Source organism: Eretmochelys imbricata, chromosome 6 (assembly GCF_965152235.1).
Source record: "Eretmochelys imbricata isolate rEreImb1 chromosome 6, rEreImb1.hap1, whole genome shotgun sequence".
Lineage (NCBI taxonomy): Eukaryota > Metazoa > Chordata > Testudines > Cheloniidae > Eretmochelys > Eretmochelys imbricata.
This window is the reverse complement of record NC_135577.1, coordinates 104,440,345-104,562,240: the sequence shown is the minus strand read 5'-3', so window position 1 is coordinate 104,562,240 and position 121,896 is coordinate 104,440,345. Positions and strand designations below refer to the sequence as shown.

Sequence of the window (121,896 nt, the reverse complement as noted above, 5' to 3'; positions counted from 1 at the left end):
GAGAAAAACACACACTGAAACATAATCATACTTGGTATTTACATAGCAATTTTCAGATAAGGATCTTAGTGTATGTTTTACAAACAACAAATTAACTGTTCTCACACTGTGGTCAGATATGTTTTATTGTATCCATTTTAGTCTTACTTTTTGGTCAAAGAATGGAATATCATAAATGACTCCTTACTAATTTCACTGGACATGCCATGGATAAAACCCACAGCTAGTAATGGACTAATACTATACCCATATAGCAAAACCAATGTAATTTTCATTTACTTTATTGGTGGGCTTTTTGGCTTTTGAGTTATAGTCCAGTAATTGTGTGAACCAATGCCAAACTTGTGTGTGTATGGAAGACACAAATATTAAAAATGAAGGCACTAGAAAGAAGCAATTCACACTATGAAAAGTCAATAAGTCTGAGGAAGCTTGTATAATTTCCTCTCTTCCATTGCTTTGGAAACTGCAATACATTAATACAAAACAGTGTCACACTGATGCTTTCCAGTTGTTTTTAGGAGTTTGTATTACACCACCGCTGCCTCCTGGAACTTGGCTTTGGAATTTCTTCTTGGTGATTCCCATTTTTCTGCTCTGAGTTTTGTCTCCAAGAGTAGATAGCAATGCCCCAGATTCATCAGGCTGAGTCACTAATTGCTGGATATGCTTTTTTTCCAGAATGAATTCCTAGTACAAAAAGAGAGGTTTCTTCCATGCAGACATTCACTCATGGAAGGGCTCCATCCTGCAGCCCTTACTTACACACATAGTCCCTTTGATGAAACTAAGCAGCAGTTTTATATACTGTCCACAGCGAGATATACTGAGTAAGGGATAGAGGATTAGGATTAGGCTCATTGGCCCCAGTTTAGCAAGGTACTTAAACACACGCCTAACTTAAAGCATGTGAGTATTCTCGCTGAAGTCAATGAGCCTATTCATGTGCTTAAAATTAGACACATGCTTCAGGATCTTGCTAAACTGGGGGCTTAATCTGTGAATTAGATGGTAAATGCAAATCAGTTGTATCAATTCCTTCTAATGACTCCAACACTCAGGATGTTCCACACACAAACTACAATCTTGTCTGGACTATAAGTGCATGTTTAAAATTGTCACACAGAGAAAGCAGGACTGACAATCCAACACACAGTGTTTCTGGTGAAAATCTGCAAGTACCACATGGTCCAAAACCCCTGCATTGCAATGCAGACAGTATTGGTATTTCAGAAATTGTTCCCAAGACTAGCTGTGCATGGCACTACTGGTACTGCAGGCTTCTGTGGTCCCCCTGCTTTCCCTTAATGACGAGCTGCTGCGCTGGTCCCCAGAGCACTACAGCTGGCCCGCTCCCATTCAGCAATGTACTCTAACCACCAACGGGCACGATGGCTCAAAGCCCCAGTTTCACAACCAAGAGCAGGCTAAACGCCACGGGTGTGTAGTGGAATGGCTGAGAGATAGGGAAATATTATTCCAGTTTCATAGATGGTGAAACTGAGGCACGGAGCCATTAAGTGACTTGCCTAAAGTCACGCAGTGAGTCATTAGCAGAGCTGGGAACTGAACTCAGATCTCCCGATCCCCAGTTCCAGGTTTTAAGTGCTATGCAGTCTGCCCTCTCCCACTATGTATATAACTAACCTCTACATATGTTGCTAGTACATGCACTACTGCATTTGCTCAAAGGCTCCAAAACACCCATTCTTGAATGAGCCAGACATCTGAGTCACTTAAATTTTAGCTGCCTATACAATCCGTATTCCCTTAGCAGCAGGCACCCCGCTGTCCTAAGCAGCTTTTCTATTAATGCTGCAGCAGTGTTTGTTACTTACTTGGATCATGTCCAGTTTTGACAACCATTCCATTTCCTGCAAGGGGCCATAATGCTGCATGTGGCACTGCTCGGCCAGGTTGGCGATAGCTAACAACAAGCTGCCTAGTTCTTGACTCTGCAAGGCATAAAAGACGTTGGTGAATTTTGCCCCACAGAACACTTTGCACATACGGGTGCCCGGAATTGCTAACCTCCATGATGAGGAAACACCTCTCAAGACTACCACACAGGAGTTTGGCTGGGTAACAATTCTGCTGTGAGACCTAGCTTCTCCTCAGTGTGCAACCCAACTGCACTGCTGCCTGTATCTCTGCCCCCATTTCCTCCTACATCCCTCTCTTGGCCCCTCTGTTCTACCCAAGCTTCTCTCTTCCCTCCTCACTTGGTGCCCTTCTTTGCACAAGGTAGACCCTCAGCAACTGCTAATACTGACATTGACCCTTCCATCCTACACCGGAGAATCCCCCTCTTAACTGCTTTCCCCTCCTCCCAGATGTCTTCTCCCCCATGGGGCTAGTAAGATTGGGGTCCCTCCAGATTGCCAGGCTTGCAGAGTTTAGCAATTTTCCCACAAGTCCCTGCTGCCTCCTGCCTCGGCTCTCTGTCATGCCCCAGTCCATGGCATGGCTCCCACTCGCTGTTGTGGTTGCCTCACTTGGTGGTGAGCAGCAGCAGGGCTAGTGAGAACGAGCTGTGCCAAGTGGCAGCTGTGGGTGGGGAGAGGCACAGAAGTAGGGCATTGCAGCAGAGTGAAACCTAGGAAGATGAAGGGATGAGTGGGGAAAAGGGAAAACCAGAGGGAGCTCTGAGAGGGGCTAATGAGGGAGATGGGAAAAAAGGTCAAGAGGGAGAGGAAGTTTAAGAGGGAAAACTGGGTAGTAACTCATGGAGTGGGAGGAAGACAGCATGTCCATAGGGTTGGACTGAAAAAGTCTCTCTAGGTGTCAGCTGGGGGCTATGTTGGGAGAAAACTTGTCTGTATGGAGAAAGGATTGTGCCTAAAGGCCTTGACTGAAATCCCCAGTTTAGACAATCAGTGACTAGCCATTTTCACCAATACCAACTCCTAGAGTAGACAAGGAAAGCCACTTGAAGTTCAAAATCACTGCTTGAAACTGGGCTAGATTGCACTGGCTACAAGTCATGGCCTACAGCCTCTTTGCCTAGCAACAGCAGAAGTTTGCAGTGGTGCAGCTATACCAGTAGCTAGTCTGTGATGGCTGTAACAGAGGCAAATCTCAGTGTAAACAAGGCTTGAATCCGTCCTTGGAAACCACTGAAGATACAGTGTTTGGAGCAAGTTGCTGCAGATTTTAATGGTAGTTTCTGTCTTTAACATTGTCCTTTTAGAAAGAACCAGAAGTTTAAGAACATAGGGCTAAACCCAGAGGTCCTTACTCACACAACGTTCCCCCTGACTTCAGTGAGGACTAACCCTGACCTGGAAGTTTAGCCCACACCAAACAACAAACTAGATGAAAGTAAATGATAAGTTGGAGAGCAAACCAAGAAGAGGGATGATGTGTGTATCTTAGAACAATGGGCACGTTAATGAATTCTGGGCCTGATCCTGCTGCCAACTCCCCCACTTGCCTCCAAGGAAGGAGGATCAGACTCTGAATGTTTGTGATCTCACTCGTGTGCCAGTCTTTTCAGTTAGGGTATGTGTCTCCTCTTTTATCCATAGCTCGTGTTCTGCTGGAAGGAAAAGAAGGGGCACTTTTGAACTTACCTGATATCTGAAGTGACCTTTATCATGGTTAATACTGACTTCCAGCTGCTTGTTTTTCTCCTGTATTCTGTTGCACTTCATTTGAAGCTCAGAAAGTTCCCAAATCAGCATCTAGGTGAAGTAAACAAGAATGCCCATTGGGAATGTACTTTGCACTGCAGAAGGAGTCTAGCTCTAGTGTCAATCATTCTCCTAGTGGCTTTCAATTTGAAGGATCCCAAAGCACTTTACAAATTAACAAACTATTTCACTAACAGTGAGTTACACTCAGAGGCAAGTTTTTCCCTGGCCACATGGCTCCACTGGGGGAAGCACAAGCTGGACCTGTTCAACAAGTGTTGTATAGGCTACCAGCATTCTCCGCAGCCATGACTCTGAAAAAACTGGGCCATTCTGCTCTCAATTACAGTGATATAAGTCTAAAGCAACTCCAATACAGTTAGAGCTTGTCCACATGGGAAGTTCTTCTGGAACAACGTAGGGTGCGAATTTAAAGAGCAATAGTAATTCTGAAGTATTTTGACACTGATTCTTGAAGGTGAGTGTCCACAACAGGGAGCAGCTCCAGAATAGCTATTCTGGGTCAACTTCCCTATATAGACAAACCCTCACACTGGATTTACACTGAGCACAGAATTTGGCCCCTAATGCCAGGTTCCTGGCCTTTGAAGAAATAATGCCTCCAGGTGAAATTCAAATGCTACTGGGATGGCCACCATCTTGGCCAACACACAGGGGAATGAACAAGGGCTCCCAAGAGCTGGAACCATAAGTCTCTACGACTTGAGCTGAAGAGCCAGGCTCTTGCTACATCTTTTCCCCTTCCCTTGTAGGAGCCTGGATCTAGCCCTCTGTTTTTATTAACAGAAATGTTAAGGATTATTCACTGAATTAAAAATAAAACACCTGGAGAAACTTTTCTCTATCAGGAATTGGCTTCAGTGGCCACAGTGTATAAGCGTGGGTCAACATTGTGCTAGAAGACCCATGCTGTGGACCATTACTGCATAGTCTGCCCTTGGACCTGCCTGACCCAATAGCCACGGGATATTCGATGGGGGATGGAGGGCAGAATGTGCCACAGAGATTGACACTACTAATCTGAGAGTAAAAATTTGTCCAGGGTGATCAAGTGATGAGAACGTACTTGGTGTTTGTGATCAGAAATATTCCAGAAACTGTCCGTTTCAGCAGTTACATATGGACCTAGGTTTGCCAATTTTGGTTGGACATATTCCTGGAGGTTTCATCACATGACATAATCTTTAATTAATCTTTAATTCTGGAGACTCTAGGACAGACCTGGAGGGCTGGGGGATGGATCCCATCCAAGGGTTCAGTGGAAGTCACTGGTGCTCAGTATTTCACAGAATCAGACCCTTACAGACCCTGGCTTAACTCTCTTGGACTAACTACTATCTACTATACCATAAATAACACGCTTGATAACATTACAAGTTTTGTGGTATCATGTTCCCGTTGCAAGGTTTCAAGGCCATGCTGGCTTTTCTCAAAGTCATCTGACAGGGTGATCAAGTTCTTTATCAAGGTCTGGTTTGTAGCTGACAGCATCTCATGCCGCCTGATGATAGCTCCAATGACAGAATCTGCACCATACTCCAGATAGTCTGTAGCGGGACACAGGGGAAACAGCACAAAGGGAAAATAGACTTAGCTCACCATGTATTAGAGATGCTTTTTTTCCTTCCTTTTCAAGTTATGTACCGGATCCTTTAAGGAATTGAGGGTATGTCCTACACTGCAACAAAACACCCAGATGACTCATGTCAGCTGACTTGGGCTCGTGGGGCTCTGGCTGGAGCCAGGGCTCTGGACCCTCCCCCTTCACTGAGTCCCAGAGCCTTGGCTCCAGCCCAAGCCCAAACATCTACACTGCAATTTTATAGCCCCGCAGCCCAAGCCCAAGCCAGCTGACATGAGTCAGCCGCAGGTGTTTTATTGCAATGTAGACATACCCCAAGTGGCTCAGGGGAGATATTGTGTATCCACAGCTCCCACACCTTACAGGAGGGGGCCAATTGCACAATTGGGCCCTGTCCATGCTAAATAAATCTTTTCCATGAAAACTGACTCAATATTTCCAACTGCAAACATTCAACCCTGATGGGATGATTTAAAAATCATGAGAATTTTTAAAAAAATATTAAATTTGGAGTTATTTTTAGTTGCCTTCCAGTTTTGGAGCCTTTATGTTTTCAGTCTTTTCTCCACAACCACAAGGATCAGAAGTGAATATTTTTAAACTGAAAGCTGACAGTCTTATGACTTATGAGAGTCAGCTGACTTCAGGAACTGGGATTTTAAGACCAACAAGTATTGCAAGACTCATGATAAAGTTGCAAGAGTTGGAAACACTAATGGATATCTGAGAAGGAAAAAAAAGACTTCTTGTTTTGATAGCATGCAGGCATGAGTGACTTAATTCCATAAAAACGTACCAAGTTTTTGAACAATTGACACCATTTTTATTAGTGCCCTTGACACAAAAAGTAGAAGTGTGCTAATTAAATTTGTTGATGCAAAGTTGGGAGGCATTGTCAATGCAAAAAAATAAGAGGAGGACTTGTGGCACCTTAGAGACTAACAAATTTATTTAAGCGTAAGCTTGTGTGAGCTACAGCTCACTTCATCGTTTTTCCACTGAATGCATCTGATGAAGTGAGCTGTAGCTCATGAAAGCTTATGCTCAAATAAATTTGTTAGTCTCTAAGGTGCCACAAGTCCTCCTTTTCTTTTTGCGGATACAGACTAACACGGCAGCTACTCTGAAAATTGTCTATACAGAGGAGGATTGGAATATTAAACAGGAAAATCTGGATGACCTTGAAGGCTGGAGTGACAGAAATGAGACGAAATTCAATAGTACAAAGTGCAAGGTCACCCACTCAGGAGGATCTTATAAGAATTTCTGCTACAAGCTGGGGACTTGTCAGTTGGAAGTGACAGGAGGATGAGAGAGACCAGGGTGCAGGGATTGATCACAGGATGACTATGAGCCAGCAATGGATGCAGCTGTGGAAAAAGTCAAATGCAATCCTAGGATGTATTACGTATTGCCAATAGAGACACAGAAGTATTAATGCCATTATACAAGGTACTGGTGAGACCTCATCTGGAATACTGTGTACAGCTCTTGTGACCCATATTCAAGAAAGATTAATTCAAACTGGAACAGATGCAGAGAAGAGCTACTAGGATGACCAGGAGAATGGAGGGCCTGTCTTATGAAAGGAGACTGGAAGAGCTTGGCTTGTTTAGTCTCCCAAAGAGAAAGCTGAGAGGGGATATGAGTGCTCTTAATAAATACATCGAGGTGTAGAGGGATAAATACGAGGGAGTGTGAAGAGCTATTTAAGCTAAAGGACAATGTTGGCACAAGAACAAATGGGTATAAAATGGCCATGAACAAATTCAGGCTGGAAATTAGAAGAAAGTTTCTAATCAGAAGGGTGAAGTTCTAGAACAACCTCCCAATAGGAGTTGTGGGGAGAAATAAGTGGATTAGTTTTATGCGAGAGCTGGACAAATTTATGAGTATGATTGGATGACAGCACTGCTTGTGATGGTGAGGGGCAGGGTTCAGCAGCCCCAGTGATCAATTCCAGTTTATGTCTTATGTTCCTAAAACCTTATGCTTCAGGGTTTCCGTTGGCCAACTGCAAGGGTCAGGAAGGGATTGCCAGTCTCCCCCCAATGGATTTTGGGGGTTGGGGTTATCTCCTTCCTCTGAAGCGTCATGGATGGCCATGACTATAGAAGGGACACTCGGCAGTGTGGGCCAGGGCTCTGAGGGGGCACCAAGCATTCTCTCTCTCTCTCGTGCTTGGCTGATTGGCTCTTGCTCATGTGCTCAGAGTCTAACTGATCGCCATATGTGGAGTCAGGAAAGAATTTCCCCTCAAGTCAAATTGGCAGTGACCTTGTGGGGTTTTGCCTTCCTCTACAACGTGTGGGTGCAGGTCACTTGCCAGGTTTATCTGGGTCCATGTCACTTAATTCCCTGCCATTGCAGGGGCCTTCGGCATTGGTCCTTCCTATTCTCTGCCTGTGGCACACACAACAGTCTGATGTCCTGTAGGCTGCAATACTTTGGTCTCATTTCAGTTGCTGGATTTAGTATGTTGGTGCTGGATGGTGTTGGTGGCCTGTGACATACCGGAGATCAGACTAGATGAGCTGGTGGTTCTTTCTGGCCTGAAATTCTATGACTATGTTTCTATGACAATATAATGCAGTCCATTTTAAAAGATGTACTGAAATGTAGCTGCATCTCTCCACCACTGGATGGCACTGGTTCTATTACAGGGACATTTAACTTGTGGGAAGCTTGGTCAGAGGCTGTAACAGTTTTTCACAGGACAGAATATTGATACCATATAACAAGAGAATCTAAGTGCATAATCCGAAGAACCGGGTTCTCCAGCAATAGGATGGGACAAGGGAATTAAGATTTTGTACCAAAAAGTTAAATATGGCATAGAAGAGTCCGCTTAAAAGAATCTACTCTTAGTCATGAATTCTGAGTCATTTAAGCAGGTGATTGCATCACCCAAACTTGACCGTGTTGTGAAGTGAAGCTGGTAAGTTTCCATGGCTCAGCTTCTGAATGTTGCTAAGAGATGAATAATCTATAGACTTAACACCCAACTAGATGTTAAATGGCTGTCAGAAGAGATATCTATGATAATCTGATAACATTTTCGTGCGCAATTATCACTTCAGCCTTGAGTCTGGGCTAGAGAACCAAGACCTGAAATACTCGAAAGAACTCAGATGGACGTTTTGATGAATTTAAGCAAAGTCTTATTCTATGAGAAATGTGCAAGTAACAAGGCAGAATCTGAGATTTGGGGAAATTAATCAAGTAGCTGATCCTTTATTTGATAGAGAAATAACAAGCTGCACTGTATTTACTTATGATAGACATAAACTGAAAGATAAACCACAGCATTTAAAACTAGAAGAGCTTGTATCAGCCAAAATATCACTCCTGTCAGCTAAAACAGGGTTTCTCAACTTTTCAGGTTGGTGACCTCCTAGTCAAAACAAAAATGTTCATGACCCCATTACATTTAGTACAAAAGTAAGAGTAACAAGGTATCAGTGATAAACTCTAAGCTTATTGTTATTTGTGTTTTAAGATGTTGCCAGAGAATGCTTACCCTTGAAGGGTAAGAGTCTGTGAGGAGTGGAAGAGAAAGAGTTCCTTTGCTTTAGGTTGTAATAAAATATGTAATGCTTCCCACTACTTCCCCCACCCCGATTGCCTTTCATGACCTCGCGACCTCTGGGTTGCAACGCACAGGTTGAGAAACACTGAGTGAGAAATCGGTCTGGAGCATCTTCTAGTGACTCCAATTGTTTAATAAATAGGGAAGGAGAAATGGTCTGGGCCCAGGCAGGGGTGGCTCCAGCTTTTTTGCCGCCCCAAGCGGTGAAGGGGAAAAAAAAACAAAAACCAAGCCTGGTTAAGCTGCTGCCAAAGTGCTGCCGAAGAGGAAGAGAGGGACTGCAGGGCCCGCCGCCGAATTGCCACTGAAGACCCGGACATGCCGCCCCGATGACGGACAGAGTGCTGCCCCTTTCTATTGGCCGCCCTAGGCACCTGCTTCCTTCGCTGGTGCCTGGAGCCAGCCCTGGGCCCAGGATGCCTAAAAGATCCCCAGAAGCTCTGGCAGGAGTCATCTGTGGATCATCACCTTACTGCTGGGCACAATGGATCTGCCCACTGCAAGGATAAAGCTTAGCTTTCTTGGAGGGGTTGGTCCATGGCTGTGGAACAAACTCCCATGGGAGCTAAGAACTGCCTGAAACCTCATCACTTTCTGTTCCAAGGAAAAGCTGCATGTCAGACTTTGCTTTCAATAGCAAACTTGCAGAGCAGAGCAGAAATAAAATACCTACGTATAAAAAAAAAAATTTAAAAAACCCATGCCCCTCCCTGAATAGATAAGTCTGAATGAGTAAATTCTTCTAAGAAAGGGCAGTTGGATTATACCAGCCATCAAGTGCTGGGAATATGGAGACAATGTTCCCACCTATTTTTATCCTGCATACCTAATAGAACTGGTCTAGCTCAGCCAACATGGTCCAGGTAGGCCTGGGCACCTTATCTTGCCCACAGAACAAAACAATGTGGGTCGTGCAAAATGGATTTGACTCACTGAACTGTCTCAACCCTGCTGTGATGGTTAGCGTGCTGCTTAGCAGGCCTGTTTGTGACTGAGGAACAGAAGCTGTCAGATGCTCTGTAACATGTGGATTGCCTTTACTTTTAAAGACACTCACTACTGGCGATGACTAGGCTACATGGCCAGGTCACAGGAGCAAAATGAGTCAGTGAAAGTTACTATTATTATACTTAAGGAGACTGCAGATGCAGTGTAAGAGCACTTACTGTCAGGCAACTGGTCAATGATTTTCAGTAGGAAATCCTCATAGACTTTTTGCTTGGCTACCTTCTTCTGCAGCTTCTTTTGTCTGTAAAAATGCAGCAAGAAATATGTAAAGCTTAATAAAAACCAATGAGAACATGAGGAGCTAATTACATGAATCCCATGTGTCAATTATGGCTTCTTGTCACACTTGCACTACTCAAGGGAAAGGATTTCCCTTACAGTAATGTGAATAATGGTGTTAAGTATGTTGCATATAAATGACATATTTCAGAGTAACAGCCGTGTTAGTCTGTATTCGCAAAAAGAAAAGGAGTACTTGTGGCACCTTAGAGACTAAGGTGCCACAACCTGATTTCAACCTGATGATCACTTTAGATAAGCTATTACCAGCAGGACAGTGGGGTGGGAGGAGGTATTGTTTCATATTCTCTGTGTATATATAAAGTCTGCTGCAGTTTCCACGGTATGCATCCGATGAAGTGAGCTGTAGCTCACGAAAGCTCATGCTCAAATAAATTGGTTAGTCTCTAAGGTGCCACAAGTACTCCTTTTCTTTGTATAAATGACATAGTATCCTTCATCAGATCCAAAAGTGCCCAATCAGTTCAGCCTCCCAACACCGCGTGGAAGTTAGTGTTGTTAGAATAGCATTACTGTACTATTATAGTCATAGTCTATTTTCATAAATGAGTAAACTGAAGCAATGAGAGGTTAAGTGACTTGCCCATGATTATCTAACTAGTCTGTGACAAAGCCAAGAACCCAACGCTCCTGGGACCTTATACCAATAAAGTCAATGGGAATTTTGTCAATAACTAATGAGATTAGGACTCTAGTGGCCTGCTTGAACCATGGGACCATCCCATCTATCCTGGGGAGGAGTGACTGAAGAAGATTTGGGGGTCATGGAGAGTAATCAGCTGAACATGAGTGCCCAGCACAATGTGGTGGCCAGAACAGGTAATGGATCCTGGGATGCATACAGAGGGGAATCTCGTAGAGGGGTTATTTTACTTCTGTTTTTGGCACTTGTGCGATCACTGATAGAACACTGTGTCCAGTTCTGATGGCCACAATTCAAGAACGATGTTGATAAACTGGAGAGGGTTCAGAGAAGAGCCACAAGAATGATTAAAGGATTAGAAGACATGCCTTATAGCGATTGAGCTCTTTAGGTATGTCTACACAGCAACTAGACATCTGCAGCTGGCCCATGCCAGCTGATTCAGTTCGCAGGGCTCAGGCTGTGGGGCTATTTCACTGCTGTGTAGAAGTCTGGGTTCAGGCTGGAGCCCAGGCTCCAGGACTTTGCGAGGTGGGAGCATCCCAGAGCTCGGGCTCCAGCCCAAGCCCAGAAGTCTACACAGCAATGAAGCAGCCCAAACTCTGTGAGCCAAGTCAGCTGGCATGGGGCATCTGCAGGTTTTTCTTTGCTGTGTAGACATACCCTTTGTGTTTATCTATTTAGCTTAACAAAGAGAAGGTTAAGGGATGACTTGATTACAGTCTATAAGTACCTACATGAGGAACAAATATGTAACAGTGGGCTCTTCAGTCTAGCAGAGAAAGTTATAACACGATCCAACGGCCGGAAGCTGAAGCTAGACAAATTCAGACTGGAAATAAGGTGTGAATTTATAATGATGAGAGTGTAATTAGCCATTGGAACAATTTATCAAAAGTCACGGTGGATTCTCCCTCATATGACAATTTTAAAATCAAGATTGGATGTTTTAGGTATGCTCTAGGAATTAGTTTGGGAAAGTTTTCGGGTCTATGCTTTACAGGACGTCACACTAGAGGATCAGAATGATCTCTTCTGGCCTCAAAATATATGATACTGGGACTGGATGACAGGGGATGGATCACTGAATAATTGACCTGTTCTGTTCATTCCCTCTGAAGCATCTGGCATTGGCCACTGTCAGAAGACAGGATACTAGGGTAGATGGACCTTTGGTCTGATTTGGTATGGCCATTCTTATGTTCTTTTGAATCTAAGCATGACAATCTCTCCCCCCTCACCCCCCCCCCCCCGGTCACTTGCCCATAGCCACAAGAGCTTTTATCTTCTGATGGTAAAAAGCAAAAAAGAACAGTCTTGTTAAGACCCAGGACTAGAAATCAGGAGATTTGGATTCTATTCCTGCCTCTCAGAGACTTCCTGTGCAAACCCCTTTGTCTCTCTGATCTCCTGTTTGCCCATCTGTAAAATGAAGCGTATCCCACAAGGCCATGTGTGCTCTGTGGACAGCTGGACCTAAATTCACCATCAAGGTCCCTGAATTGTTCAGGGATTTGTGTGGCAATTCTGTACCAGCTCCATTAAAAGTGGAGGGTTTGGATTAATTAAATGGGTGTTATTTATTTTATATTACATTCAATTTTTTTTAATATTGTCACCTTGTTCTCCATTCCTAGTGGAAGCCTTAAGAGCTGCAGAACCTGTACAAGTTATTCAGTGAATTTAGCCCTTTGTTCTTAATCTCAGTGGGGCAGGGATTGTTGTTTTGTTCTGTGTTTGTGCAGTGACTAGCACAATGGAGCCTTGATCCAAGACTGGGGCTCCTAGGTGCTACCACAGTATAAATAATAAATAGTAATGTTTGCAAGCTGTCCACAAATGGAGCATGACTTTTACAAGTTTGCTGTTCACAGTTGTCTGACTAATATTTTTTGCAAACAAATTCCAGCCTGAGAGTGTGTAACTAAGTGGCTGCAGCAAACATTCTATCTTCATCTTTCAATACTCAAGCTGTGTGATTGGTCACCCATGTCACATGGTATTGCTTTTGTTTCCTGATTGGACAACCATTAGCAACTACTACTTCTGATATCACTCAAAAGCAAATCAAAGAGATGTGAATTTGCAAAATGTTCACAAATAGCTGTCTTGACTAGTCATCCCTTTTTAACTAAAGTGCCCACGGAGTAGAATGTAGCAAAAGCAGTATACAGTAAATGGTAAGAGTACATGGGAGAGAGGAAAGTTTGGCCAAAGGCTCCATGGAAAATTCAGGTCTTATGAAACATGCTATTTGACATGCTATTTGATTTTGATTGTTGAATGTCTTTTTGATTGTTATTAAGTAGAGATGGGACCAACCTACAGAGTTATTAGGAAAAGACAGCTAACAATTATGCGAGATTCAATTATTAGAAATATAGATTGCTAGATTTGTGATGACTGGGAGAACCACATGGTGAATTGCCTGCCAGGTGTAAAGGTTGCAGACCTCCCAAAACATTAAGATAGACTTATGTGCACTGCTGGGGAGGAGCCAGCGGTCATGGTACATGTAGGTACCAATGACACAGGGAAAGGTAGGAGTTCCAAGCAGTCCAATTTAGGGTGATAGATAAGAGATTAAAGTCCAGGACCTCCATGGTAGCGTTCTCTGAAATGCTTTCAGTTCCACATGCAGGGCTGGTTAGACAGGCAGAACTGCAGGGTCTCAATGCATAAAAAAGATAATGATATTGAGAAGAGGAATTTAGGTTTATTAGGAATTGGGGAACCTTTTGGGGAAGAAGGAGCCTATAGAGGAAGGATGAGCTCTCCCTAAATCAAAACTGAACCAGATTGCTGGCATGTAAAATTAAAAAGGTTGTAAAGAAGTTTTTAAACTAAGGGCTGGGGAAAAGTCAACAGGTTAAGAGGAATGCACATTTCAGACAGAGACATCCCTCTGAGGAGGATTTATTCAAAGGGACACTCCATATCCTCATAATGAGGAGAAGAAAGAAGTTGAAACAGTCAAACGAGAAAGAGTCCCATTCAGTTACATCACATGAAGAAAACTAAATATTGACAAATTTTATGAGTGCTTGTATACAAATGCTACAAGTCTAAATATTAAAATGGGTGTACTTGAGTGTCTGGTATTAAATGAGGATATGGATATATTAGGCATCACAGAAATGTGATGGAATGATGATAATCAATGGGACACAGTAATACCAGGGTACAAAATATACAGGAATGACAGAGTAGGTCGCACTGGTGGGGGTAGTGAAAGCACACAGTCAAATATAGTAAAAATCTTAAATGAATCAAACTGTACCATAAAATCTCTATGGATAGAAATTCCATATTGAATAAATAGCAGTAAGAATATATTGCCAACCACCAGAGCAGGATGGTGATGGTGACTGTGAAATGATCAGGGAGATTAGACAGGCTCTAATAACAGAAAACCCAGTAATGCCATGGGATTTCAAATATCCCCATATTGACTGGGACCATGTCACCTCAGGATGGGATACAGAGATAAAATTTCTAGACACCATTAATGACTGCTTCTCATAGCAGGAGATCCTGGGACCCATAAGGAGAGAAATAATTCTTGGTTTAGTCCTCAATTTGGCCCAGGTTCTGGTCCAAGAGATAAATATAGCTGAACTTCTCAATAATAGCGACCATAATGTAATTACATCTAACATTCTTGTGCGGGGGGGAGGGGGAGAGAATACCAAAGAAATCCACCAGTGTAGCATTTAACTCAGAGGCGGGCAACCTACGGCCCGCAGGCCACATCTGGCCCATGGGACTGTCCTGCCTGGCCCTTGATCTCCTGGCCAGGGAGGCTAGCTACTGGCCCCTCCCCTGCTGTCCCCCCTCCCCTGCAGCCTCAGCTCACCATGCCGCCAGCACTCTGGCCCGTCGCTTCTGCTGGGCAGCGCAGCGTGGCTGGCTCCAGCCAGGTGGCGGGGCTGTGAGCTCCTGCTGCTCTGAGCGGTAGGGGTGGGGAGCGGGGGGTTGGATAAGGGCCAGGGGGTCCCAGTGAGCAGTCAGGGGACAGGGAGTAGGGTGGGTTGGAAAGGAGGTGGGGTCCGGGGGGCGGATAGGCGTTGGGGCAGTTAGGGGACAGGGAGAAGGGGCGGTTGGATAGGCGTGGGAGTCCTGGGGGTTCTGTCAGGGGGCAGGGGTGTAGATAGGGGTCAGGGCAGTCAGGGGACAGGGAGCGGAGGGGAGGGTTGGATAGGGGGTGGAGTCCCAGGGGGCAGTTAGGGGCAGGGGTTCTGGGAGGGGGAGGTCAGGGGACAAGGAGCAGGGGCGGTTGGATGGGTTGGGGGTTGTCAGGGGGGCAGTCAGGGGGGCGGGAAGTGGGAGGGGACAGATAGGGCACGGGGGCCAGGCTGTTTGGGGAGGCACAGCCTTCCATACCTGGCCCTCCATACAGTTTTGCATCCCGGATGTGGCCCTCAGGCCAAAATGTTTGCCCATCCCTTATTTAACTTCTAAAAGGGGAACTATGCAAAAGTGAGGATAGTAGTTAAACTGAAATTAAAAGGAACAGTTACAAGAGTGAAATGCCTGAAAACTGCATGGAGACTATTTAAAACACCATAATCATGGCTCAAACTAAATGTGTACCCAAATTAAACAAAAACAAAAACAGCAAGAGGACCAAAAAAAAAAAATGCCACTATGGCTAAACAGATAAAAGAGGCAGAGACAAAAAGACACCGTTTAAAACTAGAAGCCAAATCCTACTGAGGCAAATAGAAAGAAGCATAAACTCTGGCATTTCAAGTGTGAAAATATAATTAGGCAGGTAAAAAAAAAATCTGAAGAGCAACTAGCAAAAGACAAAATCTCACAGCTTTTTTTAAAAATTACATCAGAAGCAGGAAGCCTGCCAAACAATCAGTGGGACCACTGGACGATTGAGGTGCTAAAAGAGCACTCAAGAAAGGCAAAGCCATTGTGGAGAAACTAAATCAATTCTTTGCATCAGTCTTCACTGGTATCTTTCAGAGGATATGGGGGAGATTCCCACACCAAAACCATTCTTTTTAGGTGACAAACCTAAGGAACTGTCCCAAATTGAGGTATTAATAGAGGAGTTTGGGGAACAAATTGAAAAATCAAACAGGAACTCAAATATGAAATTGCAGAACTACTAACTATGGTAAGTAACCTATCACTAAAATCAGCTTCTGTACCTGATGACTTGAGTATATCTAATGTGATGCCGATTTTTTAAAAAGGCTCCAGAGATGATCCTTGCAATTACAGGCTGATAAGCCTAACTTTTCAGTATCTGGCAAATTGGTTGAAACTATACTAAAGAACAGAATTATCAAACTCACAGATGAACAAAGTATGTTGGGGAAGAGTCAACACAGCTTTTCTAAAAGGAAATGATGCCTCACCAATCTATTAGAATTCTTTGAAGGTGTCAACAAGCACGTGGACAAGGGGGATCCGGTGGATATAGTGTACTTGGACTTTCAGAAAGCCTTTGACAAGGCCTCTCAAATAAGGAGTCATGGGATAAGAGGGAAGATCCTCTCATGGATCAGGTTTCAGAGTGGTAGCCGTGTTAGTCTATATCAGCAAAAAAAAAACCCAAGGAGTACTTGTCGCACCTTAGAGACTAACAAATTTATTTGGGCATAAGTTTTCATGGGCTAAAAACCACTTCACTGGGTGCATGCAGTGGAAAATACAGTAGGAAGATATATATACACACAGAGAACATGAAAAAATGGGTGTTGCCATACCAACTGTAGCGAGACTAATCAATTAAGGTGGGCTATTATCAGCAGGAGAAAAAAAAACTTTTGTAGTGATAATCAGGATGGCCCATTTGAAACAGTTGACAAAAAGGTGTGAGTAACAGTAGGGGAAAAATTAGCATGGGGAAATAGTTTTTACTTTGTGTAATGATCCATCCACTCCCAGTCTTTATTCAGTAACTGGTTAAAAGATAGGAAACAAAGGGTAGGAATAAATGATCAGTTTTCACAGGGAAGAGAGGTAAATAGTGGTGTCCTCCAAGGATTTATTTATACTGGGAACAGAGCTATGCAACATATTCATAAATTATCTGGAAAAAGGGGTAAACAGTGAGAAGCAGGGATCCTAGAAATCCATTTGCCATGGAAAAACAAGGAAAATCGATTTTCCGTTTTTACAGAGAATCTCTAGTTTTTACATTTTGTGAACAAAATAAAAATATATACAGTGGAACCCTGATTATCTGATCTAATTGGGACTGGGGCCAGATCAGATCATCAGAAATTCAGATAGTCAAGACAATGGGCCGAGCTCAGGCTGTCAGTCCAAAAATTGTAAATATATCAATAAAACTGTGTGTTCAGCTGATAACTATATATATTATGGCTAGGGAAACTAAAGTTCAGTGTTTCATTTTAATCATGGAAAAATGAAGATTTTCATTTTTTTGGTCAGAGAATTTTTTTTTTTTTAAATCATGGAAAGCTAGGATCCCTGGTGAGAAGTCAAAGAGTGCAGATGATACAAAGTTACTCAAGATAGTTAAATCCAAAGCTGACTCTGAAGAGTTACAAAGGGATCTCACAAAACTGGGTGACTGGACAACAAAATGGCAGATGAAATTCAGTGTTGATAAATGCAAAGTACTGCACATTGGAAAACATAATCCCAGCTATGCATACAAAATTGATAGGGTCTAAGTTAGCTGTTACCACTCAAGAAGGAGACCTTGGAGCATTGTGGATAGTTCTTTGAAAATATCTGCTCAATGTACAGTGGCAGTCTAAAAAGCTAACTGAATGTTAGGAACCATTAAGAAAGGGATAGAAAATAAAACAGAAAATATCAAAATGCCGCTATATAAATCCATTATACACCCACACTGTGGGTATGTGCAGTTCTGGTGTCAGCCCATTTCAAAAAGATATATTAGAATTGGAAAAAATATAGGGAAGGAGGAAATGGGGTATGGATTAGCTTCCATATGAGGAGAGATTAAAAAGACTGAGACTGTTTGTCTGAGAAAGAGACTAAGGGGGGATTTTATAGAAGGTCTACAAAATCATGACTGTTGTGGAGAAATTGAATAAGGAACTGTTATTTACCCCTTCACATAGCACAAGAACCAGGGGTCACCTAATGAAATTAATAGGCACTAGGTTTAAAACAAAAGGAAGTACTTCTTCACACAACATAGAGTCAACATGAGGCTGTTACCGGGGAGGTTGTGAAGGCCAAAAGTATAACTAGGTAAAAAAAGAATTAGATAAGTTCATGGAGGCTAGGTCCATCAATGGCTAGCCAAGATGGTCAGGGACACAACCCCATACTTTTGGTGTCCCAAAACCTCTGACTGCCAGAAGCTGGGACTGGAAGACAGGGCATGGATCACTCGCTAATTACTCAGTTCTGTTCATTCCCTCTGAAGCATCTGGCATGGGCATCAGAAGACAGAATTCTGGGCTAGATGGACTATTGATCTGATCCAGTATGACTATTCTTATATACTTAAGGTTCTGGACTTTCTGATTTAAGCTTTCACAAAATGTGTACGTGTTCAAATCTGGGGGGTTAGCTCTCTTCTAAAGATTTTACCACTGTATACATTGCATGGAATGTAAGTTATCTGAGAAACTGAGCTGATCCTGCTAGTATTTGAGCCTTCAGGGTCTAGATTACTGCAATGCAAACCTGAAGTTTAGGTTTCTAAGCCACAAACACATGTTAGAAAGACACATGCAAAATGACATAGTAGAACTTGTTAAGTGGGTGGTGGAAAGTGAAATTTTTAGATAACCTTAGATGGGTCTGTTGCATACCTGACTTTGAGTTTTTCAAGTTCTGCTACCAGTTTATCTATCTCCGTCTGTTTTATTTCATTCATTTTTACTTCTGCTTGGTATTTCTGGAGTGCACGCCTCCTCTTCACATTACTTTCTGTAAGAAACTTGTCAAATTTAAGAGCTTGATTCCTGCTCTGGCAAAAAAAAAAAAAAAAAAAAAAAAAAAAAAAGGACATATTTAATAAACCAGTGCAACACCCCATTCAGGGAAGAGACTTTTTGTAAAATCAATTAAATATGTGCATGCTCTGCTTGCTTATCCTTGTTAAACTAAAGTTTTACAAATCTACAAAGCCCCAGGTTTGTTTCCATTTATATTCCTGTAGGATGAAGAATCAGGTTCACACTAGGTACCTGACACCAACATTTATGTCACTGCTGAATTTAGCCCTACATGTTTTACTGCATAAGCAGAGGGGAGCAGTGTCAGTCTATAGAGGCTTTCAGGATCAACCCAATGCTGATGGAGCAATCTGAAAGTCATTCTTATCACTGTGAGTATGATCAGACAGAGAGCGAAGGAGAGCACATTGCTTTCACTTGGGGAAAAAGCGTACCAGGCTGCAGCTCTTGCCTGCTCCAACATGACTCTGCCAAGCACTCAAATACACCATTAACTGCACCAAGCCCAGAAGCAAGTATGCAGATAGAGAAACCACCAGAGCAGAGTCCTGGGAATGTGAAAAGACTGGGACTAACTCCTCAGGGACCCTGAATGCTCTCTTCTCATAACACAGATGGGAAATGATGCTTACATCCTGCTGCTTTTTGGCAAATTGTGCTCTCCGCTGAGCCACAGCTTCCATCCGCTCTTTAAATTCCTGTCTCTTAGCAATCAGCTCTGCCGTGATACGATCAGCTTCAACCTCTTTCTTCAGAACCAAGGTTTTTTGCAAAGAGTTTGCATCAGTCTCAAGAATCTTGCTGGGGGCCTACAAGTGGAATTGGGTTTTCAAATCAATAGAGGCACATAACAAATTCCTGTGAAGTTCCCTTGGGTCTTGCATAAAATCAAATGCATCATTACTTTTTGTCTTAAAGTATTAACCAAAATAATTATTTTTATCCCCTTGCCCTCAAGGTACGGATTAAAATAAGAAAACAAGGATTCAAACAAGAACATGAATGCCACAGTTTTAAGGCCAAGTCCTGATCCTATTAAGGCAAATGACAGAGCTCCCCTTGACTGCACTGAGAGCAGACAGTGGCCCAGAGCTCCCAACCTGCTAAATGTGACCACAGCGTGGGAAAATAATTCATATAGAGGGACATAAACTGTACATCAGTGCAGGGGCTTAATATCAGCTGGGCTGTATTTATTTCCTAACAGACAACATTTTCTACAATCCAGTCTTGATGGTGATACAATGCACACAGGACCTGATTCTCTACTGGTGTAAGTAAAAAATAACTCCATTTTGGTTAATGGAATTAGACTGGGGTAAATGAGAGAAGAATCAGAATTTACCGTGTTGGATAAGATACTTCAGAAGATGGTGTTAAGATGTGACAGGACATCCCAACTACAAAGAAGTGATTAGCTGAGGTACAGTGTCAGGTGTCACAAAAGCCTCAGGAAGTTTGTCATTGACTTCTTCTTAGCCCAATCCTGAAGCCCTTACTAAACGCCTGCTCTACTTTCTAGTGAAGTCCACAGCAAAGTTCCCATTCAGGTCAGTGGGAGTCTTCCTAACTAAAGACGTCAGGATTGGGCCCATGGTTGTTAGAAGCTTGAAGCTGAAATTTCCTTACCAGAATATTTTTTTCCTGCTTGGTGCCCACAATGGTTTGTTAATGCTCTTTGCTAATTGGCCTCTCGTATTTGTGTGTTCATGAAAAAAAAGCACTGAGATGTTTTTGCAAAAGAAATCCCCCATATAAAGAATGACGTGGCTTGGTGAGGGGTGAGAGGCCCATGTTTGAACAGAGCTCTTGTAGGAGCTGACTGCAGCATCCTTTCAGCTGCAACTGTCATCACATCACCTCAGCAACTGATACATGGCGCTGAGGTAATTTTCCTGAGGAAAATGGTTCCACGGCCTCACCTACAGGGTCGTCTTTAGGATTTATGGGGCCCTATGCAGTATTATTAAACTGGTGGCCCTATGCTGGTGCAACTGGTGCCCCTGCACCGGCGCATTCGGCTCTGTGAATATGGCCCCTGCCTTCTGTCTAGGAAGGGGACTGCGGTGCGCACTGGGTGTGTGGGAGCCAACCTGCTCTTACCTGCTGTCCCAGTCATAGGCGCAGACTCCGTGGATGGGTGCTCTGGGGTTGGAGCACCCATGGGGAAAATTTAGTGGGTGCAGAGCACCCACCAGCCCCAAATTCCACCCCTCAGCCCTCCTCCCCCCACGCCTCTTGCGCACCGGCAGCCCCGTGCTTACCAACTCCTCTCCCTCCCTCCCAGCGCTTCCAGAGTGCCGCGAACAGCTGATTTGCTGCGTTCAAGCTCTAGAACGGATGGGGAGGAGCAGGGATGGGGCGTGCTCGGGGAAGGATGCGGGGCAGGGATGGAGCAGGGGCGGGAAGAGGTGGGGCAGAGGCTTGGGGGAAGGGGTGAAGTTGGGGGCTTGGAGTGGAGCGTGGGGTCCACCATCGCCCAGCAAGATAAGAAGTCGGTGCCTATGGTCCTGGTGGTGCCCCAAATTTTTAGGTGCCCTATACAGCTGCATATGTCCCTGCTCACCTATCCAGCCACCAAACTCAGATCCTACAGCAATGAGGGCCATACAATTCCCATATAGACAGACACAGATGAGCTGAGTCTTGATGACACATACACAGCACCCTGTTGAAGGGGAAGCTCTTGAAATATGTTCCCTGTGACACACACACAAAAGAAGGAGGCATAAAAAAAAACCACATCTAACCTCGTTGATGATGGGGATATGAGTAACATCTTTATCCTCTTCTTCCCTGGGAAAACAAATGAGAGTCACCTTTACATGGGGAGAATTAAGGACACTTTGACAAGCCAGATCAGAGTGATAGAGTTTAAGGCCAGAAGGGACCACACTCGATTGTTGAGTCTGATCTCCTGTATATCACAGGCCACCAACACCACCCAGCACCCACACACTAAACCCAATGAAGAAAATGAGACCAAGGTAAATAAGACCCACAGGAGATCAGACTATTGTGTGCCACAGGCTGAGAATAGGAGGAACTGATGCACCAATGCCCAAGGCTCCAGCAATGGCAGGGAACTGATTAAGTGAGATGGACCCTGGTGTAGTTGGCAAGTGACCCACTGTAGAGGAAGGCAAAAACCTCCCAAGGTCACTGCCAGTCTGACCTGGGGGAAAATTCCTTCCCAACCCCACACATGGCGATCAGTTAGACTCTGAGCATGTGAGCAAGAATCAGCCAGCCAAGCACCTGAGAGAGAGAATGCTCGGTGCCCCCTCAGAGCCCTGGCCCACCCCACCATTGTACCATCTCCAGTCATGGCCATCCCTGATGCTTCAGATGAAAGAGATAAAAATACCCTCCCAGAATATATTCAGGGGAAAATATGCCTTCCTGACCTCTACTGGTGACTGCCTGAAACCCTGAAGGATGTGCTTTTAGTAATATAAACTGGCAGTGAGTCTCAGGGCTGTTGAGCCCTCCCCACCCTCACCATCACAAGCACCTCCATCATACAATTGTACTCAAATTTGTCCAGCTCTCTCTTAAAGAGAATTAAGTTGTTTGCCCCCACAATTCCTACTGGGAGACTGTTCCAGAACCTCCCTGCTCAGATGTTTAGAAACCTTCTTCTAATTTCCAGCCTGAATTTTTTCATGGCCAGTTTATAGCCACTTGTTCTTTGACAGTATTATCCATTAGCCTAAATAGCACTTCATACTCCCTAGTATTTACCCCAATGTAATTATAGAGAACACTTATAACCCCTCTGAACCTTCTTTTTGCTAGGCTAAACAAGCCAAGCTCTTCCAGCCTCTTCTCATAAGATAGGCCCTCCATTCCCCTAATCAGCACCTGGTCCACTTTAAATTCATCTTTCTTGAACATGGGTGACAAGAACTGTACACAGTATTCCAGATGAGGTCCTATAAATGCCTTGCACAATGGCATTAATACTTCCCTATCTCTACTGGAAATGTCTTCCCTAATACATCCTAGGATTGCATTTACCTTTTTCACAGCTGCCTCACACTGATGGCTCAGTTATTCTATAATTGACCCCCACACCCAGGTCTCTTCCCTTTTTTTTTTCCAACTGATGAGCTCTTAGCTCGTAGCAGAAATTCTTATTATTAGATCGTAAGTGCATGACCTTGCACTTTGTACTATTTATTGACTTTCATCCCATTTCTGTTATTACAGTCTTCAAGGTCATCCAAATCTTCCTGTATAATATTCCAATCCTCCTCTGTATTGACGATGTCTCTCAACTTTGTATCTTCAGCAAATTTCATTTGCACACTTCTACTTTTTGTGCCAAGATCATTAATAAAACTTAAATCCATGTGTTCAAATCCCAATAAGGTAGACTCACTTCACCTTTCTATAGCCAATAAATTGAGTTCAATGCTCTTTACAGTGTGAGCAACTCCTGAAAGAGATCTCTTGTGTCCACATTACAGGTTTCCTGGCACTTCTCTTAAAACTAGAAGTTTGCCCTGGTGTCCTTAGTTAAAAAACTGTATAAAGTTTAATTTAGTGCTCTCACAACACGCAAGGACATACAGAAGTATTATCAAATGTTCAGATAAGTACCTGGACAGATGAATATTATTTTTGTTTTACAAATACGAAAAGTGAAACATTGGCAGTTGGTGACCTGCCCCTGGGCAAAGAGTCAGGCAGAACTGGAACAAGAATTTAGGTTTCCATTACAAGATTAATCCCACTGCAAAGTGTCTCAAGTTATCATTTTCCACTTTGGTTTGTTTGTGGTCATGAGGGTTAGAAGCCTTGAGCCTTGTCATACTGGAGATTGAAATCCTTGAGTCCAGGGTGGTATAAAACTCTAGATATGACCCTTAAATGTGCATAATTAGAACTAATGGGCATGTCTGGTATGTTACCTATTCTTTTGAAAAGATGTTCTATAAAAAACAGAAATGGCTGCCAAAATACATGAGGACTGTGCATCCTTGACCTCTCATGACTTTTTAGACAGCCAGCAAGTCAGCCAGATATGGTAGATTCATACGTGTGTCACAACTTCAGTATGTTGGCAAGCGGAAACCACAGTGATGACCACATTACAAACAGCAAACTAGACAGATTAACAGGGCACACATATGCAGCAGCTGCACATATTCAGTTTCCCAGATTTGTCCTGGACTTTTCCAGGCCTGAGTTTGCCAATTGTGCATGTGTGTCACATTATGCATGGTGGGTGTTTTTTTTAGAGACTCCATACTATCTTCTATAACTTGTAAGTTTAAATGATTCACTGCCTTGCTGTCTTCTACGCTACTCCGGGTTTGCAAGATGGATTCAGTTACAATAAATGGACACGTTCAGATGTTGCAAGCAATAATTTTATAGTAGAAATTGAGAAGGTTTCAATCTCACTAAATTGTCCAGCCTAAGAGCATCATCCTAGATAGCTCAGCCTCTGAGAGGTAAACTCCACAGTCAACACAGATCCCCGGGGGAGGGAGCTATTTTTATATGTCTACCATAAAGGCTACTACAATACTAATCAGTCTGTTCTTATTCTAAATGCCCTAGAAACACACAGGGAAAGGGGAGATCGATTTCAGAAACTCAGATCTCACAGGCACATTTACTTTAACACTCCCCTTTTAGACTTTAGATTCCAAGAAATAAAACGTGAGTGCAAGTGACATCACCTACCTGTGTTCCCCTAACTGGGTCACAAAAACGTTCCTTCTCCTGTTTTCCAGCTGCAGTGAATACCTAGGATCATCGTTCCTTGGCACTGCCAGGGACTCCATGTAACTCATGATGAGCTCGGGAATCTAGCAGGCGACTTTCCCTACCTGCAATACTTCATACACAAGCCATGTGCGTTGCAGTGTCGTTCTCCTTCTGCAGAGGGGAAAGAGTTTGCAACAGACGTCTAACTACAACAAAGCAATTAGAAGCGTATCGTTTTAACTGCACGAGAGATGCAGAGCAGTCTATCTTAGTTGCAACTTCAGAATTTTGTATTGCAAATCTCCGGCAGAGCTCACTCACAAGAGTCGGGGGAATGCGACCGGGTGAGCGTCGGGGGGGAAGGGGGGGGAGAAGAGGGAGGAGGTGAGTTTGCTGTTGCTACAGTTACCTTTCAGTAGCCGTCCTCTTCTGGCGTTCCCCTAGCAACCCTGGGCCGCGTTCTAAAAGAGAACGCGGGACACAGAGTGGATCAGGGCCTCAGTACCGGGAGAGTGTCTTCTCTGAGGGTGACTGGCTGGGCTTTGCTTGCCCAGGGGATAACTCCGCTGCATAGCTATGCACAGCAATCTCATTAAAACACCCTCTTTTTTAACGCAATTCGAAAAGGAAATCACCCCCTCCCCCGCCTGACATCTGCAGTAGAAGAGCCCGGTCCAGATGCACTGAAATAAAGGAAAAATAAAAGCAAATCCTGAATACTTTAAGGATACAAACATTAAAAATGGCAGTTTGGGGTAAGATTTGTTTGAGCTTTCGGAAGCTGTTTGGCTTGCCTAATTCTGTCCTTTCCCCACAGTTCCCAATCTTTTTGCAGCATATCCCTTTTTAAAACCTCTCAAACTTCTAATGAGTTGATAGTGGACTAAGAGACTTGGGCACTGAGGTTCCCTTTCTGCAGAGCAGGTTGTGGCTATGCAAGTTTGGGAACCACCCTGGCTCCTGCCCCCACACACTGGGACCCCATCTAGGGGTAAGGAGGTTCAGTCAACATGATTTTTTTTTTTGAGGCAGCAGGCGGGGGTCTTTCTGAAATGCTTACAGTGGTTCTCATCTGGATGATGATTTTTGTCAAGAGGACACCTGTACAATTCACACTAGACTGTGACCCACCAACTCATGACATCATGACCACACACAGCCTTAAGATCATATATTTTGCACAATATCAATCAACCTTTGTTGAATTCAAACCGTCAACCTCTGTGGTTAAAGGCTCCTTCTCCTATTCCCTTGACCCCCTGCACAATTCTGTTTTAAATAACGAGTAGCCTGGAATCTTCTGTGGTTTTTCTTTAACTAGATAGAGTTTGTAATCCAGATTTAAAAAAAAAAAAAAAGTACAGAAAATGTCACTAGAACATCACATGACTAGTCAGTGTATGTCATTTGTATGTTATGTTATTTAAGATTTAAAACATAGTTTCCAAAGCCCTTTGAAAGAACCCTTGAGACTCTCTCAAATACTTTCTGGGTCCAAAGACACTGGGCTAGATCTTCAGCTGGGGTAAATGGGAATAGTTGAATTGAAATGAATGGAGATGAGCTCTTTTAAATCAACATTGGAACTGGCCCAATAATTCTGACAAACACTTCTCATGATAAAGGGACACATTCTCTGGTCCACTCCATACACTTTACGCCATGTAAGCGCACATAGTGCAAAATTGATTAAAAGCATCTGGAAATAGATAGTGACAAATTCTACCTGGGCAGGGGAATTCTTCACCAACAGAAAGCTGGCAGAGGTGGCTCCTGGGCCAGTTGCCATCCCAATGTTACTACTCTTCTGCCACTTTAACTTGTGCTGGGCAGCTCAGGATCATGGAACTAACATCCTCCACTGCATCCAAGCAGAACTCAGGTGCGGTGAAGAATCTGTTCCATGAATCTGTGGCGGGGAAGGGAGATCTAAAAGTAGAATACACCTATTTCCTTCATCACTTTTGTCACATAGCCAGGAAAAACTGTCAGCGGTTAGGGGACTATTCTTATTTTGAGTATTTATGTATGTAGCTTCTAGTTAATCAAAAGGGGACTGTATTTGTGTTTCCATTGATCTTCTATGCAATCTGTAGACCAAATGTTGTTCTCAGTTATTCTAGTGCAACCCCACTAATTTCACAGGATCTGCCCTAATGTAACGGAAAGCAAAATTTGGCCCTAATGGCCTGTAACACAAGAGTGAAACCCAGCAGCACTGGACTGATCTTTAGTACTGACACCAAGCATGTGGGATGGGTTAAGGTTACAAAAGGCAATGCTCATGTCACATGCCAGGTTCCGTGTCCTCCAAAGGCTCCAGTGGTTTCTGTTACAGCTTTTTGGTTGCTTGTTTTTTTCTTTTAAATCAAAAGCAAATAGACATGATTATGAAACACTCCAGCTCACCTAAACACTGAACCAATAACCACAGACATGTTTTTATCCTGATTTAAAATATCTAGAGATTTTCTTTTTATAACGTAAGAGCTTTGGTTCTGATTATACACTACAAAATGAAAAACATGGATAAGGAGGTGCTGCTGTAACATTAGTGGGTCTCTGTCCAGGCTGCCTTTCTGAGATATTATTAGGGTATTCATTGGCCGGCAACGGTGAACAGCAGCCACTGGGAGCTGTGGGAGGGCGGGGCGGGGGGGACTGCCTGCAGATTGTCAATGTAAACAAAATGTCTCGCAGCCTGCCTTCAGATTACCCTAATGGGCAGCGTACCAAAGGTTGCCAACCCCTGCTCAAAATATTAGGTTAAAGAGGAGACATTCCTGGGGCAGGGGGAATCAGATTTATCCCACATCTGCCTAATGTGTGGTTTCTTGCACCTTCCTCTGAAGCATCTGGTGTTGGCCAGTGTCAGAGACAGGATACCAGACTAGATGGACCTTGGGTTTGATCCAATCTGGCAATTCCTATGTAACTGAAAAACAGGTAATTTAACTAGGCAAGAGATTAATATCTATCTATACACACACGCACACACACACGCAGTGCGAACATGACTAGAGTACTTAAGTTATAACAAAAACAAAAGCCATTTTTGCATGATTTAAGTGCTCATGAAATGTGCTGTCCTCACAGCCCCAAAAAGCAAAGTCTTCTAGTATCTATAAAACAGGCACAGCATGGACAATATAAACATCCTAGCAGTGACTTGGTAACTTCAGCTCTGACCTTGAAGGATCCACTCTACATATGAAGCAGGCCTTTCTGCTGAGCTCACCCAAAAGGGTCCAATTCGTGCAGTTGTGACGGTTTTTGTGATGTGAGCATCTATCCATTGCTATCTGGATTGGGACCTCCAAATGTATCTCTCATAGGCTACTGTACAGCTTTCAGATGGCAGCAACGTCTGATCAGTGCTAGGCTGGATTTGGCCTGGGAACCTAGAGAGTCCCTATATCCAGTTTCTAATCCCTTGAAACAAAAACCTTTCCTTTCTCAGCAGCCACGTGGAAGCTACTAAATTCCACACACTCCGTCACCACATTCTCTGATGTTCTTATAGCACCTCACATGCTGCTTATACCCATAATATGTCCCGAGCATACACCATCCAGAAGCACTATTAGATGCTGAGCTTAGACTCGTATATAGATACCACTGTGATGGGTGCCTGGGAAATACCTGGCGTAAACAGATGTACTGGGACCACTTTATACACTATTGAAACGGAGCCTTCTTTGGGACAGAGCATAGCAGCCATTCTTTACCAACTGTGCTGTAGGTCACAACTGGGTTTTAGTTAGTGAAGAAAAATGCATTTATCACACGCTGCCGAGGGAATGTTGGCAAGCAGAATTTATTCATCCACATTATTTATCTCTAGTCCTCCAAAAGGGCCACAGGCTGCTTAAAGGCAACAAGCGGCCAGAGATTTCAGCTTTCTTCTAAAGATCGTGGGGCAGATCCTCAGCTGGTATCAATTTCAATGAAACCAAGACAATTTACACCCGCTGTGGATCTACCCCAGTACTTGTAGGAGCAAAAGGACCCTCAGCATGAAGCAGGGCCATTGGCTAAATATTGACTTAGAAGGAACAATTTTTAAGTACCAAGATGATAGGAGTAGGTGCCTTAAAAATACCACAAATGGATAGACGGATAGTGGATGATAGAAGTGTGTCACCAGTACTACTGTCTGTGGCATCTATTGTTGTCTAGCCAAGGCCAGATGAAGTCCCGATCTTGCTTACCTCATGTGTTTGGACAAGACACAGTGGTCTGTTGGCAGCTCAAATGGAAAAAAGACCCTGAGTTTATTAAAATATTAAGAGTATGACACAAGTCAAGACATTTCAGGGTTGATACTTCAGCATTAGTGTATGTTTTTGTGCCTGTTTTACTCTTGTCCATAACATGGTTTGGGTACTTTTGCCATTTGTGCAACAATCTTTTCTGTTTTTGAGTTTTCCCTGGAGGGCTAAGAGGACTCTAAATACAACTAAAACAAAGCTGGGGGCCAGTTGTAAATGTATTTGGTGAGCAGATTCTACTACCTTCAGTCAGACCATGTAGTACCTTACTCCACAGCTAGTCACGCAGAAATTAAGGGAACCACATGTGTAATAATCTGCTATACAGTATGAGCAAGGGCAGAAGAATCTGGCTATTTACAGAATAGGGATAGGAATTAAACTAAATCAAATTAAGGCCACTTGAATTCTGTATGAGGGTGTTCACACATGAATTTAATGCAGTTTAACTAACCCACTTCAAGAAAAAATAATCCAAATTAACTAAAGGTGTGCGTTTGATGTCCCTGAGTAGGCAAGCACTCAAACAGTCTCCCTGCTTGCCCCTTCTCCGTACCCAGTCATTCCACCGACAGGTTTGGAGAGGTCAGCTGGCAGGCAGGCTTCTCTAGGAGCTCCTCTTTTCAAATGAGCTCTGGTAGCCTTTCAAGTCCAGGTACTCATTAGTCAATCACCAAGGTAGTTACTCAGAGGTGGCTGAGATCGGCCTATTCTCTTTGAGCAAGCCCATCTCCCCTTAAAGGGGCCAAGCCCCACTGTGACAATACAAATATGTTTAAAAGAGTCCGCCTGCTTCTAAAGAAATGACTATGGAATTATATTTAGTATTTATCTAAACAGGGAGACTGAATTAATATAGGAAAGAAAAGGGGGGAGGTTATGTTTTCTTGAGTTTATTAATCAATCTTGTCCCCTTGCATATTTGTGTCTCATTATTGTACCGTCTGTTGATCATTGCAGTGGATAAAATCCAGGAGCCTGCCAAATTACGAGGTAAGCATACAGTTATTTTTAACTAAATTAAATTTTACTCGTTCCATGGCACGTTGTGCAACAGACATACACTAGTGTCAGATGACATTCTGTCCAGACACTTATGCTAAATTTAACTCCTCTTGAGAGATATAGGGCAAACAATTAAATGTCAGCCCTGCAAAACAAACCTGTTGCATTATGATTTGCATTTAGAAGAGAAATAAAATCCTTCTTACCTTCTCATCCATAAACAAAGTAGTTGGAGGAGAATGTCTAAACTTTCTCAGTGGTTGTAATTAGACTTCATTTGGACTGGACTTTAAATGATGAAATTAGACACATTTCAATTTGGCTGTACAGCAGTGAGTAAATAGAGATGACAGTGCATTGTCCTTCAGCATATGCTGTTCTATTCCTTTTACAGCTCTCTTCACCATAGTATGAGAGTGCCTTCTAGAAGTGCATTAAGTGACATGACTACACAACTGTCCTGCATGGTTCTCCTTTTTCTCCCCATATTATACATACAGAGGGCCCAGTTCTGCCCTCAATGAGGCCCCAATCCAAAAAAGCCCTTCATCATATGCTTAGTCTGAGCATGTGAGTAGTTCCAATTGAATTCCATGAAGCTACTCACATGCTTACGGTTAAGGACATGCTTATCAGCTTTGCTGGATTGTGACTTTAGGTGGATGCCTCTCCTATTGACCAGGCTGGCCCACAACATTTTGGCACCTGAGGCGGGGAGCTCAAATGATGCCCCCATACCCTCTCGCTTGGGAGAAAACTTTGAAACTCTGGGTCCTAGTGGCATCCCTCCCCCCCACACACACACAGTCTGGCACCTGAGGCAGGCACCTCAGTTCGCCTCATAGTAAGGCCAGCCCTGCTATTGACTTCAACAATAATTTTTTCTGACCCTTAGGAATTTGAAGGAAAGCAGATCTGGTATGCAGCAGACCTATTTTCATGTCATTGAAAGAAGGGGAAGGCAAGATTGACAGTAAAAAGTCACACATAGTCCTACTATACACAGTGGATGGAACAGTTGAAAACAGAACTTCCAAATCACAGCCCTAAAGAATGAGGTTTCTGTAGGATTTTTGAAACTTGTCTCTAGAAATCTAGAGCAGGGGAATTGTTATACTCATGGCCTATAAACAGAAACGTTAAATAACATCAAATACTCTTGCTGGAAGGTTGCAATGTAAAACTAATTCATTTCTTAGAATCCAGAACAATAACACACAGTAACCAACAATAGAGAGACAAAGCAGGCTGCTCCTTAAGGCAGAAAGGCAAAGCTCAGCCCACCTTTTTCTGAATTGGCTCCTTCCTGACTGAGACCCCCAGATCACACACTTCACTTTCACAACAGAGAACTCACCCACACTCTTAAAGGGATAGCTTGCAATTCTAACAGTTTTCAATATACCACAGGTGTGATTCTCTATTAAATTCTACAGCTTGAGTTAAAAAGACTACTGAAAGGATACTTTTTGATCTGCCTCCAAGTAGCCACGCTAGTCACTAGCATGGATAGGGGCCACTAAGGGCCAGAGTTAGCTCCCATTCCCACCACTCAGTATAGGCAATTAGGGATAAATATCTCCTTATAAGATCAAAGGTACACCTACATTTTGGTTCTCAGGACCTCTGAAAACTGACTCTGTAGGGTCAGCTGCCTTATTCTTTTAGGGAAACGTCCTATAAAAATTAATAGAGAGTAAACCAACAGAATTCTATAGAAATTCTACAGGGTACCATATAAATATCTCAACAAACTATAAAATTTAGTAGAGACTGATATCCTTTCTGTCAAATTTTAAGCCAGCCTATTGGGGTTTAATAGAGAAGCACATTCCTACTATAGCTTTCTGTAGACTGGTTTAAAAATGTGATCAAAAAATCATTTTCTGTCACATTCTGTAGGATATCTCCATTAGGGCAGTGATTCAGAAACAGTGGCTTTGGCCATTATGTTCATTGTATGTAGTAGAATGATGTGGAACATATTGCCATTCTTGCCCTCATCCTTCCCTCTAATAATGGGTCTTCAGCTTCTGTTTCTGAAAGGTCAAGGAAAAGAACAAACCTTTCACTAGAACTCCTGATAAATCTCCTTATAAAATATAAATGATATTTGCCCAACAAAGAATAGCAGAAAGGTGATGTTTACCCAAGTAAAAGGAACATGTCTTTGTTTACATAGTCATGGAGGTTTTATTCATTGTGCATTATGATTACATATTCTCCTGTACTTTAGTCCCTTTTCATTTTGAGTCTGTGTACTTGACCTTCTGATGATATTTGCAGAGAGAGGCTGAGACTGTAATAACTGCAGATTCCTCCAAGGTTTATTGGCTGTCAGGTCCAGCCTGAGTCAGCAAGCAGCTAAAATGGTGCTGAAGAGCTTATATATTTGTTGTTCCCCTTGGTGCTAATATGCTATCTCCAAAGAAGTGAGGACTCCCTCTGGACTGTAACTGAGATTCAGAAAGAAGTCCCTATGCAAAAGTGGATATAGCACGCTCGGCCACTATGCTGAATCTCTGAGGCAGTAGGCTCTAAAACACACCAAAATAAATCAGAAGCCATTCCACTCAAATCATAGGACGTACACTGATTTCACATTAAGGTGAGAGGAAACTTGAGTCTTAAAACTAGTATAGTCTGAGAAACTTTTTTTGGGGGGGGGGAGGGGGGGAAGCAGATTCAGCAACACCAAAGCATTTTGCAAATTCATGGCAATTTCACCAAATTGCTGCTGTTGAAAAATATTTCTGAAAAAAAAACCAAAACATTTCATTGACATTTTGGAAATAAAACATTTGTTTTTTCATTCAAAATGACTGTTTTTTTAAAAAAATGTAGCAACAAATCAAAAATGGTTTACATCAAAATGAAACGTTTCCGTTTTGTCAATATAAAACATTTCATTCAACCAGAAATGAATATTTTTTTCAATTTTTTTTGAAATTCCCAGTGAACTGAAAAATCACCAGCTCTAATTCTGAGTTGATTGGGGTTGGAAGGACTTTGCAGCATCAGGGTCTTAGATAGCAGAGCCACCAAGAAATAATATATTCTGTAGACATCACACCTTAGCAATTACCCAGACCTTGGCATATTCGATATCTCACATCTTTTTTATTAGAAGTGTCATAGAATTTCAGGCCAGAAGGGACCATCAGATAATTTAGTCTGACCTCCTGTATATCACAGCTACCAACATCACCCAGTACCCACATACTAAAGTGCTGCTGGCTTATTGTCACCATCATATAAGCATGGCCAAAGCAATCACTTCTCAGCCCATTCTTGCTATGGGAAGAAATTGAAACCTTCATCTATTGAAATTCTTGTCCCCTTGCTAGTTGGATGGAGTTTTAGTAGCAGCATGTGTGTGTGTGGAGAGAAGAATGGTCTGTTCTACAGAAATTGAAGCTAGGAGCTCCTGAGATCTAGTCCTAGCTCTAACACTGACTCCTTCTGCAGCTCTGCCCTTCACCCTTCTGCCTTCCTTTCCCCCAGCTACAATGTTGAGCTAATAATAGTCTCCTTTCCCTGTTGTTAGGGTCCGTCAGTGCAAAGCACTGCATAAACACTGAGTGTACGCGTTTCTCCTCTTTCACAAGTGCACTTCAGTGTATTTTATTGGTTGGCATTTTTTGCTACTATAACTCTAAATGTGAAAATTGAAATGTATGGTGTAAACAATGTTTTTAAATTAAGAATTTGGTTACAGGGTGTGTAAGTGCTGAGGCATCAAATAGAAGGCAGGTATTTGCCAGATGGTATCAAATAAAAAGCCATCTAAAACAAAATGTAGGTCTATTGAAAATCGTTTGCTTTTTCTTTGAAAGGGATCAGGATTGGTGGGTGAGTGTGGGGTGGGAGAGACGCACTGGAGTTTGCTGGTTATCTTTGAGAGTGTGTGATGGTAGTGAAATATTGCAGGCACACCAAATATCAGTTAATAGCAGAATCCCTCTCCCCATTGAAACCAATGGGAGTTGTGACATTGACATCCATGGAAGCAGGAATTGGCACCAGATTTTGATAAAGATGACTGTAAAATATGAGAATGCATGCATTACACATTTTCTCAATGAACTACAACACCCATAATGCATTGCACCTAAAGACTAAGCCAAAGTTTAGAAGAGCTCTGTGTTACCCATGAACAGTGTCACGCTCCAGGTAACCAATAGAATATCACCATGGACTATAGCTTAGAAGATATTGTGGTAAATGCTGTGACTAAATCTGCCATAAGAAATTCAGGTCAGGCAGAAAACCTAATTAAACAGCTGCTCTGCAAATGCATAATGTAAGAGATCCCATTAACTGGATCTTCTTGCATCTCATATTCCATGTGTCTTTTCAGCGCCCACTTTCTGCATTTGCTAGAGAACTACCATGTCTGAATGGCCAGCTGAAATGAAGTGGTTAGGTTGCCTATTGGAATTACAGTATCCATCAGACACAGTTAGTCTGTTGCATCTATTCAATATGTTCTTGCTTTCTCGATGGTGTCTGAATTCATCTGATCCAAACTCTCGAGTTTAGGCATCATTAATACCATTCCACTACTGAAAGGATAGCATACATGATGCGTTCATACTCATTTGCACATGAAGATTTCTAATCATGAGACAGCAAAAATATTTCTATTTTCTGACTCCAAACGTAGAATCAGTTTCTAGTCTCACTGGCTTGCATGCACAAATTTGGTTTCTGCACTAGTCTTAGCTGCATCCACAGTAGAGGATCCTGCTGAGAAACAAGGCCTAAGGGAACTGAAGAGCTGATTAGTTAAAACAAAGGGAAGGTGAGCTTGCAAGCAAATGTAAAGCTGAAGCAAAGGTTAAAGAGGCATTTAGAAACTTCTGCTGGCTACTTTTGAGGAAGTAGGAAAAGGAACCTGCTTTTTTTTTATTTACCAAGTTTTCACAGGGTCTCCTCTCTTCCTCTTTCCTCAAACTCAGTTTTCCCTTTATGTGACCCATTCATGAGACCCTAATCCACTTCCCATAGCCACAGTGAGCTGGCTTATAATAGTGTTTTTCTGAGTAAAGAGAAAACAGATATTAATGTGCAGCATCCGAGTCTGAAAGCATTCCCAGAAAATGACATCGCATTTTATATTTATTTTTGCTGGTGACATTTTGTAATCTCTTGGAATTAAGTATTAAATTAAGATGCACAACTGGATGCGTCTTTGGGAAAAATATAAACACTTCTTCTACAATCATGATTGTTACTATGCTTTGGATGTGTTGTAGCAGACTTACAGCTTTGCTTTATTGAAAAATAAATAAAATGTATTTCTGTACATTAGTACTTCAGCAACTAATACTTCAAACTTCCAGAGGAGCTCCATCCAAGGATACAAAAACAGTTTTCCCTCAGGTAAATAGTCCTATTGGCTTCACATCAGTGAGATGTCAGGACTGAGCCCTACACATCCTTATGAGGTAAGTTAGAGCCATTATTTCCATTTGGAAGTGGGGAAACTGAGGCACAGAGAACTTAAGTGGCTGCACAAGGCTTCAAAGAGAGTCAGTGGTATCTGGGAATAGAACCCAGATCTCCTGATGCCCAGTCCTAAGCTTTAGTTATAAAATCATGCTTCATTATGGGAAAACTCTAAGGAACTACCATACCAGATCAAACAAATGGTACACATACTCCAGTATCCTGCCTTCAGCAATCAGCTGTACTGGATGCTTTTAAGTAAAGCAAATACCCTTTATACAACTGTGAATATCTGCACAGGCTGCAGAGTTCTCTCTTTTATGAGTATTTATCCAGGATGCAAAATGGGGGCTCCTAACTTGTGTACAGGGTGGTTCTAGTGATAGCAGGAAAGGTCACTGCTGACAAACTGCAGAAAAATTGCATTACTCAATGTATGCTGGTCAAAGGAGCCTAACAGGAAGACATAAATGCTACATTAAAAAAATAACCTAAAGGTGAATACATTTTTACATACTAGTAGACACATTTTCAAAGCCATTATTCCTACCGCTGTTCTGCAAGAGGGTTCTCTCAGAAAGTTCTAACTGCTGCCAGTTTTGGCCCATCTCTTGGGCAATGGATCTATGAGTCCCACTGTCCTGTCCCTCATGAACCCACCTGGGAGGAAGCTAAGTGTTCTTTACAATAGTGCCATTGGCCAACAAGCTCCACAGGTCCTCTGGGATCTGCATGGATCAAAGGGAATCTGTGGCAGTCCACAACCAGCTTTGAGAGGCCCTGTACCTCTGCACCAGCTCTGTATCCCTTATGGGTCATCCTTCCTGCATGCCAAGGCAGCACAGCTCTGATGGGGGATGATACATGTCCTAACCTGCCTTGCTCCACCCCTATCCCTTTCCCACTGCCTCACCCCTCACAGACCCCAGGACCCATAGTGCATCTTCCACAAGGTGCATGGGGGAAGGTAGGACAGTGCCATGGAGGCAGTGCTGCCCCGTTTCTGCAGGAAGAAGACACTGGTACATGGAAAGTCCTTTTCTCCTGTGGATCTTGGGACCAGAATCTGGCCCCAATGCCATTTTCTAATTAAATGCTTAATCCTGCAAGGTCCTGAGCACTCTGGCCCCAATTCAGCCAAGCGGTTAGGCACGAGCTTGACTAAGTGCATGAATAGTTTCATTCAACTCAGTGGGACTCCACACAGCCAAGTAGATCTGATGACAGGGTCAGAGCCTGAGAAACAAGCAGCAGGGCAGTTTTACAGAGGAAAAGAAAAAGAAGAGGAAAGGCTCTACATGTTAAATGAACAGTGGTTATAATTAAAACTAACTCAGAGAAGGTTTTAGGGTATGCTTAAAGGTGGAGAAGGGATTGCTGAGATGATTGTCAAAGGTGTGCAAGGTTCACACCCTAGGAGGTCACTGCAGCAATTGCTTCTTTGACTGCCAGCATTAGTGGTGGAATACCTTAAATGTGGTCTGAAAATAAGAATTGCTCTAACATCACGCAGTCGTGAAGGACAGAACATTCACCAGACAGCAGCTTAGAAGGAGGATGCATGATGAGATGGCCATCTGCATCACACCAGAGCAAGCTGGTCAAGGAGAAGGAACAAAGAAGGGGTACCTCTGATGCAGAAAGCATCTAAAAGAAGAGCAGGTAGACTGAAAGTAACTGAATAGATGAAGGAATATTACTAGGGTGGCTCCATCTAAGGCCACCTTATTGAGCATTAGTGTGATGGGTATTTATGCTCTGCGACCAGGCTGAGGCTCAACAAGGTGTTGACAAATGAAGGAAAGGGCCACCCACCATGAGCTTGCCCTCCATTTCGCTCATGGCACCAATATGGTAAGTGCTGGGAGAAGGAGTATTGGTATCAGCTGATTTCACACTTAGGTTTCTTCTGCCAAGGGCCTGGGGAAGCCTAACAGTCACACCTGTTTTCCCTCAGGTCTTCCAGTGACAAGACTCCCTGTTCACCTCTGGATCTCTTCCTCAGCCAGCCCTCAGGTTAGAGCATTCATTCTCCACTCCTCCCTAGTCAGCCTCTTACTGGTCAGCATTCTTCCTTTTAAGGCCCACATCCTGCCCAGGTGTGGCAGGGTGGGGCTAACTGAATGAGACTGACTGGCCTTAGGTTTCCCAGGCCCTAAAGGGGCAGGTCACCCATGTCTAGTTATTTTCAGTCCACCTGGTCTTCTTTTAGACTCCACCTGGATCCATATTATCTACTCCTTGAGCAACTTCTCTAAAGGTCACCATGAGGTATATGACCACCATGGCACATACACTGGCCTTAAGCTGTCAAGGGAATGGGACTTTCCTTCATGTTCACATGCTATTTAGAGCAGTTCTTTCTCTATAGTAAATGTTTATGGAATCATGTGTGGGATTGTTTCACAAGTGCTTCTGTGATATCTTGGAAGTTCTAAAGACTCGGGCTCCATGAATTCGAGTAGCCTTAAAATACATTAACCACTGTAAAACCTCAGCCAGCACCCACTGTCATGTTTGCCCTATTCTGTTTATGCAGCAGCAGCTGCAGCAAAAGCAGCTCCAGTAGAAAATCTGCCTGCACCTTTCCCCAAAAATAAATGAAACCCTCCAGGACCGCATACTTTATATCAAAAATATATTGCAATTTCTCTTTTCCCTTTAAGTTTCAGAAAGATATCCATATATGGTCTACTTGTCAAGGACAATAAAGAATGATGTAATAGAAAGGTCAACCTTGTGTCATTTAGCTACAGGATGCTTGATGAAATGAAGTTCTACAAATTAAAGCAACAAAGAAGAACTTTAGGATGGGTAAAAGTTTCTCCAGTGCATCTTCCAGCAGGAAATCTGAGATTCAGAACAACTTATATTTTGGCTGGTAATCCTTGATCATGGGGTGATCCAGAAATAAACTACAGGCTTCACAGTGAGAGCATTTCAAAGCTGCCCTGCAGTAGATCAGCGCACCCAGGGAAAGGCAAGAGATGAATACTAAAGGGGATTTTCTGTACTGAGACTTACCCAAGGAGAGAACTCTTTGCAGCATTATTGTTTTGTTTCAGAAACCATCCGGTAATGCAACTGTGCATGCTTTAAATTTACTTATCTTATGCAGAATCTATTGACGTGTTATGGGGTTGTGAAAAAACTTCCTCCTATAATATTTTGTAAACTAACCAAGACTTTTTTTAAAACGCTCATCAGTTAAATTTAATTTGGAAATGGTTGGAAAGAATCATAGCTGCATAGTTTATTTACTTTTCCTTTACACAGAATGTGCACTTGGAATGTTTGCATGTCTTGTTTCTAAGGCACATGGAAAGATAGTTGCTGATGTTGTTGTGACATATTTAAGGTACTGTAAAGTGAATGCAGTGTACCAGGTATAGAGTAAACTAGCAAAATGATATTAGCAAATGGTTCCCTTCACTTATATCTCTGAAGTTGTTATTGCACTTAACTCTGTACTGGGATCCAGTTTGGTAAGAAATAAACCCTTTGCATCAAAGAGTTTGTGCAGACTCATGGTTTGACGGCATTGTGAGATATGCCAAGCTTACTTCATAAACAGTTAGACATGTTCTGACAGCTGGGGCTGAAATGGATTTGTTTACCTGGAAAGTTCCATCTGGAAGCCTATAGTTGCTTTATTCTGCATCATGCTATAACTTGACCGGCTTGCATCAACCGTTATTGCAAAAGTATACTTGGCTGCTGCTGCTGCTGCTGCTGCCCTACATTATTTGTTTTCCCTCTAAACACGGTAATTCTGCATGGTTTCAAATGGAAAATCTTTTCATTGTTTAAAAAGCCCACGATATCCTTAGCAGTAAACTGCCATAATTTACTCGGAAAATTGCAGAGGTTTGACTGGCAACTTACCAAAAAAAAAAAAAAAAAAGCCAGATTCCCAACTGGTGTAAATCAGCGTAGCTCGATAGACTTCAACCCCATCTGAGGATCTGGCCCAAAACATGAAGACCTAAAGGCACAAGTAATGGCCTCGACCCTGCAAAGACTGAAGGACATACATAACTTTGCACATATGAGCAATCCTGTTAACTTCATATGTAAAGTTAAGTATGTGTGGAAGTGTTTGCTGAATTGGGGCCTTAAAAACTAAGAGAAAAAGAAACAGTAAGCCAAGAAATCCTCCTTAACTCTTTCATTTGGAGTCTCTTAATCTTGTTGTTGTTGTCAGCATGATCAATGCCATTTAATGAAGCATAAACCAAAGAAACTGAAGTTCTGTATCTACCTACAAGTTGAGCAGAGTGAAATCAGTGCTAAGGCAAGATCCCCTCCACTGCTCCTTTAATGACCTCTTCATTATCCTTGACCTACTATCACCTTTTCTAACAGTAAGCTGCAATGCTGCTTTCCTGAGTCTTTTGAACAGGGACTGGCTGTCTTGATACATTATGTTTTATGGGAGGTGCGTTCAGAGGCGACTTGTCATTTCATATAAATTGTCATACTTAGTCACTAATTGTACTGAACGGTGGTTCAAGAAGTTAATGACCAACTTTTTATTCCCTATACTAATATTATTTATTTGCATTGGGTAGTGGCTAGAGGACCCACTCAGGGATCAGGGCCCCATTTTGCCAGCCACTACACACACACACAACAAAAAGGAGGTCTCTGCTCCAAAGAGCATACAGTCCTATAATAATAATAACTACAGTTGTCCATGGTTTTTTCCACAGAGGCAGATGGTGAGTTTTTACTCACATTGGTGAGCAGTTACTCACATGAGTAGCAACCTTGATTTCGGTGGGACTACTCATACATAACTGCTCACTTATGCAAAGAAGGAAGTCATGACCTGGCCTACAATGTTAGCACTTCATTCCTTACCATGTACTTTTGTCTCTGTTTATGCGTAACATATCCATGTACATTATGGGTCTGATCTTCTATGCCTTACTTAGACAAACTTTCATTGAAGTCAATCCAATAAAAAGAAGAAGAATACTTAGCAAGGGGGAACTCTGCCTGTGCTGAAAGTGCAGGAGCAGACCCTACGTGGAGATGGCTGTGAATTAAAACCCAGGAGGATCTTGTTAGACTGAGATATTAAATTATAGCACAGTGAGCAAAATGGTACAATGAAAGAAGAGATCAGTAATGCAGCAATTCAGAATAGAGGCAAAGGGTTTTGGTAATGAATAGTGATGGGCAAAACGCCTCAACGTTCAGATTCTGTTCCTATCAGGCACAATAGGTTCATCATAATTGCGTGAGCATAGGCTCTTGTGAGATTCTCAGTATTGCTTGAGAATTCAGGGGACATTCAGAAGTTCAAATCCAAATAAAATGTAGTCATTTTAACAGTTAAACCAGTAGTTTGAAACCTACAAGCAAGATTCATTTTCAATATGAAGAGATGGCTTGAGTTGATTCTTACTTTAACTAAACTGGTTCAACCATTCCTAGCCACAAAAAGTTTTGATGGCACTAATTTCCCTTGCAATGGATGTGGAATATTCAGTTTATAGGGGGCATTCATAAGGTCATTTTGGTAGCTCACCACTAAATTAAGGCAGCTCAGCTACATATCAGAAAAGCATTGTGAGAGGGAACAGTAACTTACCAGCTCTTGTGCGGCAGTAGACTGCAGGTTGGCTCCAGTCTGTAGAAAGAGAGAGGAAGGCCTGCTTCTTGCCTCAGCAGACTTAGTTCTGATACACCTGTTGCCCAGTCTTAAAATGGAGCAGTTTTGTTTTCTATCTTTGGTGGATTCTTGCTTAACTAGTCCTCAGGAGAAGTGTGTGTCCAGGCAGGATGTGGATGAAGGTGGTCATTTGCTGGTGCACAAAACAGGGAGACTGTTCTAAACATAAGGCACATCATGAGGACAGGCATGTGGGCCAAGATTTTCAAAACTAGGGATGCCTTTTGTAATTCCAGACACTCACTGAGGTGCCTACATAAGGACAATAGTAGCCTAACTTGAGGCACCCATGCCTGAAACCCTTGGCCACAGACAGGAGCTTGAGAAAGATGCAGAGGGGGCAGCAGATGGAAGGGGTGGGTCTGTCTGAGCAATGGGAGTCAGAGGGGGAGGAAGAAGATAAGAGAGCAAAAGAGAGAAGGAATGGAGTTATGTGGAGTGGAGTTATGCAGAGCCTTCTGGGCCCAAACCCTACCCATATACTACCCATATGCTGTGGGTGCAGAGGGCCCCTGACACAGCTGAATTGGCATGATTCCTCTACATGAGTAGAGCAGCATGTCTACACAGCAGATCATGCACACTGTTTGTGCCAGAGCTAACTCTCTGGGGGCAGGATGGTGACAGGCAGCATTTGGGGCAGGCTGGGGTTGGAACATCCAATGCTATGATGATTCTCGCAAAAGAGGCATGATATGGAGCCTATTCCAACCCTTTTGCTGAAGTTGAATGGAAAAAAAGGATTCCTTCCACCTCCCGCTCTGAAGGGCCCCAGCATCTAGTCACGTTACTTAGCTCTGGGTCATGGTGATTTGGGATTGTTTATTGTTATTTATTTGTTTAGCAAGGACAATATAACTTGTGACGCAGGATCAAAAGCGCCTACTTGTTTGGTTATGATGACACCTCTGCTTTAGAGTGCAGTTGTCCGGTAAAAATGTGACCTTGCTGTCAGAGCCCTGGATGTGCATGAAAAGAGAGACCCATTAGCAGAGAATGAGTGAGAATCAAATCTGGACTCTCGTCAGTAAGGAATCAGAATGTCCACAGCTTTCTGTTACTTCGAGCCTGTCTGAAAATTCCTAGAAGTCAGGAATTTGGCTTTGGCTCCCTCATCCTTGGTCCTGCGAGTTCGATGAGAGAAACATGACTTACTAGTAAAAAAACTCTCTCTATTTTGGGCCCCATACCATTTCTCTCTGCAGGATGAGTCAGTGGTTGGAGCCGCTGCCAATGCTGTTGTTTCTGCACTCGCTGGGACTCTTGTCATAATATTTAGATAAGCGGAGAGCATCAATATGGATTTTTTTGCAAGTGGGTGGGATTGCTTAACCCATACAGAAGACGCAAGAGAGAAAATAAGAGCCATCCCAAAATTCATGATCCCATATACCCCCCATTACACACTCTGCAGGTGATGAAACAAAAGAAAAAGGGGGAGAAGGACACTAAGAAATTACCTTCATGTCTAGGTTGTATGAGGCTTTCTATCATACAAAATGCCATCCAGCTACTTTGCCATGTACAGTCAGACAATGCGGTCTCCATACATCCACAGCACACAGACACCAGCCGCCAAGCAAGTACAGTGGATGATGGAGTGTAAAACAGCAGATCAACATGTCAGGAGTTCAACTAGCCCGGGGCAAAGAGAGCCATTGGGGGAGGTCTGTGTCATGGTACTTGACTTGTCTGTGGCACTAATGTCAAAGCATGGATAGGTAACAGAGTGGCTGAGAAGGGAGGTAGGGCCACTGTGGCTCTGTTCCTGCAGCTGTCAGCTGTTTGGTGGCTTGGCACAGATCCCTTGGATGCACAGGGGTCATAGCACTGTCCTAAGGCTGTCACTGCCTGTGTGCCAGCTATCACTGAAGACAATAATCAAATATCAGCCTTGTAAGATCTGGCATAAAACAGGGTTGAAGAACTTCAAGCCTCCAACCTTTTACTTAGACAACTGTTGTGGGGTACAGCTTGCATATTGTACTCCTTAATAGTCAGATTACCACTCCCAGCATGATCGAATACATACAAAATCAAGGGTAACTCTCCGCCCTTAACTTTCCCTCTTTTGCTTTTGTGGTGCTTGGAGGCTGAGATCAATGCAGGCAGTAATCACATGTGTTATATACCCTGTGGAACTTCGCACAGCAGGATAAATGAGAATAAAGGTGAGTCCTTAAATCCACATTTCCTTGCTTTTGTAGGTTTTACTCAGGCTCTTAAATTTAATGGTAATCAGAGAAAACATCCCACGTCTCAATGGAAATATGAATGGAGACTGTCTTCACCGATTTTGACATATCCCTCCGCCACTGTAAAATCGAGCATCAGGGCTGTCTCCTCTGCCCTACAGACAAAGTCTATAAAGGTTGCTTAGAGCAGTGGTAACATATTGTAGCTGGAACATGAAATACTTTAAGTTCCTGGGACCATAGTGATATGCCTGTGTGCCTGGCTCTGATGCACCACTGCTGCTCACATTCTATGCATCTGTACTTGCCATAACCCCTACCAGAGGGTTATGTTCTCCTCTAGCTGCAGTCTAGTGATCCAGAGATCGAAATGGAGAGTGCACAGTTACACAGGGGGCTGGCAGAGCAGAGTTCTTAGCCTAGGAAACTGGTACAGACACCTAGAGTGATTGGGAATGAATGGTGGTCTAGAGCAACAAAAGGTTATATGGCTCCCTACAGTATGTGCGTGAAAGAGAGACTCTGGGGCAAGAGGGGTGGGCATTTCCCAGTGTGCTTAGAGCAGTACAAATGCTACAAGCCTGTCAGTGCCTGACATCTCTCCCAAGAACCCAGGCTTTTCTCTTCTGTTAGACCTTGCACACAGCTTTACAAAGTAGCAGCCGTGTTAGTCTGTATACGCAAAAAGAAAAGGAGGACTTGTGGCACCTTAGAGACTAACAAATTTATTTGAGCATAAGCTTTCGTGAGCTACAGCTCACTTCATCGGATACATTCAGTGGAATAGGGACATTCCATTCAGTGGAATGCATCCGATGAAATGAGCTGTAGCTCACAAAAGCTTATGCGCAGATAAATTTGTTAGTCTCTAAGGTGCCTCAAGTCCTCCTTAGCTTTACAAATGTGACTCCTCACCCCAATTTTGAGCGAGCCCGTTATTTTGCTTATGGCGGCCTACAAAATACTTGGGAAAAGTCGGTTGCAATCGAACAGCCAGGAGAGCACCTAAAAAGGGACGCAACGTAATAGCCCTAATGAGAGGCCCTCATGGATCCTGCAGAGCTGATGGACATCTGCACCAATGAGACTCAGTGCAAGGAAAAGGGACTCACCAGCTTTCAGCTATCAGAACAGGGTGACCAGATGTCCCTATTTTATAGGGACAGTCCTGATATTAGGGCTTTTTCTTATATAGGCGCCTATTACCCCCCACCGCTGTCCCGATTTTTCACACTTGCTGTCTGGTCACCCCATATCAGAAGTTCTCTTTTGGCACAGTTGCACCTGGCTCTTGTTTCGCTATTAGAAACCCCATTGCTAGCGAAGTCATTTCCACTAGAGTAGCAGCATTAACCAGCTGTTTGCTTTTTCAGCCTTGTGCATTACTTCCTCTAAGGAGCCCCTTCCTGAGTCTCTCCCACTCCCAGTAAGCTGCTTTTAAGCATCTTGGGAGGGTAGCGACCTGCCTTTAAGGATTAACCAACAGGGCACTTCTGCAAGCCCATCAGATTTTTTTCTTTCTTTAAATGCAACCTCTCATTATTTCTCCCAAACAGGTGATTATCTAGGAGTCATATTCACTCCTCTGCTAGTGCCAGAAGGAGGAATGCTGTCCCCGCTGCATGCTCCTTTCTTCCCCCTCCCCCAAATCCTATGGGAGACACACGGGTGGTTTTAATGTTGGGGCTTAGTGTACATTTGAGGAAGGAAGGAGACAGGGTGGAAGACACACTGTACAGCATGCTCCCATCCAAGTGGATATGTGAAATGAATTTGAGCTCTTTGAGCCCAATTGTCCACCAGTCAGCGCCTTGTATAGTCTCATATACCGTACCTGCAGAGAGTGAATGCAAAGCAGGCATCAATCACTGCCATTCCAATTGGGTAGCGTTTTACACCCTCTTTGCACACGTGTAAATGAGTGCACAAGGTGTGGGGGCAGCAGAGAATCAGCCCTTGTGTCTGCACGGCCCTGAAAAGCCAGGGATTTAGCACAGGCTAGGGGTGGGTGATCAATGGGAACATGGGCCTGCAGAAGTGCTGCTATCAGGAGAGGAAGCAGATGTGCAGAAGTGAAACTGACCAGTATCTTTTTTGTTGTTCAAGCTGAGTGCACTACAGAAAGTAACCTAATAGCCTAAAGGGTGAAAAGGGCATGGCAGGCCAGCTCCTCAGCTAGTGTAAATGGGATTAACTCCATGGAAATCAACAGTTATCTTGCTTTACACCATCTGGGGATCTGGCCCAGCAACTTTCATCTTCAATAATCAAAGACAAGTAAGAGTAACACAGAGGGGGGACATGTGAATGTTTTCTTTGATTCATTTTTAAACTGACAGTGTTTTCTTAATCCCTTGGGGCATTTCCACTACATCTTATTGCCCAGAGGTGCCCTCACCTGAAGGAAGCAGAAGAAAGTCTGCTTTACTCATTTGTAACTTCTCCCATTTAGCAAGAGATAAATTAGCTGGGTCCGCGAGGTGCAATTATTATAAGAGGGCTAAAAGAGAAAAAAAGAAATCAAGCCCATTAAATTTAAATGTCGCTTCTAGTGGATTCATTAAAATGTGTTTTCTCCTCGACTGAAAATATGCTAAGGACTCTGGTCAGTATAAGTCAAGGGGCAGATCTGACCCTGGACACAAGATGGTTGAACGTCACTTGCACATTTTCAAGATTTTGATTTTTACAGTTTCTTCTTATCCCCTGATACTAGGCAAGCAGAGGATGGCTACAAAGATCACGGCCACAACAAACACCCAGAGAAAAACAATAGGTCATGAAGAGTACAGTCTGTACAGTAGCATGAGTGAAGACGAGCTTATTCAGCTGGCCATAGAACAGAGCTTGACAGAAGATCCCTCAGGTCAGTCAGCTGCCCAGAGTCATCAGAAATCGGTCATGACAGCCCCTGGAGAGCCACCTACGTTGACTCGTCCTTGCTCTCATAACCCACCAAACCAGATTTATCCTTGGCACAGGTGAGTGTGTGAGTGGCTGGAGCTGTCACAAAGCCCACAGTGGAAAATGGCTTTCTAAACAGGTTTATAGACCAGCACGGAAACGCGTTTAACAGACCAGTTTGTAATTAATTTACAGTGGTCAGCTTCTGATCTCATTGCCGCTGGGGTAGGTCCACTGGAGTCAGCGGCATTACTCTGGCCTGACACCACTGTCAATTAGATTAGACCTCGGGCCCGAATGTCGGCTAAAAGTTGTGGATCTTTGCAAAACACTGGACCAGTCCTGCAACCTTTTCTTACCGAAAGAGACCTCACTCAGGTGGCAGCCTCATCACGCCGCAGGGAGCAGAGTGCTTTCCTGAGTTAGTTCTAGTCAGGTGAGGCTTGCAGAATTTTTATGAAAAAATGTGGAATGGTTCTGATTTCCCCCCCACACACACACACAAAAGAACCAAACTACGTATATAAAACACACGGCTGTAAACACGACTGAGATGTCACAAACGTATTGCTTTTGTTGACTTCGGCACAAATTCTGAGCTCATGTACCCCCAGGTGCACCCGAGTAACTCCACGTCTAGGCAGACCCCTCTTACCACACAATGTCGCGCTCGGTGCCAATGCCTAAGCAGCCCACTGGGTTACAGGAACCTGCTGTTTTAAAAAGCAAACATTTGTGATTTTCATTTTTAAAAATGAAAAATTCTCAAAAAAGATGGAAAAGGTCATTAAAAAAATCCAAATAATCAAAAAATAAAAGGTGTGTTTCAAACCCTGCAAAAGAACAACAATTTGTATATATTTTGTGTATTTTTGACAGCTGTAATTGTAATCTTATGACGCCACATTTATTACAGGCCCCCAAACAATGTGATGGGTGTCATGGGTGTTTTATATACACAGAGTGAAATCCTGGCAAAATTTCCATTCATTTAAATGGGGCCAGGATTGTACCCACTGTGATTGTAGTGTTACAAGATCTGGTGGAGGTACTTCTGTACGGCGCCTGATATAAGACCTGTTGTGTGGCTTGGTCATGTTGCTTAGTGTCTGAAGTGGGGATCTGATATGGGGCAGCTTCAGGGCAGATCTGTCAGCTTTGGCCCTGCGCTCCGAAGGGTCCCTTGCCTCCTGCTGATTTTAGCACAGGACATCATCTGCTGCTTTGCACACTGACTGATGCTCTCCCACCTCTGCCTGAGCTCAGCAGTGTTAGAGCTCCTGTGCTCTGCAAGGGCACAGCCTGCCCACCCTATTACTAGGCAGGTATGGGAGCCTGCACGAAGGTTTGTGGCCCCAGGTCTTTAGCTGGCTTTGGACCTTGGTAGGGTAAGGTCCGGCATGAGGCCCATTGCTGAATGCACAGTGCTAATGACCCTATTTCAGCCCCTCACCAGGCTTCCTCATCTGACTGTGCTCTCAGATCCTCCTTTCCTTGAGGTGAAGAATGTCATCTAGCTCTGTATCTTCCTCCTGTGTAGTGTGGGGGGGTTAACCTCATTTTTGTCTTATATGGTCATTCAAATCCCCTGACACTTCCTCAGTGGGCCAAAAATAATTCAGAGCTGAGAGAGCAGCTGAGTTCTGCACAGAGCAAGCCGTGGCCATCTGCTTTCATTCAAAGCCCCGGCGGCAGGCTCCTTCTCTCTGTGTGTCTCTTTTGGCTCCTGCCTTTATTAAGGGGCCTGAAAATGACCTGCTTCTCATATGCAGAGTATTTCTCTTTATTTCATTCGTGCCATCGCTACTCCAGGTTGGCAGCCCAGTCCGGAGGCCAAGCTCCAGGGTCATCTTGGGGGGTCAGACGAAGGTACAACGGCAGCCTGTTCATCACCCCCCAGCCTGTGTAAGTGTCTCCGTCTCGCTGTGTCTTGCTCCAAATTAGCCTTGTTGTCTGTCTGCCCTCACTCGCCAGCTGGAGGCCTTTGGGTGGCGGGGGTTGTGGCGTTATGTGTGTTGGGAGGAATGCATAGTACTGCCTGAGGGAATCTTATTCATTTCCTCCCTTGTCCACCCTGCCTGCCCTCTCCTGCCCGCATGAGCCCTCTACACACACTCAGTCACTCCTGGGCTATTCAGCCCTACGGCTCCCTGCACTCTACTGCACATGTGCAGGCTTCTGTGGGTCCCTAGACATCTGTGAGATGACAGGGGAGAGAGGAAAAGGGATGTGTGTGTTGTGGTTTATTTATACACACTGGCTTCCATGTCGCAATCACAACGGAATCAGGCGGGTGTTATTTTTAACTGCATCATGAAGTTCAGAGTTCGAGCCTAGGAAACAGGAACATAAACATGTCAAAGGGCATCAAATCTGAGTGAAGAAGCCTGATCCTTATCAATGCGCTTGGTCAATGTGTTCAGGACAGCTTGAGCCTCATCTGTTCACTGTACAGGGCTCCTATGTGCAGGGGTACATGTCCTCTCCCACGCTCTCAAGAGGGGCTGTGGTGTTCCTCCTCACAGGCTGTGGCTCTGACCCTAAGGGGGAAGCTGCCATTGCAGGCTGGACTTCTTCCTTGTGAAAGAGCGTAATCGTGCTTGGCTGAGTACAGGTACTGTTGGGGAAAACTGCTGGATAGGTTAGATAGAGAGATCAAACAGGGAAGATGTAGCAGGGGGAGGGGACCAAACTGTGCCCATACTCCTGTGAAAGTGCTGGGGGGAGTGAGACCACTTGCATGGTGTCTGCATGTCACAATGCCTGCGAGGATGTGTTGAGGAGAGTGCACTGAGCACTCACTGCAGAAAGAGGCAACCTAAATTACCCTGCCTACCTGCTTGTGGGTGCTAGCAGGAATGTGACTGGGTATGTGTATGTGTGGGAGCCTTGATCACACCCCCAGTTAAGCTGGCCATGCCCTTACGAACCCCCATATGCTCAGGGAGAGCCAGTAGCATCATTCTGCCTGGGGCCTGAATGGGGTGCTGGGAAGAGAAGATGCTTCCTGTACCATTTGTGCTCCAGCCCACCTGCTCTGGACTACTCAGAATAGACCCCATCCCGAATCGCTCTTGCAGTGGGAATTCAGCCGCCTGCTACCTGCCTTAGAGATGCAGTAACTAGTCTGAGCAGTTCACAAGATTCAGGGTTTTTTTTTAAACTGCCCGCTTCCTTCCTGCTCCTGCTGCAGAAGTTGTCCTGTTTCTGACAGAAACCAAGCAGCAGAGTGTTTATTCTTTTATAAAAAGAAAAGGAGTACTTGTGGCACCTTAGAGACTAAGCAATTTATCTGAGCATAAGCTTTCGTGAGCTACAGCTCACTTCATCGGATGCATACTGTGGAAAGTACAGAAGATGTTTTTATACACACAGACCATGAAAAAATGGGTGTTTATCACTACAAAAGGTTTTCTTTCCCCCCACACCCCACTCTCCTGCTGGTAATAGCTTATCAAAAGTGATCACTCTCCTTACAATGTGTATGATAATCAAGGTGGGCCATTTCCAGCACAAATCCAGGGTTTAACAAGAATGTCTGGGGGTGGGAGGAAGAGAAAACCTTTTGTAGTGATAAACACCCATTTTTTCATGGTCTATAAAAACATCTTCTGTACTTTCCACAGTATGCATCCGATGAAGTGAGCTGTAGCTCACGAAAGCTTATGCTCAAATAAATTGGTTAGTCTCTAAGGTGCCACAAGTACTCCTTTTCTTTTTGCAAATACAGACTAACATGGCTGCTACTCTGAAACCTATTCTTTTATACTGACCAGCTGTGCTGCCGGCCAATCACACAAGGGCTCCAATGAGACACTCATTAAACTTTCTGTGCTGCAGTGGAGTCTGCTTGGCTAGTGCATCTAGGGCCTGGTCCAGCAAACCCCTTACTGACACCAGTAGTTTTTATTCAAAGAACAACTCATGGGAATGAAGACTACTCACCTGGGTGAGGGGTTTTCAGGAAGGTGCCTTTAGGGATTTTCTAAAGAGCTAAGGGGCAGATTTTCAAGAGCTCAGATACCATATAAATATTTTAAAAAGGACCGGTTTTTCACAACTGTCCTGCATTCAGCAGCTCCCATTGTGATTCCTACAGACAGATTTTCAAAGGCACTCAACATTTGGAAAATCTGGCCACTTATTTTGGTGCCTAAGTGGAAACTGAGCATTTTTTAATACCTAATCCTTACTGTGTTGTGTTTGGAGTTTCATTGGGGTGAACAGCTTTTCTCTTCCCCTCCTTAACTCAATGGACGTGATTTCAGATCTTTACACAAAGGTTCAGGGATTGATCTGAACTACATTGCTGACTTCTTAGAAACTGGACCAGCTGTCTTCTCAGAAGAGGCTCTCTTGTGAGGTTCCCAGCACTTTCTGCTTTCCACAAGAATAATCCCTCATGGTATTTCAGCGTTTCTACTTCTGGGCTCATTTCTTTTACACAATTAAGCAAACTTGTGCAAACCTCAGAAAAGTTTGGTGCAGGTTAGGTGTGAGTTTGGAGCAAAGCATTGGGAAGAGGTTTCTGGACAGGTTTGACCATCCCAAGTTACCTTTTAGAGGAAAGCAGTACATGGGAGTACAATCAGATAGTACTATAGAGCTAGTGTCCATTGCAGCCAGTGCACCCCAGAGCCACCAAAATCTTGCCATTTGAGTTTGCATATGTGGGCTCTAGGCTTTAAACCGTCTTGGTTTAAAAAAAAAAAAAAAGCTTTACTGTAATGCTGCAAAATGTCATTGGTTTTCAACATTGTTTTAAAGAGAGCTGGATCCTGTAGTGGAAGCAATCAAGGAAGGAGATGAAAGTGCCTTGCTCAATATGATGAAATCAGGGAAGAACCTTTCCGAACCTAACAAGGATGGTTGGCTACCACTGCACGAAGCTGCCTACTATGGCCAAGAAGGCTGCCTGAAAGTGTTGCAAAGAGGTTAGTAAAATAAAAACAGCTGATTACAAATGGAAGAAAAACTAAAAATATCAGCCAAAAAGAAGAAAATATAACCACTCCCATGTTCTGTTCACGGCATACACACAGAGACAGATTAATACTCTTGCTGAAAGGTTGCACTTGTAACACTACTTTATTTCTTAGATAACACACAAGAACCTAAAACCACAGGGGGACAAAGCAGGCTGCTCCCTGAAACAGAGAGGCACAGCTCACTCCATCTGACTGTAGGCTAGCTGGCTGCAGACTGAGTGCTGCTAGGCCCAGATCACACACTTTCCTACAGACTGCAAGCAGGATCAGGAAAAATCCTGAAATTTAAAGTGACAAGCTACAATTTTAACAGAGTTTTAATACATCGCACCAACCTTTGTTCAGTTCCTTGCAAAAAGACCCTTTACTCAAGCTTTGTACATGTGTATGAATTTCACCTATTTGAATAAGCAGCTTGCAGTCTGTACATAATAAACAACAGTTAAGATCTTAAGTGCTGATTGATATCTGTCGCTATTCTGGGTTGATGTAGGCTTGCCCCATATTATCTGGTTTCTTAGGGTATAAAATAGTGGTCTAGAGCCTGAGCTGGTGTAAATCAATGTAATTCCAGAGAAGTCAGAGGAACTACACCAATATACTCCAGCTCAAGATCTGGCCTGGCCTCTGTTTGCTAATAGTTAATAATGGGGCTACTGGTTTACTTTTGGTTTCAAGTTCCCATTGGAGAACAGTTGCTCAATTGCTTTTTGAATCACCAGTTGCTATAGTCAACCTACATTTCTAACATTTTAACCTAATTTAGTGTCCGACCTATTATTCTCTAACCTATTTTATAGTCAATCTACAGGATGTTCTCAACCTACTTTGACTTTGTTTATTTGGGGTGAGGGGAGGGACCCTGAAGGATTTTGAAGGGTTAAAGTGCCTCGAAAAAGAAAATGCAGAGCACAGATTTTGGGCATCACAACACATGGATCTAAACACTATGCTCCAAGATGTCAAGTCAAAGGGCATGCTACATACCCATGGTCAGTAGGAGCACTGCTCTGGGGTGCACTGGCTTATGCTCTAACCCTTCCGGTTTATTTCTATTTCATCCAATAAATGGCACCGCCAGCACTGGCAGATACAAGTTGCACCTTTCTGATCCTCATGCAGACTCCCATCCTCTGCCTCCCCTCCCGCTGAAGACAGCATCATCACCCTTCCCCAGGCTTTCCACTGGGGCATGGCAGCTTTACATTGTGGCTCGGACTTCACTGGAGCCTCACCAGCAGAGTATGCCCAAGGGCTGCACTGAGTCATCCTGTTCTCAGGGAATACGTTGGCCACATCTTGCTCCTATCCAGTGCCAGTCACCTTTGCCGCTTGTGCTGATTGGTTATGAGCCCCTCAGTGAGAGAAGCTGGACTGCAGACACTCTGTGCAGTAACATGGTAAATTTTCCACCCCTTTGGGTCCTGGACTACCCCACCAGAGATGATGGTCTAGAGAGGGGCCTGAATTTACATCCAGATTTGGCTTCATAGCCAAACTTCCCCCAAAGCTCAGGATTGTTCAGATTTGGTGTTTCACTTTATCCCATGATACAGGCAGGCCCAGCCCCGAGTCCTCAACTTTGAATCCTCATCTGTACTTGATCTGCACTTCGAGGGGCTTGGCTGTTGTGTTCTACTTCAGATCCGTTGCTAACATGCTGGTTAATTTCTCCATCAGTGAGATAAGGTGCCTCTTACTGATAACCAGAAAATGCATCACCTCTAAGGCTGAGTGTTAGCCAGCATGTATTGTTATGACTGTCTAAATCCAGGCCAGCTGTATAGAAGAAAGCACTTTAATGTGTCAGCAAACTCATTCATGCATTTTTTAGCGCAGCATTGATTTCTAATGCCATATTTACTGCAGCATTAATATATGGAGTGATATGTAATGTCGTGATTTTATTTTCCTCTTTTTAAGAATCTTTCTTATCAGAGAGTTTTGGGTGGTGTTGCAGAGAATAGTGGAATCTGGTCTGGATGGCATGGCAAAGCCATCTCTTGGGTAATTTCTTAGCATTTGGTGTTTCATGTTTGAAATCATCATAGGAATGTAGAGCTGGAAGGGCCTCAAGTCCCCTAGTCCATCCTCCCCACACTGAGACAGGACCAAGTATACTTAGATCATCCCTGCCCCAAAATGTTTAGCAACAGAGTTCTCAGTTTCAGTTAGACAACATATGCTATATGCCTTACTAACTATGGAACAATGACATCTCATTAGCATACCCTGGAACCATTGATCAGCGTACGCTTCAGGAAGAGACAGCGCTGTACATAGCAACAAGCAGGGGAAACCTGGACTGCCTACTTTCTTTGCTGCAAGCCGGGGCTGAACCTGATATTACAAACAAGTCCAGGGAGACTCCACTCTATAAAGGTAAATGGCCTGATTTTCAGAGGTGCTGAGCCCCCTAGATTTCAACTGAAGTGGCAGGTGTTCAGCATCTCCGAAGATCAAGCCCATGTTGTTTCTATATGAGTATGTATGTGTCTTTTTAAATTCAAAATTCAAAGCACCTATTAGATATCAGAACAAAAATAATTGAGAACACGTCAGTCGTTCACTTATAGTGTGGGCACAGGCAGAAATGTACAGTATTTACTAGAACAGATGTATGCTAATATGAAAAAATGCTATAAGGTATCCTGGGTACGCTACATTGTTGCTTTGTGTTGAGCACACTTTATTCAGCAAAGCCACACAAAATCCATGGAATCAGAGTTTGGAGAAGGAGAAGTTCTCTTAGGTCATCAGGTCCATCTCCTTGTGAACGGATGGTTCCCCATGGTACATTTTGTAGTGCTCTGTCTAGTGCCCATGGTACTCACTCTAGTGCTCTGACTAGCCTAGTCTTAAACGTATAGGCCCAGATTTTACAAAGTGGCCACTCTCTTTGAGTGCCTGGATTTATGGAGACCCAGCTTGACACTGGATTTTGAAAATCTGGCCCAAAATAGGCTACCAGATTTAAGGGACTGTTTCACTTTTCAGTAAATATAAAAGATGGGACAAAACATAGCATATGGAAGCACACCCAGCCTTAGAAAACTGTTACGAAAATTTACTAGTCTCAGCACAAAATCTGCTTGCCCACAGGTGGCAGTGTATTACCCAGGCAGCATATTACCTATTTCTTGGTGGGTCCCTTTAACTTTCTTATCACCAGCTCCACTGGGCATGGCTGCCAAAGTCTTTCAAAGTCAAAATGATCTTAAACTCAAACTTTGATAACCAACAGATTTCTTCCCAGTGCTCCTCCTGGCTGGAGGCATTTCTCACTTCTCTTCCAAGGCCTCACAAGGAGAACCCAGGTCACTCCTGCTCCTTCTGTGAGTAAGGGTTGAAGGCTTACTAGCAGAACAATCTTTCCTTATGTGATGCCTTATGTGATGCCCTTCTCCAAGGGTTTTATTTTGACTGGTTGGAGGCTTGATTGGGAGAGAAAGGAGCATTGCCCCACCCTTCATTACAAGGCTCCTGGTGCCTTAAAGAGACAGTCATATCTTCTCAGCAAGACTCAGTCTTACCCCAAGACCTCTCCCCCTCCCCCCAGCCAGCTCCTCCTCCCCCCCAGCACCTCCTGGCTGCCAGCAGCCCCACCGATCAACTCCTCCCCCTCCCTCCCAGTGCCTCTACCCACCATGGATCAGCTGTTCCACAGCATGCAGGAGGTGCTGGGAGGGAGGGGGAAGAGCGGGAATGGGACACGCTTGATTAAAGCTTTTTACAAAAGGAAAGTTGGGGGTGGAACTGAGTGGGAAGAAGCAGGGCAGGGGTGGAGCAGGGGCAGGAAGAGGCAGGGTGGGGATGGGGGCTTGAGGGAAGGGGTGGCGTGGGAGTGGGATCAGGGACAGAGCAGGGGTTGAGTATTCCCGGGGCAAAGAAGAAGCCGGCACCTGTGCCTGTGATTCTAGGTACCTCAGGTTCCAGCATGTTGTAATGGGGCACCCAGAACTGTGGCACCCAGAGTTAGTGGCCTCTTGAAAAGTTTGGCCTAAATGACCTGCTTTTTGTTGAAACAGCCTGTGAACGCAAAAACGTCGAAGCTGTAAGGATGCTGGTGCAGTACAATGCTGATGCAAACCACCGATGCAATCGGGGATGGACTGCTCTCCATGAGGCTGTCTCCCGGAATGACATAGAAATAATTGATATCCTGATCAAAGGGGGAGCCAAGATTGAAAGCAAGAACACCTATGGGATCACCTCTTTATTTGTAGCTGCCGAGGGTGGGCAGTTAGATGCTTTGAGATACCTTGCCAAGTGTGGTGAGTACAGTGGTGCTGTTCATTTGCTTTATATATTATGGCCTAAATATTCAAAAGTATCCACTAATTTTGGTTGGCTCAGTTTTTCAGTAGCCAACTGGAGATGAGACCTAGTTTTCAGAGGTGGTGAACACCTGTTGCTCCCATGGAAGCTTCTAGCAAGAACAGTCCACATGGGTGAGAAGGGGGTGCTGCTGGTTAGAATACAGGTGCACAATGGTTGTGCTTCTTCAGTATCAATGGACACTCGGTTTAGAAGCAATTTGGTGCCCTTACTTTGTGCGGGAATGATAACACAAAAATTTTTGTGACTCTCACTGTACATGTGTATCATAAAAATCCAGGGACAGAAGAATAGGTCACAGACAGGGAAAGATAAGAATAAGGTCAGAGTTAAATGTTAGCCAAGCACGGTCTGCTCATGAACATTCGGTAAGATATGACTTGAGCAAAGCTAGTTCTCCTCAAATATTATATCACTTTGTCCTGTTTTCCATAATGTTGAAGGTTCACAGTATGCAATGCTGTTGTACCTATGTCAGGATATTACAGAGACAATGTCAGTGAGGGAATATCTTTTATTGGACCAACTTCTGAAGTGAAATAAATAGATATTACCTCATCCACCTTGTCTCTCAGAAGGTCACAGGGAAGATATTTTTTCCCATGGTCAAGGGACTCCCTCTTGTGGCATAGGGTAGTTCACTGAGGCTCTATTGTAGCTTTCAGCCATAGCCCTGAGTAGGAGTTTTGGAGCCACAGGTCTCCAGTGGGAGCAATGAGGGGCACAAAGCCTCCTAGAGCTCCACATCACGCAGAGAAAGTGCAGCATTGTTCATCTGTAGGAGGGTGCAGCGTACACTCCCTTTCTCGGACAGCCAGCTCTGTTGGCTGACGAGGTGGTAGGAGGGACCTTAGCTTGGTTCCTTCCTTCCCTATCCCTTTTCAAGTGGCTTGTGCTCCAGAAGGCAAGGATCAGTCTTTGAAATCTATGTGATTTTTGTCCGACCCTTTAGCAAGGGGCACAGAGGGGAGAAGACTTCTGGTACCTTCCACACTTGTACACCTGCGCTGGGGCTGGTCACCTCATTATCCCCATTTTACAGAAGGCGATACCATACTGACCATTCCCACCTCATAGGGGTGCCAGGAGGATTAATGAGGAGGTGTTTGCAAATCACTTTGCAGTTGAAAAGCACTAAATACATTTATTAGTGTTAGGGAGGGGGGAGGATTTTAAAGTCCCTAGGTAAGGCCAAATCCTGCTCTCATTACTCATGTGAGGAGTTAGTCCCTTTGAAGTTACCATGTCTATTGTTGTGAGTAAGACAAGCAAGATATGGCCCAGGAAGAATATATTTCTTAGTCAGTTGGAGGAAGAATAAGAATATTTTGATTCTCATAATGAGTCAAGAAGTCACATCTCATATTACTTCCCCCCCAGAAAGGCCTTTTAGAATCCAGCTCTCTTCTGTAGTCCCATGAGTCTTTGTGCTCACTTCTTCTCAGGTGGGTTCATAACCTTAAAATCTCTCTTACACATGCACCAGAGCAGATTCCTGGCACTTCATGATGCATGTAAAACCAACCCTTTGGCTTCACCATCCCTTACAAAGAAATGATACATCGGCCCCTTTCAGCTGTGAACAGGCCAGCAAATACAAGGAGACCATGCTTAAGCCTGTCGTTAATGTCCAGTGCAAACAACGAATTTTATGTAGTTTATCAAATAATAAAGATTCTCAGCTGGTATAAATTGGTGAGGCAGCATTTAAGTTAATGGAGCTACACTGATTTACACCAGCTGGGAATCAGCCAATATGTGATGTGTCAGTGTGTTTGTATAGATAGATATAGTGGGCCTGATTCTCATTTACACTAAGGCCACTTACACCACTCTAGTCATGTAAAAGGACCTTAAAAGTGGATGCAAATATAATTATACTCAATATAATTTAATCTGTCTCCTTTACACTGCCAGAGCAGTGCAGCCTCCTTAGAGTAAAGGAGAATCAGACCCAGCATATAGAAATATATTGATGAAATAAGAACTAAACTGCAATGAAGATAAGAAAAATCTCTAAAGAAAGATATGTGGCTATAAAAATACAGATTGCAGTTATGGCTGATAGAGAACAAAAGATATTGCTGGCTTTCCAGTTCACTTTTTTCACAAGTCAGCTTTATGCGACATTGAAAACTAACCAGTTATTCCATCGTGATTTAAAACACTGATTTGAATATAATTTGTGGTTCAACTCAATTACATGTTAGTATTCCCTTAAAGTTCAGTTTTGAGGAAAGTCCAATAAAAGTGCCCAATATTTCCCAGCCATAAAAGACCCGCTGAGAATCTCAGTAATAATATAATTGTATTTTTACAATAAGCAATGTTTGCCATAAATAAAAAAGAAAGATTTCATTTATTTCTCATTAAGAAAGTAGCTCTGTTTTGTGTTTTGTCATTGAAATTCTCCTGGTGTTTCGAGCTACAGTATCTTTAAATTGCCAAACAAAACACAGATGTTTCAGCTAGGGGGGAAATGTTCTCTTTGGCGGGGAGTTTTCACGGCCAAACAAAAGACTGATTGGCTGTACTTTTTTTTTGTTTGTTTCTTATCAGAGTTTGGGAAGCAGAAAAACAATGAATTGTAATTCTCTTTTAAGATACCCATAGATCAGGCAGCCTGAAGGCAGAGTGGCACTGTGTATTACAATCAAAGCCCCAGTTTGGAAATTGACACAGGTTTTCAGGTCCTAAAACTGTGCCACAAAAATAGCTACATTTCAACGTGGTTGTGGCCCAACAATATTTTATCAGGGTTTATTCTTGCTGGTGTGCATATTAAACCATGTAATGACTAGTGCTAGTCAATACAAAAAATAAAATAAAATGCAAAATCCCTACCATGTTACAGAATCATCTTTTAGCCTGGATATATGCACAAGGATTAAAACATGGTTCTTCAACACAGGGTTATATAACATGGGACTTTCTCTGTCCATGCAGGCAAGAAAAGGCCATGTTATAACATGATTTCTCCTCAACCATATTTAACCATGGTAAAGAAGCTGGGGAGGGTGGGGCTGGGCTCGTGACCAGAATCTAACTGTAGACACCCTTTGTGGGTATTATCCTGTGGGTACTGCTGTTTAATCTCTCTTCCTATGTAGTGTATTACCACTTATATGCAATGGTTTGTCCTTGGTGGAGTGGCTGGCCCCAGGGAATACCCTGTTACACTCAGTCCCTCAGCACTGGGGAAAACATTTACCTCATAGCAGAAACACAGTGAAGAAGACATAAGCTGTTCTTTTATTGCCTTGCCCACATTCTCACCCCACCCTAGCAAATAGTGCTAGGAAAATATGAGCAATCACTTGACCTTACTGACAGTTTTGTAGTTGAAACCTTAGGTAAGTCATGGAGACTTGGGCTGTTGATCCAAAATATGTTACATCTGATTCTAGCCATTTAGCTCTTCAATGTTTTTTGTGCTCTTAGGAGCTGATATCAACACCCAAGCCAGCGATAGTGCCTCTGCTCTTTATGAAGCCTGTAAAAATGGACATGAAAAGGTGGTGGAGTTTCTCTTGTCCCAAGGTGCCGATGCTAACAAAGCCAATAAGGATGGGTTATTACCTCTTCATATAGCATCCAAAAAAGGCAACTATGAGTAAGTTTTTGGTGTGTTTTTAATCACTTTATTGTATCATTTCACCCTGTAGAAAGGAATTCAGATATTTTATTAAATTAATGGCCCAGATACTCACATATTTATGTCAGTATATCTCCATTAAAGTCAATAGAACAACACTTATTTATACCACCTAGGAATCTGGCCCTATATTCACAGAGTTTGGGTTTCAAATACTAAACTCAAGGGTGTGTTTGCTGGGATGGTATAAGCCAGTCATAGGGCCTTCCCTTCCACACCAGGGATGGATCCTGCTACCTCAGCTGAGATATTACTTATTAGTGGTGGGCCTTCAGAAGCAGAACATGCTGCCCAACTCTTCAGTGTGTTCAGATTTTATCACCATTTTTAGAGAACAATAACTCAGAGGCTGACAGGCGAGGAGTGGATAAATGAATCTCTATGGCATTAGAGAGACCACAGCTGGAATACTGTGTCCAGTTCTGGTGTCCGCACTTCAAAACGGATGTTCAGAAGTTGGAAAGAGTTCAGAAAAGAGCTACAAGAATGATCTGAGGTCTGCAGAATATGCTATAAATTAGAGTAACAGTCTAAATAAGATCAATCTGTTTTGTTTAAACAAGAGAAGGTTAAGAATTGATTTGATCACCTTCTGTAAGTGGGGAAAAGACTTCTGATAGATGGCTCTTTAATTTAGCAGACAAAGGCATAACAAGTTCCAGTGGTTGAAAGCTGAAGCTTGACAAAACACATTTTTAATAATGAGAGTAATTAACTATTGGAACAACTTACCATAGGATGTGATGGATGTGTGTGGCCCAACAATATTTTAGCATGGTTTATTCTTGCTGATGTGCACATTAAACCATGTAATGACTAGAGCTAGTCAAATAATGCCAAAAACCAATGCACTTGAAGTGTTTAAATCAAGGTTGGATATCATTCTAAAAAATATGCTCTTGTTGTAGAAACCACTTGGTGAAATCTATGCAGTTATGCAGGAGATCAGACTAGGTGATCCTAATCATTCCCTCTGGCCTTAAATTCTATGGATCTATTAATTTTTCCAGAAAATCCCCAAATAAATAGTAGAATCAGAAACTAAATACAGCTGCAAAATGTGTGTATGGATTTTTCCCATTTCATAGTGCATGAAGAACCAAACCTTTTTGACAACACCATGCCTTTTATCCAAAGATCTCCGTGCACTTTGCAGACATTAACTAAACTTCTCCATATTACTGTGATGTATATAAGGATTATTATTTTCTGTAACTGTACCGTTGTGGAGGCTGTATGTGCTAGGAGGCATCCCGGAGTGAATTTATGTAACTGATGTATATATTGCTATCATGTGAGTAGGAGTAGCTATTATAGCCTTTTGCTGGCATGACTCAGAATTCTCTCTGGGGTTTAAGTTAAAAAGAGATTTTCTTAAAAACAAATGTATTTTAAACTAGAAAAGGGTCAGAGCAAAAACCCGTTCCAGTCCTCCTTTCCTAAACTCTGGAAAAGTGGCTCTGAATCTGAATGCCTATACTAAACCTGAACAAGACCTCTCACTTTGAACACCCCCAAAACCTGGACAAGTTTAACTTCAGTTCCAAAGCTCTCCAACTTGAGTCCAACCCCACTTTCAAAATAAGGGGCCTGATCCAAATCTCTCACCAGCCATTGCTGATTCCCATCAGTGCAAATGAGTTCAGAATTAAGTCAGAAGTCTTAGTTCCTTCACACTTAAAAGGTTGAACACATTTTTTGGTTTATAACTGCTGTGAACTGAAGTGAAACAAAAGTATCCTTTCTTTAGCGGCCAAAATCAAATATTTATCCAGATGACAAAGCTTTACCCCAAGTGGCCAGTCGTTCTTAATTCCTTTGGTATTCAGTATAATAACACCCTTCATGGTGACCTCTCTTTATATTCCTGCGGATTTAATATGTAATTCTCCAGGAATTCCACATTCAGACTTGCTGCCAGAACACGGAGGCTTCATAACGTCAAAAAGCCAAGAATGTGGTCCCAAGGCTCAACATTCAACTCTTATTGCTTGGTGTTTGTTTATTTTAAATGATGCCTTGTCAATATTAATGTAAAATGAATTTTGTTGGCATGGAATTCATAATTGTGTATCATCGGTGTCATGATCATAGCAAGAGGTCACTTAACCCCTTTCTTCCCAGTGCTCAGGAGTGGTGGTGGAGAAGGGCAGAATTTGTTTGTGATTTATTTTGATTTTTTAAAGATGGCAGTCAATCACTAGGTGCATTTTTATTGGTATCCTATTATCTACAGCAGCTGGGAGGCAATGCAGCCAGCAGTGGCATTGGAACAATTTGTATAGTGGGGTGCTGGAAGCCATTGAACAAAACTGAAAACCCTGTATATGATGAAAACCATTTCAAGCCGGGGGCGCTGCTGCACTCCCTGTGTCCCTAGTTCAGGCATCCCTGGTCTCAGGTGGCAGAAAGGGTCAGGTGGTAGGGACCATGGGGAATCCAGCATCACTTCCAGGGTGAGTATGGCACTTGGGTGGCCCTGTGAAGGAGGTGGCCTTGGGTGGCCATGTAAAGCAGTAATTGGCTTTGCTTGGATGTCTCTCACTGGGAAGAACCCCCCACCTTTGAATAGGAAGTACAGTCTGCAGCCTTGGAGGCACGGTCATGCTGAACAGAGCCCTTGGGGTCAGAAAGAGAGATGCGCTCCAGCTGCAAAATTAGGTTCCTGATACCGATTTTAGTGTTCCCCATCCCCAATCCTAAAATACATGCAGGGGGCTTTGGATCTGGGCTTTGGGTTTGTCACTTTAGCAAGAGAGGGGACATTTGCAAAATTCAGATCCAGAGCCAAGTACGGATTTCAAATACCCTCGGAGTTCAGGATTCTTCAGGCCCCTCTCAATCAGATACAGAGAGCTGGGCTGAGCACATTCACTTCTTGAGCAAGAGAACAAAAGCAACCCTTAAATCTTAACAAGACCCAGTAAATCACGGGATGACTAATGCTGGCACTTGGCATGGTGTAATCGCAGTGCTGCATGTGCTTTTTTTGCTTTTATGGCTATTATGAAGCATTTGTTGGTGATGGATGATAGCCATCTAAGCAGCACCCAAATCGCCTGGATTCTGGTGAGCATCTTTGTTACATGAGGTCAGTCTCTGCTTTGAGAAAGGCTCTGGGTGGAAATTTCCTCTGTAGGCTTTGGATCTTTTCCTTAAAGACAAAACTTCTTCAGGTATATAAATAATGGTGTAGCTATAAACTTGCCATGGGAGACATCATAGTCCAACATGTAAATAGGCATATAAGGTTCTGCATGTCTCCAACTCTCATTTTAGTCCGAGTAGAGGAAGCTTAGCACCATTCAGGAGCAGCTAAGCACATGGCATCATCAGATGCTTTAAAAGTTATAATAATTACTATTAAGTTGGATTTATCCTGTAAATATTCTGATCATGGGATATGCTGAGCAGCTGCCATTGCAGTCAAGCTAAAGATGGCCAGTACCTTGTAGAAGGCACCCAATGTCTTGCAGGGTTGGGCCCTAAATGGGTTTAAATGGACCCTAAGGGGGTTTAAATGTTTGTTGTTTATTTGTTAGTTATGATGGCTTAGGAGGCTCAAGAGCTGAGTGAAGGAATGGGTTAGTTATTAATTAGTACTTATTCACCACCTGCTGTATAATTGCTGCGCAGGGATGGACCCAGGCAACAAGATTCAGATCTAGATTTTCTCAACACACACACAAATTCTGGGGGTATTTAGCAGAGCTAGTCAGGAAATCTTTATTTCCCAGCAAAAAATTTCACTATACATGGTTATACTGAAATTTTTCAGGTTTTTGTCAAAAGCCCCAGACCCAAAAGTGGTGGGGTTTTTTTTTGTTTTTTGTTTGTTTGTTTTTTTAATGTTGGCATTTGGTTGTTGAGACCAGAAAAATTTTGGCCAGTCAGGCAAAAAAAAATTCAGTTTTACTGAAAACTTTCAATTGATTTGCTGATTTTTCTCTGGTTGTGTTGCTAAAAATTTTCATTTTGGGAGTTTTCAGCAGACCCTCACTATCTTTTTTTTTTGTCATCACAAACAGACATTTCCCATGAAGATGACCATTTTGACAGAAAAAAGCATTTTTTCAATTAAAAAAATTTGTTTCTCAAATAAAAAGTTTTGACCAGTGTTTTAGATCTGTTTAGAGCTAGATGTGTTTTGATCAGGAATTTTGGCTTGATTTGTTAGAGAAGGGGGCCAGATAGGAAATTTGAAGCAGGTTCAGATTCTGAACCACGCAAAAGCTGGGGTGTTCTGACGTACGGCTTTAGCTCAGGAACTTCTCTAGTGCTAAGTATTATTAATTATCCTGCCCACAGTATGACCATTATTTATTATTACTTGTTTTTATCCAAATCAGTGTTTACATCCCTAACTATCCTAGTTCAAATAAGAGAGAAAAGATTAAATGAACTAAATTTTAGTGCCATCTGATATAGTGTGTTAGTTGTCCATATCTCCGAACAAGCTTGCACACTTTTCAGAGACATTCTGAAGAACTAGCTAGCTTCTCGGGTACATGTAGCAGTGCCTTCTATGAACTGGAATCAACACTGCTTATCTGTGTGTCAAAGACCACATGCTGCTATCACTTAACAGAGATTTTTCATTAGCTCAAGTGGCACAGGCTTATGCTTTTGCTTTTGGCACAGGATAATCTAAATTCTGCTCCCCTCCCGCATTGGAAAATTCCAGATAGCTACAATGCAGCATGGGGACTGCTAGAGCTGGGTGAAAAATTATTTGCACCTTTAGACCCCCTTCTAAGGAGACTTTTGCATCATATTCAATGTCTTTTCATTCACTCTTTACAAACTTTCATGTATTCATACACCTATTTGTGGAAGATACATTTGAGGCCCATGAGGAAATTACTTTAATTCCAAAATTTGTTTCACAAATGAACTAAATCTTTGTTGGACAACAGTAAATTATAACAGTTGGGTTGTCTAGTTCAGAGAAGAGAAACTGTGTCCTGTGATTGAGCTCAGGTAAGGAGTTAGAAATAGTGAACGCACAAGGGAATACTTGCTGCGTCCAGCAACCCATAGGTTGAAGAATGTTCACAGAAAACGTACGTCAGGTGTGAAGCGTGAATACATTAATAAAAAACCCAGTCTGCTATTGATTTTCTCTTCTGTGGTGCTCATCACTATTAGTAACCAAATGCCTCACAGACTTCAATGAATTTAGACTCACAGGGTAAGTGTACGCAGCAACTAGACACCTGCGACTGGCCCATGCAAGCCAGCTCGGGCTCTCAGGGCTCAGGCTGTGGGGCTGTTTCATTGCTGTGTAGAAATCTGGGCTCAGGCTCGCACCCAGACTCTGTGAGGTGGGAGGAAAGTATTAATTATCCTCATTTTAGAGAGGACAATACTGAGGCACTGAGATTAAGTGGCTTGCACAGATTTCTTGAGGCCTCAGCCTAGCGCCGTGACCAAAAATCCCACCTTCCTGTCTGTTTTCAGATGATTTATAAGCAGGAAGAAGGGCTAAACTCACTGAATAAAATGTTCATTGCAAATTGCGTGCCCATAGTAACAACCATGAAGACCTAAAAGCAACCATGGATTTGTTATTATATGTTTAATACTCATCACACTTTTATTGTTAAGGCTGTAGGATGATGGCAGCTCTATTTGAGTTGTTAAGGAAGCACCGTTGTTTCCAATAGAAATTCCTGTTTACTGAGGTTTATAATTTTGCTGTACATTTTTTTTCCTCTGGGCTAATGCTTGGCAATCTGCCTGGAAAACGGCTTTGGTTCTTTGTTTTATTTTAATTCCTAATTGTCCTTTTGGCTCATCACAACCAGACCAGCTTGGGTTGACTCCGATAGCCCCATGGAGTTGCCCCTCCCCATACCCACAGAGTGAAGGGCTCCAGAGTGGTGCCCAGTGCAGGGAGTTGGATTTGGTACCTGAAGTGTAACGCTGGCTTCGATCCTGGACCTGAATATACTCCCGAGATGAGCTCAGAACTGAGCTTCTGGCTTTGCTCTCTCCCTCTCGTTTGAAGCATTGTGAAAAATCAATGCATAGAAATGCTTCAGGGCCAAAACTAATCCTAATTTTTAAGGACTAGGGTGAGACCTAATGTGGGGGCAGATTATCCTACATCTGCTGGGTTCTTACTCCTTCCTCTGAAGCATCTGATGTTGGCCATTGTCAGAGGCCCCTTGGACCACATGGACGTTGTGTCTGACCCAGTCTGGCGGTTCCTCTGCTCCTAACCCCACCCTGTCAGGATGAAAATGCACTGGCTGAGTTGTGGGGGATAACACGGCTCATGCCTGTGTTATCAATCCTTCACTTTCATGAGCAGCTGGCTCACTCCTGTGTCTCACTATTATTTGCTGTAGATTGTCTAAGGCTAACAGCTATCCACTGAATCCCCTACTTGCAGGATAGTCAAAATGCTGCTCCCCGTGACCAGCCGCACTCGGGTCAAGCGCAGTGGCATCAGCCCGCTCCATCTTGCGGCAGAGCGCAACAACAACGACATCTTGGAAGAGCTAATTGAGGCCGGCTATGATGTGAACACCACCCTCTCCTATGAGAGAGCCCGGCTCTACGAGGACAGGCGCAGCACCGTCCTCTACTTCGCCGTCATTAACAATAATATCTACGCCACGGAGCTGCTGCTGCAAGCTGGCGCCAACCCCAACGTCGATCTTATCAACCCCCTGCTAATCTCCATTCGCCACGGCTGCCTGAAAACCATGAAGCTGCTTCTAGACCACGGGGCAAATATTGATGCGTACATTTCTAGCCATCCCACTAGTTTCCCAGCCACCATCATGTTTTCAATGAAGTACCTCAGTCTGCTCAAATTTCTAATGGATATGGGGTGTGACGCCGACTCCTGTTTTAAGTGTCAGTACGGAAATGGCCCACATCCTGTGCTGGATCATAGAAGGGACAGATTGGATGATACCCCAGTGAACAAACAGCCAAACATAGTACAGGTAAGTCCAACGAATCTATTTGATCTATGATATTTATATGGCCACCATTAACATAGTCTCTGAGCCTCTCACACTCTTTAATGTAATTATCCTCCCAACACCCCTATGAAGTGGGGCAGGGCTCTTCTCCCCATTTGACAGATGGAGAACTGTGTCACAGAGAAGCTAAGTGACTTGCTGAAGGTCACACAGGAAGTCTGTGGTGGAGCTGGGAATTGAAACCAGATCATCAGCTAGTGCTCTAACCACAGAACCAGCCTTCCTACGTAGGCATTGATACCACTCTCTTTGCCTTGGTATTTGAGCCATCATGAATTAAATTACCTTGCTAGGTAGCACTCCCTGTTTCGTCTGGGATTTGGGCAGAAGAGATCTGCCTTGAAACATTTTCTATTTTAGACTTTTTCAATTAAAAATTTACTGGTAAACTTTGAACATCCATTGCGTGCTCTATTGGGCTCATCCCCCAATGGTCCATTGGATGATGTGTGGTCTATTGTTCTAATGTTCCACTGTGTGCCAAAAGAGTGTGCTCTTTTAGTGGTCTGTGCCAGTGGTTCTCAGGCCAGCCTATGTCAAGAGGGGCCATGCTGCTCTTTTCTGGAGCAGGGTGGATGTTTTGACTCTACCCTTTTGATTAAAATCAAATTTGGTTTCTAGCCCTTCTAGCTGGGAGAGTAACCTAGTGAATGTTCATAACTGCAGTAATCTGGTTTACTGAATGTATAGCATTAGAGAAAGTGCGAGTCACAATATTTGCAACACATATATGTAAATTATAGTTGAGGTTCTCAAAGCCGTGTAGGGGAGTTAGACACATAGGCTGATATTTGCAAATCCACTGAAGGGATTTAGATGCCCAGTTGTGTAAATTAGCCATATTTCTGATATAGCCATATCTTCCACTATCATTAATGAAAGATTCCCCTAGACTGCTTTGAGAAGTCTGATTATACATTTTAATATATTTTAATAAGTAAATATTTTAATAAGTAAAATGATCAAAATGATATGCACTGAATGGAAAGCCTTTTTTGGCCATATATGGAACAAGCAGTGTCAAGCAGTTAGCAATTATGTATTTTGGAGTTTGGGGGGTTGTTTATTTGCTTGCTTCTTTGGGGCAGAAATGGGTTTTGTTCAATATCTTCATAAATGATCTGGAGGATGGTGTGGATTGCACTCTCAACAAATTTGCGGACGATACTAAACTGGGAGGAGTGGTAGATACGCTGGAGGGGAGGGATAGGATACAGAAGGACCTAGACAAATTGGAGGATTGGGCCAAAAGAAATCTGATGAGGTTCAATAAGGATAAGTGCAGGGTCCTGCACTTAGGACGGAAGAATCCAATGCACCGCTACAGACTAGGGACCGAATGGCTAGGCAGCAGTTCTGCGGAAAAGGACGTAGGGGTGACAGTGGACGAGAAGCTGGATATGAGTCAGCAGTGTGCCCTTGTTGCCAAGAAGGCCAATGGCATTTTGGGATGTATAAGTAGGGGCATAGCGAGCAGATCGAGGGACGTGATCGTCCCCCTCTATTCGACATTGGTGAGGCCTCATCTGGAGTACTGTGTCCAGTTTTGGGCCCCACACTACAAGAAGGATGTGGATAAATTGGAGAGAGTCCAGCGAAGGGCAACAAAAATGATTAGGGGTCTAGAACACATGACTTATGAGGAGAGGCTGAGGGAGCTGGGATTGTTTAGCCTGCAGAAGAGAAGAATGAGGGGGGATTTGATAGCTTCTTTCAACTACCTGAAAGGGGGTTCCAGAGAGGATGGCTCTAGACTGTTCTCAATGGTAGCAGATGACAGAACGAGGAGTAATGGTCTCAAGTTGCAGTGGGGGAGGTTTAGATTGGATATTAGGAAAAACTTTTTCACTAAGAGGGTGGTGAAACACTGGAATGCGTTGCCTAGGGAGGTGGTGGAATCTCCTTCCTTGGAAGTTTTTAAGGTCAGGCTTGACAAAGCCCTGGCTGGGATGATTTAACTGGGAATTGGTCCTGCTTCGAGCAGGGGGTTGGACTAGATGACCTTCAGGGGTCCCTTCCAACCCTGATATTCTATGATTCTATGATTCTGAAATCAGGGATTTTCATCCCTTTCCTTTTTCTTCTCCCCTGCACAGATTCATTTTTTATTATTTTTATTTTTAATGGTAAATTGCATTTGAAGAAAGAATGGGGTTTTAGGGATAGTGAAGTTTTTGAGAGTGTGAGAGATGTTGCTATTGTTGTAGGAACAACTGGGGAACCCCCTCCCCCAGTATTTCCATGCATCACAATGTGTGCATATGTGGCAAGGAAGTTGGGGAGGATCCTCTTATCTTGCACTCAGCCATCTGCTAATGTTCCCACCCAAATTTGCAATGCAACATGCATCCCTATAAGATATCCTGTGACAGTCCTTCCCCCACAAAGTCACAAGGGAGAAGTGGCTCCCCTTGATCTGTAGGGCACATTCTGTCTGGTTTAGTATCAGCTTATAGGGGGGTCAGAAGAGAATCCATCCAGCCCTCTGTGCCCAGAAGTATGGTCACTGAACAATGGCCTTTGAGGATGAAAATAGTAAAGGAAAGCGTGTAGGGGATCCCCAGGAGTCAAAAGGCACTTACAGGACCCCACAGCTCCTCCTGGAAAAAGATCTTTTCTTCAAGACAAATCTAGAGTGAAAAACCTTGCTGAAGAATGTAGGAAAGGTACACCCATAATAGCAATACACTGGTCCCAAACTAAGCGTGTGCCTGTCAGTGGATGTACTGAGGCAGGCATCACTTGTGTGTCATGGTTTTCTTCAAGAAAATAACAAAACAGGGCCCATCAAGTACAGAGGACACGGATGAAACTCAACATAAAGTGTAGTGGTTAGAATTCTAAGGACAGAAGAAGGTTTTCGTTTATACCCATCTATGATTTCCAAGCCACCCAGAACCAGCTCACACTGTACCCATGTAAATAGTTCATTTCCCATTCTGGGTCTCAACTAATATTATAATTATTATAGTGCCTAAAATTGTGCATAGTGTCCCACAAAACTAAGCCTCTGCCCTGAAGATTGTTCAGTTTAAACTTGACATGACAAAGCTAGTTAAAGTCATGTAAAATCCTATCTGTGCCTAAAGTAAAAGAGAAATCATTGTCGAACTAATTCAAACTGAGCATAGGAGGCATTTTCCTCTTTTTGTTATAAAATTTGCTTCTTGGCACTAGGGGATTGCTTAATAGAAGATGGGTATATATGGTTTAGCTTGTTAATATTTTTGAATACCTTTATACTTTGAAATAAAGTCCAGGAGATCATTTGGGACCTTCACCATTAAACTTCTCCTCATAAAATACATGGACTCATTATTTCAATCATATGAGATTACCTGAAATTACAGACATCCCAGACTTTTCACCAATAACTGTTTACAGACCAACAGCTGATAATAGATCTGAATTATTAATCTTTAGCCAGAAAAGATAACTAGATATCGGAAGATGAACTGAAAAGTACATCACTTGAAGTGAGCTGTAGCTCACGAAAGCTCATGCTCAAATAAATTGGTTAGTCTCTAAGGTGCCACAAGTACTCCTTTTCTTATCACTTCATACTATTACTATTGTTGCTAAAGTTTATTGTTCCAGTCTACAGTACTTAAGACTTCTATGAACATTAGGATAGGGAGATCAGTCTACAAATATATTAGTTCATGATTCCATAAAATCTTCCATTTACCTATGTAAAAAGGAAACATTTGGTTTCTTCTCAATTCACATATTGAGAATTAGAATGTTGGAAATATGAAGATGAAGAGTAATTTATTGTAATGCCACAAGAGGACCTTTTGTAGGCCTGGCTTGACATGCATAATTGGACATGGCAAGGCCTCATCTCTTGGGAGACTGGATTAGGGAGAAACAACGAGGAGTCCTTGTGGCACCTTAGAGACTAACAAATTTATTTGGGCATAAGCTTTCATGGGCTACAACCCACTTCATCAGATGCATGGAGTGAAAAAAACAGTAAGCAGAATATATATTATAGCACATGAAAAGATGGGAGTTGCCTTACCAAGTGGGGGGGGTCAGCTAACGAGCCAATTTAATTAAGATGGAAGTGGCCTATTCTCAACAGTTGATGAGAAGGGGTAATACCAAAGGAGGGAAAATTACTTTTGAAGTGCTAACGAGGCCAATGCAATCGTGGTGGACGTCGCCCATTTCCAACAGTTGACAAGAAGGTGTAAGTATCAATGGAGGGAAAATTACTTTTTGTAGTGACCCATCCACCCCCAGTCTTTATTCAGGCCTATTTCGATGGTGTCCAGTTTGCAAATTATTCATTTATTCTTTTGCATAGAGACTGTCCGGTTTGACCAATGTACATGGACACAAATCAGACATCAAGAATTGTAACATTCAAAAACCAGTAGGTGAACACTTCAGTCTCTCTGGACACTCAATAACAGACTTAAAAGTGGTAATTCTTGAACAAAAAACCTTCAAAAACAGACTCCAACAAGAAACTGCAGAACTAGGATTAATTTGCAAACTGGACACCATCAAATTAGGTTTGAGTTTAATCAACTCAGTGTAGCTTTGCTCTCTGCCAAATTAAGGAACCTGAGTGACAAGACTGGAGTAGAAAAGTCCAGAGCTATACCAGCCCCAGTGTAATTTTGTTTCTGTAACACTCACATTTCCTAGGGTTGCACTCTGTGGTTCCCCCCCGAACATTTTCTGTTAGTTTATTTGATGAGTGTTTGAATGTAGTCTGTGTATATGCGGAGAGGGTGGCTGCCGGAGAAAAGAAGAAGAATACCATTAGACACAGGATCTGCTTCTGCATTGTCTTGCACTGTGCGTCATCATTTAAACCTGGACAAAGTGGATATAAAGTGCTGCCGTTTGGATGTGGTAGCACTTTACACTCACTTTGTGCTCCCTTTAGGCAGGTGTGAATGCCAATACCACGGGTAAGGAGTAGGAAAATCAGGCCCATATAGCCCAAACAGAACTTCTTATAACCGGAAGAGCAGGAGACCCACTGAAGTCTACTGGGGACCTTGCAACACAGATCTAATTTACTTGTCAAGGTTCCTTCCCCACTCTGAACTCTAGGGTACAGATGTGGGGACCTGCATTAAAACCTCTTAAGCTTACTTTTACCAGCTTAGGTTAAAACTTCCCCAAGGTACAAATTAATTTTACCCTTTGCCCTTGGAATTTCCACTGCCACCACCAAACTTTAACTGGGTTTACTGGGAAATGTAGTTTGGACATGTCTTTCCCCCCAGAATCCTCCCAACCCTTGCACCCCACTTCCTGGGGAAGATTTGGTAAAAATCCTCACCAATTTGCACAGGTGACCACAGACCCAAACCCTTGGATCTTAGGGCAATGAAAAAGCATTCAGTTTTCTTACAAGAAGACTTTTAATAGAAGTAAAGGAATCACCTCTGTAAAATCAGGATGGTAGATACCTTACAGGGTAATTAGATTCAAAACATAGAGAATCCCTCTAGGCAAAACCTTAAGTTACAAAAAAGACACACAGACAGGGATAGTCATTCTATTCAGCACAGTTCTTTTCTCAGCCATTTAAAGAAATCATAATCTAACACATACCTAGCTAGATTACTTACTAAAAGTTCTAAGACTCCATTCCTGTTCTGTCCCTGGCAAAAGCAGCATACAGACAGACCCAAACCCTTTGTTTCTCTCCCTCCTCCCAGCTTTTGAAAGTATCTTGTCTCCTCGTTGGTCATTTTGGTCAGGTGCCAGCGAGGTTACCTTTAGCTTCTTAACCCTTTACAGGTGAGAGGATTTTTCCTCTGGCCAGAAGGGATTTTAAAAGGGGTTTACCCTTCCCTTTATATTTATGACACTTGGAAAACAGATACTTTGGTGATGGTCATGACATGGCCCTCTAAAAGAAACAGAAGGATGGGGTTGGATTTATGTAGAAAGATAGGCCATATTTTTTAAATGGGTGCTGAAAGTCAGGCTTCTAAGATTGTATTTAGACACCTAAATGAGTGGCCTGATATTCAAAGGTGCTGAGCGCCCACCAGCTTCCATTGACAACGAGTTTTTCCTGCTTCAGGAGAAAGTAAGGGGGATGGCAGGCTTTAGGCCCCATATTAGGCCCAGTTTGTTTTTTGACACAGAATAACCTACATAGTGAAGCAAAAGCTCCATGTGGTTTATCTTGTAGCATCTCCACCAGACTGTTCCTTAGCCAGGAGTTCAGCTGCCCCACAAACCTGAAGATGTCAGGGAATCTACTGGAGGCGTCATCCTTCCTCGTTGAAGTCCTGTGCCCCTGCACTGCCTACCCTGCCAACTGCTACCTCAGACTTTCCCCAGACTAGGATCCCAAAGAAAAGAAAGGGAACATGCTAAGGGTGATAGAGCCTAAGGTTGTTCTGACTTTAAAGCAGATGCTCTGCTGGTATCCAGGGAAAGCTGTGGGCTCTCATCCAAGCACCCAGCCACTCATGGATCCTTGACTACCCTGAGGACCCTTTTTCGGGGACAGAGGATACTGTGCCCTATAAGTGGTTGATACCTCTTCCATGCTCCAGAGCCAGGAATCCACTGGGATTTTGTTTCTTTCACGCACAGTGGGAGAGGGGATGATTTTGCCCTCAGCAGCAATAAGGGGTTTTTCGTAGAAGTTTTCAGAGGGAAAATTAAGAACTGTCTTTATCCATGGTATGAAGGCATAACCAACATGATGTCCTGACAGTGTCTCTCCCCTGAGGAACTTATCAATCTCACACTTACTGCAGTAGCTATGGTTTTTGTTTCAGTTTTGTGATATGGTGTCTGCTCCGGAGATGAATCGCTGGGCTGGGCCTATTATCGATGTTCTCCTGGATTATGTGGGCAATGTGCAGCTCTGTGCCCGGCTAAAGGAGCACATAGACAGCTACGAGGACTGGGCAGTCATTAAAGAGAAAGCAGGTATGACACTGGGCTGAATTACATTACACAGGCCAGAATCGGTACCAGGGAAGTCACATTGCGGGGGGACAGCCTGATGGTCATAAAAAGCTTCAGCAGTCAGAAACCACCTTCCTTCACAGGTAGGATGCTCTATCATTGGATCCCTTGTGGAAAGGTAGGGTAGCTCTTTAGTGCAATTTCTACTGAACTGTATTTGGTGTCATCCTTATTAAATTCTGTCAGGTTATTAGTGGGAGGGTTTAATAGTGGGAGACTGAGTATAGTTAAGTAACTTGCCAAAAGCCGCTCAGCAAGACAGTAGCAGACTCTGAGATGCACTTCAGGAGTCCTAAACTCTAGTCCCCTCTTTCAGCACTACACCTAAGTGCCTGGGCAGCCACTGATCTCAGTGAGACTTCGCTGTTCTAGAGACTCTTTTGTGTTAATCCCTCTAGCTTTTATCTGGTTTATATTTGCATCTCCACCTTTTTGCTAAACAGTGTTTGCATTAGGGTTCAGCTCAGTTGGGGACTGATCCTGCTTTGAACAGGGGGTTGGGCTAGATGACCTCCTGAGGTCCCTTCCAACCCTGATATTCTATGATTCTAATGACAGCTGAGCTGGCAGATCCTCATGGCTCGCATTTTGTAATGCAGGGGATTACTTGGTGACCTGGCTCATTGGCACAAGGGTTCACCCTATTCCCCCTCCACACTTACAAATCTCCTTTTTTCCAGGGGATTCTTTCAGCCCTCTTCAGAATCCTGGGGATCCCTAAACCATTTCCCCAGCTACTTTCAAGGCCTCATATTGTGCCTACCATTGTTCTGGCCAAGGAGGGCTGAGCATGGTTCCTGGTTGAGCCAGAGGGGTTGCCACAGAGCTATCTGAAGTATTTCCTCTCTTCTTCCTCACATTGTGTCTCAGTTCCTGCCAGCCTGCGAACAAGGGGCATAGCTCCCAGCCCCATGTGGCAGTGTGATGTGTTAGCACATGGAGCCAGCTGTCCTCCCCCGGCAGGTCTGAATCTAGAACTTGGCCGGGCTGCAATGTCGGACAGACTGGAAGCAGGCTGTGGTTAGTGCGGGGCATGTATTAAGGTGCAAATGCTCATCCACCAGTAGCATACTTAAGCAGGTGTGTCAGGCACTGAGAAGATGAGCTGGGATGAGGGAGAAGAGAGGGAAGGAATCCCACCCCCCATCCCAGACAGCAGAGACACTCCACAGCCACAGCTGCTCCCCCATGCCCCCGCTATCTGATCTGCCCCACCCCCACTTGCAGCACACCTGGACCTGTCAGGGAGCTGAGCTGAGTGCTGTGCAGAGGATGTACACACCATAAGTGGCTCACCTCACAGTTCATCCCCTTTGACTGCACTGACTCCACTGCTGGGGGTCCTTCCTCCACAGCCCCTAATAAATGTCATGGCTCAGCATGTGAGGCACTGACCTAGCTTAATAACTCAACTGATCTGAAAATGCCCGACTAACATTTAGGTCCTGTCTCTTTTCCAGAGCCCCCCAGGCCTCTCGCTCACCTTTGCCGGATCAAGGTTCGAAACGTGATTGGGAGAAACCGCATTAAACTGATTGACACTTTGCCTCTGCCGGGCAGACTGATTCGATACCTACAGTATGATTATTCACAGTGACCTCGTGCAAACCTGGTGATCAGCAGCTTCCTGGTGCAACAACCCAATTCATTAGAGAAGAGAGTATTCACATGATCATGTTGAACGGATTGCATGATGGGAAGGATCACCCCATAGCTAATCTATGTGCATTACAATGCTGGAAAGGGAGAGAGAAGAAAGGGAGGGTGAAAGACACAGGGTGACACAAACAGGACAGACTACCCTTTGATTCTTTTTTCCCAAAAGAAAACAAGTGCTTTGCAATGTTACACACCTGAAAGCTCTGTAGGGAAGGGGACAGGAAAGCCAGCACTGAAAAACTAGCAGAGCCAAAGCCAAGTGACATTGTGGGATTCAAAAAAGACCTGAGGGTCTTTCCGAGGTTAGAGTTCTTCAATGCTCAGGAGTCAGTAATTGTCAAGAATCTGCATATGTGGGGAAACAATCACATTTCCCTGAGTGTTATTTTGTTTTCTGTCATGTTAGACTGAGCTGTTTGCTGGTTGCTAATTCTCTGGTACCTTGACATTGTCTCTCTCACCTATTTATTTTTTGTTTCTTTTGGCCTTTCTTTATGAACAGTTCACTTGATTTCCAAGCGTTAAAAACTCAGAACTTTTGAGATTTTTCCCCCCCCAGCAAAGACATTTTGTAAATATTGGTGCAAACCGAGAAGACTTGACTCATCCTAAACTCCTGTTTAAGTCAGTGGACATTTTATTTGAGTAAAAATCTAAGGACTGAAGGATTTAGCTCACAGTAAATACTGCTTGTGGTATATTAAAAGTGTATAAGAAGTAGACAGGGTTCTGGTGTAAGTGAATTTCTACAGTGAAGATCCAAAAGCAATTCTGAACTCCTTTTAACTGGTATAAATCCGAAATAGCACCACAGAAATCAATGGATTTTCTCCACCATAAAATTGCTGTGAGAGCAGAATCAGGCCCTGAAGTTCAGGTGACAGATTTAAGTGAAGCCAAGACACTGAGCTACTGTTACTTGTAGAAGAGTGAGATTATTTCAAAATTATAAACACCGGCACTAAGATTTTCAAAAATGGGTGCTCAAAATTAGGCTCCTATGTCCTTATTTATGCATTTAAAATAGTGCCAGATTATGATACACTTACATTAAACATTTACTTATGCCACAAGTAATTCCACTGAAGTCAGTGGGGGACTTGTGCAGTAAGATGCTACTCAAGGAACATTACATTATCATAAATTGGCCCTAAATGGTCTGAATTTCAAAGTGCTGAGTACCCAGAAGCTCCCACTGACATCAATGGAAGCTGCTAGATTTCAGCCCCTTTGAAAATCAGATCACTTATTTGGCACCTATATAAGGATTTACATTAGACCCCTACCTTTGCAAAACTTGGCCTAGAAATACATAGGCTCTTCATCCTCTTATTGTAAACACAAAAGGAGTTTTGGGCTCCAATCTGATTTGGATTCCTACCAGAGATTATCTGCACGTCCAACCATACATACATTAGGTATGATTTTGTGTGTTGACTTGCCCACCAGATACTGATTCAGATAGAAATCTAAGCAAAGCAGGGGAATTACAGTTATTCCTGACAAACAGGGCTGCATTGCACAAAGGTTTCTTTTTGTAGACTTGTACACCTTAACACAAAACTATTAAGTGTATTGCACACATGCATGTCTGTTTTTGCCCAACGTTTGGGGTGAAATACCTTCCAGCGCTTGCGGAAGGGAATGTACGCAACAGTAGCAACAACTGCAGCTAATTGCACTTGGGTGTGTTGACTGTCCCCTTCCAAAACGCAGTGGCAGTTGAGAACCCAATGCCCTTTCCATTCAGATGGAGCTGTGCTCCTCTAGCAGAGCTTTGAAGTAAGTGATTAGTGCCTGGCCAGCTCCGCAGCTAGTGAAAATGGAGACAGCTCCACCCGTTGTCTTCCTTTACTCCCGCTGATGTGTTGGCCCCTCATTCTCAGGTCTAACAATGATGCTGACCATTTTCCCTCCTCCGGTGGGTATCTCCTGCACTCCAGACACGCTGTCAGGGTTGAAAGGGAGATGAAGGACAGAAGAGATGCCAAACACCAGGCTATTTCCCACTCCAAAAACAATGACGGGCCAGATCCTGCAAGATGCTGAGCAGCTCGATATAGAAACCTCAGAGAGAAAATAATTCAGAATAGGCGCCCACTCCGCAGTTAGTGTAAATGGGCACAGCACCCGTTACTCCAGTGGTGTAACACCCATTTATACCAGCAAGGATCCAGCCTTTGGTGTTTGCAAACAGTCTGCTGCAGGGAGCTCTGAAAATCACCCCTGCTGCCTGGTAACTCATCCCAGCAGCATGGCGCTTCAGAGAATTTTTACATAATTCTAAGAAAACAATTTTTGACACCACTTAAAACTCACCACATTTCCCCCTGTCAATAGTGAACCATAATTTGCCAAGAAACATACAATAAAGAATCAGAAAAAGACTCACCCTGGGAGCCCTACTTGTGAGGCCAGGCACATTACCGCCTTCCCGAAAGGAAGCCGTAGAGCTGCTCAGACACAACCTTGCTTTTGAATATTTAGCATGAACATCCTAGGTGAACAGATGCATGGCCTGGCCATACAGCCCTTCTTATGCTGGTGAACACTTACTTCATTGAAGAGACTTATGCCTGCGAGTAAAGTGCACACCCACATGTGAAAGGATTCCACAGGCCAGCTCAAGTAGTCCTAACAGTACTGTGTGAACTAAGTAGCTTTTGATATATAAAAAATCACCTGTTTAGCTGGCATAGCTCACACCTGTGTGGGTTGAGCCTGGAGGGCCTGGTTCTTGCTTACTTCCACTACTATAAATCAGGAGCAACTCCCCTGAAATTAAACCAGTGTCACAGGCTAGAATCAGACTGAGTTGCAAACAGATATTGATACTGAAACCTGGCATGGTGGAGATGGTTTACCTAAATACTTATTTGTTGTATAATCAGATTATCCGAGGCCACCTTTTTGGTAGAATGATCTGCAATCACAAACCGTGTACATACAGTAGTGCTGGGATTTCATAAGCAATCCAAAGCTGTGGAATACTATGGAGAGGAAACCTTTACATATGCAAAATGATCATGGGATGCAGGATTGTTCTGTTTTGTTGAACCTGGAAAAACTGAAACTGGGTATGGGTTGAGCAAAAGACGTATTACTCCTTAACTGGATACCTACAGGCCTGATTCCTCTATCATATTTGTATCGGTCAGGATAATACCGCCACTGAAATCAATAGAGCTACCCTGGTGTAAAATTAGTGCAAGTGAGAGCAGAATCAGGCCTGTACTGTACACATAAACTGAGGAGAGATCTCTCCATTGAAGATTTGACCTGGCAATCACAATATTACTTTATCCTTTCTGCTTGACCCTCACTGCCAGTCTTTCCACAGTTGGTTTACATTTATTTGCACTAAAACAGGGTAGGCTACCTCTCTCATACCCGATGTCCTGAATCTGTACAAATTCTCCTTTCATTTATAAAAATGAATACAGCTGTGAAACGGAAAAAATACTTTGGAGCCAAGGCTTTGGAACCAATTCAGTAGTTCCAATATGCAATAAAATGGTATATTTTTATACATCAGGACAGACATCTTCAGTGATGAGAATTGTTTCAGCTGTTCCAGGAATATTAAATGGCCAGATTACTGTACTTTTTTATTGCAACATGTGCAATTCACTTTATGTTCTTGTGCACTTTTTTGTATAAAAGCTTTTTCAATTGTTTTATTATTTTTTGCCATTATTTATAAAATATAGTGTGGGTTTAATATTTTACATTTGCATTACATTTGAGCAAATGGTGGCTTTCCAATGTTATGTTTTTCAGCTTCTAAACAAAAGGCAAATAAACTAACATTCTAAAATGTTACCTGCTGCTCTGAGGACCTAGACAAAGAGGTATCTGGGGAAAGTTTGAACTAATCAAAGCAGTAATAAGTTATAATCTATAAACAGTAATCACAGGAAGAGGAGACTTGTATTGCTGGAGGAGAGGTTGTAGCTTCCCAGAAGGCTTAAGAAGAATGTCTCACACAAACATTTGATTTCGCTGGGGATTCGTCCTGCTTTGATGACCTCCTGAGGTCCCTTCCAACCCTGATATTCTATGATTCTATGAAACCTCGTCAGTTACTTCAGCTACATATAATGATGTCATTCGCGTTCTGGAGCACTGCTGCTTCACTTCTTAGGATACACCAGAACTCCATGAAAGGTCCCAGCCCTGGAACTAGAACCATCCAGAGGTTGGGCTTTCCGTTTCGTGAAGGATTTTGAAATTTGGCGTTGTTCAAACTTGCAAAGGAAAATTAAAAAAAAATAGTTTTAGGGTGATAAGTTTCATTTTGACATTTTGTTCCAATTCTGATGTTCCAGAGTTATCGTATTATAGTGTTAGCCATGATCCTACAAAATAAAAAGTTCTAAATGGAAAGTCACTTAAAATAAAAAAAAAACAGAAGTGGTTTGACGTCAGAACTCTCCCTTCCCCTCCCCACCTTCCTCTGAAATGACATTGACCCAGTTTCATGGAGTGTTTCCATTTTGATGGAACCATACCTTCTGAAGTGGTTCCAGAGAGCCAGGTGCTGATCCCAGTCATCCTGCCTGCTGGCAGCCTGGCATAACACCAGTGAAGCTACGCTGGGTTCACACAGTTGTGACTGTTCAGCATCTGGCCCATTGGTTTCAGTCCGACTACAAGTGTGAGTAAGGGTCACTGATGTGAGAAAGAGCTACAGGAACCCCTTGTCTGTAGCTCTGCAGCTTGCCTCTCTTGGGCCCATTTCTCCTTCTAAGAGGGAATTTTGAATTTCACTTCAATGGATGCAGGATCAAGGACACTGCCTCTTCATGGAGTCTTTTCTGAAGCAAGGAGGAGGTATTGAAGTGTGAGAGAGGAGCCATACCCACACTTCCATGCTGGCCCCCAAGACTTTATGAACCTGATTCTTCTGGACCTTATGCTATTATTTACAACCATGCAAAGCTGGTAAAATGCTACCAAATCAGAGAATTGTGTTGTATAATGCCTTCTTTGCACAGGTGTGAATGACTTACAAGGAGAAGGAAGTTAGGACTCAAGCCTGGTTCCTCTTTCATGCTGTTACTTTTAGACTGCAGGACTAATCCACTCTGGCTTCACTTCTGCATAAGCTACTCTCAGGGTTATCATTGGGATGGCTGTGAAAAAATGGGCCCACAGGCCAGAGAATTATCTGCATGCCCTTAATAAAAGTTTCAGGCAGTATACAAGACCAGATCCTCAGCTGGTGTGAATGCATGAAGTGTCATGCCCGTTTATACCAGCTGAAGAGCTGAGGATCCATTCCTCAGTGTTTGTTTAGCTGATCGTTTTCTTTACAATAGTTAGGCCCTCAAAAGGTGTTGAACCTGATTCTCCTCTCACACAGGTGAGAATCAGGAGTAACTCCACTAAAGTCAATGGCACTACACCAGTGTAAAGCACCACAGTAACAGTAAAGGGACCTGGCCCATCTACCACTAAAATTATGGAAAGGTTCCCATTGTCTCCAGTGGGAGCTGGATTAGGCCCCGGACGCACATGGCCTGATTCTCCTGTCCCTTTTATACTAGTGTATCTCTATTGACCTCAGTGATTTACACCACTAAGTGACTGGAGAATCAGGTCCATAATATTTAATCGTAGGTCTCCTGTCCTATTTAACATCACTTCTTTGTAGGCTTTAGAGAAGTTTAACAAAACACTCCTTTTAACCTTTCAGAAGTGATTTCATCACACATGACCAGCTTTGCAAGTGAATAACTTGCAAACTACTAGAGTACTTATTTATCTGCAGCTTTCCATCTTAGAGTCAGGGCATGGCTACACTTAAACCGCTACAAAGGGACAGCTGCAGTGGAATTCTTCTGTCCACCTTGTGCTGGTTACACCGGGGGTTAGGTCAGCATGGCTACATCGCTCGGGACTGTGGATCACCCCCGAGCAGTGTAGTCATGCCAATGTAAGCTCCTAGTGTAGACCAGTCCCCAGGCAGAGTAGAGAATTGTCCCTGGGAAGCTCATTGCCCTGATCAACTGAGGCTTGGTCTACACCTAAAACATAGGTTGACCTAGTTATGTCGCTAAGGAGTGTGAAAAATTAACCCTCCCCCCGAGATACATAGTTAAGCCAAGCTAAGCCCCCTTTGTAGACACCTTTAGGTCAACGGAAGAATTCTTCTGTCAACCTGGCTGCTGCTTCTTGGGGAGGGGGATTTATGACAGCCCTGGGAGAAGCCCTTCAGAGCCTGTAGTAAAGTGTCTGCCCTACAGTGCTGCAGCAGAGCAGCTGTGTCACTGTAGCAGACAGACCCGGAGGCTTTAGTGCCAATGTGTTCGCGCGCCGATCTTCTCTCTTATCTCACTAGTTTTGCACTTACGTGTTCAAATGCTAAACCATTTCCAGTCTATTCGCCTAGTTGTCACAGGGGAGGTCTGCTCTCATTCACACCAGTTTTAAACTGGCTAATTTCATAGCCTCCCGTGGAGCTACTCCTGACTTACACCACTGTGAATGATGGGAGAATCAGGCCCCCGTTTCTGAATGACAACGCCTTTACAAACTGAACCTGAACCTACTCCTTGGGAGGAAAATAAACATGCAGTCTGAACATACTTGAGATGTGGAGACAAATAAAATTACCTGCTTTATTTTTTTAAAAACTCTCTTGATATTTACACAAGAGAAGAGCTGAAATCGATTTACAAACTTATCTTCTGCATGAAATACTGCCCTATTGGTAAAAGAAAGTGACCTGAAAACCTTAACTGATTTCTTTAGAATGACTTTAAAGTACAAGAGACGTTATCAGTTTAATCACGTCATTGGTGCTGGTGGTACAAAGTGTCCCCCTAAAGACAGTCCCATATGGAAAAGGTCTCGTAGGTGTTACAAGTGCAGATTCCAAATGGTTCTTAGCCTGACACACCCTGGGTCAAACAATTATCTTAAATACAAGAGGCCCGGTTCGCCTGTCATTTAACTGCACTGGCTTCCGTAAGAGTTATTCCTGAATTATACCAGTGCAGTGAGGGGAGACTGACACCCAAATGTATTCACAACCACTATTTAAGTCAGCCAGCTTGTGCCTTTCCGATTAAAGGAGCAGCCGGTAATGGCTGCCCATCTATAGACAGATGGAAACGACAGCATATTCTTCCCCGAAGAATTGCTCCACAGTGTGACTAGCTGATGGGCCAATGTCTGAAGTTACATTTGAATTTCATTTGAAAGAGCTACCGTACACAGCACAAAATCCCCTCCCCTCCCTCAGGCTAAATGTATCCAAACACATTGAAAATAGGAGGTGGCCCAGCCGGCTTGGTAGGGATGGGTTTCAAAACCACTGGTCTGTATAGTTTCTGCCCCATACTGCCCACCTCCTTGCAGAAGTGTTGGATCTCCCCTGTGGGTGCTGTGCTTTTTCTCCATAGCCCGAGGCCTGGAAACGGTGACTGAGGTAGGGCTCCATGGGTTTGGTAAACAGGTTGTCCATGGTACTGAAATGGACAGCAGCTCCAGGCATTCATCCGGCCAGATAAGGATGTCCCGGGCACTTTGATAGGCTCCTTCTCCCCACTGGGTTGGGCAGGCAGAGGGGGGCTGCCTGGCTCTGTGGTATCGGGACCCTTTTTGCTTTTCTTGCCCTCGTAAGGAGGAAGGTCCCTGGAGTTTGGGAGCCCATCCAATCCGGCAGGAAAGCTCCCGACCAGCAGACTCTGAGTTGGTCTGGGCTCTTCCCAGAAGGAAGCAGGCAGCTGTCTTTTCCTCATGGGCACCTGATCTGGCCTTACAGACTCTGGGCTTTGCTCCTGCAAAACCTGTTCCCCACTGAAGTTCTCCTCCACCTCTGATAGCCTCAGGGCCTTTTCACTGGAAACTGTGCAGTGATTTGGATCCGTGCCATCTGGGTCTGAACTGCGATTTCTATCCTCTGCCCCCTTTTTGGAGCTGGATTCCATGGATTTGCTGGGGTGGCATCTTGGGATCCTGGAATATTTTTGAGAAAAACGTTTGAGCTGCTTCTGCAAGTATTTTCTGTGGTCAACTGAGCGGCGGCAGGGAGCAGACTTGTCCAGAGCGGCTTTGATGTCACTAGAGGCCAGGTTCACAAAATTCAGTAACGTTTTCACCTCACTGTCTGATGCCATTTCAAAGAGGGACCTTCCTGGAGATTTCCATCAAAAGTTTATAATCCCACTCCACACACCTGGGCAAACCTGTGAAAGCAGGAGGGACATATTCATGACTTCAAACCCAAATGCTCCCCTGCAGCAGGACAAAAATTGAAAGCATCAAGTAGATGAGAAAAACAAGAACAAATCAAACTTCTCAGCTGAACAAGCAAGGTGTCAGCTTGTCATGCTAGCCAAGTTTGAAACATCTGCAGCACATCCACATCCTTGCAATCACAAAACCTCTGCATGCACACACAAACGCACCCAGGACAGCTTGTTACTGCTGAGAACCAAATGGTTAATCTTGTTAGACAGGTAACGTTTAAAGCGTAAGCAGAAAGCTCAGCGGCACTTCCATGTCTCTGTAACCAAAACACACACACTGAGTAGATTGTCTCTCTAATATTGATTGTTACTGTATCACTGCTGAGAAGAACCCAGTTCCCCGGCTAATCTTGTTATACAGGTTATACACTACCAACCTTTAAAGAAGCAACCGGAGCCTCTGAGTGTTTAGAAGCAGTTTAGCAGCACTTGAGTAAGCTGAATGAATATCAACTCCTTCTAGTTAGGGGGCTTTCTCAGACCAATCAGAAGCCACTTTGCCAAATACAAAGCATCCCAATCAGGCATTAGGTTCCCCCGTTCTCACATTCTTTGTCATCACAAATTGTCACCATGGGGACAGCCACAGAAAGACAGCTAATAAATACGACCATTTCCCTGTGATTTCTACCATTCTCCACTCTTTCCTCCACCCCTTTTTTCCTCCTCCACCCCTGTGAGGGCCTTCCCTTTGCTTCCCCCCACCCAACAACAACACAATCCAACATGATATGCTGCTGATGAGTAAAGAAAGTTTAGACACCCTTTTCTCTAAACTACCCCAAAGCTGTCTGGAGGCTGGCAGTAACCATGCTTCAATGACACAGGACAATGCTAGTTTGGGAGACCAGGCTAGCCTGCTTTTAACTGTTCTTGATCAGGGCTTTTTTTTTTTTTTTTTTTTTTTAAGGGAGGATGATGTCAGGAAAAAAGGTAGGAAAGGAACAAATCTCTAAAGAGATGTGCAGATATCCATGGAAAGGGAGCTTGAGCGCTCAAGAATCTTGTCTTTATGTTTGCCCCCTCAATTGAGCCACACAAAAGCTGAATTACCCATTCAAACTGCCCGGACAAAAGGATGGAGTTGGATAGTACTCTTGCATCTGTAGTCAAACAGTTAGAGACTTAAATCGAGTCGTCATGATGGAGAAAGAGTTAGACAAAGCCCATAGAATTGCCATCAGCAAACATTTTCCTGTGTCATATTAATGGGTCTCCATGACTCCCCCTGGCCTGGGGACAATAGCACAAGTTTGCACACTCGACTACTGTCACCCTGCCAACGCTGGCAAGGAGCAGAAACAGGACAATCCTTTAAGGGGAAAGCATGCCCACTGCAGGGAAGGGAAGAAGAGAGCGAAGAAAAGCGTGTGAAATGCTAATTGAGCTGCTTCCTTTACTGATCCAGAGTTATGCGAGTCCTCCTCCTCCTTGCAGGACTGTCCCAAGGGGTGGCACAATAACTTAATAGCACAGTAAAACCCGGAGTCCCATGATGCACGTTATCCCCTTGGAGATCTGTGAGAATAGGAGAGCAGAAAAACCTGCCTCTGGTGAATTTCAGAAATGCCAGCCATTCAGAACTCAAGGCAGTTTGCACTCCCATCCAAACAGCCATCGCCTCAGGCTTGAGCAGCCATCAGCTGAACTGCAGTGTTCAGCTGGAAGACTAATAAAGATTATCGTGCCTTTGAGATGGAAATGCAATATAAAGGCTAAACATTATTACTTATTATTATTAAGAGGGCCCAGATATAATCTCTGGCTCCAAACACATCCATGCTTTGGGGCTGTCTGAAAATCCAAACCCAGATCCAACTTTTGCAAACAAAAATCACTCTTTCAAGGGTCAGTTGCAAAGACCTGAACTTTAAAATCCAGCCAACATCCATATTTTACAGCTTGTGCCCATTTCTATTAATTTTACTTTCCGTACAGGAAAGAAAAGTGCTTGTTTATGCCATGTGGGGTTGATGACGCACTTTAAATTAAATGTCTCACTTGGCACAAGAGCTTGAAGACCTTATTCCCTTTTTTGCTCATCCTTTTCCCAGCCACTTGTGATGTCCTCAGGAGTTCTGCACCTGTAAGGGCTATGTAAAAACTCAGGGCCAGATCCTCAGAAGGTGTAAATCAGCATAGCGCCATTGACTGCACTAAATGCATTGTTTTACCCCTGGTTTAACACAGTGTGAGATCGAAATCAGGCCTTAAGGCTTTTTCTTAAAGACTGGATTTACATGCTGGGCCAGATCCCCGATGTACTACAGCCCCTTTGTACAGGTCTCATCAGCACAAAGGATCACTGAAGCTGGTACGTCCAGCCAGCAGAGGCACAATCCCTAGGCTATCCTGCTTCTGGTGGAGCAGGTGAGGCCAGTGGTAAGAGGCATGGTTGGAACACTCCTGTCCTCTGGCAATCACCAGCTGCCAAAATGGCCCCAGCTGTTGGTTACACCACCACAGTGGCTGCTCCAAACTATACTGGCATCTGGGCTGGCACAGATCCATCCCCAGCACGGGTGATCTGCAACAGGTTCCATTGCACTAGCCTCCCAACGGCACCCAAGCATCTGTCCCTCTGTTTCCAACTAACTGAGGCAGAAGAGGGTAAACATGCTTGAAGAGCCAATATAAAATTTCAGCAGACAAGAAGTTGAGATCTACTGATGCAAAGTGCTATATAAGCACAGCATGATCGTCCAGATGGGGCTGTAACTACAGTAGGCTGCCTTGCGTAACCTTTCCCACCATTCCAATTACAGGGGCGTTCCACCAGTGGGAGCGCTAGTGTAGACAACCCTGCCTCAGGAGCCTTGAAAGAAACTCTCTTGAGACCTTAGTCCTGTGTTATTCCATGCTAGAAATCTCTCTGCACTCTTATAATTTCAGTCCCCTACAAACACACACACACACTGCTTGGGAATGACAAGCGACCGTCTCTTGATATATTAATCAGAGACTAGTCTTCCAGTCCCAGTTCACACAGTGATCATTTTGCTTGCCAGGTCCAGGATAAATTTTTTATTCTGCACAGGTTAGATGAACAGTGTTTTCGTCCACCCAATGTAAACAGGTACCCTTCCAAGGGCTCATCTCTTTGCTTATTTCCAGGTAACAAAATTATATCTTGTGTGTACTTAACATATGAACCAGGCTGGATAAACTGTGTAAACCCTTGAGTAATGTAATCCCCTCCTAAAGAGCTTAATGGCTGCCCCAGATTTTGGGAAGAGAGTGTAACAAACAGATGGAAGAAGGATTTGGACTGCTCTGGGCTGTCACAGAATGTTAATGAGCTGTATCTGCCGAGGCTTGGGAAACTCATGTAACATAGTGAAAGGTACTACACAGAGCCTCCACTGGCACATGGAACAGAGCCACCTCTACCTGGGCAGTGTGTCAGCCCCCTCAAGTCTCCTCTGTGAAATGATTGCTGGGGCTAAGTGCACCAAGTTCACCCTGGCCTCACTCTAGTGATGTGGATGGACTTACCCTAGGATGGTGTCAGCTCATTCGTTATATGAGCTCTGAGCAAGGAGAGATGCAACACCTGGGAGGCTCAAAGACACCCCTCTGAGTATCAGTTCCTCCCCCACTTCCTTCTAATTTACTGCTTCCCTCAACCTTAGCTACTCTGGCCAGCAAGTGGGGTGAGTTTGTGGAGCTAAGGCTATGCATTCCCTGCCTACTCCTCACCCACTGGCTCCAATGAGGTGCCTAGCCCAGCTTACTCCCACAGGCCTGGGCCCAAGGGCCAGTTACCCCCTGTAACCCTTTCGTGGGCTTTTTACCCCTTGATATTCCCTTGGGCAGGTGTGGAGTCTAAGGCCATGTCTACACTACACTGTTAAGTTGACATAAGTCAACCTAATTGTAGAGGTAAACGCACTGCAATGCTCCTCCCGCCAATTTAACTCTCCTGCTAAGTCGACATAATAAAACCACCTTGAAGAGAGGCATAGCGCTTATGGTGACGTACGTAGAGCAATACAGTGTCACTGTAGACACTGAGTTACTTATGTGACCCTAAGTGGCCTCCAGGAGGTGTCCCACAATGCCCATTGTGACCGCTCTGGTCACCAGTTTGAACTCCGCTGCCCTGCAGCCAGGTACTCAGGCATGGGCCCCTCCCTTTTTAAAGACCCAGGAATTTTTGAAATGCCTCTTCCTGTTTGCTCAGCCTGGAGAGCTCACATTGCATCTGCCCAGCTGACCATGCCGGCTCCCTGCAGCAAACTCACTCCTGCCTGGAGTACACTGGAGCGGTTGGATCTGCTGGGTCTGTGGGGAGAGGAAGCTGTGCAATTACAGCTCTGCTCCAGCTGCAGGAACTTTGATACCTCTGGGCAGATTGCTCATGGCATGGAGGAGAAGGGGCATGATAGAGACATGCAGCAGTGCTGTGCTAAGATCAAGGAGCTGAGGCAGGCATACCAGAAGGCAAGGGAGGCCAATCGTCGGTCTGGTGCATCATCAAAGACATGCCACTTCTATAAAGAGCTGCGCACCATCCTCTGCAGCAACCCCACCACCACTGCTAAGAGCCCTGTGGATAATTCAGGGTGTGGGAGGGGGGGTGCTGGAGACAGTGGCCAGCAGAGTGAAGCCTGAGGATGACATGGTAGACGAGGAAAGAGTTGGAGGACGGGCAACAGGAATGTCTGGTGGCCTGGTGAGCCAGGACCTCTTCTTAACTCTGGAAGGGTCTAGCCAGTCCCAGCATTCTGGATCTGGCACGCCTGATGCAGAAGAGGGGAGCTCTGGTAAGTATTCATTGTGCTTTGATACTGCAGGGAGGCATGATGTAGAGGTCTCCTTTTTTTAATCAGGATAGAAGAGGGATTGACATAACCAACACAAGCACCATTTGTATCTGGTTTCATTCCCCTACGTAGCTAGGCATGGGGGCCCTGCGGAAAAGTTTGTTGATGCACCACAGGATGTCATAGGAATCCTCCATTGAGATTTCTAGGAAACTCCCTTGAAGGTACTCTGCACTCCTCTGCTGAAGCTTTCTTGGGAGGCTGTCTTGCTTCTTCCCCTGCTGTAGGAAACTTTACCACACCAATTGGCAATTACTTCTGCAGGCAACAAAGCAGCATACATGTGAGCAGCATATGGACCTGACTGGCAGCCACATGCAAGCAGGAATTGCACACTTGCATCTTTGGTTACCCGCAGGAATGAGATATCAGCTGCTATCACCTGCACCTGTGGAAAATGGTGCCAATATTCAGAATAGTGGCCGTAGGCGCTCATAGTGATACCCCTCTGAAACTCCCCTCTGAAACAAGTTGTGTTTCTAACTTGTCTGCATCAAGGTTGTGAGTGCACTCGCAATAGTGCCTCTGTCGTTTCTTTAGCTTCTGCAGTTCTGCCCTTGACTGTCTCCTCCTGCACACCGGCTGAGTGGCTCCAGATAAGGAGGATGAATCAGGAGTAAGGAATACATGTTCTGGGAGGTGCTGCAATCCTCTGATGCTTCGGATTGTGAGCAGAGAGCACGGAGAGAGGCTATCAATGAGAAACTATGTATGGGTAGCCGGGAGAAGAAACAAGAGCAGGAGCAGATGACACAGCTGCTACAGGGCCAAACAGACATGCTGAGGACCCTGACTGAACTGCAGACAGAACACATCCATTCTCACCTCCCCCTGCAGCCCATACAGAACTGCCTTCCATGCCCTCCCCACTCTCCACCCCCACATTCGTCGCTTATTCCCAGGCCATTTCAGTACCCCATACACTCCACCTAGGGGGACATGTATCACAATTACAGCTGGACATATACCCAACTGTGAGAGCCTCATTTGAAAATATGTCCTTTGTTTTCATGTCCCTGGCACAACATAATAATGTTTGTACCACTGTTGAATAAAAATGTATTTATAGAAAGATAAGGAATCTTTGCTTGTGTCCTACAAATGGTGGTTGCTGCTGCTGAAATTCATACACAGTGGCAATTGGTGCATTTACATTATAAAATTAATGCACACACAGCAATCATAACAAGGTTCATACTACAGTGCAAGAAAACAGTGTCCGGCTAAACGCATTACAGACAGAAACATTACTGGGGCTCATTGTCAAACGCTCCTTCAAAGCCTCCCTGATTTGAGTAGTCCCCCATTGAGGCCCTCTAACAGCCCTGGTATTTGGCTGCTCAAAATCGGCAGCCAGCCAATCCACCTCAATGCTCCACCCCTGCAGAACATATTCCCCCTTAGCTTCACAAATGTTATGCAGAGCACAGCAGGCTGCTATGACCATGGGAGTATTTTCCTCACTGAGGTCTAACCTGACAAAAAGGCAGCACCAGCGAGCCTTTAATTGTCCAAAGGCACATTCAAAGGTCGGTCTGCACCTGCTGAGCCTACTGTTGAAGTGCCCCTTGCTGCAGTCAAGGTTTCTGGTGTAAGGCTTCATGAGCCACAGAAGCAAGGGGTAGGTTGGGTCTCCAACGATCACCATGGGCATTTCCACATCCCCATTGGAATCTTTTGGTCTGGAAAGAAAGTCTCTGCTTGCAGCTTTCTGTACAGGTCAGTGTTCCTTTAAAATGAATGCATCATGCACTTTCCCTAACCACCCCGCGTTGATGTTGGTGAAATGACCCCGGTGATCCACCAGAGCTTGCAAAATCATAGAAAAGTAGCCCTTTCTGTTGATGTGCTGTTGCAAGGTGATCTAGGGCCAAAATGGGGATACGCATGTCATCTGTCGCCCCACTGCAGTTCAGGAATCCCATTGCCGCAAAGCCATCCACTAGTACCTGCACATTGCCCAGAGTCACAGTCCTTTGTAGCAGGAGGTGATGCACACTTGCATCACTACAACCCCCATGGTGGACTTCCCAAATCCAACATGACTGATCAGTAGCAGTCTGGAGTTGCCAGCCTCCACAAAGCGATCTCTACTCACTTCTCCACCATTAGGGCAGCTCTCATTCTGGTGTCCCTGTGCTAGAGGGCTGGGGCGAACTCTGCAGACAGTTCCAGGAAGTTGGCTTTTCACATCCAAAAGTTCTGCAGCCACTGTTCATCATCCCATACCTGCATCACGATGTGATTACACCGCTCAGGGCTTGTTTCTCATGCCCAGAACCGACAGTCCACTGTGTGCAGCTATTCCATGAATGCCAAAGGCAATCTTGAATTGTTTCTTTCCACAGCAGCCAGAAGAGCAGACACCACGGAGTCATTATCAGATTTACAGCTCCTGAAATACTGCAGGATCAGCCGTGTTGTATTCATACTTATCACAATACTAGAGAGAAGTGTAGGATCCATGCTTTGAGACAGAGATGGTGGGCACACAGTTTACAGGGGCTGTTGAAAAGAGGAAGAAAATGTAATCAGAAGCCCATGGAATGATGGGACGGAGAGCCCGCCACCATGAAGCACTGTGAACCCTTCCTAGAATACCCAACAGCAGGTGGCGCCATAGGCATGAGAAGTATGTGTGTGTGGGGGGTGCTGCAGCAACCCCAGGTTTTCTGTGGGGTCCCAGCTGCCAGCCCCGTGCCCGGCCACACATGCGGGGTCCCGGTTGCCAGCCCTGGGTTTGGCCGCACACGCAGGGTCTGGGCTGCTGGCCCCACATGTGGAGCTCCGCTACTGGTCCCACACCTGCCCCCAGCCTCAGCCCCCTTACCCCTGTCCGTGCCCCCCCCCCTTGGAGACACAGCCCTGCTCCCAGCCTCAGTTGGTGGGTGGGGAGCACGAGGTAAAAAATTTGGGGATAGTTTTGCTGGCTTTCAGCACCCCCACTATAAAAAGCATTCCAGCGCCACCGGCGGGTGGTGAGTTGCACATTGGGATAGCTACTCTGGGAGCACTGCTCTCTCTGTCGATGCAAGAGTAGCAACAGTAGACGTGCTCCACTGTCACAAGAAGCGTTGTGTGGACATGCAAAAGCAATTTAATTGCAGTGATGGATCATCATCAACATAACTTAAGTCGACTTAACTTTGTAGTGTAGACAGGGCCCATGTCCCATTCTAGCCCTTTATTTGCTCCATTGTGTCTGGCCCTTCCTAATGCAGCTGGTTTTAGAATCAAAGATCTCTGTCCACTAACACTTTCCTCTGTGCAGCTACTGTGCTGCTGCAGAAGGTAATTCACGATGACGAGGCTTTGTCTGCTGCTCTGGTACCCCTGTTCCCCTGCAGCTGGGTAACAATAGGAATCCTAAGGGAGATAGACTGGAGAGCAGGATTTTTATTTTGAAAACCCTTTCAAGGTCAGACTCAGGTTGAGCCGCATAGGGTTTTCTCTAAGAGGCCTCCGGAGCCCTTTTGTTCCTCTCTGCTCCAGCCATGTTCATCCCAATGTACGTGTGAAAGGAACAATTAACAATAGGGCACTTCTCTCTGAGTTTCCAATGCACTTTGAAGTGTCCACCCAGCAACGGCTTAAGAATGATACATCATTTTCCACTGTGAAAGTGTCACACTAGTACAGCAACTGAAAAAATGCCTCCACATGCCTGCCCAGCATGCAGACAGGGACCAGCTGGAGAGCCACTTCATATCTGACATGTCACCCTCGACAGCTCTCTTCCTGGGAATTTTCGGGATGCAAGGTTAAGTTATTCATGAGAATACATGCATTAGATTTAAAATTACAGCCAGGCTCTCAGCCATGCAGCCTTTGCTTCAAAACTGAAGCAATGAGAGAAGGGAAGAGAGGGTTTTCTTAGGTGGAAATACGGGAGAAGCGTTTCTAAAGTGTCATTTATTTTAAACCATGTAAGACTTTAGCTGTGTCCACAGCAAATCCTCCCACTACTTCTATGCATACAGAGGCCTTGACTGCAATGGTTCTTCAACACCAGCCTAACTTTAACCATGTGAGTATCCCATTGAAATCATCGTACCACATTTCTTACTGATGGGGACCTTGAGTCATTTAAACGGCTCAGTGCCAATAGAAGCAGTTTCCCTGGATGTGCAAGTCACTTTATTCAGATGTGTCTCCCCCACCCCACCACCATGGCTTGAAGGGTGAGGTGTGGCTTGGTGGGTAGGATCAGGAGCTAAATCTGCTGGTTCCCTTCCAGTAACCTATTTACAGAATGGAAACCAGTGTTGTGAAGCCCAGAGCTGTCTTTAATCACCATTCATTTTCATCCTGTAAAACAAGATCCTGCTTTGGGCCGCAGCACTATGCATATATACAGGAGTGTTACGATCTGTAAAATGACTATTGTTATCACCTCCTGTCATGTGGGTAGTACAAGGGTGAGCTATTTAATGTTTATAAAGAGCTTACAAATTTTTACCTGAAAGGTAATGCAACATCATAGCTGTTGTGATACAAGAAAATCAAATATCAGAGGGGTAGCCGTGTTAGTCTGGATCTGTGAAAGTGGCAAAGAGTCCTGTGGCACCTTATAGACTAACAGACATATTGGAGCATAAGCTTTCGTGGGTGAATACCCACTTCATCACTTGCACCCGACGAAGCGGGTATTCACCCACGAAAGCTTATGCTCCAATACGTCTGTAAGAAAATCAAAATGCTTCCTTCAGATATTAGCCATGACTACAGTTAGTTAAATACCCCTGTACAAAAAAACGACTTTTTTGGCTAAAAATTTCCTGGAAACTTTATCCTGTTTTTCAATCAAAAATTTTAGTTAATATTAAAATTTGTAACTTTTTTGACTAATTCTATCGCTGACTGAAAGACGGGAGGCCATTTTCATAGAAAATCTCAACATTATTTTCTTTTCTTTTGGGTCAAAATTCCATTCTGCATCACATTGACAGCTTTAATTTAGCCACACTGAAGGTCTGTTTTTTTGCAATCAGGATAACAAGAGCATAACAAACAGGAAAGATCCCCTATGGGCTGCCTGCTTAACATCATCTTTGTGTCTCTATTAAATACAGATGGAAAATTTAAAAAAAGTTTCAGTACATATGGTTGTCCATGTCTCTTGAAGAAGGTGCCTTTGAGTTTACAAGTAACAGGTGGCCACAGAGCTGCTAAGTTCATTAGCTTTGCTAAATATTCTCAGGCCCAGATCGCTCCCTCTCCCTCCATAAATGGGGAGCATGAAAACCCAGGGGAAGAAGTGTGGGACACAGAAGTACCTCCTCCCCTCAGTCCTTTAGCAACCCTTCCCCAGGGGCCTGTGGAGGTCAGGCTCTGGGGGAAGGGTTGGCCTGGGCTCAGCGTTAAACCTAATCTAAGCATGTAACAGCATGCCCAGCGTGTTGTGTGGAAAGCCTAACAGTGTACTCTGCATTGGCATATCCGTTAATGAACAAAGTGCCCTTGTGGAAAGAGAGTAAGTGGGATCTGGTGACTCAAGCACAGGATGGGTGTCAGTTTTGGTGTTGGATTTGACGTTGATTTGTTCTGTGGCCTTGAGTAAATCACTTAACTTACCTATCTATAAAATGGGTATTATGAATCCTTACCTACCTGACATGTATATCATGTATTATACAGTCTCAGAGTAAACTACTATCCTACAAGAGGAGCCAAAGTCAGCATGTGAAGTATAATGCAGTCCCTGCTTTAACCTGTTGAGACACTTTTTCAGGGTGTTCGGACCATAGGTCACTGTGTTACCTCCTGCGCCCCCAGCTCAGCAAGAGACAATTGTTGGTGCTAAGCTGTGTTTCAGTTCCCTGGCAGTCTCACCCCTGAACTCCCCAGAAACATCCCCCTGGAGCATCCACCCCTATCACTAGACACCCCCAGTAAATACCAGGTAAGCTGTCCCCAGAGAGTCAGTGTACATACACCTGGAAGGTTACAGCTCAGGAGCAGGTCCTTTATAACAACACAGCACTGTATTTATGGTGCTAAATGTAAATCAAATGTAAGTTTGTTAACAAAGAACCCTTATTTACAGATTCTAGTGGGTATTGAGTAAGAATAATAGAAACAGAAATGGTTACAAATAAATCAAAAGTATAACATGCTCTCTAGAGACACAAGCTTAACACGCAGCAGTTTCTCACCCTCAGAGACTTCCTGGAGCGTATACTGGTTGTCACTCAATCTAGGATCCATTTGTTCACCACTCTCCACCACGTGTGTTCCTCAGTGAAGTAGATAATGGGGTGTTGTCCTTATACCCTGTTATAGTCCAATAGGCCTTTGAAATACATTCCTTTTTGTTCTCCAACGTGCTGGTGTCATACTGAGGTCTCATTCCCACATCAACCTGTTTTTCCTGTTGGCTTTATAGGCCAATGTATCTCCCATTGTTTTTGACTCACAATACTTAATTTACATATGGCAGAGAGATAACTACCTTCCCCCTGGTCTGGAAGAAACCTGCTTCTTCTTTTATCTGGTTATAGACTTTAAAGCATAATATAAGTAGGTATACATAATGCCTCACCTAGTATTTAATAAATACACTTCACAATGATATTAATCACTAGTGAGTCACTGGCTTTCATTTGATACCTCACACAACATTCTTTATAGATAAATACTATGACAGCAATATGTTAGCTGTAGCGAGTTTGTCAGGCCTGAGAGGAGTTGCTGACAGAACAATGAACCCTTTGCAAGTTGGTATTGGGGGGTTCTTAGGTCACACCTGCACACTGGATTTTTATATATGAATCAGTGTGACTGGCTCTTTCCTGCTAGATCCCTTCTTTCCCCTTTGGAGCGTCTATGGACACCCTCAGCCCCTATACGATTGTACAGCAGGTGAATAATGCTGAGGGATACTGAACTCATGTAAGTTACTTGGGAGAATCTCATTTCACCACTTTCGGTGAGATACAGAAAAAATTGCCATAGGTGGGAGAGTAAAATCCTGTTGATCATGGATCTTGGTCTATAGGGTTAGTCCATTCTGACTCCTGGCAAAAGCACTGATAGCCTGTCCCTTCCCTTCTTTAAAGGTTTCCCATGTATTTGTTTTACTGACTGAAGTACCTTGTGCATGCTAAAAGCATGAGCTTCCCCAAAATCTTTCTGGGGCATATTAAAGGAGAGGATATTTCCTCCTTCCTTCCGGATAGTCAAATGCACCAGAAGCAGTAACAGAGTCTGCAGCCCTTGTCTAGCTGAGGCTTTCAGAACCAGACCTCCGTTCGCAAGGCACTGAGGTGTTACTTTGCTTTCCTTCCTCCACTCCACCCCAACTCCTAATAAAAGAGCAGTATGACTCTGGCCTGGCATTTTAACCTGCCTCCCTCAGTAGCCACAGCCCCCCCGGCCATTTCCTTACTGATGGCCTCACCTCAGTTCTGCTCTCAGAAGTTGGAAATTGCTAACTTCATAAATATTCCCCAGCTGAACTTCATAGCTGTGTATGTTTGTCTAAACGCTCACATGGGCCAAAGCTAACAGGGGCTAGCTCACAGCCTGAGCAATCTGGAGAGATCCTGAGCTGCTGGGAAAGACTCTCTGGGCCACAGAGCCTCTTCCTGGCCCTGATGACTACCTAGGGATGGAGCTAGCCTCTGCAGACAATGAGGATCCAGTTTTAGATCCATTGGCTTTGTGGTGGGATTCTATGGGGAGCTGCAGAACGTTGTATTTTGAGGTGTACCGGGGTGTGGACACCCCGCACAAATGCCCTGTTCCTGCCATCTGCCATGTAGTAGAACTGTGTCATTTCTGCGGTCTTCAGGCCTTTTTCTTGGGCTTCAGCAAGGATTTCGCTCCATGACATTAAGGGCCTGATCATGTGTTCTTTGCACACATTCAAATTCACATCCAAATTCCTAGTTAAGTCAACAAGTGCTAGAGGTGTGCAAAGAACACACAAATGAGGCCCAACTATTGGGCCTGAATGATTGGCGGAGAAGGGCTGGAGCACTGAGCCAGAGAGAGCCTAAGCCAGGTGTGGCTCAGAATCCCATTTCTTTGTATCCCCAGCATTCAGGACTGGGAGAGGGGCACAATGGGAGAGAGAGGGTTTGGTTAATTTGCAGTGCCTGATATTCTCAGGCTTTCAGAGTGGTCACCTCTCCACACAGGACAGCAGCAACCTGGCTCTAACCCAGGGAGCCGCTTTTACACGTTTCTACTTGGATTTCACAATCGGCGTTGCTCAAACCAGCATCACCGCTGTGATTTAGCTGCCCGGTTTGCTGCACTTAGGGGCAGACTGAGTATTTGCTAAATGCGGAGGCTGTTAGGAGGCAGAGGGGAGAGAGCAAGAGAGGAGGGGGGTGGTTGCTACCCAGAAGCCTGCCATTCAGGCAGATGGTGGAATGATTTGATATGAATAGCTGCTGTCAGTCTCATAGAGTGAACTTTACAATTGTGCTACGTGTCGGACTGCATGTGACTAATGCCATTCTTCTGCTGGCTCCAGGCAGAACACAGCTGTTTTTTAAGGACCATTTTGGTTTTATGGACAGAAAAATCCATAGCAAGAACCTGTTAGGAAATGCGCAACATCCAGCATTCCACTCTATAGACAGGATCAAATCCCTTCAAGCCTTTCACCACCTCTGCTAAGTCAAATGCATGTTTAAAGACAAGCTAGATTTTCTATTTCTCCACTCAAACAGGTAGGGCAGGGGTGGCAGCAGCCACAAATTTGGGTTGGTTTGCATAATTCCAGTTTATTTAAATGTTGCAAAATCAGGGAGTCAATTAAGTGACAGATGCTGCAGGTGGTTTCTGTTGAAGAGACAATACTGCAGCAGGGATGCAAAAAAAAGCTATAGCAGAAGCTAAAGATCTGACATGAATTGGAGATTTTGCATTTTAGTAGTTAAAGGCCCCAGTTCAACAGTCAGAAAAAGCAACACACAATGGGCACTAGACCAGCAATGAGGCGAACCCTGCAGAGTGTGGAAGAGGAAGGGGTTTAAAGGTGAGCTAAGCGATAACTGTGCAGATTTGTCAGTCTGCAGCCTGCATGAATTTCTGCAGGGCACACAGCCCTGCTCCCTGTCCTGTTCGTCTCAGGCAGTGTTTCCCCCTTTGCTCCCCCTAGTGGGCCAGAGTGACTCTTTCTTTAACCAAACAGCTGCTGAGTACCTGAGGTCAGGATCCAGGATTTGGCCCTCCCAACTTGCCATCCACACCACACCTCTTTTTTCCCCTTATATGCCATAGAACAAACATCCACCCCATGCTACCTGTTTGCTCTGTGTTGTGCAATGGAGGGGTGGGGGTGGGGAAGGAGGCATGCCATGGATGGCAATTGTATGTGGCCATGGGTGGGATTCCTTATGCTAAACCATGGAAAGCAAAGCAGCCCTTTTGTTGAAGAAAAAATTGCTCCTGTTGGGAGACGTAACTAGAGAAATGCTGCCAGAAGCAGCAAGGAGTGACCAGGATCCGAATGAAAGATTCTTTCATTCATAGATTCCAAGGCCAGAAGGGACCTGTGCGATCATCTGTTCTGACCACCAGCATAACACAGGCCACAGACTGCCTCTTGCTCCATTTTCAATGTGTGGGACATGAAGCCATCCATCTCCTTTTTTAAAAAAACACCTATGCAGGATCTGGCCCAGTATGCCTTAAAAATGATAGTCCTTCAAACGCCGTTTTAAAAAAGTGACTAATCTACAAGCAAAGTTGTTCTAATCCCCTCCACTTCCCATTATTTTGAACAGTAGTAAATGTCAAATAGAGAGATTGACTGCAGTGATGAGGGCATCCCTCCTTTAGTGCATGTTGCTCTGCTCTCATATGCCACCTTCATCTAGTTCTTCACCAGAGCTGGGATAGCAGTGCTCAGCCAGAAATACAACCACCAGCGTCATTCTTGCAACCTACCTACCGTGGGTTATTGTCTCACTTATGTAGTAGCAGGTAAAGAAAGCTCCTATCCCAGCCCTGCAGCCCAGGGTGAAACACTCGACCCCTTTGGTTGTACTAGAGTCTGGGATTGTTTCGGCTTAGTTTTGTTTTACAGGGCCAGATTCTCAGAAATTGCTTTCATTTCAATGGAGCCACACCAGCGGAGAACGTGCCCCATTGAGTAGAACGGCTCTGTTGTTCCAGACATATACGTGTTTGACCATTTTATGGTATTAGCTACTGAAATATGTTTATTGATTTTTTTCAGTCTTACAGGAAAACCAAATGACATGACAAATGTTTTGTCTTAATGTGAGAGTCAACCACTGCTGGCCTTACTCACCAGGTGTCCCATTGACTTCAGGGGTACCGCAGGATTTGCCCAAGGTAGCTACCAGAAGAGTCGCAATGCTTCACTGTCAGTAACATGATCTATCCCAAAAAAAGTACTCCTCTAACTTGTGGCAGATGCACTGACATTTGAGAGGGATGATGTGACATGCTGAAAGGCTGGCAGAGCCAGAGGTAGGGGACACAGACATTGCCAAGAAGTGAGGTTTTAAAGAATAAAGGAGCCTGAAGCAGCAGGACATGCAAAACGGAATCTGTTGCTGCCATCCAGTTATATGATAAAGCTCCCAAAGAATGATAAACAGTGTGCAGATTCCTTATTTGATGGAGTGATTGTCATCTTCTCTATAGGAAGACTGGTAAACATACCTTGGCCCAGCCTTCTAGTGCAAGGCTGGAGTTACAGTTCATTGTTGCATGTTTCTCTACCTGGTAGTTAGCACTTATCACAGACCTAATGAGGGACACGACTTAAAGCTGCGGTGACTGCTGCCGGGTGAACTGGCTTTCTCAAGCTGTGCACCAGATTTCATTTAGGAAGTCTGCTTGCCCTTGTGAATCCACCATGTGGCAGTTGGAGAATCTATTATGTATCAGGTACCTGTAGCTATTTTCCAGAAAGCCAGTAGATCACTCAGGGTAACCTTGGTGCATCTCCCATTCTAAACGTGCCACCAAAGCCATTGTTTAAAAAGCTGGAGGGGTGGAATGAGCAGTATCAGAATTAGGCATTGACAATAACAAATATTAGCTAGCTACCGTATTTCGAGAGTCCTTAGCACTCTGACACACAGGTGTTCCTTATTATGCATGGTCTTGTGGTTAAGCCAATGGATGGGGACTGAGGAGAGCTGGCTTCAATCCCCAGCTCTGCTACCCATTTCCAGTGTGACCCTGGGCAAGTCACTCAATCCCTCCATTTCCCAGCTGTAAAATAGGGAGCTGTAAAACTGCACTTTGTCCGCCTGGTGTGTTTAGATGACAACTCTTTAAGGTAGGAGCTGTCTTTGTGTGTTTGTGCCCTGATCTTGGCTGGGGCCTCTAGTATGCACTACCATCATATAAATGAGAACAACCATGGCCACTCCTTTATTACCACTTAGACTTGTCCTAGTCTCCCTGGTAAGAACATTAAAAGTATAATGTGTCAAATCAGTTCAATGCATCCTCCAAGCTCCAACATTGGCTAGAAATAAAAACATTTCCTGTCCCCACTGCTTCTTGTTGGCTTTGCCCTTTAGGGGTTCCAGGTTCAGGTTTGTCCCCACACTGGGCCAGTGGCACAAGCATTGCATCCGCTCATCTGCACTGGTCCTGAGACTGCCTCTCCGTCACAGAACCATCTCATTGCAACTGAGCCGATGGCTTGTTACAAGAGGGAGCTGCAGCTGGGACTTGAACACCTGTAGTCAACAGATACTTGGGCCAAGCTTGTCCAACTGGGGAAGGATATAATACACTGGCCTCGTGTGGGCATGGCCATGATGCCCTCTCGTAGCTGACCCCGGCAACCATAAAGCCTGCTATTGTCACACCGCTAAAGGACTCCTACTTTACCTCAAGTTGCACAGGTGGGTGCTTTTGGTGTAGAAGGTCCAAGGTTTGATCTTGGCTGATGGCCTGGTGTCTGTGAAGGTGTGGTGTAAGTCATTACATCAGCATATGAGAATGCTCCACTCCCGTGGTTATCAACATGAGGCACCATGGGAATTACTCTGTTTTCATGTGAACCCCTTGACACTCAGGAGCAGCTCTATTTCCAGGGGGGTCCTCTGTTTGTGCCATCGGAACAGCTCCAACGCTACATGTGTCATGGACATGTGGCAGGTGAGAGTGACTCAAGTGCCTGAATGTGTCACTGACATGTCGCACATTGGTTTAGCTCTGAATGACATCAGTGAGTAACATGGATCATAGCAGTTGCACAAGATAGTACAGGGACAAAATGCATGAATTTGATGTTCATTGACTCAGTGGGTCAGATTCAACCCCTTCACTCATGGTTCTGTTGTACTCTATCAGTTTATACTACAGAACTAATGTAATATAGACGTGGCCATAAGACCAGATTTCTTAATTATCACAGATCTCACTGGCCTAGATTGTAACACCTTTGCTCATGTGGAGTAATGTCTTACAATTGGGAATGTCCAGGGCTGCTTTCAGTTGCTGGCAAGCCTCTCCCCACAATCATTGAGCAGGTTTTATGGCAAGTCTACCTCAGTTTCCTCTTTGTTCAGCCAATCACAATTTAGCCCTCTGTCTGGTAGCTCCTAACTAAGGCTTGAGCCAGATTATTAATAGTCTCTCCCCTCTCTGGGCAGCAAAGAGTCTATAGAGTCAGGAGGCCAGCAACCCTAGCAAAGGGTTGACAGTCTCCAGCCTCTTTGGGATTCAGATCCCTTTGCTCTACAGGCGTAAATAATCCCTCTGCTGGGGTTGATAGGGGAACCCAGGCCCACTCGTTCCTCTAGGTTCCTATTCAGAGACCGTGTACGAAGCTATTGGAATCAGAATCTCCCAGTGCCTTACTGCTCCTCTGGACGGCTTCCTCCCACACCCTTCTAGTAGGGTGTTCCCCAGACTCATGCTCTGTCATCCTCTCCTTCTGGAGGTCCAAGTACCTAGATATCTTCCTGCCAGTCTGTTGCTGAAGGATGCTGTCCTCAGTGGGTCCTCAGCCTTTCTGGCAGCCACCTCTGCCTTAAGATCTGCAGCCTTTTTATCTCCTCAGCTGTTGCAGGGCCCCCAATAAGCCCCAGCTGAGAAGGCAGCTGATCTCCCTGTTAGGTCTTTAGTGACTGAGACAGCATGGGGTCTGTACGCCCCATGAGAGGGGAATAAAGTACTACTTAGAATGAGTAAGGGCAGCAGGATCTAGCTGAGGCAGCAGAACCAGGGTGGCGGCTAGCATCCACGCAATGGAAATATTTGGAGGGGGAGCTGATAAATGTTTCCATCCCCCTGTGTTCTCCATCCCCACAATGTCTCATGGAGGCAAGAGTGGGAAGCAGAGGTGGGGTGAGGCGGCTGCCACAGCACCTGGAATTGGGCCAGTAGTTAGGGAGCAGGTAGGAACAGCTCTCCTCTCCCAGTAACACACAGTGTATGGCCCCGGCCGGGCGGGGCTGGTGTGCAGGGACCACACAGCAGTGACGCACAGTGTATGCCCCCAGCTGGGTGGGGCTGGTGTGCAGGGACCACACAGCAGTAACACAAGTGTATGCCTCCAGCTGGGCGGGGCTGGTGGCCATTTACATGACTCCCTGTCAGCCAGCCCAGGCTGGTCCCACCTTCCAGCCACCATGGGTCCCGCAGAGACACCCAGCACAGGGCAGGGGCAGAAGCATGTGCACAGGGTTGGGTGAGGGACAGGGCACCATCAGCTGGGCAGGAGGGCATCAGCACATAAGTGCCAGCTGCCAAGCGGGGGCAGGAACACAGGGCTCCAGCCTCCCAGCTTGGGTCCATGCTGGGTTATTGTGGCTACTAGCTCACTCCAGCACCACGATGCATGCAGAGGAATAAAATGCAGCACCATTAAACATACAGGAGAGCTTGGGAAGGACACCGCTACTTAAAACAATGCTGACAATTTCTATATTTTTTAATAAAAAGAAAAGGAGGACTTGTGGCACCTCAGAGACTAACAATTTTATTTGAGCATAAGCTTTTGTGAGCTACAGCTCACTTCATCGGATCCGATGAAATGAGCTGTAGCTCACGAAAGCTTATACTCAAATATCACAGCTGCTACTCTGAAACCTGTCATATTTTTTAATGTAATTGAATCTCAGTAGAAGAGAGAAAAGCCCACTGTAACTTTAAGTGGAAAAGTCAGTTTAATAGAAGGAATGGTATATGGTTAGAGCTGTTATATTTATTGTCTGCCTGGGTATAGTTTTTAAGAAAGAAATGGATCCCGAGGGGTATACAGGCTCAGTACCTTAGAATGGTGCTTCGGTAATATACAAAAACATTGCCCAGAGGCTTAATGGTTGCATGCTGCAGCCTACACTAGATATTTGGGTTCAAACAGCAGCCCAGCTCTCTCACCTTCTAGGGCAGGCAAGGGCTAAAAGAATTGCAGAACCAGCAATCTGATCTCCCTGAGGCAGGAAGAAAGACCTGTCCCTCAATGGTACAAGTAAGGAGCTGCTCCAAAGGGAATGCAGTCTTGTCCATTCCTCTGCAGCTGGATGGACCGTTGTTGCTGGCTGGGGCCTGGAGCTTGAGAGTGAGGGGACAGTTAAAGGCAGGGGAAGGACATGCCTTCCCACCTGCTGGAGAGGCAAAATGGCTTTTGCTGTTCCTTTGTCAACAGCTATCTATAAATAGCACTTTGCAAACTAAGAATTGCTTTTGCTGGGGACACACACATTAAATTTTAGCCCCAGGTCAACTGTTGTGCTTAAGTTAGGAAGCCGGGTATAGGGGGAGGGGATAAAAAACTGCTGACACAATCTTAACCAGAGCTGCACAAATGTCAGTCCTATAATAATACCAAAAGGAAAGAAAAAGAAACTGTCACTCTGACAATTTGGATTTCAATGCTCTTGTGCCCAGCAGCACGAATGGATGCCCAGAGACTGACACGCTGTCAGAGTATTTGGCTCTTGCTGCTTATATAAATTGAATTGATTCACTCCAGGCGCTTCCATATCACAGTGCCGTCCATTTAGTAGGTAGAACAGCTACCACTTCTTTAGGGCTTGAGGGATCAGGGAAGCCTCCCATCCCAGCAATGTCATTGGTCCCCGTCCCGTCCCCCCCACTTTTTTTTTAAATGACACTTCTGTTTTTTTTACTCACTGTCATCAGTACCTTGTCACCAACCTCCACCGAAAGGACAGAAACCTTGACTTTAATCACTCCCCCCATCGTTAAAACCCAGCTTGTTTCCCCTCCTTGAGGACATGTGCCTTATACCTAACGTTTCCTTTTGAGTCATGCATGATACTGATGTGCTCCCTTTTTGGGTACAGAACTCTAGTGCTCGTGACCTGTTCGGAGATAGAGGTCTTGTCTGTATCCACAGAATAGCCATGGCAGTGCATGTTCCCCCATCCTGCCCCCAGCTTTCTTCAACCCTGTTGTGGAGAGAGAGGACATCTCTATGGAACGAGTCTCCATGGATCATTCAGTCCTTGGTGTCATTGCAGAGACTGCCAACAAGGTTATCAATTAATACCAATTGTGAGAGTGGTTTGCTGATAGGGACACCTGCCAACTGAGAACTTGAACTCAGACCAGACCAGCTACCACACTGATGACAGTTTTCAGTCACTGGGTATGGTGCAAACTGAAGACCTAACTGAAGGGCAATAGATCCCATTCTCATTCTCCTGAACCAGCCAGTTGCCCATGTTCTGAGTTTTGCCTCCATCTCAGTTATTAGGAAATGTCAACTATTTTGATCCACAGCCCAGCAAACATTTCTGTGTTAGTTTCACTGACCTGTTTGGCCTAACAGCCTTCCATTTCTGGTGCCCCATGAACTCTTTATAAGAGACAAAACTCCCTTGGCGGGGGATTGGCGCATAGCGTAATAGAGACCTAGATGTTACAGGGGCTTTATAACTTTCTATCAGTGTTCAGAAAGATTAAAAACAAATTGAAAATATTCTTGCCTATAAGACACAGTTTTTAAAAATATTTGTTTCATTAATATTGACATAGACACAAAACCTGACACTCTCCAGGCCTTTGCTACACAGCTTGAGATGCTGTCATCTGTGATGTTCAGAAGGCATGAGTGTGTTATTCTACAGTGCATGTTTGGTAAAGGATAACGTTGCCTCTAGTAAAACAGGCCCAAAGTGGAACAGAGGAAGTGTGGCAAGCACTTGCTCCAGATCTTGTTCTTTTGAGGGGTGAATGAGTAGGGGGATCCAAGAACAATCATCAGCCACATCACGAATAGCATCATCATGCAAAGTCTAGATAGAAATCCTATTTCAATATGTTGGTTGGGGCGGAGGGAAGAACACACTTTACAACGTAATCTTGGCCACCATTCACCTGTAGAATCCGACCACGCCCCATCACTGTGGGGCCTGATTCTGATTTCACCCCAGCATAAGCTGAGATTCAATTGACCTCAGTGGACTCACTCCTGAGTTAATAATTCCACTTTCACTGAGATCAGAGTCAGGAACTTTAGGCCTGATTTTTCAGAGGTGTTGCTGAACACTGACAATTCTCACTGACCTCTCTGGACCTGTGGGTGCTCAGACTGTCTGGGTACAACTTAAATTTCTCCTGGTCTAAGTTTCTATCTGCTTATCTGCAATTGACCTTGATATGTTATGTTACCACTAGAGAGCACTGCAGGGACCAGCTTGGGAGTTGGGACTGTCATCTGTATTGATGTTAAAGTTTGCACTGTCTATTTTCATCCATTACAATAATACCAGGGTTGCTTTCAGAGCATGCAACCAGCAATTTAAAGAAACACCACTGCTCCCTCCAGGAAAGTGGACATTTTTTTTCATCCGTATGTAAAATGAATCCAATGAAAAATCCCTCCCCTTGTTCCAGTCCTGACACATTAATGCTAGGTGGGATATTCTCCTGCTGTACTTCTGCCTTTTTAAGGATACACAATACCAGAAGCCACTGCGGGTAAAACAAAACAATGTATATGAAGAGTTAGGGCCTAATTCTACAAAATTTGGAATGTTCTCAAGTCCTACTGAATTAAATGGGAGCTGAAGGTGCTCAGTGCCTTGCAGAAGATGCTCAATCCCTTCCAGGTTTGGGCCCAATTCCACAATCCTAGTCCAGTCAAAGGTATTGGTTTACACATGGAAGGTGGGATCAGGCCCAAGGTCTGCTATATAAATGTCAACGAAAGTTAGCGGAACAGAGAGCCTATATTAGCCCTTTTGTGAGTATACAGTTAAATATTATGATTATACACTTGAGTTCAGCACTTGGGATGTAACAATTCTGAGCTCACTCCTGCTTCCATGGAGTTTTGCCATTAATTTTAACAGGAGCAGGATTGAGGCCTTCTATTGCAAGCACAAACCCCCTATATCTGGAGTTAATGCTCCATATGTTTAAGATACTGTGGTGCACCTGGTGAACAGGTGGTGAATTCTGCACATAAGTGGAGGTGAGCAGCAGCAGCATCCATCAAAAGTGTTTCTGTAGAACGTGAAGTGTTTGGAGGGGGAGCTCAATAAGCTGAAATGAAACTGTCGTGAATATTTATGTGGCCAAGTACAGAATTTACACATCCATCCTTTCTAGTGATGATGATGATGATGATGATAAAGGAAAAAATAAATATTTTATTTGTCTATCATAAAAATGTGACTTGCCTGAGGCGAGCGGCCAAATAGGATTTTGCAAGTCCAAAGCTGAGTGTTGGGTTTTTTGGTTACTTTTTACCTTCCATGTTGTCATAAATATAAAGGGAAGGGTAAACCCCTTGGAAATCCCTCCTGGCCAGGGGAAAGCTCCTCTCATCTGTAAAGGGTTAAGAAGCTAAAGGTAACCTCGCTGGCACCTGACCAAAATGACCAATGAGGAGACAAGATACTTTCAAAAGCTGGGAGGAGGGAGAGAAACAAAGGGCCTGTGTCTGTCTACATGCTGTTTCTGCCGGGGATAGACCAGGAATGGAGTCTTAGAACTTTTAGTAAGTAATCTAGCTAGGTACGTGTTAGATTATGATTTCTTTAAATGGCTGAGAAAAGAATTGTGCTGAATAGAATAACTATTTCTGTCTGTGTATCTTTTTTGTAACTTAAGTTTTTGCCTAGAGGGATTCTCTATGTTTTGAATCTAATTACCCTGTAAGGTATCTACCATCCTGATTTTACAGAGGTGATTTCTTTACTTCTATTTACTTCTATTTCTATTAAAAGTCTTCTTGTAAGAAAACTGAATGCTTTTTCATTGTTCTCAGATCCAAGGGTTTGGGTCTGTGGTCACCTATGCAAATTGGTGAGGCTTTTTATCCAACATTTCCCAGGAAAGGGAGGGTGCAAGTGTTGGGAGGATTGTTCATTGTTCTTAAGATCCAAGGGTCTGGGTCTGTAGTCACCTAGGCAAATTGGTGAGGCTTTTTACCAAACCTTGTCCAGGAAGTGGGGTGCAAGGTTTTGGGAAGTATTTTGGGGGGAAAGACGCGTCCAAACAGCTCTTCCCCAGTAACCAGTATTTGTTTGGTGGTCAATCCAAGGACAAAGGGTGGAATATTTTGTACCTTGGGAAAGTTTTGACCTAAGCTTAGGAGGTTTTTCATGCAGGTCCCCACATCTGTACCCTAGCGTTCAGAGTGGGGAAGGAACCTTGACACATGTATCTGGTACAGATTGCAGGCTGTTATTGTTGCAATAGTTATCAAGGTCCTGAGCTTGCAATCAAATTTACTGAACACACACAGAGCCCCATTGAAGTCAATGGGGATGGGTGAAGACAGGTGGATCTGATTGTAGGACTTGGACCTTTTTAAAAAGTGCTTTAAAAGAGCCATATAAAGGCCCTCACAAAATGCTACCTTCAACTATTAATCTGGAGAAGGCAGTGCTTCCAGCCATTCCTCATTGTAACTTAATATGTCGGTTGATTTGAACCCTTGCAAAGGAAACCAATTTTAATCCGCTACTTTTATGGCTGCAAAATTTATTCAGCATTTGCTTTCTTTTCTTCAGGAAGCACGTTGTCTCATCAGGGCTGAAAAGTGGAGATGCAGGAAGTATATTGCAGTGTCAATCTGCATGCCAAGGTGGTTACAGTAACAGGGCTTGCATTCCACCTCATTAGTAAGGGCTGAGCAGGTCTCAGGACCAGTCTTCTTTCATTTAGATTCCTAAACATGGCTACGAGAGGAAGACTGGGCTTGTGAGTTAGACACAAACCTAGGGGTTGAGAGCTCTGTATTCAGGTCCTGGCTTTGACACAGTCTTCCTGAGCAGCCTAGTCTCCCTGTGCCTCAAGTGTCCCTCTGTAAAATGGGGGTGATAGAACTTCCTTTGTCTATACTGTAAGATCTTCAGGGCAGGGCCTCTATCTTACTATGCTATGTGTTTGTACAGTGCCTAGCACAATGATCTCAGCTGAGGCCTCCGAATGCTACTATAATATCCAATAACTTTAGGTTACCCATGTTTGAACATTTTAGCCAGATTTCATTACCTTACTCTTGATATAATCCACAGTCTGAGCACCCCGCCTATGATGAGATGTGTACCCTGCATCTTGATGCTGCACCTAAAATGTCTTTTCCTAATAAATACATTTTAAAACATGATATTTTCAGCAAGCAATTATGAAATACGTTATGATTCCTATTAATAACCAGTAGAGGGCGTTTTCTGCTTTTACTTATCAATACATTTTAACAGGCTATGAAATGGCAGTAGCTTTTGTTATTCTTGAAATCTAAATTACATCTGGAGGACAATCCGAAAATCTACAGTGAGAAAATGGTAACAGTTCATGTTTGCAATTTACACACCCCACTGAAAAGTTTTAAAGCAATTTATGCCCATTACTCTTGCTGAAACAAATAGGAATTCAGCTTGGCAGCTTTTGTAAGAGACCAATGGGCCATCTAGCCTGCTATCCTGGCTTGAGATGTGGCCTACACCAGATGAGTCAGAGGAAAGCTGTCATTCAAGAAGGGTATGTCTACACTACATAGCATAGCATAGACACTACAGTTACAGAAGGGGTTTTTCCGTTGCTGTACTAAATCCATCCCCTCCAGATGTGGTAGCTAGGCTGACAGATTAATTCTGTCAACTTAGCGGTGTCTATACTGTGGCTTAGGTTGGTTTAACTACAGCTCCTAGAGGGATGTTTGATTTGTTTTACACCCCTGTGTGACACAGGTCAACTTTAACTAAGTTTCAGGTAGAGACCAGGCCTCAGTCACTTGGGCTATGCTGTACCCCCAGAGGGAGCTGAAGAGGCAGAAAATGGTTTCCCTCCCATTAAGGAGAAATACAGGAAAAGGTTTAATTATACATGTACACTTTGCTTTAGCCCCGATATAGACCCAATTCAGGAAAGCCCTTGATTATGTGTGGTACTAATCAGGTCAGCACTGAAGCATGTGCTTAACTTTAAGCCCTATTGGAGAGGAAGGATGATCCAGTGGTTAGGGCATGAGCCTAGGATGTTACAGACCCAGATTCAAATCCTTGCTCTGCCATGGACTTTGTACGTCCATGGGCAAGTTATCTAACATCTCCGGGCTTCAGGTTCCCAGCTTTAAGATGGGGATAATCCCTACCACACAGGACTGTTGTGAAGATAAATACATTAAAAGAATCATAGAATATCAGGGTTGGAAGGGACCTCAGGAGGTCATCTAGTCCAACCCCCTGCTCAAAGCAGGACCAATCCCCAACTAAATCATTCAAGTCAGAGCTTTGTCAAGCCTGACCTTAAAAACTTCTAAGGAAGGGGATTCCACCACCTCCCTAGGTAACGCATTCCAGTGTTTCACCACCCTCCTAGTGAAAAAGTTTTTCCTAATATCCAACCTAAACCTCCCGCACTGCAACTTGAGACCATTACTCCTCGTTCTGTCATCTGCTACCACTGAGAACAGTCTAGATCCATCCTCTTTGGAACCCCCTTTCAGGTAGTTGAAAGCAGCTATCAAATCCCCCCTCATTCTTCTCTTCTGCAGACTAAACAATCCCAGTTCCCTCAGCCTCTTCTCATAAGTCATGTGTTCCAGTCCCCTAATCATTTCTGTTGCCCTCTGCTGGATGTTTTCCAATTTTTCTACAGCCTTCTTGTAGTGTGGGGCCCAAAACTGGACACAGTACTCCAGATGAGGCCTCACCAATGTCGAATAAGGGGAACAATCACGTCCCTCTATCTGCTGGCAATGCTCCTACTTATACAGCCCAAAATGCCATTGGCCTTTTTGGCAACGAGGGCACACTGTTGACTCATATCCAGCTTCTTGTCCACTGTAACTCCTAGGTCCTTTTCTGCAGAACTGCTGCCTAACCATTTGGTCCCTAGTCTGTAGCGGTGCATGGGATTCTTCCATCCTAAGTGCAGGACTCTACACTTGTCCTTGTTGAACCTCATCAGATTTCTTTTGGCCCAATCCTCTAATTTGTCTAGGTCCCTCTGTATCCTATCCCTATCCTCCAGCGTATCTACCTCTCCTCCCAGTTTAGTGTCATCCACGCCATCCTCCAGATCATTAATGAAGATATTGAACAAAACCGGCCCCAGGACCAACCCTTGGGGCATTCCACTTGATACCAGCTGCCAACTAGACATGGAGCCATTGATCACTACCCGTTGAGCCCGACAATCTAGCCAGCTTTCTACCCACCTTATAGTCCATTCATCCAGCTGTTATACCAATAAAATAAAAACCAGCAGGATCTTATTAAAGGGAAAAAGGCAAAATACCACATTTATTGTGAATACAGAAAGAATAACAGTAAGCAGCTGTAGTTATAACATTCCATTCAATCTCATATTTATTCACACATTCATTCATACAAACACACACACACAGGTTCTGCAAGGTTGTTATCATAGTTACCAGCCTTAGAGTTGCTCATGCCAATCCACTGGCCAGGTGGCCTGGACACGAGGAGGGAGCAGGGCCTTGTCAGATGCTCATCTGATGCTCCTGGAAGTTGGTTTGCAGAATCAGACCCCAAAGTTCTCACTTTCTAGAGTCCATTTTTATAGGAATTTCTTCCTATGCAGTCTATGGGAATTGCTTCATCATGCTGTTGCTGAATCAATCAGCAGATGTCACATTCCTGACGGCTCCGTGCTGCCAGATGTTATCTTGTTCTTTGGTTCTCCCATTCTTGAGGCTATTGAGTGGATTCCAGTCTGCCCTCCGGGGGTCCTTTGGTTATTTCCGCTTGACGCCTTCTTCAGCCGATGGACACTGCATTCTCAGGCTGGCACCTCCCTGATCATTCAGTTATTATCCACACCAAGCACCCATCTACATACATCCTCTAGCTCTATTTTAATCACAATTGTTAACAAAGCGAGATGAATACAACAAAAGGGCGGGGAGTCTCTGGGTGCTGTTTCTGTTGTTACAGAGTATTGCTTTGAGTCTCTCTCTGTGTGAGTGGTTGTTGTTACAAAGAATTGCTTTGAGAACAGACTCTGTCTTAGAATGTACTAACACAATTAGCAGCTTGGAAGTTTCACACAGAGGGAGAGAAACAGTATCAAAAACCAAGAGCCCTCTTAATTAGTAATACCCTGGAATTTAAACTATGGGGAATCAAACTCATTTGTGATTTTAATACAGAACTTCTTTAATGTGATCCAGCACAGCCCATACTTCTTTAACTTGCTGGCAAGAATACTGTGGGAGACCGTGTCAAAAGCTTTGCACACGTCCACTGCTTTCCCCGCATCCACAGAGCCAGTTATCTTGTCATAGAAAGCAATTAGATTAGTCAGGCATGACTTGCCCTTGGTGAATCCATGCTGACTGTTCCTGATCACTTTCCTCTCCTCTAAGTGCTTCAGAATTGATTCCTTGAGGACCTGCCCAATGATTTTTCCAGGGACTGAGGTGAGGCTGACTGGCCTGTAGTTCCCAGGATTCTCCTTTTTCCCTTTTTTTAAAAGATTGTGAAGGCCTTTGAGATCTACTGAAATTGTCATCATGAAATCAATCAGCCTTTAGGCATGTGTGTAAATCCCATGGAAGTCAGTGATAAAGTTAAGCACAGGCTTTAGTGCTGTCTTGAATCAGGGCCATGCTGTGCAAACTGATCTCCACATTAGCTTATCAGTTTGGACAACACTTAGATTCAGATAAAGCATTGTCATGCCACCGTGGCACTGTGACAGATACTAAACACAATGCTAATCTCAGCTACCCCCTCCTGGAATGCCATAGATTTTGGCACAATTGCCTCTTAATCCTTTAATAACAAACATTATGACTTAAACACTGTCTGAAGAGGACCTACTAGTTTTAATTGGAAATTCACCCCAGTGCAGAGGGCTTGACCAATGCCCTTAACCCAGAATTTAATGGGGCAGTGTCACCCATTACTAGGGTGGCCAACTTTCTAAATCTGTGAAAACTGGACACTGAGTGCCGGAACCTCCCCCGCCCCCTGCCCCGCCTCTTTCCCTTGAGACCCCACCCCCTCCACTTCCCCACACCCCACCATCACTCCCTGCTCTCTCCACCACCCTCCCCCTGACAGCTGAGCAGGGCTCTAGGGGTAGACAGGTGACTGGGGCAGGATATTGGAGTCATGCTCCGGGGATGAGTAACTGGGGCAAGATGGAGGAGGGAGAACCGGGTTCCAGGGATGGGGGGTGTATGGGGCAGGGTGGGGGAGGGAGAGCCGTGCTCTGCAGGTGGAGGGGTGAGTGGGGCAGGGCAGGGAAGAGACAGCCACGCTCAGGGCAGGATGCAGGAGCTACCGGTACCTCTCTCCACCAGAGCCATTGCTGAGTGATCCTCCAGGCTCCAGCAGCAACTGCTGCTTTTCCTGCCCCCTGGTCTGCTGACCGAACACTGCCAGGTTCCCTTTTCCACTGGATTTTCCAGTCAAAAACCCGACACTTGGCAACCCTACCCAATGTATCTGTAGCTATCTATCTATCGATATTCTGCATAACAAAGCAGGTAATGAAATAGCATTCTGTTTAGGGCTGGAATTTCAGAGGCAGAAGGACGCTCAATGCCTTAGAGGCAGAAAGTGCTTCATATCAGCCATCAGTAATTTCTTTGGCCAGTGAATAGGCGGCACGGATGAGCACTGGAAGGTATCCCATCCTGCCCCTCTGGAAACGGAATGTGATCACCATTGTGCATGAGGCCTGGAAGCTGTGGGCTGGCCAGAGTCGCGTGGGAAAAAAGGCTCTCCTTGATTCTTTGCACAAAAACTTTCACAATTCTGAAATTCGAGCAACCTTGCATGCATGGAATTCTGCTTTTATGTAAAGTGTCATGAAATGGGGGTTTCAATTCAAAACTGACTTTGCATAGTTTTTTGAGCAAAGATGGGACTTTCCAGCCCTCAAAGTGTGGTCCATTCTTGAATGAAATTTCATTTTTTATGGCTCAGAATGGAAATTTAGTCGGTCCGCTTCAGCAGCAGGAGATTCTGGTGCCGCCTGTAACCTGTTCAACACGGCTCTAACACATGGGAAGACAGTCCTTGCCCCCAAAGAATTAACAATCTGGGGGTGGGGTAATTCCACAAACATCTGTGCATGTTTAGCTTTCATGCAAGCAAGTAGTCCCGCCAAAATCCGTGTGTCTGTACCCAGGACCAGGGCCTAAGGAAGGCAGCGAAGGGCTGGGAGAGGAATAAAACCATACCACACGAATATTTCTTTTGTCTTAGTTCCTAGGTCGTGCCACAGATTCAGAGGCACTAGCACCATGTTGCAATGTCCGGGTTGCAAACACAAGAGAACTGTTTCCATTAGAATTTAAAAAAATGTCAAACATTTCTACTGGCCCCACATTTTATTCAAACTTACTATGAGCCCAAATCTGAGGCCACACACTGGAAGAGGAATTGGAGCTTTGATAGCACAAGCGGAAAATGGTAGGAGACTCACCAAATCTCTTGTGCACATTTCCTCTATCAATCAATTTCCCAGTTTTCAGATACTGCAGCGAAGTGTTTGGTAGAAAAATGTTGTTTGTTCCCTGATCCAAATGGATCGGCTTTGATAAGTGCAGCCGGATTGATCTGTGCTGTGCGTCCTTTAACTGAGTTATGATGCATAATCTTCTGTGGAACAGAACATTTACATTCAACTGACCTAGTTGAAAAAATGCATTAATTTTAATTTATGTAAAATTCTCCCAATAGAAGAGCAAGAAGAGAGAGGAGATGCCTATTTGCAGTCCCTGCCTGCTTGGAGCTAAAGTGAAGTCCAACTTTTTAATAAGGATTTTTGAAATGGAAAAGTATTTTATGGATAATTTGTTCATGTAAATCCACATACAGATTTCTCTGCTTCTCTTTAGCTGATTGTGGTCATGAATAAAATATACTCCTTCAACTTGTCTCCTTTCTACTTTTGGGCACCCACTCCACCCCTTCGGGTTCTTAGGGCAGAGTGATGCCTGTGGATAGGTGGAGAAACTCAACAGCTTAACTGAAGAAAGAATTCCATTTCAACTAGAGTTACTAAAACCATCGTCGTATTCTGCAGCTTTTGTGAAAGCTAATCCCGTAAATCGGGCTAGGTGCATTTGCAGAAGGTCCACATGGGTGGGAACTTTGTTTTGAGATTAATAGGTTAATAGCATAACAAAATTTACATCTTCATAGATCCTTTGATCCAGAGAAATCCCAAAGTACTTAACAAGCAGAGACACAAGCTATCTACAGCTTTGACCCAGCACAGCAGTAGTTGCTGCATATGAGCAACTCCTATAGGAACCAGTGGAAGTTGCTCCTATAAGGAGATTCAGACACTGGGACCACTTCATAATTTCACAGACATCTGGCCTTCTTCCAATTGCTCAGTAGATTCAAAAGCAGCATCGTGGGCTCTTTGGCAAAGATGCCATTATGGACAAAAACGTCCCAGCACCTTGTGTTCTCAACTCTCCATCAATGCGCAAAGAAGAGCATGCGCTGACCCTACCTGGTGTTGTTGCCAGTGGGGCTGCCCTAGAGAGTTGTGCATTCGTAGGATGGAGCCAGCTCTGGGAACTTCATTCTACAATACCTAGTATGATATCATCAAATATGGTCACTCTGGCTTTCACAATGGTCCTCAGCAAACTGTACATTTTGATGAGGATGGTCACTTCATCCACCTCTGAAATTCAAGCATCCCAGTAGCACAGTTTAAGACAGAAAGGGGCAAATACCATTTCTAGGTGAAGCTACGGAGGGAATTTGGGTGGGCAGAATGGTTAGGACATCAGGAATAGTTCTCCTCCAAGAGGAGGGGGCATATCTTTTATTTAGGGTTTTTCACCATTAGGTAAGCCAGACATTGTAAATAAGAGATGGGCCCAAACCAGAATCCCAGAGTGAGCCCTTGCTCTAGACCCAGACTTCAGGGTCAGTCTTTAGCTCTGGCAGTTTTGGCTCTAGCAAAGCCGCTAGAAAGATGCTCTAAAGAGCTATCTGAGGATTTCTCCTGACAGAACAGAATCCTTGAGTGGCATAGAGCTAGCATAGATGTCTCTATGCTGTCCAACTGCCCCTGTCTCCAGTAAGGGGGCTGGCAGCTGAGGGGACTTGCTGAGCAAGGACAGGATGGGGGAAGATCACATGGTATGCTCCATGTGCTCTTTGGCTCATACAGTGGCCCCTATAAAATTGCTGCTGGCCCTTTATCTCTGTAACTGGCCAAATCAAGATCCTCCCGAGGTCAAACTGTGCTCGCCCTACTTGTGCAGGGATCCCCCTGTAATCAATGAAATTATTCACTGGGTATAGTCAGCAGGATTTGGCTTGTTGGACCTAAACACCCCTAAAAGGGGGAGCTCCAGCTCAGAATCTGTATATTCCCTTATTGTAGAGTGTTTTGATTCACCCATTCAGAAAGTTGTTTGGATCTAGATTCTGTTATGAGCCCATCTCTACTGAAAATACATCAAAACACATTCTGTTGTTGAAACAATGTTCTGCGTGATAGCTCAGAATGTTTTCTTATATTAACCCTAACATCTTGTGTTACTTGGTAACTCAACAAAGTGCTCAACAAAGAATTAGAGAGAAGTATGTATATTGTAGCTGTGTGATTGTTACACCTCTGTTTTAAGTTTACTACACCTTTATGTTTCTAAGACCTTTCTCAGGATCAAAATATCCCTGCTGTAGCCCCGGCATCAAGGTAGATGCCTATTTGCAGCTAAAATTGAAGTCTATGAACAGTGGAAATCCAGCACGGATGAATTTGGTCCCTGCCATGGGGTTTCTCTCTTCCCCTGCCCCAGACTGCATATGTAAAAAGGGCCCATTAACCCTGTGGCAGGTGGCACTTGGAGGAGAGACAGGGTTGATAAGGCCTGATGGCTGATGAAGCCCAGCTGGGGATGAGCTGGGATACGCATAAAGAGAGGAAGTTGGTGATAAGGAAGGAACTCTACAGCTGCTCCCTAGAGAGGTGGGGAGTTGGCAACAGACTGCGAGGCATAAGCCCTGAGATCCTGCCTTAAAATACAGACTCTGGCAAGAACTTGAGAGGGGGTGAAATAGCCATAGGGAGCAACAGTAATCCAGAGGGAGGCCAGAAGATAGGAAGGAGCCCAGGGGAACTGCAACAAGATCAGAGCTTGAGAAGACTGTAGTTGCTGGGCATAGGGCCCCTGGGCTGGAATCCTGAGTAGTGGGTGAGCCCAGGTTAGGGTGACCAGATGTCCTGATTTTATAAGGACAGTCTTGATTTTGGGGTCTTTCTTACATAGGCTCCTATTACCCTGCACCCCCTGTCCTGATTTTTCACACTTGCTATCTGGTCACCCTAGCCCAGGTTCCCCTACCAGCCACTGGGGAAGTGGCACAGATTGGGCAGTGGAGCCGAAGACTGCCTGAGACTGTTTGTCCAGTAGGACTTTGATAATCCACAAGTGTAGGATTATAGTGAGCTGGCTGGAGGGGCAAGCCATGAAGAGGGAACAATAGAGTTGAGAGAGGCACCCCAGTGGTGAGTAGCAAACCCCATGGCAGTCCCCAATGTGCAGAACTACCAGTCATTTTGTTCCCGGGGTTGCTGCAGCTGGTTACGGAGAAGATGCCAGGCCTACAACACACCCACTGTGGTCTCCCCTAGAGACATTAAGGAAAGCAACAAGAAAGAACAAAATCTAAAATAAAACTAATTTCAGATCAAAGTAGGTGTTTTGTTCATAGAAAATGAAAGTGAGGGAATGTCTCCACTTAAGCTCTGAATTTGTGTATCAGTGGCTGTTTAATCATTGTCAGCGCTGTTCACGTAGTTGAAAAAGGACCATACATATACTATACTTCAGCTTTGAGGCTATATAATGCTATAAAATACAGAGAGTGATTTGTGACAGAAGAGAAATGTTGTTTGTCTCCTGCCAAAGAGCTGTCATTCCTGACTGTGCATAATATAAATGGCTCTCACACAACATGAAAAAGCTATTACAGAAAGTAACCTCTCTGTTTTCTAATAAATGCATTCCAGCAACAGAAGAGGTACAGTATGAGACAGGTATAAATAATGCAAAACCAGGAAAGTGGGAGAAATACTGTCTGCAAAAGGAAGTTTCCCTTCAGTTCCCAGGAACATTTCCTATGATTTATCTGGTGATTAAACTGCGGCCTTATTTATTTCAAATATTAAAAACCAATTGTCAGGTTTTTATGCCCCAATGATTCATGAGCTGTCAGATCTCCTTCCAAACACACACACATACACCATAGCATTCAGAAGCTTGTCTGCTTCTGCAGTTGGACCTTGACAGGGCCTAGAAACAAATGTTGGTGAGAATAATTATGCAATGATACAGCTAAGTGAAAGGAAAAGGGAGTAACTGAGTAATGCTAATGAGCCAATATGTATCTAGCTGTACTATGTATGACCGAGAAACTCTGCATCAAGCACTGCCCCGGGTAAATGGTATGGCAACCCTGGCATTAGTTACTAGAGGGAGTGGCCAAGACTCTCACAGAACCAGTCTTTAGATGATGTGAGAAGATTATTTTCAAGCAGCCTCTTCATTTTCAGTGGAAATTCCTGCAACTCTCAAGGGATTAGGTGGTGTTAAAGGCCTTGGTCCTTATGCCCTGCCTCCTTCAAATCTCAGACTGTGAATAAAAGTAACTAAGGGCTTCCAAAATGGTAGCCTTATTGGTTTGCAGATGTATAAATAACCATCCTTCTTCCTCTCATTTCCATACCTTTAATTTTACATGAATGGATATACCTTCTGTAGGCTGGTTGGCTGTCCTAGGCTGGTCGGCTGTCCTAGGCTGGTCAGATCTATCAGCCATGCCCAGTTCTGTTTGTAGCCCTTTCCTTGGGGATCTGTTTATTCCTCAAACACACAAACAAAAGGAAATGTGGAATAGGCAATAATTTTGTTTGGGACTGAGACTGAGGGACCCTCTGGCCGCCAATAGCTAAAGGGTTTGCAATTCCCTCAGGCCGAGGGTTTACAGAGCCTGCTTGCCCTCTTACAGCCTGGTGCTGCAGCCACAGGAGAGTATATTCTCAGCTCTCTCCTGGTCCCAGGCTCTCTCACAGAGCTGGCAGCCTCATTTATATCCTCTAGCTGAGACTCAGACCCAGTAGTTAGATGCTGTCCAGCTGGATCAGGCTGATTCCCAGCACCTGCCTGTCCAGCTTCCCTTCAGAACAGGGGCAGCTGCTCACTGCCCCCCCCCCCCCCCCCGCCCCCAGGCCTTTAAAGGGGCAGACTGTCCTAGCATACATACCCAATACAGTTGGTCAGATATTTGCTGAGAATAATACTCATTGTGAACTGAGCCTTTTTTGTTTTCTGATTGAGAACTGTACATTCATTCATTCAGTTTGTCAGAACTGGGCTTAAGTGGAACCTGCGTGATGCACAGCAGAGCTGGTAGCTGTGCTCTGAATAAAAGCAATTCTCATTTAAAGATAGCCTTTGCAAAAACAAAGCTTGTGAAAAATTGCCAACGTTATCGAATTTTTTTTTTGGTAAAAAGCTTTGACATTTTTAAATCAACCTTTTAATCGCTTTAAAAATCAAACCCACTACTGTAATGGTTAAAAATAATCAAAAATGGAGTTATATAAATAAAACTTCTATAGACATTTTTCGATCTTGGTTTGATAAACACTGATCAAATTTTGTTTGCTAAAACAGGTTTTTAATATCTTAGAAATTCATGAAATGTTATTAGCCAGTTTTAATCGTAGGCTTTTTGCTGGCCCTCTGCACAGGGGTGAATTTCATGCACAAAAAGCCGTTTCTCAAACGGCCATTAGGGGAAAATGGTTCACGTTCATACCAATGTCTGAAGTAGTGACCTGCAAGGGGTCATGACCAGGGCTGAGTTGAACAATGACTGGGAATTTGCACAAATATTTACCCATGCTATTTACAGCGTTCAATCAGATCTAATTGCCAGCATAAAAGCTCTCAGTTGGTATTTAGAAAAATACATTAAGAATCTGAATGTTTGTTGGCTTAGGAAGCATCACTTTTTAGCTAGCTAGAATATTGATTTGTATGCATAAAATTTAGACAATCTATTTCCTGAGAGGTTTGTAGGGAAAGTACCTTATGATTGCTGCATATTTTACATAAAAGAATGTTGTGCTTTGTTTCATTGCATGTGTATTTTATGTCAGAAAGTGAGTAGTGTTTTCTTAAGTCCCCTTGCTACAAATCATAGTTATATGCCCTAGGCTGATGTATTAATTGTTTGTATACTGTCCGTTCTGAAAGAGAAGATGGGCCACACCCTTAGCTGGTGCAGAGCAACACAGCTTTGCTGAAGCCAAGTATAGAATGTCTTTATTATTTTAGTCTATTGAAATGCAAAAATGAGATTTTTTCTCTTTACTCAAAGGTTTACAGGGAGTGCCTCCTACAACATCTGCAAAGCTAACTCATTATCCATCTTCACTTTCCTCCACAAAACACTTCTTTGCCACAATGCTGTTAACAATGGTTACACAGTGGTCACAGCACACCAGCAGCCCTTCACCAATATTGGTTGATTGTTTCCTTGCACTGCCCCACGTCTCTGTATCCATATATCATCTCTTGTTTTATACTTAGATTGTAAGCTCTTTGGGGCAGGGACTGTTCTGTGTTTGTACTGCACCTAACACAATGGGCTCCTGATCCATGACTAGGGCCCTTAGGTGCTATGGTAATATAAACAATAAGAACAGGGGATAAGAAGGAAAGTGTGAAAATATTGATACTGTAACGACATGGCTAGGGTATATATGCCGCTGCTCTCTGGTGGATAGAATCAGAACTGCTTTTCTGTGTCATAGCCCCAACATGGTTGACAGCTAATGAAGATTCTCCTTCAGCTCAGTAGTAGGGGCAAGTGTTTTTGGCATAGGAGGACGTTCTGCTGATTCTGTGAAATTCTGAATGATCATAGCAACAACCATGAATTGCTAGGTGACCATGGATTTCTTACAATAACTTCTTTTATCCAAGGAGCTCAAAGCACTTTGCAGACCTTAGTGAATTAGGACTCCCAATCCCTGAGGTAGGCAGGTGCTGTTTTGTCCATTTTACAGATAAGCACAAATGTCTGTGGCTCAGTTTCATCCTAAGAAGGTATTTATGCCTTGAGCCTTGGCAGACTGTTAATTTCCACCTTGCACTCAGGCGTTAGCCAGCTACTGCATGAACCTGACTGCCTAAACTATTCACTCTAAACAAGTTCTACATGACAATGTATAGCAGGGCCTTTAAATAGTTGTTTTAATACAGAGTCACATTCGTCTGATTATGCAGCCTTCAAAGCTCAATCTGTAACTTTCTCTATCGGTCCTTCATGTTTCTCTATTTGCCTCCATTGCAAATGCTAATGTTATTTCCATCATTATCCTGCTTGCAGCTCTTAGATAGAGGGAGAGAAAAGTAAGATCTTTCACCCATATGTTTATCTCACTACCGGGAATTAGCTGAATGGAAGATGAGCACAAACAGCCTTCATTTACCAAGAAAAAGCAGGCTGGAAAGTGTCAAGAGATGCAATGAATGAACTTCTCTTGCTAATGGCTGACTGGTCTTGTTATTAATACAGATATAATGATGTTAAGCTTCTCTATTAAGTCAGCAGGCCTGGGCTATTGGTTACACTTCATTTCTTAGAAATAGACTCATTTTTCAATTACATCTTAATTTGCAGTGTCTTTAAATGCCTGGAGAATACAAGAAGTTCAAGAGCCTATTATTGAGGATGCTGCTGAGCTTCATCCAGACAAAAATGTTAATGAGATGAAGGTTTATGTTTGGAACTTGCTTATTCTTTACTTGCAGGGACCTGTGCATTGGCTTGTCTCCCTTTTCTGAAAGAAAATAATTGGATCCACACAGCTCAGGAACCAACACTTATAACAATGAACACAAGTAAAACTAAGCCAAGATCACACTGAGGATATGGCTGAAAACTTCCCACAAATCCAGGCTGTTCAGTCTTATGGATGGAGCAGTGCTATATCAGAGACCTCAAAACATTAACCCAAGCTAGTGAGTGAAGCAGTGCTTAACAGTTTAGGCTCAGACTGTGACTGGCCAGAGAGTGGGTGTTGAGCAGGGCAAGGGGAGAAGGATGGTAAGAGGCTTCATGTTTTTTGTCTTGTATCTATTATCAGCTCTTTCTTTGGGGTTGAAATTTTAGTCCTTGCATATTCTGAGAGCCTCTGGGCTTAAGTTACCCAATGTCCCCTTGGGTGAGAGGGTTCCACACTGCCCGCTGTGCAGGGCTGTGGCAAAAAGCAATCTGGCCCACACTGTAACGCCATCAATATGGACCCCTGCAGCTCTACATTAGTATTATATAAACTGCATCCTTGGTGAGTTAAGGATTGAATAAAGCCAATGTTAACGGTTGCCAAGCAAAGAGAGAGCTGCTGGCTCAGACTTAACCCTGGGAAGAAAAATGTAATGGTGGTTGGCAGAGGGAAAGCACTTACCTTGCCAGCAGCCTAACCTCACCATTAACTGGGTGACCAGACCACACACGCAGCCTTGGTGGGCTGCTGGATTCCTCGCTACTCTTGGACACACAGTGTGTATTACTAGAGTGTCGAGGTATGCTTTCCTCTATTTCTGGCTGGCATGGGGCCTCTGCCCTTTTCTCTCAGACAAGGAAAAAGCCACAGCGACCTACACACTCGTCATCTTCGTTAGACTTCTGCCACGCATTCTAGTTGGAGCTGAGTGTAATCATCACACAAACTGGAGCTGACGTAGCATTAGCAGCCAGTATCTTAATGCCCCAGCAAAACAGCAGCCCCACAAACTCCACCGCCTCTCCCTTTGTTTCCACACTGAATTCAAGGTCATATGCCTAATGTATAAGGGCTTTAGCAATCTGGGACTTGACTTTTTCAGGGACTGACTTATCCATGTAGAGGACTCCACAGGATGATGCATTTGGAGAGGCTGAAGATACAGGTTTCAAGCCCTGGAGGCAAAGTGCTTGTAGCAGTGGGACACCAGTCACTCAGCTCCTTGCCAGAGAAGACCACGTTAAATCTAAACTCAGCTGTGCTCTTATTTACCTTTTCCACAAAGTCTTCCTCCGGAAACAGCTTCCTTCCTTAAGGAAAAGAAAAACACCCAGGAATCATTTGAGAACAGAAAAAGAAGAATGATAGTGTGGACTTCTGGGCTTCTACATGAATGTGACTCCAAGGTAGGGGCCCCTAGAAACAGCTTAGATAAAGCTGCTTCAGCTGAGTAGCTCAAACGTGAAGGCAAGTAGAGGAGACACAGGAAAGCAGGTTAGTATAAGGGCTTGTCTACACAGGGTTGTCTGGGAAAGCTAATCAGAATTAACTAAAGGTGTGAATTTGAAGTGGATTAGTTAATCCGCATTAAATCCCTGGGCGAACACCCTCAGTCAGAATTAAAGTGACCTCAATTTGGTTTAACTTAATCCACTTCCAGAACGAATTAAGCTAAACCAAACTGAGGTCACTTTAAACTGCATGGATGCTGTTAATCAGAATCAAACTAATCCACTTCAGATTTACACCTTTAGTTAATTTGGATTCACTTTCCCGCAGGCCTCTGTTTAGACAAGCCCTAAGAAACTGGAAACTGAAAAGGTGTAAATTGTACCAGTGTAGGGCAGCATAGATTATGACCCTCTGTCAGGACCTCCCTCTGTTACACTAGTATTACAGTTCAGCTTCAGTCACAAGAGACATCGATTTGTTGCACGTAAGATATCCAGATCATGCAGCCAAAAACAAAAACCAAAGCCCAACCCCCAGAACAGTTGAGAAGCATGCAGCCTCTCAATAGGAGGTTCTCTGGACGGCCACAACAAAGGGTCTGTCAGGTCAGCAGAACTCGTTGTATCCCTCTCACTATCAGGA

The 121,896-nt window shown here is 44.1% G+C and overlaps 3 protein-coding genes across 3 annotated transcripts; 1 reads left to right on the top strand and 2 right to left on the bottom strand.

Annotated features, from left to right (window-relative positions):
• Window positions 1-207: 207 nt before the first annotated feature.
• Window positions 208-24,512, bottom strand: CCDC197 (coiled-coil domain containing 197). The gene is made up of 9 exons (XM_077820416.1): window positions 24,401-24,512; window positions 21,454-21,499; window positions 19,336-19,512; window positions 18,557-18,714; window positions 9,991-10,073; window positions 5,028-5,200; window positions 3,573-3,683; window positions 1,839-1,955; window positions 208-690 (listed from the first exon to the last, which is right to left on the bottom strand). The coding sequence occupies exons 1-9, from the start codon at window positions 24,508-24,510 to the stop codon at window positions 493-495; spliced, it is 1,173 nt and encodes a 390-aa protein (XP_077676542.1). The 5' UTR covers window positions 24,511-24,512; the 3' UTR covers window positions 208-492.
• A 21,241-nt stretch (window positions 24,513-45,753) lies between these two features.
• ASB2 (ankyrin repeat and SOCS box containing 2) lies at window positions 45,754-74,466 on the top strand. Its single transcript, XM_077820415.1, has 9 exons — window positions 45,754-46,007; window positions 47,743-47,835; window positions 50,698-50,864; window positions 53,145-53,300; window positions 54,947-55,192; window positions 58,698-58,869; window positions 65,309-65,870; window positions 72,677-72,830; window positions 74,330-74,466. Exons 1-9 carry the CDS (start codon window positions 45,754-45,756, stop codon window positions 74,464-74,466), a joined length of 1,941 nt encoding a protein of 646 aa, XP_077676541.1.
• Window positions 74,467-81,778: 7,312 nt separating this feature from the next.
• FAM181A (family with sequence similarity 181 member A) lies at window positions 81,779-82,690 on the bottom strand. Its single transcript, XM_077820414.1, has one exon. It carries the CDS (start codon window positions 82,652-82,654, stop codon window positions 81,779-81,781), a length of 876 nt encoding a protein of 291 aa, XP_077676540.1. The 5' UTR covers window positions 82,655-82,690.
• Window positions 82,691-121,896: the final 39,206 nt, after the last annotated feature.

Coding starts and splice junctions, on each gene's coding strand:
- ASB2 (XM_077820415.1), top strand. CDS start 45,754: ATGGCTACAAAGATCACGGCCACAACAAACACCCAGAGAAAAACAATA. Junction 46,008..47,742: donor CAGATTTATCCTTGGCACAG/GTGAGTGTGTGA, acceptor TCGCTACTCCAG/GTTGGCAGCCCAGTCCGGAG. Junction 53,301..54,946: donor GGAGACTCCACTCTATAAAG/GTAAATGGCCTG, acceptor TTGTTGAAACAG/CCTGTGAACGCAAAAACGTC.
- FAM181A (XM_077820414.1), bottom strand. CDS start 82,654: ATGGCATCAGACAGTGAGGTGAAAACGTTACTGAATTTTGTGAACCTG.
- CCDC197 (XM_077820416.1), bottom strand. CDS start 24,510: ATGAGTTACATGGAGTCCCTGGCAGTGCCAAGGAACGATGATCCTAGG. Junction 21,500..24,400: donor ACCCAGTTAGGGGAACACAG/GTAGGTGATGTC, acceptor TTGTTTTCCCAG/GGAAGAAGAGGATAAAGATG. Junction 691..1,838: donor CAAAACTGGACATGATCCAA/GTAAGTAACAAA, acceptor TTTTTGTACTAG/GAATTCATTCTGGAAAAAAA.